This window comes from Grampus griseus, assembly GCF_964374135.1.
Source record: "Grampus griseus genome assembly, chromosome: 9".
Lineage (NCBI taxonomy): Eukaryota > Metazoa > Chordata > Mammalia > Artiodactyla > Delphinidae > Grampus > Grampus griseus.
The window spans coordinates 22366803-22504639 of record NC_139003.1 but is presented as its reverse complement, the minus strand read 5'-3'; the positions used below and the strand labels follow the sequence as shown (position 1 = coordinate 22504639).

General features: G+C 41.2%; 1 protein-coding gene and 1 long non-coding RNA gene across 2 annotated transcripts; one reads left to right on the top strand and one right to left on the bottom strand.

The window, feature by feature from the left end:
- Positions 1 to 16341: 16341 nt before the first annotated feature.
- Positions 16342 to 116284, bottom strand: UBE2H (ubiquitin conjugating enzyme E2 H). The gene is made up of 7 exons (XM_082661516.1): positions 115820 to 116284; positions 59480 to 59556; positions 58820 to 58894; positions 41825 to 41864; positions 40464 to 40516; positions 25494 to 25622; positions 16342 to 20616 (listed from the first exon to the last, which is right to left on the bottom strand). Exons 1-7 carry the CDS (start codon positions 115870 to 115872, stop codon positions 20492 to 20494), a joined length of 552 nt encoding a protein of 183 aa, XP_082517642.1. The 5' UTR covers positions 115873 to 116284; the 3' UTR covers positions 16342 to 20491.
- Positions 115350 to 118278, top strand: LOC309827037. Its single transcript, XR_014297165.1, has 3 exons — positions 115350 to 115466; positions 117726 to 117760; positions 118104 to 118278. It is a non-coding gene; the product is annotated as an uncharacterized lncRNA (long non-coding RNA).
- The last annotated feature ends 19559 nt before the right edge of the window (positions 118279 to 137837 follow it).

The following is a 137837-nucleotide window of genomic DNA, read 5'->3' as shown; positions in this document are numbered from 1 at the left end:
TGTTGTGATATGTTTTGGGGGTTGAAATATATGAAGAAAATCCTAGGATCACATGGCCCCCTGTGTCCAGGGTCATACTTTGAGAACTGCTGCTCTAGATCTGTTGCTTCATTAAACGTTTCAAAGCGGTGACCGTCTATCACTCCTTCTCCATTTATTCACAGCACTACTTCCATAAAGAGGGGTCTCCCCTCTTTGATTTGATTAGCTCCTTGGTACAGTTCATATAGGAAAGGCAGTTCACACACTTGATTCTTTCTTTTTATTTGCCAGTTTTCAGAATGAAGTGGTTCCCTAACATCCTCCATTGATCAGAGAGGGCTTTGTTGTGGTGCGAGGGATGGAATGGCATTGATGTGTTTTAGCACTGCAGCTATTATCCTTTATGATGTTCACATCATCTCACCGGTGACTTCAATTTGCATTTCCTTGATAACTAATGATGCCGAGCAGCTTATTCAGGCTGGCTCCTGAGTCCTTTTGACTCAGTCCTATTTTTCCTTGAGAGCATCTTTGCTTTCTGGTATGACAAGTTCTAGATTCATCTTGGACATTTTCTGCCTCAGACCTGGAATCAACAATTCCTCCAATGACACCTGTTTCTTTTTAGTGGGAGATAATATTCAGAGTCTAGAATCTGGATGTCAGGGGGTACTCACTGCTACTGGATTGGTCATTATTTCTAGTCCTTTCCAGTCATCAGAGCTAGGAAATATTATTTGTCTTAATAATTTTTTTTTTTTTTTCTTTACGCGGTCCTCTCCCTGTTGTGGCCTCTCCCGTTGCGGAGCACAGGCTCTGGAAGCACAGGCTCAGCGGCCATGGCTCACGGGCCCAGCCGCTCCGTGGCATGTGGGATCTTCCTGGACCGGGGCACGAATCCGTGTACCCTGCCTCGGCAGGCGGACTCTCAACCACTGCGCCACCAGGGAAGCCCGTCTTAATAATTTTTTAAAAGAAATTCTTTAGGGGCTTCCCTGGTGGCGCAGTGGTTAAGAATCCACCTGCCAGTGCACGGGACACGGGTTCGAGCCCTGGTCTGGGAAGATCTTACATTCCGCGGGGCAACTAAGCCCGTGTGCCACAACTACTGAAGCCCTCGCACCTAGAGCCCGTGCTTGGCAACAACCGAAGCCACCGCAATGAGAAGCCGGGGCACTGCAACAAAGAATAGCCCCCGCTCTCTGCAGCTACAGAAAGCCTGTGCGCAGCAATGAAGACCCAACACAGCAAGCAAGCAAGCAAGCAAGAAATTTCTATTCAGATTTAAGACCTAAGTGTTTGTTTGTTTGTTTGTTTTTTGACCCAAGTGTTTTTACTTAACCTTATTGATCTTCTGTGTTTGCTTTTAACCGTGCCAAATCCATGTCAGTTCTCAAGGACACCAACATAACGGCTCACTTGTTTTATTCTACAGTTCATGCACAACGCAGCTCAGAGCAACAAAGCTAACCCCACCACCAACAGCATGCTTGCTAAATTTCAGTGTTTTCAGTTCTTTTGTCTGTTGAGTATGTTCTGTGAGGAATATGCAGTTAAGTTACGTACCGTGTTTTAAAGTCGCTTGTTGGGGCTTCCCTGCTGACGAAGTGGTTGAGAATCCGCCTGCCAATTCAGGGGACACGGGTTCGTGCCCCGGTCGGGGAAGATCCCACATGCCGCAGACCGGCTAGGCCTGTGAGCCACGGCCGCGAAGCCTGCGTTTCCGGATCCTGCGCTTCCGGATCCTGCGCGTCCGGAGCGTGTGCTCCGCAACGGGAGAGACCACAACAGTGAGAGGCCCGCGTACGGCAAAAAAAACCCCAAAAACAAACAAACAAAAATAAAAGTCACTTGCTATAGTTTCTCTCTTTGTGGATATGACCTTTAACTGGACATAAGGGTTCCTTTGTTTTAGTCCACTTCTGATTTTTAGGAATTTCTTTCTTTCTACATTTCATTTTTTTAAAAAATATTTATTTATTTATTATTTATTTACTTTTGCTGTGCCGGGTCTTAGCTGCAGCATGCAGGATCTTCATTGTGTCCTGCGGGATCTTTAGTTGAGGCATGTGGACTTCTTAGTTGCAACATGCATGCGGTTTCTAGTTCCCCAACCAGGGATCAAGCCTGGGTCTCCCGCATTGGGAGAGAGAAGTCCCACCCACTGGACCACAAGGGAAGTCCCTTACGTTTCATTTTTAAATGGCATTTTAACTAATTTTCTTAAAGAGGGAATACATTCACATAGTCAAAACCTGAGACAACATAAAAAGATATACAATGAAAAATCTTCCGGCCTCTCTTTTTCATTTTCCCCTTTCCATCCACTTTTATTAGTATCTTGATTATCCTTTCAGAGTTTGTTAAAATGCAGGCAAATATGGATATAGATTACATTCATTATTATATAATTGGTTTATCTATACATTGTTCAGCACAGTATCATTTCATAAAATTAAAAGTCATCTTCATTCTTTTTTATAGCTGCATAGAATTCATTTTACGAATGTAGCAAAAGTTATTTAACGAGTTCACTACTGATTGACATTTTAGTTGTTTCATATATTTTGCTATTACAAATGGTTTACATTTACTTTTGTTTTATAATTTTGTAAACTATTTACACAGTTCCATAGCCAAATCTACAAAACAAAAAAATCATTTAAATCTGGTGTCCATCCCCATTCCCTCTACCCTATAACCGCTCTGCACCTGTAAGTAAACATTTAAAATGTTTGTATGGGTTTTTCTTCCATTTTTTAAAAAAATAGAAGCATATGTATATATGCATTCATATTTCCCTTTCTTAGATAAATGAAGCAGACAATACATACTTTTCTCTATCTTGATTTAAATTTTTTCAGAAGTGTGAAATAACTACAAACTTACAGAAAAGTTTTCAGTATAGTTAAAAGGAACATTTTTTTTTTCCACTTGAGAATAAGTTGCCAACATGACACTCCATCACCTCTGAATACTTTTATATTTTCTATTTAAAAAAAATTCCTCTACATAGCCACAATACAAACATTAAAATCGAGAAATTATCATTGATCTTCACCAAATCCTCGAACCCCACTCAGTTTTACCAGTTGTCCCAATAGTGTCCTTTATAACGAAAGGCTCCAGCTCACAATCCTGCATAATATATACTTGTCAAGTCCCTTTGGTCTCCTTCGGGCCGAAACAGTTTCTTGGTCTTTCCTTAACTTGCATGACCTCGGCAATTTTGAAAATTCCACACCCATTATTTTGTAGAATGCCTCTCAGTTGGGGTTTGCTGACGATGACTCCTCATGATTGGATTCCTCAGGTTATGGGTCTTCTGTATAAATACTCAAAAGCAATGCTGCATCCTTCTTGCTCTCGTCTCCTTTGTTATTAATAAGTATTTTGTGGGGAGATGCTTTGAGCCTATGTAAATACCCTGTCCCTCATCAAACTTTCAATTTGCGTGTGTCTATCAGTATAGACTCATGGATTCAGATTTTATTCAATGGATCATGATCTTTACTATCACTATTTTGATGCTAATTGTCTTAGATTTGGCCTGTGGGAGCCCTTTCAAGGGGACACCTGTGTGCTTTTGACACATCTCTATATTTCTTTGAGCACTTCCTTGGTTTTTGGTGCAAGATATCTCAGACTCATTTGTATATTTCTTGCCCGTGTACTAAAATCAACCAAGGCTCCAAGGAGTCCTGGTTCCTTTTAGTGGAAAATGGTATTTAGAACCAATCTGGGCACTGGGGGTGGACACTGCCATCATAGGAGCATCATAGGTGCATCAAAGGTGCGAAATAACCTTTGCTATCACTACTGTCGCTGATCCCAGGCCCTCTTAGTGGGTAGAGCTAGGAAGTATGTTTACATTTATATTTACTTCTGGATCTATAGATGTAAATACATATTTACCTGGAACTATATTTCTATATTTATGTATAAATGACAAAACACCACAAGTTTTCCAACTCCGTAGTTTCTCCTTGTTTTCTCTCTCTCAATATTTGTACCTTCCTCTCCAACGGTGAGAAATCTGGCTCCTGTTGATCTCTTAAAATATTGACTTATTTGGTTAATCCCTATATGTAACCAACCTCGAATCACAGCCACTTCTCCCCTACAGCTCCCCTCAGTGGAACAGAAGCTCTCTCACCTCTCTCGGAGTCTGATACCCCATTCGAGTCCACCCTCCTATGGGGGTACCCTCCTACTCCGTTTGGCCTCTGACACTCCGTGATGGGTGGGCCTCCCATGGAGATGCCCTTCTCGTCCTATTTGGGCTTTGGCACCCTGCAGCGGGTGGCAGGACCGGCTGTATGGATGCCTGCCTTACACTGCTACTGCTCTGACACCCAGCCCACACCCTCCTGCACCAATGCCCTCCTTACCTGGTTCAGGGTCCAACCTGCACCACAGCATGCATGTCTACCTTGTTCAGCCCACTTCATGGCTTTTGGAATGAATTGTTCAGAAAGGGAGGGGAAGGGAAAAGAAGGAAGAAAAAGAGTTCCACCTTAAACTTTTTTTTTTTTTTTTTTTTGCGGTACGCGGGCCTCTCACTGCTGTGGCCTCTCCCGTTGCGGAGCACAGGCTCCGGACGCGCAGGCCCAGCGGCCACGGCTCACGGGCCCAGCCGCTCCGCGGCATGTGGGATCTTCCCGGACCGGGGCACGAACCCGCGTCCCCTGCATTGGCAGGTGGACTCTCAACCACTGCGTCACCAGGGAAGCCCTCCTCTTACTCTTGTTATCACAAATGTCAAATTATGAATTAAAAATGCTTTATGGTAGGTGCTCTTGCAAAGTGAGTGAGTGAGTGAGTGAGTGAGTGCGTGTGTGTGTGTGTGTGTGTGTGTGTGTGTGTGTGAACGTCTCATATTTATGTGTGGGCCAGAACCGAATGAATGATTTTATGAATCAGATTCTAATCAGGATGATGCAAGGCTGCTTCAGGAGATGAGAGGCTCACCTGAGAAGGAAAGAGACATTATTTGGAGGGGAAGGAACTGGCTAAGAATTTTGAACACACGGGTTCTCCTGCTCACAGATGTGGATGGGGAACTGTCAGAGGGAGAGCAGAGAGGCTGGCGTTGATGCTCCAGAAAAGTGAGAAGAGGGATGTGGTTGATGACTGCCCTGCCAGCCAGGCACAAATTATTCATTGGGAGGTATAGAGTCTGGTGGAAAAAACTCTGGGCTGGCGATAAGGAGGCTGGTGTGTGACTTTGGATGAGTTCTGTTTGGCCTTAAGCAAGTCACTTAAACTCTGCGCTGAAGCACCTGTGGCTGCTCATGTCCCACAGGGCAGGAATCCGCCCTCTGTATCTCACAGGACCGAGTAGGTTACTAGGTACAAAATGTCAACGTCTAAAATCCTTTCTGCAACAAGGCAGGGTATAAACAGACAGACAGGGACTTCCCTGGTGGTCCAGTGGTTGGGACTCCACGCTCCCAATGCAGGGGGCCCAGATTCGATCCCTGGTCAGGGAACTAGATCCCGCGTGCCACAACTAAGACACAGCACAGCCAAATAAATAAATAAATAGTTAAAACAAAGCAAAACCAAAAAACTCAGAAAGACAGACAGACCAATACAACCCACGGCATCGGGGTCCAGGGTGGAGAGTGAGGCCCAGCCCAGGAAAGCCATGTACCCAAGCATCCCAGGAGCATCTTGATCCTGGCTCTATGGGGAGAGAGCTGCCTGGTGTGTGTCTGGCGGGGAGCTGCGTGGAACAGAGTGGCCTGCGGGGTGCCGGGCACCTCAGGAAGAGTGAGGATTATCCAGGATGGAGGCCCTGGCAGGAATACAGGTCATTTCCCTTGCAAAAATGAAATTCACATCTCAGGTGGTATCAGTACAGAGAAGACAGCTGGGCACAGAAGTGTCCGGGGAGGCTGTGAGGACGGGTGATCGCGTCACATGACAGTGCTACACAGGGATTCCACCTGACTCCTCCTTTCTGCTGGTCTGGGCTCTCAGAACGTGGCGGCTGGCTCTTTCCGCAGACCAGCCTGCGTTTCCTCAGGGCTGTCTCTGGGGCCAGAGCTGGGTGAACATGGGCCCCTGAGCCTCCACCCACATGCACCCTGGGCCCAGCTGGGGAGCCTGAGATGGCCTCTTGGCCACCACCAGCACATGCATTAGTAATATCCACTGATCCTGCTGGCCCTGCGCCCTGTTTCCAGAGTGGGGCAGTAACCGGAGCCCAGGTGCACCCTGCTTTCCAGACTCCAACCTATGGTGGGACCATCGGATACCTCTTCTTTTCCTGGTCCTCGATCTCTGCATCAAAATGAAAAGCAAAGAAGTTATTTCTCCTCCGACATACTGAGCACTGCTTATTCACATTGTCACTTCTTTCAGAGGTTTCCCCAAGATGCAAGTGTTAGGAGGTGACCTGGGAGACCTCTTAGGGCACCTTGGCTGAAGTGCAAGGCCTTTCTGGGCTGGGCCTCAGTTTCCTCACCTGGAGTGCTCACGTCTGTTCTGAGGCTGGGATTCCGGGGTTCTGGGACTTGGTCCCTGCCCTAATGGGGGTTGCAGTGGATGGTGGGGGACACGGTAGGGCCGCAGTCAGACCACAGCAGGGTAACTGTGTGTGCCAAAGAGCAGCAGAGGCCCAGCTGCGGGGGCTCCTCAGAGGGCATCCTAGACCAAGTAGGTCTGGAGGATGGTAAGAGTCAAGGAGAATGGCGGGGTGCAGGAGGCACTGCTCACACCTCAGCCATCCTCTGGCCCAGGAGGGAGGGAGGAGGCTTTGGGAAGCTTCTCTCACCCTGGGCCTGCAGGAAGCTCCTCTTCCCTTCCCAGGGGCAGAGGTTTGGGCCCTGCCTCCCCCTGCACCACCCTTCACTCCCACAGCTGCTCTGGGATGTCCCCAGGGGACTCCAGCTCTGTGCTGGGGCCTGTGACCTGTCTCTGGCAGCTGTCCTTGGGTGGGAAGGACCTGGACACCCCAAAATGCTTCTCCTAGGAGTCCTGTAATTCTCCCTGTGAGAGATAAGGCATTGTTACATGAACACATATCACACTGGCGAAGAAAACACCTCCAGAAATGAGGCCTTCGGCGAGAGGATGGATAGGCCTGTGCAGGAAGGGAAACTTTGGGGGGAGGGGGTATATCTTAGGTGGGCAAGTGGGGGTCTGGGGCAACCCCAAGGCACTGAGAAAGTGCAGACAAGAGGGAAGCGGGAGGGCGGGGCCAGCCCAGGCTCCTTGGGTGACCAGCTGTGTGACCTTAGAGGGCAGTCAGCCCACTTCCTGCTCACCCACCCACGGCCCTGAGCGTATCTCAAGACTGGCTCTGAACAGAGCTACCTTTACCTGTGGAGGCTGACATCTGGGTCCACAATGGGTGTCGGCCAGGACAGAGACACGGGTCTCGGGACAGGATGACCAGAGTGGTCTTCTCTGGCTGAAGCTTTCACAAGAGCCCAGAGTTTCAACTGACTGCCCAACACCAGGCTCCGGGGGTCAGGACCAGAGGCCTCGCCCCAGTGCCCACCTTGCCTAGTGGCTGCAGCTGCCCAGCACCAACACCCTGGGCCTGGGGATCCTGGTGGTAGAACTGGGTTCTGGAGAGATAAGCAGACAGATGGTGGGAGCTGAGACCCTGGACCAGGGTGAGGACATCACCCACCCTCCGAGCTTGGTTCTTGTTGGCCCATCCAGGGCACCAGGCCCCTGGGCAGGAGGGAGGGTATCAGAGAGAGAGAGCGTGCCCCAGCCCAGCCAGGCTCAGAGGCCCAGCAGCAAGCGAGGGGTGGGCTCTCTCCCTGGAGGCTCAGGGTCCCCCTGTCCCCAGCTTCCCAGGCAGCCAGCTCAGCAGCCTGGGTTTCTAGCGCCCGCCATGGCCCTGCTCGTGCAGTCACAGCTGAGAGGCAGCCGTTGAATAATTCAGCAGCGCTGGGTATCTTGATTCCCCGTGGAAGGCCAACTGCTGGCCCCATAGGCCTCCACCTGGGCAGCGAAGCAGATTCTGGGCATCCCCAGAGTTTCTCCACACCCCAGAGGGTCTCGCTCTCTCACCAGGTCCAAAACTCTCCTCCACCCTGCTTTCCCCACAGCTGTGATCCTGCCAGAGCCATCTTTGTCATTTCCCTCTCCCCCATCCCATGTCACCAAGTCTTTCCAGTTCCATCCCAGAAACCCCTTTTTATGAGATCCATCTTCCTGGCCTCCACCCTGGTGCAGACCAACACCATCCTCGACCCCCGACAGACCCTGGCTGGGCTCCCCGCCTGCAGAATAACACCATTTGCCCTGTGCACGATTGCTCACATCTCCCCTGCTTCCAGCGCATTCACGGTTCCCACATCTCAGGATCAAGTCCCGCTTCCTACCGTGGTTCCACAGCTCTGTCTGCCTCCCGGGCCCTGCCTGCACCTCCACCCCTGCGCCTTTCACTCCGCCTACCCGCCACTGCAGGATCTGGGAACAATGTCTGTGTGGTCCCCCTCAGGCTGTTCCAGCCTCTCAGCATTAATTTAGGCCTCTTCCTCAGCCTGGGGTATCGCCCCCATCCTCCAACTCCCCAGCTGCCACTCAGCTCGGAAGATGCAGCTCAGGTCTCCTCCTCCAAGGAGCCTTCCCTGAGCACCATGGCCCCATGCCGCCCTGCCTGTGTCTCCATCACAGCCCTTTCCGCAGAGTTTATAACTGTCCAGTCCCGTGTCTGTCTTTTCCACCAGGGTATGGAATATAAATATCTACCTTTCCTTAGGTGTTTATCGGGTATTCTACCCTTTCTTTCTTTCTTTCTTTTTCTTTTACATTTTTCATTTACATCCCTTTTTTTGGTTAAGATACACATAACATAAAATATACCATTTTAACTGGTTTGTTCTGTTTTAACTGAAGTGTACTCTTCAGTGGTATTAAGCACATTCACAATGTTGTGCAACCATCACCGCTATCCATTTCCAGATCTCATGCTCCTCTCGTCAGATGGGACTCCTCTCCTTATCAAGTCAGGTCAAGGCCCAGTTCATCCCCGCATCCTCCTCCATGCAGCCCTCCTGCACACCTTGGCCTCACCCTTCTTGCTGAAGGAACACACATGGAACAATCTGTCACTTATTTATCTCCTACCTTGGAGTGACTACGTGGAATGTGGGTGTCGTTGCATTGGCACTGTCTGCTCAAATAAATTACAAACTGTTTGGGACGAGGGCCTAGGTCTCATATGCCTTCAGTTACACCCCCTTCCTCCCTGACCCATAATGCAAATCTGGGCACACAGAAGGATCCAGTAAATACCAGCCAATAGAAGTGTCTAGCTGGTATCATGGCCTGGAGGGACATCAGATCATAGGACATTTGCGCCATCTCTGCCAGGTAGGAATTGAACTAAGTTGCTAGAACTGGCAGAGACTGCCAGTGTGTCCCCGGAGCTACTCCTTACTAATAGAACTCCAGCGTTTTAGAACCCAAATTTTTAAAATATAAATCACAATACTTTTACCTAATAGCAGAACTTTAAAAAACTTCTATAATGAAACATTTATTATCTACTCAAAAGTAGAGAGGATGTATAATGAACTCCCATGTACCCATCACTCAGCTTCAGCAATTGTTAATACATGGCTAATCCTGTTTCATCTATTACATCCCCACCCACTACTGGGTTATTCTGAAACAAATCCAAACATCATATTATTTCATCCATAAATTCAATATGTATTTTTAAAAGGTAGTCTTTGAACATGTGTATACACACAATATAAAACAATACCTTTCTCACCTATAAAAAACAAGAATAATTTCTTAATATCATCACATACCACTAATTGTTCAAATTTCCGCAATTGTCTCATAATTTTTTAAATAACTGACTGTTCCAACAGATTCCCAAAACACGAGGTCCACGTATTGCATTAGTAGAACCCCAGTTTTATTCAAGGGGGCAATGTGCCCAGCTGAAGAAGTACATTTCCCCCTCTTCCCTGTGCCTCAGTTTGGCCAAGGAGGTATAAGTGGAAGCGTGGAAGAGGCTTCCAAGAAGACTCCTTAAAAGGAGTTGTCAGGTGGGAGATAAAGACCTTTTATTCTTCCCTCCTTCCTTCTTCTTATTGCCTAGAATTTGGAATATGATTTCTGAACCTCTAGCAGCTCTCCTGGACTGTGAGGGGACATGTGCAAAGTGGAAGCCAAAGCTAGGATGACAGAGAGTAGGAACCTAACTTCCCACTCCACTGTTATTTCTAGTCTATACTATTGAGTAATTTAATATTAGGTTCAGTTGTAATAAATAGAAAACAAAACAAAAAATTTAAAGCAGTGGCTTAAATATGATAGAAATTATTTTTCTCTCTCCTATAATGTAAGTGTTGAGATAAGCAGTCTAGGGCTAATATAGTGGTTCCACAAGGTCATAGAGTATTAGATATCTATGGCTGTGTAACTACACCCCAAACTTAGAGGCTTAAAACTACAAACACTGCTTCTCTGTTTCAGTTTCTGAGGGTCGGGAATCTGGGATCCGTGAGGCCTGGGCTGCAGTCATTCCTAGCTTGACTGGGTCTGGAGGAGCCAGTAGTTTAGGGCTTCAATTCCCAGTCATGTGGGTCTCTCCAAAGGGCAGCTCAAAACCCATCAGCTGACTCCCACCCCCTATAGCGAGAGGCCCAAGACAGAAAGAAGGAGCAAGACAGAGGGCGCTCAAGGTGGAGGCTGTGGTCTTCCACTGGGTCTCAGAAGCAATACCCCCTAAGCCTCTCTTATCCTTCCTGCCCCTTTCTCCTGCCCTTGTGCTCCAGACCCCCATTGCTCCTGCCCTGCTGCCCTGTCCCACCTGCCCCTGCAGCCTGTGCCATTGTCCCTCCCTGCCCAATCCTCTCACTTCTGCAGAACACTTTGGGCCCCTGTCCACTACTGTCTCTCTCTCTCCTTTTCTGTATTTTTGTTTTGTGCCTCTGATGCCTGACTTGGCCCCAAGCTACCATTCAATCTCCTTTCCCTGCCTACCTCCAGGCCAGCTAGAACCCTGAGACTGCCCACCCCCTTCATCTTCCCCCCAGACCCACTCGCACCTCCTTGCACATCCCTGGCCACTCCCTTACCTGGGCTGCCCTGTGCCTTTCTCTCTATATACAACCCCTTCCCATCCAGCCAGGCCGTGATCAAACCCCTTCTTCCAGGAAGCCCCCTCGTTGTGGTTTGTGGTTCTTTTGAGAACTTTATTCCTCCCTGCCCAAAAGGTCAGTTGGGGAGGCCAGGTCAGGCGGGGTAAGTTGCCTCTCCCCTTCCGGGAGTAACAGAGGGTTTGTAGAGTGGCGGGCACAGTGGTAGTACGCACATCAACTTTGGTGCCTATATGCTGAATTCCCTTTCTGCTCTGGGGGCTCTTTCCCTAGAGGGAAACCTCACGTTGAAGAGGTCTACATCCCTCGCCTCCGGGTCCCCACCCACTAGCACAGCGTCCTGGCTTCTGCCGGGACTTTTCTGTCTTCAGCACTTGAAGCAGAGAGGAGGGATGGTTAGATTCAGTGGGTGGCCGGGCAGTCTGAGGGGTGGACTTGTTCTGGCCGGGTTGCTCCCGAGGCCGTTCTCCGAAGTTCCTCAGCTCCTTTCATTTTCCAAGTCTGGTCTTAGAGCCTTCCAGGAATTCTGGGGCCCCGCCTTGACCTTCCAACAAGCCGCTGCTTACTTAAGCACTCTCATCTGTCGCTGGCCACCAGGAGCCACGGCCAAGGGGGCAGACAGGCTGGGAGGCTCTGGATCCTACTGAGACGGGCAAGGAGGGTCAAGGCCAGGGGAAGGGGGGGCGGGGGGCGGCCTCTGCGGCACTAATGGGGGACCCCGGGTGGGGCCCATGTCTCACGCTTGTGTTTGCGTGACCTCGTTGGTTTTCCTTCTGGCAACTGTAGGGCACCTCGGCAGGTCCAAGTGGTGCCTCCCGCGTGCGAGACGCCCGGAGGCCTCCGGGTCCCAACCGGGTCGGCTGGGCGGGCGCAGGGGCTGAAGGGCGGGGCCTCCCGGGAGCCAGGGCCGCAGCGCGAGACCCGCGCGCCCCCTGGTGGCGGAGGGGGGGGCGTGCTAAGATGGCCGGGGCTGGGCCGCGCCCCTCCGCGCCCGCCCCGGGCCTTTCGCCGCAGCCGGCTCGAGGAAGAGTCCCCAGACTCGTGGAGGAGCCACTTCCGTCCCCACAGGGGACACCTGCGAGCCCCCGGAGGGACTGTAGCGTGAGATCGCGGGCTCTAGCCAGCAGCGCGCGGCGGGGCGCACGGTCGGGGTCGCCCTCGCGTCCTGGAAGCCACGCCCCCGGGCCGGGGGGCTGCGGCGGCCGGACCCAGAGGGTGCCCCCCCCACCAACCCCGGCCCCGATTCGCCCGCGGCCTGTGGGCTCTGCACGACCCCAGAACATTCCCTGCGGAGGGTGAGGTTATGGGTTCTGCGCCAGATCCCCCATAGAAGTCGCTTTTGTGGTTTATTTGCGTGTCCTAAAAATTCCTGCTCTACCTGGAGGCTTCCAGGGCTGCACCGTCCAGTAGGTGGCCACGACGAGCCACTTGTGGCTCTTGACCCGTGCCAGGTGGTGACTGAGGGACTGAATTTTTCATCTTATTTAATTATAATTAACTTAAATTTTAAAACAAGCAGTGTACATTTTTCTGTAACCCAACTTTGTTTTGGTAGGACTACGTGTTACCTTTAACGTTGAAAATGTAAGCGTCCAAATTGAGATGTGCTGTGTAAAATACACACTGGATTTCAAAGTTAGTACAAAATTGAGAATGCAAAATATCTCATTCATTTTTAAATAGTAATTACACACTGAAATAATATTTTGGATGGATTGAGTTAAACAAAACATTAATTTTGTTTTAAAAGAAACGTAGCTATTAGAAAGTTTTAATTATTTATGTAGATGGCATTCTATTTTTATATTTCTGCTCTAGGGTTCAGTCTGAGTTTTATTTTCTGACTCCACTGCAGGGCCCAGAGGGTGGGGTCACTGCTATCAGTAGAAATGGGGATGTGTGTAGGGAAAGGCCCTGACCCTCAAGGACCAAGCCCACAGGGCCTCTGGGCAGGTCAGCCAGGCTCACCCGGTCAACCAGGAGGCATCTCGTAGGAGCCCCAGGTGGCAGGATGAGGCTCACACAGATACAGGTGCCCACAGCCCCAGTCGAGCATGGAAAGAACACTCATCTGTGGCCTGAAGATGTGGGTCCAGCATTGGCTGTGCCACGAATTCTGTGTGCCCAGGTGTATTGGCACCTCACAAGGAGTTAATGTGAAGGGGCCAAGTCCTGGTCCACTTCCAGAGGGGCTCGCAGGGCCAGTGTGAGGATCACAAGGGGAAGGCCTCTCCGGCCACCGCTGATGCTGGTTGTCTGCGGAGGAGGGCACTGTGGAAGACTTGTGATCACAAGTTTCTGGAATGCTGATTTGTTACCAGCACATAATTTTTTGAAATCTGTAGAAGAGCACCTTTTTTTTTTTTTTTTTTTGCGGTATGCGGGCCTCTCCCGTTGCGGAGCACAGGCTCCGGACGCGCAGGCTCAGCGGCCATGGCTCACGGGCCCAGCCGCTCTGCGGCATGTGGGATCTTCCCGGACCGGGGCACGAACCCGTGTCCCCTGCATCGGCAGGCGGACTCTCAACCACTGCGCCACCAGGGAAGCCCGAAGAGCATCTTTTAAACGCTTTGTTCCACACTTTTACATGCACGTTAGTAGACTGTGGCAGGCACCTGATCCACTGTTTATAGAGCTGGAGAGAACAGAACTTAGGCTGAAGCTTCTCAAAGGGAGCTGCTAGCTCTGTGCTGGCTGATTTAGGTGGTAGGAGCCAAGGGAAGGGGAGCTGAGAGAGACCTGAAGGCCAAACCCTACCGGCTGTCCAGCAGCCCCTTCCCAGGTTAATTGTTAATGATGGGGCAGCCAGAAGAGCCAAGTTTGTCTTTTAGGGAGCCCAGGTCTGTTCCTGCCACCCCCGTCATTTGACACCAGAAGCCAAGTTTGAGCCCCAAATAGCTCTGAGGAGCCCTGGCCCTTTTTCAAAATTAAACATCCTTCATTATAGACATATATGCGTCTACCCCGCCCCCCCCCCCCCAACACACACACACAAAGTGAGAGGGGAAACGCCCCTGTGTCTTTTACCTTCAAACATTAAATCCCTAGTAAGGGTAACTCTGCAGTTCTAAGAAGTTCTGGGTGCACAAACCCTACCATGTGAGGCACTGGAGAGCAGGGTTGGCCCGAGGCAGACTGTCCCAGGCTCACTCGGGCATCTGAGTCCCTGAGAAGCCTGTGGGCTCCGCATAAGCAAAGCTGCTCAGTCTGCCAGGTGGCCCCCAGGCCTCCGCAGGTCCAAGGATTGTGGGAGCCAAACAAATCCTCTTTGCCCTCGTTCTAGGTAGGGAGCAGAAAACACCAGGGCCCAGTGTCATAGAAATTTATTCCCTGGGGTAGAGAGCAGCCTTCAGAGATAAGAAGAGCTTAAAGTAAGTAAAAGTTCTGGGGCTCTGAGCCCATAACTTTCTGTTCCAGGACAATATGTTTCAGAAACCCTGCATTCCCCTTCTCAGGAAAGGGGCAGTGCCTCGGGCAGGCAGTGGAGAGCCACCTGCTGCTTGGGAAGCAGCTGGACTGAGGCTGAGAGGTAAGAGTGATGCTGGGAGAAATTACTGGTGGGGGAGGGACCCAAGCCCCACTGGATGCACTGAGATTCCTCATGGAATGTTTTTTTTTTTAAATGAATTTATTTATTTATTTATGGCTTTGTTGGGTGTTCGTTGCTGCGCGCAGGCTTTCTCCAGTTGCGGCGAGCAGGGGCTACTCTTCGTTGCGGTGCGCGGGCCTCATTGCTGTGGCTCCTCTTGTTGCAGAGCACGGACTCGAGGCGCACAGGCTTCAGTAGTTGTGGCGCTCAGGCTCAGTAGTTGTGGTGCACGGGCTTAGGTGCTCCGCAGCATGTGGGATCTTCTCGGAACAGGGCTCGAATCCGTGTCCTCTGCATTGGCAGGTGGATTCCCAACCACTGCGCCACCAGGGAAGTCCCCCTCATGGGGTTTTTAAAAGCAGCTGCCTGCGTGAGATCAATAGGATGACTGTTCATGTGACCCATAGATCTAATTCTTTCAGCTGGAAAATGGGTGCTCTAAATCCCCAAAGCTCTTTGGGTCCTAAAACTCTAACCTCTGGTCTTGAAACCTTGGTGTTTTTCAGGTTGATATAATATCCTCTCTCAGGATACTGAGTCCTATGGTATGGCTTCATTTCAGAGCCTGTATGGAGTTCTGAGTCACAAAGTGTCAGTCAGAACCTACTAGTTTAGGGACCACATGTTAGAGATGAACCTGAGGCCCACAGAGCTCAAGGCTGCACAGCTGGTTATCAGAAGAGATGGCACCAGGACTCACAGCACTGGTTCCGTCCTTTGGTCCACTGTGACCATGGCTGAGGAGTTAGTGAAGACCAACAGCAAAGCCTTCTGTTGACTGTTTCGTTTCTGAGCACTGGAGGCAGCCAGGGGCACTTGAGATGTCTGTTGGCAGGGTTCCTGGGTGGCCTTATTACCCTCCTCCTCTCTGGTAGATACAAAGCTGTGCCTACAGTCAACTACATCGGGATGCAGTGAGGAAAAAAAGGGAGTGTGGGAGAAATGAATAAGGAGAAGAAAACAGTGGAAGAGAGTTGGGGGAATGAGGACATGTGACCCAAGGACAACTTTTCCCTTTGTCTAAAGGGTCTCTAACTAAATCCAGCAAAAGTAAATAGACTAATGAGGCAACATCGCCACCTGGTGGCAGATGAGGACATATGCTTTTAAAAAGGAACTGAAATGTTGGGCTAATGCAGTGATCAGCTTCAGAAGCAACACCCACGGCTTTCCCCCTTCCTTGTTGAGGCAGACCAGCCCCAGCAGGAAGCTGTACTGTCTGTGAACTCCAGACCAAGTGGGTACCCTTTGCTCAGCATTAGTTAACAGGGTCTAGAGGTTTGGGCTGAACAGCAACACAGGAGCCATACCTGTTGATCCACATGGGGGTAGGCGGGGTCCTCCAGGCTACAGGACTTCACAGAACAGATGGCTTTTCAAGGCTCTGGTAGAGAAGCCTCAGAGCCAGCCCTGTTTATAGCCAGCAGTCACCTGCCACTCCAGGTATAGGGGTAGGGCTCTTGTAGGCAGGGCCTCTCAGTTACTACTGCCTACATATGACAATCCCTTCCCAAACTAACCCAGTCACCTGCCTCGTAAGAGAGTCTCAGTTAAAAAAAAAAAAAAAAAAAAAAGCAAGCCATCGTCTGCTGCTCAGAGGAGCCGGATGAGTAGGGAGGGTGTTCTAAAATATCGGGCTTAGTAATCATGGGGGCTATTATCTTATTGATCAAGGTCCAGCCATTTGCCAAGGTATATACACATTTTATTTAAAAAAGTTTACAGTTTTCATTATACACAACTATTAAGAGGTTATAGTCAGAGGAGGCATTTGTCCTGTTGACAGAAGTGCCCACTAGATCATCACAATGCAAGGTAAAAGGTGGAAGGGAGGAGAGGGGGCAAGGAAAAAAATAAGTGATAAAAAGCTTAGATTTCAATTAAGGGCTGGTAAGTCCCTTTTATCTCTTCAAGTATCACACAATATGTACCAAATACAATCAGTAAATAATGGCCATTTCTTCCCAAGCCCACGGCCAAGATGAATATTTGCTGAATTAAGAGTCCTGGCCCTTCCTCAGGTGAGTGGAGATACTGCATACCTGAGGGTTTACTCTCCCTTCCCCCCAAGGGGCCTCCACTCCATTCAGTCCCTAATGGAATCACCAAGGTGTTCAGTGGCCAGAGAAAATATGAACATGGATTCAGAAGTCCAAAGAAATGCAGGTCTTTGAGCTCAATCAGAAATGATTTCAGTCAACAAGGCTGTGAACCCAGTCAGGAAGTTGGTGAGATGAATAAAACTCTAACTTTTGTTAATGGCTTTCACTTTTCTAATTGAGTCCCTAGAACACAGAAGGGTCACATGCCATTTAAAGTCAAACACTAGTTCCCAGAAAGTTGGTATCTAACAACTTCACCACGGGGGCTAGCAGAGGATCTGTCTTTCATGATTCTCAGCCATCCCAATAGGAGGCCTAATAAAAAGCAAGTGTCAGGCCAAGGCCAACTAGGGCTTCAGGGAGCCTTGTGAGGGAAAAAATTCCTTCGAGGGGAGACACTCTTCTGGAGCTTAGATCAGCCAGTTGGCAATTAGAACAGCTTTTGGAGTGGAAGAAAAACGTTAGGTACTGGAGAGAGATATGGCAACTTCTGATAATTATCTCACTAGTATAAAACGCTGGTTGAAACTGCACAGCAACCTCAAGTAGCGCGATACAACTGAAGACAAAAGAGCAAATATGCCAGTGTCTAGGTTGGCTACCTTAAAACGCAACCCACGAGGCCCCGGTGCTGGGGTGGCTGGAGGGTAGCGGATTGCAGGCTGCTGTGGTGCAGCCATCTTGCTTGTTGGTGTTTGGCGAGAGCTGGAGCTCAGTCATTTGAACAGGGGCAAAGAATGGCTTGCGCTGGTAAACCACAAGGCAGGATTTCAAAAATGATGGGTACTAAAGAAGGGAAGGGAAGGGAAGGGAAACTGCCAGAAGCAGCTCTGACCTACCACCACCACCTTTAAAAGCAATAATGTGCAGCCTTTCTGAGGGGCTCTGAATGCTTCTCTGAGTGTTATGATGGGACAACGTGGAAAAGCTTTTGGTGTCATACCACCCCTGCTCCAGACTCACTCTACCATCTACTACTGGGAGCCCAGAGTCCTCAGAATCACAGCCAGGCCCTCTTCCAGCTTCCTCTCCTACTCCTACCTCTCCCAGGCACAGGGAAGGGACGAAAAGTTAGTGTAAGAAGGGATTCTGTTCAACATATCAAAAGTCAATTTCCAAGTGGAGAGGAAAAGCTCCACACAGAGCCAAAAACATGCATGGGATCAAGGTTAGTGCCCAAAAAGGATAGACTTGCACAGAATGAGAGGGTACAGTGTGATCTGAGCAGCAATTTCCAGGAGCTTCCAGTGCTAGCAGAGAAGCCTAGTTACACCTTTATCACACAGACTTGGATGGGCGCGCACACACGTGCATACACACTGTAGCCATACTCAGATCTGCTTCTTAACCCCTGCAACCTCCAACAAATCTTCATTTGGAAATTCTGCACCAACAGATTCCTAGTGCTGGAGTTCTCGATCACAGGCAAGCTGATGTCTTTTGGTTAGAGAAACATGGATTTAGTCAGGGAGCAGAGCTGTGGCACTGCTCACATACCATCCCTAAACTTGGTTCTACTAGTTTTTGTTTTTGTTTTTTGACAAGATTAAAAGCAATTATTATCTGGACATTATTTTCTTTGAAAGGTAATTAGAACACTATTGTTTATACAATATTGAAAAAATACAGTTTTTTATTGTTTGAACTCAAATCACCACCCAGCACTTTAAGCCTACCCTAAGTCGCACCTACAAATAACGGTTATAGCACAAGCAAACTGCTAATTCAGCAGGTAAGCAAGTTAGACAGTGCCAGCAGAGACCCTCCCTCCCCCAAAGTAATGAGAAGACAACGTGCTAGATAAGAGTTAAAGTACTCCATTACATGTTAAATAGTTAATACTACCCTTCCAACAAGCCACAAATGCTAGATAGATAACTCAGTACGGTTAACTAACCACAGCCCTACATAACTGCACTTTTAATTTTTTTTTAAAAAAGAAAACCTTTTGCTTCATGCCCGTAATTAACATAAAATAAGTAAATTCTTTGTTTTTATTTAGGAAAATAATCATGCTAAAAACAAGTTGTACTTTATATAGATTTTCAAAGAAAAGATTGTGCTTTTTGAATAAAAAAGATAGGGTATCTTCAATCTCATTGACTCAAATTTTGCGGAATATAGCACTTATAAACTAAAAACACACAGAGAGAAGGATTAAATTATCCCAGTAGGACATTCAAAAATCATCTCGAGAAGATTTCAGGATTGGCTAATTTTGCTATTGTCCTACTGGTTGTGTCAACCACCCCCCCACCCCCCCCACCAGCTAATGTCTGAAGTTCTCCAAATTCAGCAGGCAACACTCAGATCTGAAAGAAACTCTGCCAGCAACCTGGACATATGGTTAGCTGAGTAAACATTTGATTAGCAGGCATTTAAACTGATTTCCTCTTAACACATACAGGAGAGAAAATTCTCTTCCTTCAAAACCTGTTCTACATCATATTTCTGAATCCTTTCCTCCTATTCAGTCTCACTCTGAAAAAAAAAAAGCTGTTTGTTTTTCCCATGTAGAGTCACTTTGGGTACAAGAACCTTTATTTGTTCCAATTATTACTCATTTTAAATTTAGAATGTGAGTTGGGTCTAAAATACCTATTTCCCACTCCCACGAGCAGACGATGATCAGGCTGCTGCCAAGAGCAGCAGCAGAAGGGAAAACAAAATCAAAACCTGAATGAGAGTACCCAGGAGTCACAGCCACCAGAAGGGTCTTCTTCCCAAGTCTAATGGTCCACTGAGTGGCTGTCCAAGGAGGAGGCCATCTCTTGGTAGGTGAAGATTAAATTTGCAACCTAAGCACAATGCACACACACCAAAAAGAAAAAAAAAAAAAAAAACCAAACCCCACAACCATCCTCAAATATAAAGCTCTGAGTCCAGGGTAGCAGTCTCACAGTGGCCAACAATAGGATGAGGATGTGACTCTGCACGTGTTGGATGAGAGGAAACATCTTCCCAGTCACTTTTCTCTTCCTGTCCTGTCCTCTCAAAAAACAGGTCTGGATTACAAATTCTACCCCCAAGAAAAAGAATCAGATTCAGAAAACATTTCCAAAAGGTTCTCCAAAGCAAAACACTTGTGGCTGCAGGGCCTGGTAGCGAGAAGGGCAGGAATCTACATATAAAAATGTACTTAAAATCCAAGTCAAAAAAATTATTAGCTCCCTGTTTTATACTGTTACTCCACAGAAATGGGGCCACCTAGGATGCACAGGAAGAAGCAGCTCTGATTCTGACATGGCTGGCTCTAAATGCTCCCAAGCAGGGCTTTTCCTCCCCAATTTCTTCCTTTCCAGTTTGAAAAAGTACTATTCTATCTTCACATCCAAGAGCTGGTTGGTTTGGTTTGTTTCTTTGGAACCGTCAATAAAAGAAGCAACTTTTTCCTGTTATTTTTACTCATGTCTATCTATCAGAGCGGCTGTTTCTTTTGACAGTTCAGTAGCACACAGGCTGACTTGGCTAAATGGACTTATGAATGCATGCATTCGGACTGCATATTGCTACCAAAATGGAATGTGGGAATATGCTATGCACCTCAGGTTGAGAAATGACCAAGAAATCAAGATCTAAAGGGTGATATATAATATATATATATCAATGCTATTATTCATAAAAACCTTGTTTAGTAATAAAAAAAATTGCTTTGTTTAAATATGAATATTATAGTCTGCTTCTCATGGTTAGGAAATAATAGTCTTTCTGAAAAGCAGGTGCTTTTTTTACTACAACTCCATATCCTGGGCCTCATCTTCCGAAAAGTCAGACATAGAACTCTCCGATGAGCTGTCTCCGGTGCCCTCTTCCTGTTCTTTCAGTGCCTCCTCTGTTGCATATTTCTGGATGTACTCTGCACAGGGGGTTGGGATAAAAAAAACACAAGGATAGTGAGCAGGCAGGCATGTGCTTCAGCGACCCCAAAGCTGGCAAGTCCCAGGGAGGTTCAAGCTTTCCCTATTCGGTTTGGGAAGTAGGGAACAGACAATGACAAAGATGACAGTTATTATAGTCACTAAAGCTAAGGGGAAAATTGTGCAGGGAGGTGTCTTTGGAGTTTATGCATTTCACCCTCTTAGTAAGAGAGGCAAATTTGAACACTTGATTTGCAGGGGAACAGATACACTGCACCACCATGCTAGATCTTCTTTGGGCCATTACCTCCCACGTGGATGTGTAGAAGACAGCAGAGCACCCTGGGCCTCGCCTGCAAGGCTCAGGAAGGTCGGCAGACGTCCAGGACAGTGTCTGGGGTTAACCAGGCCCCAGTTTTCCAGCCAGGGCGCTCCCACTCTCTCCTTGTTGCCTACTGATATGGCTGCACTCCTCCAAACTTGATGGACGGGGGAAATGTAAACCTCACATTTTCTTTTACTTTCTATGTTAATAAAACTATTCTCCCCCCAGATAGAACAGGACTAGTTATGATTCCATAGTAACTTATAAGGAAATCCCCCATCATTTTTAGATTTGCAGTTATATAATTACAGTCAGCCCAAATCTATTATTTTAGAAATAGATTTTAGTCTAAACAGATCCTGCCTGTCAGGTTTTTGAAGCAGCTGGTGAAGACAGTCTCTCAATCTGCTCAGGAATGAGCTGCTACCTGGGGACACAGCTAGCCTGAGTGACTTTACCACCTATTAATTTATTTACCTGAAGATTTATGATGCTATAGCCTAGGCTGTAGCTGCTAGCTGAAAAAAATGTTAAGAACTGCTGAATACACAATTAAACGTTTTCCTAAAACTCTAGGTGCAGATGGTTTTTCAAGTAAGTAGCCTACACACAATATGAAAAGACAGGACAGAATCCTATCCAGAAAAACACATCCTCACGTCTGAATGCTTTGTTTTTCCTCCTATGGAGTTGCAGGGACTAGAAGAGAAGGTATATGGGCCAAGTCTGAATGATGCAGTGCAGGGCGAGCTAAGATTATTTTCTATATTTTCAAAGGGCTGTTAAAAAGGAAGAAAGAAAGAAAGAATGAGTATGTGACAGAGACCATATGTGGCCAAATCTGGGCCTTTACAGAAAAAGTTTGCAGGCTTCTGACTTACACCCCTACAGATTCATTGGAGCAAAATTTTATGCTGAGATATCAAAAGCCCCTGGCTAGGTAGGAACTTGCCTTCATTTTTTTGAGTGAGAGAAATGTTTACTGAAGTCTTAGAAATTGTATTTTTATTCTCTATTGGGTTGGCTACTTTTTCTTCCTTTGTAGAAAGAAGTTGCTGCACTTTGGCACTGCTCTTGGACACTGTAAGTCGACACTATCAGCCTTCTTCAGTATATTCAAGGAGACCAATGTGTATTAAGTGCTTACTGGGATAAGGCCTTTCAGGAGATAGAAAAATGAAGAGCAAGGTCACTAATGAGCAGGAAACACAGACAAAGATAAAAGCAGTTAGGGGGTTAAGTGCCATCAGTGGGAAGCAGGAGGAAGGGACTGTGGCTCCTGAGAGCCAGGAAAGCAGTATCTGCACTGACCCTTGAAGCAGCTCTGGCAGCTGCAGCATAGGAGACGCCACTCCAGGGGAAAGGCATAGACAGCCTCGCCGAAGCACAGGGGAGAAGGAAGTGGCTGGGATATTAAAACACATTAAGAGAGAACTATATTTGTTTTCTTTCTTTTAAAAAATCTGAAGCAAGTAAGGCAAAATGTACAGGTTTTGCTACAGTTGGATAGTGGGTACGCAGTTAAGTCACTCTGTTTTTCTGTATGGTTGAAAACTCTCCCTGAAGAACTAAGGAAGCAGATACAGTTGGGTACCTAAAATTCATCCAATTTGTGCGTTACATATTGATATATTTAGAGGAGTAAAGGCAAAGATGTAGATCACACACAGTAACAGAGAGCCCTGAATGGCAGGCTAAGATGCCACTCAGGGAAGGTTTTTGAGAAGTGACATATCTTTAGACAGCTCCAACGGTGCCCCATCCTACAGACAGTCCAATATTTCTTTTTTCTTTTTTTTTGCGGTACACGGGCCTCTCACTCTTGTGGCCTCTCCCATTGCGGAGCATAGGATCCGGACACGCAGGCTCAGCGGCCATGGCTCACGGGCCCAGCCACTCCGTGGCATGTGGGATCTTCCCAGACCAGGGCACGAACCCGTGTCCCCTGCGTCGGCAGGCGGACTCTCAACCACTGCGCCACCAGGGAAGCCCAATAATTTACAAGATAAAATAGCACCAACTAAATATGAATCATGTTCACGGTAAGAAAGGTTACATACACTGACCTCAGATGTCAGGCGTGGAAACTGACTACCTGGAGGGGATTATCTAAAGCGGTAAGGGGTGAATTAGCTCCCTAACGGGTGGAGGAAGGAGAGAGGGGCCGAAGGACCCAAATCTTATGAGAATGATCACGTTTAGGAATGGAACGAGAAAAGTTTTCAGAAAGGTAAGGGGTAAAATACCAAAGCTGCAGAGAGGAAAATGGGTCATGAGAAAAATCCAAATGATTAAGAAGACAGGAGGACTTTCCTGGTGGTGCAGTCGTTAAGAATCCTCCTGCCAATGCAGGGGACACAGGTTCGAGCCCTGGTCCGGGAAGATCCCACATGCTGCGGAGCAACTAAGCCCCTGCGCCACAACTACTGAGCCTGTGCTCTAGAGCCTGTGAGCCACAACTACTGAGCCCGCCCGCACGCCTAGAGCCCGTGGTCCACAACAGGAGAAGCCCCTGATCGCCGCAACTAGAGAAAGCCTGCATATAGCAGTGAGACCCAATGCAGCCACAAAAAAAAAAAAAAAAAAAAGAGGAGAGAGGAGGGGAAACAAACAGCAGGACTCCTAAAGGAGTCCACAGAAACAGATAAAGGCTTCCGACATGGGGATACCTTTGAGTATGGGGGCGGTGGGTAACCAGGAAGAGAAGGAAGACCAACAGTGCTAGGAGGAAGGATAAATGGAGAACAAGATCATGTTGGTGGGGGGACTGGGTCCGAGAAATAAGATCTCTTATTTCCTGTAGGAAGAAACAAAGAAAAGATTGGCGGGGGCGGGGGGGGGCCCCGATATATATAAAGGTAGGAAGCTGGGGTGAGCTCAGGTCTGATAGTCATGATCTTCTCAGATTACTAAGGAAGTGATAGCCAACACTAATGTTTCAGAAATCTAGAGCCCCCTAAGCTAGAGCTTGCTGTTCAAAGATAAAAACGTAGGTTAGGTTCCTTTTGTAACTGGGACTATAACAGATATGTACTAAAACAGGAATAGTGTTAGAGGCATAATGAATACAAGAACTATAGAAATATGCTCTGCACAGAGATATCTGTGGGTTGCAGACACTGTTAAGTGATTCTTATGTCAAAGTAAGACAGTCTCATAACAGAATTTTATCTGGTTAAAAATGAAATACATGTTTTCTTGAATTATGTTTCTTTGGCTATGTCTGGTTACATAAATTAGATATTAATTTGCAAAGCACCTGAGACCTAAGTAAGTTAATTAGAGTAGATTTATTTTTACTTTATCTCAACAAAAAGTACCAAACAATACCCTACGAGACCAGGGAAGAATGAGAAGACGAAGAAAACGAAAAACTACTGTTCAACAAATAGGCCCAGATGCTCACATCCTGTCTCATACTTTCATATTTAAGAGTGAAGACCTATGCATTCTGGGCTCTCATAAATTATTTCTACTGCCATCTCCTGCAAATGTACTCAGAGGGGCTATACACTTTGCAGAAGCTCATGTTCTGAGCTGCTGTGCAGATGAACGAGTCAAGCTAAAAATTGGGTAAATACCAATGCCTGCCATTTGTTAAGAAGAGTAGGCCTATTTTCATGGACTTTGAACTCCTCTCCTTTCTGGTGGAACTTCATGTATCTAGACTTTTCACTATGAAAGTTCTCAAACATACACAGAAGTAAAAGGACAACGTGGTGAATGCTGGTAACCCTGTGTGTAGCTTTAGCTGTTCTTTCACAACCACATTTTCATTTTAATGAAATTCGTGTCTCATTAGCCTGTAAACTGAGAATGGGAAAACAGGATCCTAAATCTTAAAGGATGAGCTAACTAGTGCTACCACCATTTGCACATTTCTAAACTTTAATAGCACATTTTAAGTTTTAATAGAAAAATCCATAGCACCAGGGCACTGGGGCCAGGTATCTGCAGTAGAAATGTGCCTTCGATGTAAACTTCCCAAAATGTAAGCAAATCAGTATGGGACCAAGAAAAGAAGCCAGTTGGGTAATTTTTATTCAACAGGTAAAATGATATAATAAAACAAAGTCTAAAGATGAATTTGGTAATTATTTCCCAACTCCCAAAGTTAACTGCTGTCCTGAAGGGCCAGGATGATTCCATTTATAAACCAATGTGAGACTATGCCTTTCAATTAATTCTTTACTCTCCAGTCCAATTTTCTAATTTTCTAAGACAAGAGGAAGCAAATGAAAGCAAAGGTTCTTCCATATAGGGGGTCACAGGGATTTCTGGCAGGGTTATGTCTACTTACCACCCAACTAATAAGTCACCCATTTCCTCATCTTTCCTTTTTTGCTTTCTCTCTCCTTTCTTGCTGAAACCTCCAGCTTTCTAAAGGTGTCTCTGACCCTTGAATCTACAGAGGCTAGTGAGCTCTGCTCTGGCCCACAGCTGTCTCTTTTTAGGCCTGAGAAAAATTACGAGTAACTAAGAAGGGCTTTTAATGATCAAAACCTAACAGACTTAAGTTCTTCTGTCTCAAGGCTAAGCTATTTGCCTTACCTTTAATTTTCTGCTTGTATTCTTCTGGTCGATGGAGGTACATAGCTGCAGCGTCACCATTGAGAGGATCTATGGGGTTGGGATAGGCCAACAACTGGGGCAGGAAGGACTCAAATATATTGGTAAGATCTGAAAAACAAGCAAGAAATATATCATGCATGGAACAAGCAAGTTCACCTAAAATTCACTTGAATTCAGTAGTCAACATATTTAACTACACTGATATTTTTTCATAAAATAGTGGTCCATTACATGTGACTTATATATTCCTTTCAATACCAATTTTTAATTTTAATTTGAAGAACCAGGTACACTTGGTATTCTCTTTGAAAGGCAACTGTCCCAATTCGAATTCACTCCACTCTGTAAACTGAGATTTTAGAAATACTACATGGTTTATTAAAACTTGTACCCCAATACTGTACAGCACTCTACATTCTTACAAAGCAAGCAGTTAATTTCTTAACATCGCCATTTTCTACAGCTTTGAAAATCCCCACTCTGAAAGTATTCAAGCACCAGATCTTAAAAGAACTGAATACAATTATATAAGCCTTGACATTTAATTCAATTCTCCTAACTTCTAATGGAGGTAAATATAACCAGTTTTTCAATTATTCTAGGTAATGAGGGTAGGAACCTATATGAATCACTTAAAATCATAATCATAAGACAGATAAGTACCAATTTACTGCTTTTATTAATAATCATTTTAATAAACATTAACAACTCCCTTCTTACTAGATTCAGCACAAGGTGCTGGGTGCACATCTACATACACAGCAAAAACAACAAAAACCCTGCAGTTACCTAGTGTTTTATAAAGGAAGTAGGGCTTGAAAACCTGTAAAATAAACCACACATCCACATAACTTCAGAGATGCTCTAACTTCCATTCTATTCGCTGCTCAGTTAGCAGACAGTGAACTGTGGAACCTTAGCGCTTCCATCTCTCTGCCCACTCTAGTTACTCATCACGTTTTATTAAAAACATTTCTGTTTCAAGAGGGAATAAAGTATAGTAGCATAGAAACTACTCTTCAATTTATTCTGCTTTTCTAATGGATTTTGTTTTAGAGTGAGTGCTCTCATGCAGTATTGTAAGTGAATGTTTTGTCAAGCCATGTCACTTTAGATTAATGATTCTCAGCCAGGGGTGATGTTGCTTCCCAGCGGCCACTTGGCAATGTGTAGAGAAATTTCTGGTTGTCACAACCGGGTGGGGGAAGGTGCAGGGGTGCCACTAGCGTCTACTGGACAGAGGCCAGGGATGCTGCTAAACATCCTACAACACAATGCACAGGATAGCCCTTCACAACAAATAATTATCTGGGACCAAAATGTCAATAGTGCTGAGGTTGAGAAACCCTGGTCTAGATAAAAGGGGTCAGCAAACTTTTTCGTAAAGGGCCAGAGTAAATACTAATTTAGGCTTGGTGGGCCACATCTGGTCTGTCACAGCTACTCAACATTCAGCCCTGCCACTAGCACAGAAGCAGCCATAGATAATAGATAAACAGATGGGTGTGGCTGTGTTCCAATAAAACTACACACAAAATCAGGCAGCCAACGTTTGCTGACCTCTGCTCTAGAAAATCCTATGAGAAGCAGATCATCCTTGTCACTATAAGGTAAAAAAACTGAGCAGTCAAAAAAAACCTAGAGCTGCACTATTCCATAGAACTTTCTGCAATGATGATAATGATCTGCATCTGCTACCAATATGGTAGCCATGTGGCTACTGAGCACATGAAATATAGCTGGTTTGACTGTGAGGACTAAATCTTTCATCTTTAATTCTAATTAATTTAAATTTAAATAACTACATGTGGCTAGTAGATCCCATATTGGACCACTCAGGTCTACAGAGTGATATATGGACTGTGCTGGCTGTACTTCATGACAGCCAGCACAGTCCTATCCTCATGCACCAGATACTAACACAGAGCAGGTTTACCTTCAACCTCAAGTTAGGGACTTGGTATTACTGATAAGGCCAACTTTCCAAAGAACCACATTAAAGTAAAATTCCCATGTACCAGGAAACAAATGCAGAGATCCTTAATCAAAAAAGCAAAACAAAAATGATCTTCCAACATAACCCCAACCATCCATGGCAGGATTTTCACTGCTGTTTTACATATATATGTTTTAAAGGAAGCAACATATTTAACAAACCAATAACTATTCATGGTACAAAATCATTGAAACTATTTGTAAAGGCTAAGGGACAGAGAAAAATGCTTATGTTCTAATGCTGAATAGAGAAACTCTGTAAAATATTATGTTCTCTAGAATTACAATGATGTACACAGTATGATGCATAAAAATATTTTAAAAGTTATGCATAAGAATATTTTAAAAGTTATGTTGGACTTCCCTGGTGCTCCAGTGGTAAAGAATCTGCCTTCCAATGCAGGGAACACAGGTTCAATCCCTGGTCAGGGAACTAAGATCCCACATGCCGTGGGGCAACTAAGCCCGTGCACTGCAACTATCGAGCTTGAATGCCTCAACGAGAGAGCTCGTGTGCTGCAAACTACAAAGCCCATGCGCTCTGGAGCCCACACGCCACAACTAGAGAGAGAAAACCCGCAGGCCACAACTAGAGAGAAGCTCGAGTGCCACAACGAAGAGACCACGCACTGTAATGAAGGATCTCACAGGCCTCAATGAAGATCCTGTGTGCCCCAGCTAAGACCTGACATAGCCAAAAAAAAAAAAAAAAGGAAAAATTAAAAGTAAATAAAAATTTTAAGAAAGTTATGTCAAAGCAAAAGGCTTGTATTTTCACACTTCAAATGACACTTTACTTTTTTTGCCTTTAAAAATAGTATTTGCATATAAATGTGTCCTTTCTACTTTTGCATATGTTTGAAACATTTAATAAAACATGGAAAGTCTGAAAAAAATTTTCCTCTCTTTATCCTTAAGTGGGTGGGTTATCAAGGCAATGGTAGAAAATGCTAAAAGGTAAGCAAATTAAGAAGAAAAGGGGTGTGAACCCCAAGTTTTACAAACTGAACATGATCCCAAAGCAGAGTTACAGTAACACTAATAATAGTAACAGTAATAGTAATGGCAGCAAGAGTTTACACTTACACAGCCCTTACTACAAGCCAGGCCCTGTAAACACTTTACATATACACTCTTTTTTTTTTTTTTTTCCCGGTACGCGGGCCTCTCCCGTTGCGGAGCACAGGCTCCAGACGCGCAGGCCCAGCGGCCATGGCTCACGGGCCCAGCCGCTCTGCAGCACATGGGATCCTCCTGGACCGGGGCACGAACCCACGCCCCCTGCATCGGCAGGCGGACTCCCAACCACTGCGCCACCAGGGAAGCCCCTATATACACTCTTAATTTTACTACAGCCAATGAGGTAGGTACCATTACTATCTCCATTTTGCATATGGGGAAAATGAGGCACAGAGAGGTTAGGTAACTTGTCCAAGGGGCTGGGTTTCAAACCTGGGCTTATGCACTACACTGCTTCTGTTAGTGGATGAAAGGAACACTGTCTCAACCATGATGGCAAAAGCTCCCCACATCTCTGCATCAAACTGTATACCTTCAGAAATGGCCACCCTCCTCCCCAAAGTTTTTCTTTCTCACATGTTCAAGGCCAACAGGATGGTCTCTAAGCAGAGAATGTTCAGGAGTAAACTGGGGGCCTCTCCTGCCACATCAGCATTATTGGTGCTGCCCCCAAAAGATTAACAGCTGAATGTTCCTATCAAACAACAAAAAACTTGAAAAAAAAATAAAGTGCAGGTTTTAAGTTCAGAAGCACTTCAGGACTTGAGAAATATTGCAGACAACATGTCTCATAACTAGGTGTTTCATGTGTTCCAGGAAAAGATTTTATACCCCTCACCATTACTTTTAAGTTTTTCAAGCTACCAATAAGTGGCTTTGCCTATGTATTTGTTCCAAACAAATAAAAGAACCCTCAATTAAAAAAAAAAAAAAGAACCCTCAATTATTGGTTTCTCCTTTCCTGTGTCTACTGTCTTCCGACATCAACATACTTTTGATCCATTTTACAGATGTGCTGAGTCACACCTCTAAAACAGAAGAGCAGGAAAGGAAAAGTACGCAGCCCAGTTTTGGGTAAAGATGACAGCTTTTGAAGGCCAGGATGTTGTTGCCATGGCCATTTTAAAGCAGTAAAGTATTCCTGAAAGTGGCTAACAGAATGACTACCATTGAGAGGTTCCTCCCCAAAGAAATATCTCTCAAACATGCAGATGTGCACAAAATCTTCTTTCAAGATAAATATTCTAGCAGAAGAGACATAAACCATAAACCAAGAATGAAATAAAGATACTCATCTTTGGAAAAATCCATCATAATAAAATTTTTTCCCCCTAGAACTGTTAATAATATAAAACATCTATCAGTTCCAAAGTCTTTTAAAAAACACTGACCTTCCACTTTTTGGAAGGGAGAGAACCAGACATGGATCGCACAATCTAGAGATTACAGTCAGGTGCCCCCATTACTGGATACCTTAATTTTTTTTTTTTTTTTGCGGTACGCGGGCCTCTCACTGTTGTGGCCTCTCCCATTGCAGAGCACAGGCTCCGGACGCGCAGGCTCAGAGGCCATGGCTCACGGGCCCAGCCGCTCCGCGGCATGTGGGATCTTCCTGGACCGGGGCACGAACCCGTGTCCCCTGCATTGGCAGGCGGACTCTCAACCACTGCACCACCAGGGAAGCCCTGGATACCTTAATTTTTAAAGAAAGTCCCAAGAACCCTGATAAGTATGGTCTACCATGAGCAAACAGCTCTTACTTTTGCCTTGGACTAAATCAGCACTTACCAAAATGCAGTCCATTAGGACTGATTCTTCAACCTGATCTTACAGTATTAATGTTAACAATATTACAACACTCATAGTTCAGCTTAGGCACATAAACTAATCATTTATATCCATATTTAATTTTTAAAAACACTCAAATTATACTTATCTCTCATCAAAAGCAGCATTTACCCCACTCAGTCTACAGCAATGGTTCTTGGGCAAGTCTAGGTCCTGGTTGTTCGTCCATTAAAATTACCCACAGGGTTTTTCAAAATATGCATACCTACTCCAGGGCTTCTGATTTAGGATTGGTTAGCATTTGCATGTTTGTGATACGTGTGCAGAAATGCACTACCTACTCTACACACTCCTAACCCCAGAGACCAAATGGGAAGAGCTATGTGCTTGTGGGTTCTCTAGCTCAAGAAAATGTTTAGGTCTTGACAGCTAAGCTGCTGAAGAGGTTCTAATTTAGTAGCCCTCCCTGACCCTTTCATTGTCCTTTTTCTGCACACTGCTGTCACCATCATTCACTCCAGGTGGAGGTATTCCAAACTATAGGTAGGAAAGCAGGTCTCTTCCTCTCTGCATCTCAATTTCTTCATCTGCAAAAAGAGAATACTGCAGCTCCTTACAAGAAGAAATACACATTTCTAAAAATGACTATAAAATAGGCTTCAAACTACATCAAAGGACTAAAATATTAATACAAATATGCCATCTTCTCAGAAGAAATTTCAGCTACCTGTATCCCTCAAGGAATACTTATTAATAATTAAAATGAGTCACCCACACAAAAATGCACCAATTTTTTTTTTTTTTTTTTGGTCTGTGTCGGGTCTTCGTTGCTGTGCGCGGGCTTTCTCTAGTTGTGGCAAGCGGGGGGCTACTCTTCATTGCAGTGCGCGAGCTTCTCATTGCAGTGGCTTCTCTCATTGTGGAGCATGGGCTCTAGGCACGTGGGCTTCAGTAGTTGTGGCACTCGGGCTCAGTAGTTGTGGCTCGCGGGCTCTAGAACGCAGGCTCAGTAGTTGTGGCGCACGGGCTTAGTTGCTCCGTGGCATGTGGGATCTTCCCGGACCAGGGATCGAACCCGTGTCCCCTGCATTGGCAGGCGGATTCTCAACCACTGCACCATCAAGGACGCCCTGCACCAATTCCTAAAGTAAAGCCACCCTACTCCAGGTGACTCACAAAAAGATGGGTACATGGCTTAAAAGAGAAGACACTCAGGAGGGGATGAATCACATATCTCATGTTTTATTCTTGGCTGTTTATGAACCAGTGACCATAAGTTATTTCTTCTTCCTCTATTTCCTTTGAACATTAAAATGGAAACCTTTGTAAAGCATACTGCTATCTTCAGGTTAAAACCCTGTGGATGCCAAAGCTTGACTTGGTCAGCCCCATCAGGAACCACAATTACCAAGCCGGCAGTCTTCTCAGAGACTTGAACTTGCATAATCTTTGTTTGTTTTTCAGATTTAACACCCCAAATGCTGTGACTCAGAAAACACCACCATGGTACAGCACAGTCACGGCCAGGTACCACCAGCCATCATAGCCCTTCTCCCTTCTCCAATGCCACCTATCCTTCCCCCTTTTCTCACCCTACTCCTTGTTCCCCAGATATCCGAGGCCCTGGGTTCCTTCTTTTTAAAGCCAAACAAACAAAAAACATACAGAAAAACTTGTTTGGAAAGACATCAGCCACTTGCTCAGCAATGTGAATTCTGTGGTCTTTGTATTAATACAGAGTGTATTTTATACTCTTACTCCAGGAAGCTCATCATCTCACAATTTTAAAGAAATAAGTCTATGCTGATAACTAGCAAATCCTTCTAATTGGTCCTTTACATTTCTGGTCTTAAACATGCCTAAAATTATTTCCCTGAAAACCTATTCCTTTCTCCTAAAACCTAGATCGACGGCTCCAAACCTCCGGAAGGACCTTGGTTAGGCCTTCCTCCTTTATTCCATGTACTCAGTCAATTTCCCAGACTCACTATTAATCCTAGTGAAATGCCTCTAGTTCCTCTTCTGTTTCCACTGGCATGTAACTACATCAAGCCCAATGTATCTTTCTAGACCTGGATTAGGACAACCATCTCTGGATGGCCTTCCAGCCTCCAAACTCTTACCTTTGGAAGCAGAAAACACTTCCTTAAAACACTCAGGTCATTTCCCATCAAGAGCAAGTTCCTTTTCTTTTCCTACAAAACTTCGTACTCCAGAAGCATGCTATCCAAACAAACTTACACTTTACTGACCTTCTCCCTCCTGGAGGACTCCTGGCTTCCAAAGCTCAGAATCACTGAGTTAGCCATGACTCCTTAAGGTATTTAACTGTTTTGTAATTCAATAGGGAGCAGGGCTAAAAGGAGAGGAAGAAAGGAAAAGTCCTGCTCACAATCAGAGAGGTAAAAAGCTGGGTAAAAACCCACAAGAAGTAGATTCTAGTGAACCAGAACCAATGACTATGACCTCCTCTTTCCATGGCTTTTGGCCATTATAGTTGAAGCTGATGGCTAAATAAGTTGAGATCACCTGGGAATTAAAACCATGTTATCCGGGGCTTCCCTGGTGGCACAGTGGTTGAGAATCCGCCTGCCAATGCAGGGGACACAGGTTCGATCCCTGGTCCAGGAAGATCCCACATGCCGCGGAGCAACTCAGCTTGTGCGCCACAACTACTGAGCCTGTGCTCTAGAGTCCGTGAACCACAACTACTGAGCCCACGTGACGCAACTACTGAAGCCTGTGCACCTAGAGCCCGTGCTCCATAACAAGAGAAGCCACCGCAATGAGAAGCCCGCGCACCGCAACGAAGAGTAGCCCCTGCTCACCGCAACTAGAGAAAGCCCGCGCGCAGCAACCAAGACCCAACTCAGCCAAAAATACAATAATTTTAAAAAACCAAACAAACCCATGCTATCCTTGATTTGCTAGAGAAAATCATCAGCTGACCTTTCAAAATCCCATTGATTGACTTTGCTCATCTTATAAGGAACTGTAATTAATTCATCATATTGCTAAGCAAGCCATGAATTTATAGTTACATGTTCAAAATAAAAACAATCATAAAATTCCATTTCATTTGCTCAAGGTTTTTTTTTTTGTCCTTTTTTTTGGGGGGTGGTGGTATCTAACTATATGTATGAAAACACACTGACATATATGTGGTCAAAGTTTACAAGACTGAAAGAGGACAAATAAAATTTCCAGATTTCTTCAGGTTATCTAAGAATTTTGGGTTAATTAATAGATCTTTTCTACTCTTGTCAGCTCTTAAGAAGTTGCACTATTAATGATTAATTTGAGTCTTTTACTTTAATTTTCTTCTGCTTGTAGTCTGTGAATACTAAAAACAGTGAAATTCTACCCCCTAAAAGGAGGAGGAGCCAGAAACCTATACCTCTCTTCAGCTGAAGGATCAGCATTGCATATAGTCAAGCAGTTGTTATGTATGAAAGACTGAGTAAGCAGTGGGCCCTAAAAGGTGACAGACATCCCCTAGAGGAAAACCTCAATAAAGCCAATTAGGAGGAATGCCTTCAGATAGGCAGGTAGATTTGAAAAAAGAAATGGCCTTGAGATTAAATATTCTCTTACTAGCTGTTTGAGGGCACACATGTGGCAAGCTGAAGCAGAACACCACAAAGACTTGTGTGGTGCTGTGACACAGAACCAGCTGGCCACTGAATGCTAACATGCTTTAATGGAATAATACATATAGCAAACCAGTATCCCAGATGATATATTCAAGAATGTGTCCAATCACTTAACTGAGAGGGTCTTCTGTGTGGATAAAATATACAAAGAGTGTGAAACTCATTAGATGTACACGTGATCTCGTGTTAGTCCATGCGGATCTTTTAAAGATAGAATAAAAGTCTCATGAAGAGGGTCATGCATGCAAAAAACAAAACTCTTCTCTCCTCACACCTCTTAAAAAAGAGAGAGAGCAATCATCAGGAATTAATAAGAATCAGCAAACACTTGAAGAATTTTTGCAATATTCCTGAGAGATATACTTAATCTCACTACACTACCATTACACTTTTTTAAGTATTCCAAGCTAAAAACAGGTATTCCTGTTGTATGTGGGAAAGAGCAATGTCAAAGACATAGGGTACTAATTAAAACTTGGTGGAATACCAGATATATCCTAACTGCCAGACCACCAGGTCACCAACCAGAGGTGTGTAGTTTTATAACATGGAACGTTTTAAAGCATTCCACTGTCTTAGAAAATCATCTTCCATCCATTGCCTAATTGCAACTCCCTCTCCACAATGTATTTAAACCGTAGAGATCTGCAGAAGGAAATGAATGCTACTACATAGATCAGAATGAAGAAAACAGACTTTTGTTCACCAAAAAACATTCCCCTTGTTGCCATGTCGATCTCAAAACACTTCCCACCTTACTTAGGTGTTCTTGAGAGGGCAATTCATCCTGGTTTAAACCTGGTATGACCCTGCTTACCTTAAAAGATTGCAAGCTAAAACACGGTAGTAGGATTTGTTATTACCCTTCTAGAAATGAGGGCAGTTAATGTATAATTAGCTAGTTGGGTATTCTTACAGTCATACTAAAACTCATTATTAAAGTTTTAAATTACTAGGCAATAATTTAGTTTGTCTTTAATGTCAGAAAAGAACAAGATAACTTCATGCAATTATAAGATAAATGACCATGCATGGGGAAAGACTTTACCTAGACACAGTGATCACAAGCAAATGAAGACAAAACAAATCCATAAAATCACAATGGAGCCCTGAAGCTACAGCCCCAAAGAAAGAAAAACATGGCTGTGGCTGTCTTTCAGGACCGTAGCCTGGCTCATATCCCACGATGCACAAAGCCTGGACCACTCCATGGTTCTAATGCTGACTGTCAGTGAATGTGGTGTTTTTAACGAATTTCTGCTAGGTTGTTCAACCCAAGAAAGCCCCATTTTTCTATGTATAGCTAATTAAACTCCTGGGGCACATGCCAACACCAAATCTAAATATTTACAAGCAGACAAAGGAGGTGGATCATGGAGCTAGCATTGTGGAAACCATCAAATCCAAAACTCAGCATATTTCTTCTTTATCTACTACAGCTGACCTTTCTCCATAGTACTAGAAAGAAACTGCTCTACCTGGGTCTGTCTAGGAGACTCATAATGACATCCAGCTGTTCCAAAAGCAGGATGATGTTTGTGATTCCAGCATGGATGGATCAATACTGAGTTCTCAAGCCTGTTGAAACAGTGGTTGCTGGCCACTCAATCATCCATGCAGATAGATAAATGTATCTCTTATCTCTGCAACTATACTAAAATGTCTAGAAACATAGCTAGCAAACACTCATGCAGCATAAAGCATTATTTTAAGATAAAGTTACCCTCAGCCAAAATTTGAGTTGTTTGGAAAGATTCACAGGCTACCTGACTGAAAAGAGGTATGTAATAACAATGTACTTCCAACACGAAAAGGCTTAAATTCATTTAGCCGCTCAAAATCATTAGGTTACAGCATAGTACTATTAAGTAAATTTATGATTTAAAATTTTTCTAAATGCCTAGTAAAAAGAAGCACTGTTTCTCCTAATTCTAATCCCAAAGTTCCTGAAGCATTCCTTTTGTTGTAGTCAAACTCATTTGTCTGTTACTGACCGCCCCCCCCCAAATGACTCTAGGGGAAATAAGTTCCCAAATGTTGATTTTTCTCACCAGCAAAATAAGAGAACTATCCAGTCCATTGGCTAGCAACCCTAAAGGTGAGAATAAAATTATTTTTAAATTTTTATTTATTTATTTATTTATTTATGCGGTACGCGGGCCTCTCACCGTTGCGGCCTCTCCCGTTGTGGAGCACAGGCTCCCGATGCGCAGGCTCAGCGGCCATGGCTCACGGGCCCAGCCGCTCCGCGGCATGTGGGATCTTCCCGGACCGGGGCACGAACCCGTGTCCCCCGCATCGGCAGGTGGACTCTCAACCACTGCGCCACCAGGGAAGCCCAGAATAAAATTATAAACTGCCCAATTTTATATGAAAATTGTCTTCTACATTACTTGTCCACAACTTAGTCCACAAATAAGTAATTTACCAAGTCAGTCAAGAAATGAGTAAAACGAAAGTCGGAGAGAGAAACACAATTTACGAGGGTCAAGTATGCATGGCTCAGAATGGCGGGAGGGAAACTGAAGCTGTACTGCAGTGAAGGCACCTGAGCTTCCAGGAGTGTGGGGTGAAAACACAACTATGGATAAAATATATTTGAGTAAAAAGGAAAACAGAAAACAAGCTACCTATGGCTTAATGAATTTTCCTTTCATCAGTCTTTAAAATTACAGTTGTTTTTGAAATTGAAATCCAGATCCCCTTGGCTGAATTTTAAGTTTTCCAGAGCTTTTATCATTCCTGTCTGGAAGAGCACGAAGGGATGTAAAAAAAAAAAAAAAAAAGATGCCATCATACAGGAAGCCAAAATGAATCAATTCTGTGATGGCATCTGCTACTTTCCTTTTAATGTCACAAAGAGTAACAATAGTAACTTCAAACTCAATAGATAGCTTCATATTGATGACAAGCTTCTTTACAAAATTAACCACTATAATATGCTCTCTTTCAAGATTAAATATAAAATTTTAAATTACTGGGTGATTAAACTACAATTATACCAATTTTGAGCTTCTGAATGAACAAACTGCATGTACACTTGGCAAAGGAAAACAGGAGAAGAACAGAGGCAAGGAGTCAAATGGGCTGCCAGAAATCAATTTTCTTTTGTGGAGTTGGTGAGGGGTGGTGGAGGAATAAACATAAACATTGTTTATTATCAGGTTATGATGAGTATAAATCTGAATTTCATCTGGGAATTGCTGTTATAATAAAAATATGTATATCTATTGCACAGTACATGCATGCCCTGGGGCAAAGATAATTGCAGGAAATTTCACAAGTAACTCCTTGCTCCTTACCATATTATATAGTAGAGTTGAAACAAGTTTTGGTTACCAAGCTAAGCCTTTTGCTTTTCAGTTGAATATCTGTGTTAACTTGCCAACTTTCTCCTATTAGTTGTTTCGTATTAAGTTAGATTTGTTTTTGTCCTTTGAACTAAAATTCAAGAATCACAGCAGGAAATTGAGTGATTCAAAATTCACCAATGACGAAACTAACCTTCAATGCCGGAGGGTTTAGCAGCTTGTAATAAAAATTCAGTTTAGATCTCAAGATCAGATAAGTCTAAAAGAAACTTCAAGGTCATCTAAACCAACCCTTTCTACCAGTACTTTCATATAGATTGTATTTACCTGCTCCTAAATCTTTCCATGAAAGAAATGTTGAATTTTCTTGAGGAATAGTTCGGACTTGAGAAAAATGTCAAAACAGTTTTCCCATGCTGAGTATAATTTTGACTATACTATAAAAATATTTTCTTCCTGCTTTCCTACACTTACCTGTTAGTGTGTTCATGTTCTTGTATTATGGAACACTTAGTGGTAACTTGTACACATGTAATACAGAAATCAAAATTCACTTTCATCAATGTGGTTTAATTCTTGTTACTTACTAAATGCTTTGCAAGGTAATACAAGAACATATTCTAACATTTTATAGATGTGATGAAACCTTAAGTCACGCTGGCCTGTTGCTTGAAAGTCTATTCTGAACCTCATACACCTGCTGGCAGGAATGTTAACATGGTACCACCTGGGAAAATAGTTCCTCAAATGGTTAAACAAAGTCACCGTATCTCCGAGCAATTCTACCCCCAGGTACATACCCAAGAGAAATGAAAACATATGTCCACAGAGAAACCTGTGCACAAATATTTATAGAGGCATTATTCATAATAGCTAAAAGGTGTAAACAACCCAAATGTCTATCATCTGACAAATAAAAATGGTATCTGTAGACTAGAGTATTATTTGGCCATAAAAAGGAATGAAGTACTGATACATGCTACAACATAGATGAATCTTGAAAACATTATATGAAGTAAAAAAGTTAGTTACAAAACACCACATATAGTATAATTCCATTTACAAGAAATGTCCAGAATAGGCAAATCTATACAAACAACAAGAAGGTTGGTTATTGCCTCGGGCTGGGGGATGGGGCTGGGAAATGAGGGGATGATAGCTAAAGGGTACAGGGTTTCCTTTTGAGGTGATAAAAATATTCTATGATAAAAATGTGGGAATGGTTGTAAATAACTGTGAATATACTAAAAACTATCATCAAATTACACTCTTTAAATGGGTGTATTTTATGTATGTGAGTTATAATTCGATAAAACTGTTATTTAAAAAAAATCTGTTCTGAGATGTGAGGTACTTGACAATCAGCAAACCTCTTCCACAAAGCTCTTCTGGTCAGTAGTAAAAGAATTAGTTAAACTAAAGTCCAATTTACTTTATTGTCATTGGAACCAGCTTGCAGCATTTAGTTATGTATATTTCTACAATGTGAATGCAGTTTAAGAAAATACATTATTACATCAGATATTCCAGGCAACCTGCCACAAGACATTTTTACCGAAAAACCATCTTAAAAGGAATCCCTTTAACCAACCTCAGTGTATATGTCCCTTTCTTGTTGCCTCATCTCCTTATAAGCTGCTGTTTCCCTAAAACTCTCATGTTAAACAGTACTGGGCATGATTAATTCACTTATTAATTCAACAAATATGTGAACCCTCATTGTACATGGGCTACTGCTTTAGGCACTTGTACATATGTACACGCACACATGCACGCATGCGCACACATGAGACAAAGTCCCTGATCTTGTGGAGCTTACAATCTGATAGGACAAGATAAACAATAAATAAATTTTAAGGTTTTTAAATAGGGTGCTGTGCTATGGAGGGGCGTTATTTCAGATCAAGTGGCCAGGAAATGAGGCTTCTCTAAGGAAGCATGTTTGAGATGATAAAAGAAGGTGCCAGCTACACAAAGATCAGGGAGGATAACTCCAGGCAGAGGAAATAACTCTTGAAGGAATTAGGAGGAGGAAAAAAAAAAAAAAAGGATTAACTGTGTGCTGCTGGTGACCAACCTCTGTGATTCTTATCACCATCCTAGTACAAACAAGGTGACTTGCAGATGGTGGCTGGAATAAGGGGTCTTATGTACCTTAAGACCGCTAAAAGGTCTCACAACTCTCCAACAAGGGGAGGCCGTCTCTAGGTAACCCCAGCCTGAAGTGATCTTTCCCGCTCTGCACCTCTCAGCAAGTGTTTGTTGTCTGTACCACTCATTCTTACAAACACATTGGTGCGAGGCACCCTGCTAGGAGTGCCAGGACTTAAACACAAATCAGACCAGCACCCTGACAGCCCTTAGGGCAGGAAATAATCCAGTAGCACAGAAAATGTAGGCACAGACAACAAACACAAGGTAGAAAGTAAAAGCAGGCCACAAAAAAAGAGCTATAAAATTTAGGCCTGTCCAGAGATTACTTCCAGCTGGAGCATCAGGGGAAGCTTCACGAGGTGGGTGCACGAGAAGAGGGAGAGTCTGTGAAGCCTGAGAACTTGGACATGTGGGGAGAACAGATTGATTTGTTGTATCCCTAATAAACTTTAAATATATTTAAAAATACTTTTAGCTCCCCAAGCAAGTTACAAGGCCTGATAAGGCTTCTCTCTCTCTGTGATCTCAATTTACATGCTGATTCACTGTAAGAGATCATATGTCAATTTCAGCACTGAAGGTAAGGCTAAATTATTCTTTGCTTCATAACAAAGTTTTCACCTTTGAAACAGATGATGATCCCCCAAACCTCTTAATACACCATCTCATTGCAAAGGGACATTCCTAAGAGTTTTTCCAAAACTAAAAGGCATTACAGATAAACATGTATACAATGTGCTTCAGAATAACACATATATAAAATGTCTGCGTATGTATTTGTGTGTCTGCATATGTGTAACACTGTACATTAATTTCAGAATCTTACAAGATAATTTCAAACTTCCACTGCTAAACCAAAGTCTGTACTCATGAGAAAACGTTTTTTTCACTGATTAAACTTTCCCACCGGCTTTCAAAATCCTTTCCCATTCCCAACAAAACATTTTAAACCAGAGAAGAAAATCCAAACAACATTTTTTTAGGCAGTGTCTCAACATCTCTAAAAAATATTCCATGGCCAAACTCACCATACAGAGCTGTCCAAGTTTGATTAATTACATCTAGACACACAGTTCCTGACCTGAAACAGATGGAAAGAATGGCATTTTTAAAAAAATTAGAAAGTTAGCTGCATGTATTTGGCAACTAGTTTAATCATCAGGAAAAATATTTTTAATAGATTAAAAAAAAAAAACCAAAGAATCCCAATTGGGGAAAACATGATGAGGAGCAGAATATACACAAAGTCTTGTGTCTACTTACAGATTGAAAGGGAAAACCAGTAACTATACAATGGAGAAACCAGACAACACCTTAACCATGTGATGAGAATTACCATTGGTTATCAGGGCAGACAAACTTGTGTGCCTCCAAAAAGGATACCCTGAGGAGGACACAATCTCACTTTTTGGTTTTCTGGCCTTAAGAGCATACTCTGAACCTAATTATAAGGAAAAATCAGACAAATCCAAACTAAGGGACAGTATGAAATAACTGGTCTTTATTCCTTAAAAATGTCAATTTTATAAAAAGCTGAGGAATGGTTTCAGATTGAAGTAGTTTAAAGAAACATGACAACTAAATGCAGTAGATGATACTGGACTGGATCCTTTAATGAATGAAAAAAAAAAGTGCTAAAAAGTCCATTACCAGAATATGGCAGTAGATGAAAAAGTACTGCATTAATATGTAATTCCTGAATCTGACAACTATACTGCAGTTATATAAGAGAACATCCTTGTTAAGATGAATGATACATGAAAGTATTAAAGGACCATGGGGCATGATGTATATATGTACATACAACCTCTCAGAGTTCAGAATACTTCATATGTATGCACGTGTGTGCGTGTGTGTAATATCAAAATTTAGTGCCATGACAAGGAAAAACTGCAGGACAAATAGTATTCTAAATAGCACTGGAAGTATAAAATAGGAGGCACTGATATCACATTTTAAAATATCACTAATAAAATATTAGAAGGAAAGAAAGGGATAATTAAGATTCATTAACTGTTTGCTTTACTCTCAAGGACTGAGAAATACTTTAAGGGCTGAAAATAATATAATCTGTACACTGAAGACAGATCTCTGGACAGTGTCTATACAAAGAGAACAGAGATATGGAATATTACAAATGTTAGCTGGATATCAAGGGAAATGAAAGACCCATTCATGACAGTGGAAAAAACCAAGCAGTCCAATAGTGGACCCTGAACTAAGGTGTAATATCGTAGTCCTGGATTCTATAATGGAAGTGACCATTCTTACAGTCCGATCTGTTGTTAAAATCCAAAAAGATAATTGAGGTTTTTTTAATAACAGAGAGATGAACTCTAACCAAGAGCAGCTGCTGCTAAGATTTAAACATTTTTAAACAGTTACTTACGCTTCATCAATGTTGGGATGGAAAATTTTATTCATGAATCCTGTAAAAAGAGATGTTAATTAGCAGCAAAAAGTATCCAGAGAACAATTAGTTTAAAAGTATTTCAGTACGGAAACAATTTCAGTATTAGGATAACTCATTACTTTCAATCTTAGATCTTTGGTTACTGGTAAGACTATATTCTCCTGAATGTGTCAATTACTTAAAATACATCAGAGTTCTACTAATCAAATGAGCAAACTCTGAGAGCAATGCAGCTTCTAATACAAAATAATCATTACAAGAAATTATTTTCTGAGCTATGAAGGTACTTGCCAAGAAAATTTATAGTACTAAATGGTTTATAACTAGTGCCATGATAAAAGTTAAGAAAGCTATTCTGACTTTCCTCCCCAAAGTTTTATTGTTCAATCACTAAATGTGGAGGTTCTGCATTTGAACTTCTCCTTCCGAAGCTCAGTTACTCGTATCATTGTGCTACACCGTGTGCGGAACATGAATGAAGCTGCTGAAATGCTAAAGGAGTACTGCTTCCAAACCGCAAAGGATTTCATAAGAACAGTGACCAAAGTATTTCCTTTAACTTTAGTCTACTCATTCCAGGAAACCCAGTTTTGATTAAAATTGGGGCAACCAAGAAATTAGGCAAGGTGTTTAAAAAAATTCTGTAAGATGGCTGTTATCTGTCAGGGATTCAAATTTTTTGATTTATTCCTAGAAAAACAAGTATGTATAGACTTTTAAACAAATATATTGATATTTAAATTCCAAAAAGAAATTATTTTCTAACTCAAAACCAGTGAGTTAATCAGTTTGTATACAAGCAAATGACAGTATTCTAAAGCAGAGATCCACTGTCAAAGCCCTCATTTTGTCATCCTTATCGCCTTACTTCCTTTTTTAAATTTAATTTTATTTATTTATTTTTTGGCCGTGCCACACGGCATGCGGGATCTTAGTTCCCTGACTAGGGACTGAACCCGTGCCCCCTGTGATGCAAGCACGGAGTCTTAAGCACTGGACCGCCAGGGAAGTCCCCTTACTTCCTTTTTAGACTTCCTTATTCCGTACCCTCCTTTCAATAAATTGAAGTTCCTTATTAAGTGGCTATCACCACGTCCCAATCCCACCCTCCCTCACCCCACCCCCACCTTACATGTTCTCTTTCATTCATTCAAAATATATCTGGTCAACATCTGTGTGTCAGGCACTGTGCTTATTTAGGGTACAAAACCAAATAAAGACAGTACTCTATTCTCGAGGAGGTCACTGGAGCAATGGGACAAGACACACAAAGAAATAATGCAGTGTGCAAAAAGAGGCGACAGGGGGCTTCCCTGGTGGCGCAGTGGTTGAGAATCTGCCTGCTAATGCAGGGGACAAGGGTTTGAGCCCTGGTCTGGGAAGATCCCACATGCTGCGGAGCAACTAGGCCCGTGAGCCACAACTACTGAGCCTGCGCGTCTGGAGCGTGTGCTCCACAAGAAGAGAGGCCGCAATAGTGAGAGGTCTGCGCATCACGATGAAGAGTGGCCCCCGCTTGCCACAACGAGAGAAAGCCCTCGCACAGAAATGAAGACCCAACACAGCCAAAAAAAAAAAAAAAAAAAAAAAAGCCAAGCATTTGAAGCCCTTTAAAAAAAAAAGAGGTGACAGGGGAAGCATGTATGAGGAGAGGAAGATGTCAGGAAAGATGCAGACAAGTGGCATCAAAGGAAGATCCTCAAGGATGAGGTGTGACAGAGGTCATCTCCAAAAAGCTAAGAAACTTCTCTAGACTTAGAAAACGGGGATGAGACTATATGAAATCCCAGACATTCCAATCCTCACGTGCTCTAGCCACTCCAAGTACTAATCATGCTTCCAATTTTTGGTTTTTAATCTTTTGTGTTGAAATAGCTTAATGTTTTATTTACTACTATCAAGAGAGCCCATGCAATGTTTAAATGACTCTGATGCAAAAAGATTTGTGTCCAATTACCATTTCACATTCATTTTTCATTCAAGATGTTTCAAAGTCTAGATGTACAAGGTATGTGTTTATGAGGCGATTATACTAAGCCAATTGAAATGTTCATGCCTTAATGTTGAGAAAAAAAAGAAGAATAAAAATTCTATCGAACCTCAGAAAAACACTAATACATGTGTCCAAGAAGGCCTACGAGGATATCTGTTGCAGCAGTGTTTATAAAAGCCAAGAACCAAGTTCAACCCCATCAACAAGGGATGGGAGAGACTGTAGTACATATTTATACTGGGAGTCCTATACAGCCAAGGTAGTGAACTAGGTCAGTATGTATAGAGCCAAAGCTGAGGGGAAACAAAAAAGTTGCAGGATGATATATTTACAGCATGATACCATTTACATAAACTAAAACAAAGCAACACTACATATTCTCTATGGTAACGAGTACAGAAAACTGTATTGGACCAACATATACCAAATTTATAAGAGTATTTTAGTGAGGGTGCAGGGCCAAGGTCATGATGGGAATAGGTAACAGAATGAGGAATGGTGATTAAAGATGAATTTATCTGTAAAACTATATTCCTTTAAAAAAGAGCTAGCTCTTGCTTCGGCAGCTCACATACTAAAAAGATATATGTGCTTGTATATTATTTGCCCTGGTATTTTAAAAAGTGTGCACATAGATAAAAAACTGGTAACAAATATGTACAAATATCAACAGTGCTTAGTTCTTAGTGGTGGGGATATTTTCTCCGTTATCCTTTTTAAACCAGCCCCACCCCATACCAGAGGTAGGATCGCAGCAATGGAAATGGGTTAGAAGGAATGAAGCTTCAGAAAACTAAAAAGAGAATCATCATATGATCCAGCAATCCCACTCCTGAGCATACACCCAGACAAAACTATAATTCAAAAAGATACATGCACCCTTATGTTCACAGCAGCACTATTCACAAGACATGGCAACAACCTAAATGTCCACCGACAGATGAATGAATAAAGATGTAGTACATATATACAATAGACTACTACTCCGCCATAAAAAAGAACAAAATAATGCCATTTGCATCAATGTGAATGCAACTAGAGATTATCATACTAAGTGAAGTAAGTCTGAAAGAAAGAATACAATACAAATGAACCCATCTACGAAGCAGAAACAATCATGGATGTAGAGAACAAGCTGGTGGCTGCCGAGGGGGTTGGGGGAGGGATGGAGTGGGAGGTTGGGGTGAGCAGATGTAAGCTATTACATACAGGATGGATAAACAACAAGGTCCTACTGTATAGCACAGGGAACTATAGTCAATATCCTATGATAAACCATAATGGAAAAGAATATGAAAAAAGAACATATATACGTATAACTCAATCACTTTGCTGTAGAGCAGAAATTAACACAACACTGTAAATCAACTATACTTCAACAAAAAATTAAAAAAATAAAAGAATGAAGCTTCAATAATTTGATGTCACAGGGAACCTCAAAGGTATAAGTCAAGGAAATAGCTATGGTGAAAAAAGCTTTAAATGTTTATCAAAACTGTCTCTGAAAGATTAAGGTTCCTGCCTCCTTCCTTGTACAAGGTCTGGAGATTACATTTGGAATCAATATAGTTTCCACACTGTTTTCAATTTAATCTAGATTTTGGCTTGGTTGAGTCCAAGACTATATAAGAAAGAGGGCCAAAAAGGGCTTAGTAAACATATTCTTTAGTAATAAATGGGTTGGAGCCCAGTCCCCAGTGCCCCTGATAAATATAAAACCCCATCTGAGCTCTGAGGTGGAGAGCAGAATCGGACTGGAAAGAGAAAAGTACTAATAGGGATTTGGCTTCTAGTCCCAACTCTGCTATTAACTGCAGGCCTTGATCAGGTCACTATACTTCTGTGGGTCTGCTTCTTTACCTGCAAAGAGAAACAGCTGGGCTACATGACCTCCAAAACCTCCACTCTTATTCTGTTTGTAAAAGGACCATCAGCTCTAAAATCTGGGATTTAATAACAATGGCCAGACCTCTGAGAACAGAGGACTTAAGGGGAAATGGCCAATGGTTAAGTCCATAAAGGAAATTAATTCTGTGAGGCACATTTTTAGGTACATAAGTATTCTGGAGAATATAATACAAAGTTACTAACATGCTAAAATACCACAAAGAGACACAAAATCCACTGACTATTCCAAAGTAGGCAGAAATGGAGTTTATAAACTTGCCATTGAGCAACAAGCACAACCAGACCATTTCTACTAAAAAACAATTTCCACACTACAATCATCTCTTCCTATACCAGGCTTTTTCTATTGTTAGAAAAATACCCAACGCAAATAAATGGAAAGGGGTAGATTTATCTATATCTGTGTGTATATATATATATATATATATATATATATATATATATATATATATCTCCTTTAAATTTGTCCTTGGGCAAGCTGTGGGCAGCATTTCTGGCAAAGCTATTTACATTCTGGATAATGATGGCAACAATGGAACTTCTGCACAAGGAGGGGAGGAGAGAAAGAACAGGCTAGGAATTCAGAGAAGGAACATTCTCAGGACTGAGTGTGTTTGCCCTGGCATGTTTTCCTTCCTTTTGGCAATGCTATCACCACATTAATGAATTTGTCTGCAACAAGAGAATTTTCCCAACACTTGTTTCCATTTGACCAGGAACTATTTTGAAGATATTTTAAGAGAACATATTTTGAAAACTGCTTTTATGGAAACATGATAAGTGGAAGCAGCAAGTCACATTTAATCCATATGATTTAAGATTTTATTCACTACCAGACATTTTCTAATGATAACATTTCAGTGATTTGATCAGATAAAATTCAGAACTCCTTTGTTCAAATTTTTTGGACAATTATTCTCTGGCATGGATCAAGCATTTATAAAAAAGGGGGACAACAGGTACAAAGGTTTAGCTAAAAATCTTACCACCTCTGTCCTCTGTCTTTTATCAGAAGGGAATCAGGAGATTTATAATTCTGGAGGAGGAATCCAAACCATGATTAGCTGATGAAAAACTACATATCTTAGAAAACAAAAGCACAGATTATTAAAATAGAAAAATATGCCATGCTTTTGCTTGTTCCACTCCAATACTCAATTGCTCTAGAATAACAAATCTCTTGACCCATAGGCTAATAAAGAGAGAAAGTAAATAACGCTGTGCCGAGTCATGCTGAAAACTGTTTTTTATTTCAGACTGTTTCTGTGTCCAATCCCAGGAGGGGATCTATACAAAGTTGTACACTTTCGAATAACTGATATTGGGGTCAATATGTACATGAAAGAGGCAAAAAATACTTCCGTCTTTGTTCCATTTACAAGTGGGGATATTTTTAGTGATCAAATTTGTGGATACAATGAAATACCTAAGGGCCAGTCATCTATCCAGAAATTTCATCCAGAATAATCTTGAAGAAATGAGGTCTAACAAGGTGACTCATGAAACAAGGTAAATCCACCCTACGGTAATAGGGTGAAAAGCACAAAAGGCAAAAATGAAAACTTTATCCCAGAGATAAAATGAACCTGGACTGCAGATGGTTGAGGCAGCTGTGGCTGATATGATTTAATTATAAGCTTATGAATTCCTGTGAGAAAACAGTAAATAAATATATTTAATTTCTCTGATATTCTATCTTCAGGACAAATACCCACATAAAGTAGACCATTCAGAATGAAACTGATTAATTCTCTATTTTTAAAGTAGATATAATTATTTAAAATATATTTATTAAAGATTAAATCCTATCTCCCCTAGAAGTATCTCAGACTATAAATTTTTTAAGGGCAATAACTTGGATCTCCATTCCAAGCATGCAGGAGGTGATCAGAGTTAGGGTGTTCCAGATAAAAAAGGGGTGGGGATGCTGCCAGCTTCACTGGTGACAGCTATACTGCCAGCTTTGTGCATTAGTGCACCCTCAGATAGATTTTCATCTTACCTCAGACAGCCAGGCCCAGCCCGTGGCAGCCTGCACCCAGGCAGAAGTCTCTTCCGAGAGCTGAGCCTTTCCTACTCAGGAGAGATGGACCTGGGCCGGTCTCTTCTTGGGTGAGGAACCAAGCAAGGAGCTCACTCTCATTGCCCTGTGTCATGGGAACTTCTGAACTGATCCTGTGTGTGTTCAGGAGATCTAAACTCAACAAGGGGTCCTCTTTTCTGTTTCTTCCTTTCTCTCTGATAATATGGAGTCTGAGGAATGGGCTGGATGGATAAGAAAAGTTCATTTATTCATTTATAACTAAGAAAAGGTGAAGTGTTATCCTTCAACAGCATAACTCTTCTACCAACCTAGCAGGTTACCAAAGCCTGCAGCCTTAAATCTACTCTCCTGCACATCCATTTTTGGAAGACTGTAATCTCTTTCCTATCTCCATAGTTTACCTTTCACTCTCCTGGTCATTCAGATAACCACACTGTCTGAATCAGGCAGGATTTATTTTCATGGTCAGAGGCAGCAGAGTATGGACAGAACACACTGGACTTGAAATTTCGAGACCTAATTTCAAGTCTCTGCCACTGTTACTACACAAAGTCGTGGTTAAAAGATCAGGCTCCAGTCAGACTGCCTAAGTTCCACTTAGACCTACTGTATCTCTTTGCCTTTCTGTCTCCTTATTCATAAAGCTGGGTTAAATAATGGTATCCACATACCACAGGACTGTCACCAAGATTTAAGGAATATATGCACAGCATGTGACCAGTAACTCATGAGCTCAGGCAAGTAATTTCATCTCACTTTTCTCATCCTAAAAATGAAAATATCTGCCCCTACATATCCATCTCTTAATCCTTTAGCAACTGTCAAGAGCATTAGAAGGTATTTTGATTATGGGATATTAGTTTTTTTTATAACCCTATCACACTGGAAATGGCAAATACAGTTACTCTAATATTTACTATTAAAAAGATTGTTCTGATTGTATTTGGCATATGGAAAAAACACTGGACTGGAAGCTAGAAGGCAGACTCTGCAACTAATTAGTAGTAATATATCTCCACCTTCCTGAGTCTCATTTTTACAATCCTTCAAATAACGGAACAGGATGATATAATCTCCAAAGTTCCTTCTAGCAATATGGTTTTCACCAACACCAAGAATATGAACAAATCTTGAACTGTGTGAACAAGCTTTTCCAAGGGAACTAAGATATTACTCTTATTTGTTTTTAAAAGAATTTCAGTTTAACTAAAGAAAAATGAAGCTAAGAATATATGTTTTCATTATAACACCAATCCTAAAAGGAAAATGAATTTTATGCCCAGAAGATGTCAGAATAACCAACCAGCTCAAAAGCTACAGGAACTAAAGTTCAAGTAGGAACTAACCTAAACAGCAAGTTAGGTGGAACTTTTATACAGCAAATGGAAAGATTATATAATAATGAATTGCCAAAGGCAGAATTAAAACTGACATAAGCCAGCTTCAAGAAGGAAATGCACAAACCTTCTCACAGAAGCAAGCATGTGCAAAAGCAAGGTTACCCCTTAGAGGTGGCCTGGGGAAGGGAAATCAAAGCCGACTATTATTTTTACTCTGGCTATACAGCAAGATGAAGCTGAATAAATTTAGATATTACAAACTGCTAACAACAGGTTTTTCATTGACAGGGCCAATTTGACTACTGACTTCTTCCATCATTGAGAACTTCAGCACCTAAGCCAAGTCTCTCCCCCACCAACTCCTGTCATTTTTAGTGACATTATTACCTACACAGACCACCCTCCTCACACCCTGGGGCCTCTCAGTTCTCTAAGCTTCTTCTTAATGATCTTTCTTCGGTTCTATCTCATTCACACTCCCAGGACATGCCTTAAAGTCTGGCATCCCTACAAATAGCTTCACTTCCAAAATCACAAATTCAGACATCCCCTCTCCCACTACGGTCTCCTATCCTTGTCAAAGAGCTTCCCACCCCATGAACAATTCTTCCACCTGTGAACTCTAATCCACTCACCCTCCCACTTTATTCCTACCTACCACCCTCTTATTTTCACGTCTTCCCCTAACTAGGTTTAAGAGCTATCACCATCATCACTCTCTGGCAATTCTCTGCAAATCCCCTGCCCTCTCCCCTCCAAAATACCCATCTACAACTGGAGAAAACCAATCATTCACAATTCTTACTTGGACTTGAGGATGTCTCTAAACAGGCATTCACTCATTATTCACTAACTCACTCAACAGATATTCTTCTGCAGAACAGGCAATGTATAAAGCCTGGAGGTGGGGAGACGGATTTTTAGTAAAACAGACCCAGGAACTGCCTTCATGGAGTTTATATCTATTGGGTTGGCAGGGAGGAGAGATGTAAGTAAACAAATGTATCAATTTTAAAAAGTATGCTCTATAACAACTTTTGTGGATTCAACATCCCCTATAATTTTCCTCTCTTCTTTCTCTAGTAGCTTGCTCCCCCATTCTCCAATGACTTGGACATTTTACCATTATTCTGCAAATCTCCCATTCCCTTTGCCCCTCCATTTCTCACTTTGACTTAATAGCCCTGCCCTTTTTTTTTGGAAAATGGGTGCCAACTGGCAGGATCCCTCATCATCCCCAACAAAATCCACCCCCCCACATGCTAATTTTTCCTGCCTCAACAGCTTGCTCAAATGTTCATGTTCATGGTCTTCTCAAGCACCAGTCTTCTATTTGTGTTCTGATCTTGTCCCTTGCTACAGTGTCAAAGGCATTGCTCCTTTAATTCTCCTCCTGACGTCCAACATCACCAAGCTTTCCCTCTCTTCTAGACAACTCCCTGCAAGGAGCAAAATCTCCTATTCAAGAAATAAAAAGTAAAGCCTTCCTTTTATCTTCCTCTAGGTAACAGCCTCATTTGTATGCTTTCCTCTATATAGATAGATTTCTTCAAGTAATGTGTATCTATTGGGTTGGCCAAAAAGTTCATTCGGTTAGTGAATAATTGTTCAATAAAATTATTGGTGAAAATAAAAAATGTGTCTTTTATTTTTACTTAAAACCGAACAAATTTTTTGGCCAACCCAATACACCAGAGTTTTCAACCTTGGCACCTTGATCCAAACCACCAGTATCTCTACTCTTTCCCCGCAACAGCAGAGTGATCACTGAACCTGTTTAAAACACTGCAATGATTTTTTTTCATTACATTAAGAATATAACTCAACCATTTAACCTGGCCAGCAAAGCTCTACAGGACCTCGCCCTGCCTACCACTTGGACCGCTTCTCATATCTCACACTCTCGACCCAGCCTCCCAGCCTCATCTCTCTTCCCTGAGCATGCAAAGTTCCTGCCTCGGGGTCTTTGTCTTCACAATTTCTTCTGCCTAAAATGCTCTCAATCCCTGACCTTGGAGGATCAGGGCTGGCTTTTTTCCCCTTTTCATTTAAACCTCAGCTTAAATTTACTTTGTCAGAGAAGCCCTTCCTGAATACCTAATCTAAGATAGCTATCATGTCAATTCTATCACATCAGTTCTCTGCATAAAGCTATCAGACATTTAAAATTTTGTTTTATCTCCCCCTCCCGTCATCACAAAAGGATTTAAGGGTGAAGGGAGCAATTTGTTCACTTCTGTATCCCTAGCACCTAGAATAATGCCCTGCACACAGCTGGTATCTGATAAATTTGTGGAGCTGATTAGAAGACGATGCAAGATGTATCCATTTTATGAGAAAGCAGGTTCTGCCTCAGCTGCTAGACATAATCTTTTAAAAAAATCTATCCTGAAAAATCTCATTTTCAGAACTCCAGTAAAAGGAGAGCTTTTAACAATGGCTTATATTCTTATAGCATTATCTAAAAAAATTTTTTTAGGAAACTTTTCTACTAGAATGTAACTGAAACAGGAACTAAATTCAAACCCAAGGTTGCAAAAGTAGAGAAGTATATAGGTGATCTTAATGGAATTTGCTTCCTCAGTCTAAGAATTCATTCTATTTGTGGAAATATAGTGGTTCAAGTAGTCTTTGTTAAATGACTGACCCCAAACCTCTCATGCATGACACACTCCTCTCTACTCCCAATCCTGGTCTACTCCTGACTAAGCAGGGCTCAGTTAAGTTACTCACAATAGTTCCTGAGGGAGTAATTGTACAATGTTTCCAGCTAGGAAGACACAAAGTAAATGGTAAATATTCTAAACTCTACAGTTAGTCATACCATATGTTATAAAACTCCATTCCAAAAATACTGTGAGGTAATTTCTGGCCATAGTGAAATAAAAAATGTATTATGCCAGAAGAGTCTGTGAATCTGCCAATGAAAAAGGTGAAAACATTTCCTTTAATCACTGGCACAAGTAAAAAGAATATGGTGCACTGAATATCAGAATATCTTTTAATTAAAAACTGGTGGCAGATTGGGAAATTTAGAAGGAACTCAGACAGGTTATCTAGTCTAGTTTCCTTTGGAAAAGAATGACCTAAAACCATTCTATTTAGATGACAGTCTGACCTAATTGTAAAGGCCACTGGTATAGCTCAAAATAGCATTCTAATTTTTGTTATTGTCCATGACTCTTTCGTTTTGTTTCTATTTACTCAAATGGACTTGGCTAGCTCTTGCCATATGCTATTGACATCAATTACACTGAAGAATGAGCTTGGGTTTTTCCCTGGCCATTCTATCAACATTCGGCAAACACATTAAGTGGTCTCTCCAGAATCTTGTTCTCAACCGTTCCTCTCACACAGTCAGCTTTGGTATCATCAAATTACAGTCCAGACACACATAGCATATAGCCTGCTCCTGAGAGGGTCCTCCTCACTGTTAATATGGAGATACACACAGGTAGTATTTCAAAAGTGAGTTTCTAGACTTGTTAGCTGGCTCTTACAAAAGAGTTTTCTATTTTAAAAAAGTATAAATGGTGACAGAGTTCCCAGGCTGGTCTTAAGGCTATCTACAAAAGATTCTAAAATACTCTATAGTTCTATCTGAAATTAGTAGAATACATGTCTATTAATATACTAGTCAGTAGACATTTAAAAATAAGATTAAATGACAACTTTAAAATTTTCTGTTGAATGCTAGTGTTTAAGTAAAATAGGTAGATCTGATGGAGACTACTGTAGATCTTGAAGGGAACTTTTCAAGGTACTTTCAAGACCTTTAGAGCAGGGGTCCCCAACACCCCCGCCATGGACTGCTAGCGGCCTGTTAGGAACTGGGCCATACAGCAAGAGGTGAGCGGCGGGCGGGTGAGCGGAGCTTCAGCTGCCACTCCCCATCGCCTGCATTACCGCCTGAACCACCCAAGCCCCCACACCCCCCGCGGTAAAATTGTCTTCCACAGATCCAGTCCCTGGTGCCAAAAAGGTTGGGGACCGCTGCTTTAGAGGCTGAAAAGCTTAAATTTAATATTGTACGTTGTATTTTATCAGAAGACATAATTTTGCCCTCTTGGGTGAGGTTTATCCAAAGTATTACTGTTATTGGATTTCCCTGGTGGCGCAGTGGTTAAGGATCCACCTGCCAATGCAGGGGACACAGGTTCGATCCCTGGTCCGGGAAGATCCCACATGCCACGGAGCAACTAAGCCTGTGCGCCACAACTACTGAGCCTGCGCTCTAGAGCCCGCGAGCCACAACTACTGGAGCCCGCGAGCCACAACTACTGAAGCCCGCGCACCTAGAGCCCGTGCTCCGCAACAAGAGAAGCCACTGCAATGAGAAGCCCACGCACCACAACGAAGAGTAGCCCCTGTGTGACTCAATGAAGACCCAACGCAGCCAAAAAAATAAAATTTAAAAAATAAAAATAAATAAAAATAAAAATTCTGCCTGTTGAAAAATAAGAGAACAGATTCTCCCCTCCCCTTCTGTTAAAAAAAAAAATTATTACTGTTATTATTAGCTGTAAACGGGAGCCTTCTTGGTTCATATGAAGAGAAAAATGGAACAAAGGGAAACACAAGTGGAGGAGTCAGACTGAAAAAAGAAGCAGATAAGAATTGCTCAAGTAACAAGGGAAGGGAAAAGGGAAAGGAAGAAAAGGAGTGTAGAATAGCTATACTTAAAGGTTTATTCCAAGATGGAGTAAACTAAACTGTAAGCAGAGAAACAAAGGAAATAGTAGGTACACTTACACGCACAAATAATTAAAACTGAAGGTAAAAAAGAAAGGAGGGTGGTGGGAAACATGGGGGCCAGCAGGCCCTTAGCAAGCTACCAGGTAAGAATTCTGGCCAAGGATTGCTTGGTGGCTTTCTAGAACAAAACACAGGAAAAGCATAGACTCAGACAAAGATGTAGACAGGACACTCAAAAGACATGCACTTGCCATATGTTTTTAAATATTTACTTTTATAATAAAAGGGAACTTACTGCAGAATATTTGGGAATTACAGAAAAATGGTTTTAATTCCCTTAACAGCCATGGATAACTACAGCCAGTATTTGGCATTCATACTTGGAATTTGCATGGAAAAAATTATTGTTACACTATATAATGTTATACATTTTCCTGTGTGTTCCATTATTTATTTATTTATTCATTCATTTATTTTTTGGCCGCACTGCATGTGTGACTTACAAAATCTTAGTTCCCTGACCAGGGATTGAACCCAGGTCCCTGGAAGCGACAGTGCCAAGTCCTAACCACTGGTTGGCCAGGGAATTCCCTCCTATGTGTTCCTTTAAAGATGGTGTTAAAATATGAGTAATGGTTGTGAAACATTTTGTCCATTAAAATGTACCACAATTTAACTACTTTATTATCAACTGGGTGATTTAGGTTGCTTCCAACTTTTAAGTTTTAAAAATAACACTGCAATTTACATACTCTTGTATATTAATCTTAGTGTACACCTCTGGGTATTTCCTTATTTTAAGTAAAATCACTCAAAGGATACAAAATTTTATCTATATATACTGTTAGGTTGGCTACATCATAATAACTTTGCCAACAATGTTTAACCTGCCAATTTGATAAGTCATATATTCTCTTATTTTTTTAATCTGCATTCTTTGGATTAGACACAAAACCATTTGTATCCTATGCTTATCGATTATTTTTAATTTTTATAAAAAATTGCTCCATGTGACCTCTGTATATATGAGATCACTCATTTTTATTTCCCCACACAGCAACTGCAAGTCTTATCTTTGACGGATAAAAGCTCTTCCTTAGTAGATGAGCACACGTGTAACGACTGAAAACTGTGAATCTGGAGAAGTAGGGAATATGGCAGTCTCTGTAGAAACTCCTCTGCATATAACATAATCTTCATGGGCTGGGCATTACTTCGGTTTTGAAAGAGTATTTGTAAAGTCCTTACGTTCACCTTCACATCTCTGAAGCTTTGTAAAGACTATTCTCAATATGTGAAATACAATTCTTGTAAAAGCCTATCTCCTCCATATACTCTTTCTTCCTCAACTGAGCTGCTAATTCACACTTCTCCTAAAAAGCAAGGAAATGCTGTCACTAAAGCAAATGCAGTATTTTGTATGTGTTGACTTTTTCCTCCCAACTAGTGAAAGCCTTACACAGCCTTCCTAACTATTGGGTAGAATGCCATATATCATGTATTCTGAGTATTTAATACATTGGTCAATATCAAACATGCAGAGTTCATTTAATTCCATTATCTCATTTTCTAGAAGAGGAAACAACAGTTCTGATAAGTATCATTCTCACAGTCAAGGAGAATCAGGGCCAGAACCATTCTTTCCCACTCTTTCCTGAACCAGTCCACTGACCAATCACATTCGCCTAACTACACAGTGACACACCCAGCAGCACTGCTAGCATTCTAGGAATGTTTCTGAATGAAAAAGATAAAAGTCTGTACTTTCAAATAAATCAGAACTTAAAGATTCAAATATAATTTACATCAAAGCAGTCTCTCTGGAAAACGATGCAAATATTTCAATGACATTACAATTGATTAAAGGAGTTTTATAATTTCCTTTTGAAAGAGCCCATAGGGCCAGTTTAAAACAAGATCATAATCCTTAAACTTAAGTCACTTTCACAACCATATTTCATTTTAGATTTCAACTGATGTTACTTTGTTTTTCAATTCATCTTATTCTCTAGAATTAAATGACCTTTAGCCATTTCAAAAATTTATATCCAGCTTCAAAGCATCAAGATTTGCCATCACTCATGATATTCAAAGAGAATGTAAAATTCCAAAAGATGAGCTTAAGATGTTTGGAACAATGATGGCATTGTAAGAGTAAGCTCGTAACTTCCCCAGGAGTCTGTTTATATTCCTTCTCTTTCCACAGAGGAGTTGAGGGAGTTTACTGCTATTTGGGGGTAAAAACTTACTTAAAGACGTAAACTGTTTCTGAAAGGACTTTTGTAGTTATACCTCATGCAATCATGTAACTACTGAAAACTCTCTAAAACTGTATTTGGAGTATATACCAAAGATGAGCCTGTCAAATTACATTGCATATACACTTATATATGCATAGAAAAATGTTTTAAAGTACATTTATGCACTTTATGCAAATAATGATATCTATTGAGGGACAGGACTATAAGAAATTTTAATTTTTCTTTACTTTTGCTCACCTGGACCTTCTTACATTCCTACTATGGATATGGAGCATTTATACAATTTAAAAAATACATAGTAATATTAAACAAAAAACTATATACATATACATTTTAAAATTCCAAGAGCTAAACATTAAAATACTTAATCTAAATTTGCACATCTCAAAATTTGGCTCAGAAAGAAGGGTATGCCTGCCTAGATACTATAGAGGCAGGGTTTAAAAAGAGCAGTGAAGTTGGATTTATCTTATCTCCTTGCCCTTCTGTATAATTCTGCAACTATCTATACAATTCAAAAAGGAATCTTTGCCTATTCTACATGAGCCACTACCTCTCAAAATGTTTAACACACATTCTAACAGTAATTACATTGTTGACGACCTGAAAATGGGTCACCCCACACAACTGATTAAAACTCTCTTATGCAATCTTCCTTTGGAGGAAACAAGGACAGCTTGTACAAATATTTCAACTAGATCTACTTCCCTAAGAGAATATGGTACACATTTGTAGGTATTACCAAGTTCTAAAAGCACACAGAAAGGCAAAGGAAAAATTATAAAGAAGTTAAATTTGCCTAGTCATTTGTCCTAACCAATTTCATGTTACATCATTAATTTAAGAAAGTACAGAGGCTTCTGCTGTGTCATTAGTTAATAAACAATGTCTGAAGTTTAGATATTTACACTTTGAAAGTTATGCTGAAATAATTATATTACCTGGAAATATATGTTAAGACAAGACTTGAGAAAAAACTACATTTCTACAGGATATGTAATTGCATTTCTATAGGTTCATTGTTAGTTTCAACAAGCTATACTGTTTCCTTTCTGACTAGGAATCTAGGGTAACAAAACTAGATTTACCAAGCCAATTTTTAGTCTTTAAGTAAATAGGTATGTATGGAATATATTTGAATGAATTTACATGGTTTGGACGTTCTGTTTGTAAAGGTTTAAAGATCATACCACTCAACTACATAAAAGTTTTAAATGCCTATATAGAAAGAAACACCCTAAAGTTAAAAGACAAATGGGGGATAGGGAACCAATGTGACACAAAAGCCCTCCCGAACTGAGTGAAACCTACATTCCACCACACTGGAATGGAACTGAGAAAGGGCTGGTGTCCCAAGTATGCTAAGGTATTAAGTCAGATACATTCAGGGATTGTCTCAAAGATTCAGCACCTCACAGCACTCTTCCTATATCACCAGCTGATAACTCTAAAACTTGGAGGCCCTTATAGTAATTCAATTATCCATAAAGTATCTTCTCAATTACTGAGTTTAAAAACTCAACTTTAGGGCCCTTAAGAGGAAATCACCAGTTTATTCTTAAAATGAGCACTAAGAATCCCAGCCTAAGAAGGGATTATAGATGCTCTGTAGTATTTTTATAGCATGAAATTCTAAAACATATAAAGTAGCTAGATGTCAGGGGGCTAGGCCGTTGCATCTGACTGGGAATTAGCCTGTGACTATTCTAACGTTCCTGCATTATTTATCCGAGACAGAAATGTGGGGGCCTAGAATCAAAACATATAGCTCAGAATGTCTTTGGTCCACCTCTTTTAAAAAACCCTTTTGGGGTGGTGGGGCAGTCTAAATTCCAAGAGTTCTGGCATTAGCTCTGAAGACAAGCCCACAGCAGTAGCAACATATTTGAAACTAACAATTCTGAACATGCGGTTCAGTGTGACAGAGAATGCTCTAATAGATTCCAATTTTATCTTCTTCTTCCTTCTTAAAATTGGTCAATATTTTATAACATTTTAAAATCATCTACAGAATGAAACTTTTAAAAGTGGGCTTAAGTTAGCTAAGTTACTACCATTCTACAGTCTCAAAATATTTAAAGGTTATCAATCTTCAATCAAATATACCTCTATAGCATCTGATGCTAAAATACCTAAATTGTCACTAAATGCCTTAATAGGAGTAATAGGTTAATATCAACAATTAGGGCAGAAGATGAAGGTGAGGAAAAAAATACCCTTTATACAACCCCACTGAGGTTTCTTCTCTACTTTCTTTAGCTGTTTAGAGGGCTAAAAAGATTAGGAATGTAGAGAATGGAAAAGGGTACCCAGAGTGGGAGTGAACAAAAGTAAAGTAGGATATACACAGGATTTTTAAATGGCAGAATTAGAATAGGCACTGTAAAATATTAATTCCAACAATCTGGCATTTAAAATGAGATTTAAGATGTTTATTATTTTACTGCTAATAGCCTGAATGGACAGTGGGTCTTAAAATTGTTTAATGTGACCCTGACAGAAAAATCTAGAGTTATAGTCATTACAAGCATGCAAAGGGTATATTTAAACATTTTCTATCACACTATGGAAGTACCCCCCCCCCACCAAATTACTAATTAACCTAAGCCAAAAAAGGAAAAAATTCAGTTAAGTTAATATTTCTGGAATTAATGATGTCCCATAAAACGTAGGATTTTTTTTTTTTCCATTTCAAAACTCTCTAAGGAGAGAAACTGGGTAGTTACATACCTATAGATGGAGATTTGAAAGGGTATTTATCAGGAAGATCCACTCTAACTTTCCATACTCCACCTTCATATGGTGCTGAAATAAAAGCAAAAAAGTTAAACATTAGGATTGTGCCTCCAAATCAGAAGATAAATCTGAATGTAAGTTAAACATTAAATCCTAACCTGTTTTGAGAACCTTGCAAATTAATTCCTTCAAGAGTCAGGGAACTCTTATAACTAACTAACTACTATAACTAGTAGGTACTCTATGTTCAATTATAATACTTTTCTTTAAAAAATCTAGAGTTAGCAAAGGTTCATTTTCTCCCCCAAATTTACATGATTCTTTAAAGTATCAAACACTGTTCAGTTATTTGGTAAGTAATAGCCTACTGTCTCAATCTATACCATGCTCACCCCACCCCCAAAAAACAACAAAAAACATTTCCACAAAACCCAGAATTCACAATTCATGTTTAATACTGTCACACAGAGGTAAAAGAGAAAAGCATATAAAGTAATTATGATAAGAGCAAGATTTCCTCACTGCTTCTAGAATTAAATTAAATTTACTTTTCAAAAACTACACATATCACCATCTCCCTTGATATTCTCACTGTCTATTAAGGAATAGAGTAAAAGATTGTAATAAAAAACACATACCAACACATATACTTACTTCCTTGTGGTCCATAAAACTTCACTACAAATTCATTGAGTCCTCCTAGGATCGTAACCTCATGCTTACTCTCGATGCTAAGGTGGAAGGTAAAGGAAATTACACAGGCTTTATATTACCCGGAAGAACTAAAGATGGCTTCCTCAAGATATGCCATTTAAAGTGTTACCAACATTTTATAATGAAAGCAATAAAATATAAAACATGAATAATAATTCTTGTAATTTAAAAGGCAATATACGCTCTCGTGAAAAGAATATGAATGAGCTTTAGATTCAGAGAAGCTGGGGTTCAAATCCTAGAACTGCCATATACTGAATTTGAGCCTAGACAAAATAATGTAAACTCACTCCCTGAGCCTTTTGTTCTCCTTTGCAAATCAGGAAAACACCACTTTACAGACCTCTGTGAAGATTAAATGGGTTAAGTATGTAAAATGTGTAAGACCACATTGTATATATAAGTATGAAAAATAGGCACTTAATTTTAGTTTTTCTCCCCTCTGTACTGTCCCCACCCCATCCTATCCCCAATGACCCTTTAACATAAATCCAGCATTCCCTTTAGTCAAATTCAAGCACTCAGCAAAACACCGATTCTCCTGAACTGGAAATGCTGTGCTCCTAAAATTACACATTTACTAAGGAAGTCCCCATAATTTTCTCCCTGGCTTAGAGAATAATCAAAATAACTAGTGATATAACCTTGCTATAAGTAGCATTGCCAAATGCAAAAGACAAGCAAAAAAAAAAATTTTTTTTTTTAAATCTTATCTGTAGTATTTATTTTCACCTACTCTTTTCCTCCCTCTTTTCCATCCCCTTGAGACTGGCCTCTAGGTTCTTATGTGCTCGGGGTTGGAATCACAGAGCGCTAACACTTCTGTGTTCCCTTCCTCAAAAATTTACTTGTCCCGAGACCCACCCCTTTAAGGTACTAAGATTCGACTATAGAAACCAAACCAACCCACATCAGCAGAAGAGAGGGCTACTGGCTTAATATCTGTTTTGTCTCTGCTTTGTGGTCTAACCCAATAATGACTCTACTGAGAAAAATTTTAGATGGTGGGGGCTTTCGGGAGCTCTCAAATCCCACTGTAACCTTAAAAAAAACCACCAACAACAACCAGATATGACAGACTGGTCTCATCTTTCTCAACCACCAGTGCAAATTACATTTTAATTATGTGTACTATTATACAAAAGAAAAAAAGCCAAAGAAATTTTAAGTGATCTCTTAAATAGAGAAAAATGTTAGTTTTAAAGGCTTGAAATTAAGTATTTGGCTCTCCAATCCTTTGTCCTGTAGGCCACAGAACAGAGGCCAGGTGTATTTTTGGCAAAGTCCTTGCTCAAGAGCAATGAACAGTATCCACTAGAGATATTAAATAATAAGATAATTCAGTCTATTTGATCTCATTCTTTTTGAAAACTATTTTAATAACATGCACACTGAAAGGATTCAAATAGTATCCACATTGGAAAATTGGCTTCATTTCTCATGGTCAAACGAAACATGCATGCATGCTTTGGTGTACTAAATTCTTCCTGGCACCTCCTTACAAAATATTCCAAAGCTAATGCTAATGTAATAAATTAAAGTACATGTTTAAATTGTTTTAAAACAAAAACAACCAAAAAAGCTCCCTTGTGTTAGTAAAAGTCAAATCTAGTTACAATAAACAAAGTTAATTACAAATAACTAAGTTCTCAAAAAAACAAACAAAAAAAACCTTGGGGATAAAAGGCTTTCTTAAGAATGACACCAAAGCCAGAAACCACAGAGGGAAAAATCAGCAGATGCAAGCACACACACACATTTAAAACTTCTATATTATAAAAAATAAAGTCAGGACAAAGGACAAACTAGAAAGAAAAGACCAGAAGAGCCAAGTTGAGAAAACTGAAATTAAGCCATAAAAAGTCCAACTCATTAGTTTAAAAATGAAATATTTTCCACTATTAATTCATAAAGATGAAAGAGCTAGATAAAACCCAGTGTTCAGTGGAGTATAAATTGGTATTCCTGAGGACAAATTTAGCACTATACTACTTAAAATGAATTTACTCTTTTACTCAAATTTCACTTCTTTCAAGTTATTTTTAAAAAAACAAAAAACAGACACTGCTGGTGGGAGTGTGATACGGTTTCAACCACTTTGGAAAACTGTTGGCACGGTAAAGCTGCACACATGCATGTCCCACACTCATCAGCACTATTCCCAGTAGACAGGAATAGCTATGTTCACCAAAACACGTTTAAGAATGTTCATATAGCACTACTTGTAATATCCAAAAATTAGGTTACAATCCAAAAGTTCATCAACAGTAAAAAGGATAAATTATGGTACAGTCACCCAACAGAATATTACACAGCAATAAAAAATTAACTGTACATGTAAATGGATGAGTCTCAAAGATATTACAGTAAGTGAAAGAAAGCAGATACCAAAGAGCACATACAATATGATTCCATCTACACACATTTCAAACAGGCTAAATGAATCAAGGTGTTAGAAATTAGGATAGTGGTCACCCTCTAGTGGGGCCTGGTCATTGGAAAGGGGTTTGAGAGGGACTTCTAGAGTGCCGATTACACTTTTATTTACAGTTCCATTTATCAATGAGCTATAAAAATGATTTGTGCACTTTTTGTACATATGTTACTATTTAATAAAAGAAGTTTACTAAATATAAGACTATCTGATACATGTACAGATATTTTTTATTTAAATTTTTAAAATGAAAATAATTTAAGTATTTATCAATAGGAAAAAGAATTATAAGCCATTTATGCAACAGGCTGCTACTAGTGTCTATTATTGTTTACTAGTGTCTTCTCCCCAACCAGAGCTCCTCTAATGTATGTTTCTGTTTAACTTGGGGTATCCAGAAGTAGTCAAAATGAATACACTGTAGTACCACATATAAAGATATCTCAGACATTAAACTAAATAAATTTGCAAGGATAATAATGAAGTAAGGTAGAGGATTAAATGAGTTTAACAAAAGAAGTCAAACTAATTTTACAATATAAGAATCTGTAAAAGCAGCATTCCCTATCAATCAGACCTAACTTGCTATGAATGACACTAATCTACAGCAATTACTCTTAATTAATCATTTAAAATTATAAGCTATCCACATGAATGTCCCCTCTAGAAAACTGAAGATATCTTTTCTATCTTTTATGTAGATGCAGTTAAGTCTGGGTTTCTTCCATTTTGTGATCTGTTTGGGATTTAGTCCATGCTGTTACCTACTTTTCAAAGAAGATTCTCCTTTTGAAAAGGTCATGTGAAAATGAGATTAGAAATTAATGCTCCAAACCTCCTCTTTCCCATGATCCCTGGTATAACCCACATTCCAGATACACTGGGTCTGTCTTAAATTACACATTATACTGTAAATTAAAGTATTATTATAGTCCATTTCACATGAAAAGCTAAAAGTAAACTGAATGAAACCTTTAAAAACTTCTACCAAGTTGGTAAAATGAAGAAGCTGTACTAAATTTATGCTGCCTTGGAGTGGTACAGACACTAAATCAGATGGAAAAAAAGAATTTAAGTTTAGTTGAAAGAAAAACACTGCATTAAAAATAAGCCATTCCATCACCATGAATGAATGACTTACCCACAAAAAATATAAAATTACTTGACTACTGTTACCATGTATATTTATGGTAGAGGCCACGAGTTTCTTTCTGCTCCCTGCTGCAAAGTCAAGGGCAAGGAAGGCAAATGAGAAGGCAGGTTACAATGACAGGTTACAATGATCTATTTCTGAGATGTGCTGGTCAGGCTAGTAGCCTGGTGGGAACTCACTAGAAGGTTCCTTCATTACTTTCTCACTTTCAAAGCTTGAAAATATAAAATATCCTTCAGATACTGTTCTGGTAAAAATATGTTAAATAAACCCATAAAAATCACATTTTACTCACCTCTAAGTTATTTGTAAAATACTGCTTTTTACTTACTTAGCATTTCACTATTAAGGAATGTCAGCATTTTCAGTAGAATAATGATTAACATTCCCAGGAACCCAAGTTCATTTCACTTTTAAAATGCCAGCCACCCACCAACTTATTTTCCCTGAATGGCATTATGATTACACAATGTAATATTTAAAGGTTAATGCCAAGCCGTCAAGAGATAACTGACATTCTTGGCAAAACGTGTCTGTCGGGATTTTAGAAATGATTTTTATATACTTCTGGGATTTTCCAGAAAGGGAGCCAAGGGCTAAGCCTGTTAACAGGTCAAGGATTCAGACAGCATTGCTTCCTAAATTTGCTGATAGTGAGTTTGTAAGATAAAGGAAGGTGGCCTCCCTGAGCTGTGCCCATGGCAGTAAGGGACTAGGATAAAGAACGGGTTGCTTCTGTGCAGAAGGTAAAAGCAATTTGCGTGGGCTTTCTATCCACATGTTCAGACCAGTCTGCTTAAACTCTCCTTGAGATTAATCACATCACGAAAGTTGAAGAAACTGGGCAACCTTCACTACCTAGTTTTCTTGATAAAAATATGGTATGTCTACTAATCCACTAACGAACAAAATATCACAAAAATAATACTGTGAGGGTTATGTTTATAAAGAAACCTTCTCCTTTAGAGATATAAATTGAAATATTTACTAATTAAAATGTAGGTCCAGGATTTGCTTCAAAATAATCCAGTGTGGGAAGAGTTAGGAGAGAGAGGTACAGAAGATAGGACATTGGCCCTGAGTCAACAATTACTGAATCTGAGTGATGGGTACATGGGGTTTTCATTATATTTTTCTCTCTAGTTTGAATTTTTTCGTTATAAAAGTTCTGAAAAATTAATATAGTCAGTTATCAGAACTTTAGCATTTAACAAGCATGACAATTTAGAAGAACTTAGCTACTGCAGCTCTCTTAAGAGCTTATGAGGGACCTTCTCTGGTGGCACAGTGGTTAAGAATCCACCTGCCAATGTAGGGCACGCAGGTTTCAGCCCTGGTCCGGGAAGATCCCACATGCGGCATGCAACTAAGCCCATGCACCACAACTACTGAGCCTGTGTTCTAGAGCCGGCGAGCCACAACTACTGAAGCCCGCGCGCCAATAGGATTGTCTATTTTGTTCACTGCCATTTCCTAGCGCCTAGAAGAGTACCTGGCACACAGTAGGTACCCAATCAATATGTATAAAATGAACACATGAATGAAGCTGTAAGGCAGGCATAGACTGAGGCTGCCAGTCTGAGATCTAAGGATAGATTTAGGTTTCTCAGAGAGATGAGGTGATACTATTAAGGGCAAAGTGGAACAAAGATGCTAAGTTCAGTTCTGAACATGCTAAATCTGAAGTATAAATGGACGAACCAAGAGGCAATATACTGTAAGCAGCTTGGGAAACTTGCGATTTAAAAGGAGTCACCTTGTAAACTGCTTAACTCGGAGTTTGTTTCTTAATCTCTAAAAAAAAGGGGGGGGCTTTACTTTGGGGAGGGGTTACTACCTCACAAACAGAATTGTTGAAGATGAAATGATCTATCTACAAAGGTATCTACCTGGCTCAGCGTCAGACAGAACCAGGAATTCAATTTTTTTAACATAAAATAAATACACAAGCTGACTAATTTCCATGTGACTAAAATTTACTTAAACAACACTTTTTTTTTTTTACAATATCTAAAAAAATTAAGTTTCCTTCTATATCCTTAAGCCTTTCTTTTTTTTTTTTTTTTTGTGGTACACAGGCCTCTCACTGCTGTAGCCTCTCCCGTTGAGGAGCACAGGCTCCGGATGCGCAGGCTCAGCGGCCATGGCTCACGGGCCCAGCCACTCCGCGGCATGTGGGATCTTCCTGGACCGGGGCACGAACCCGTGTCCCCTGCATCGGCAGGCGGACTCTCAACCACTGCGCCACCAGGGAAGCCCCTTAAGCCTTTCTTGATGTTAAGTCATCATTATGAATAATAGTTACTATACAGTACTACAAAATACAATGATGCCCTTAGGAACCGTAAGGGATATACTTATTTCCTGAAGTAGAAATTTCCCATACTCTTAGGCTGAAGGGATTGGCAGGTTCTTTTCCTAGTTTCTCTTCCTTCTTTAGCTGCGTTTGAGAGCCGTCACTGGGCTACCATTCCTTCAAATGTATCTATGGTAGGATGCAAAAATCAGATAACCAAAGTTCACGGAATTTTTTTTTTTTAAAAGGGTAAATAATTCTAAGCAAGACATTCTCCAGTAAATAAAATACATAATTTTTAGCTGTATGTTTTCAGGTTTACAACTAAACTAAACAACTTCAGAGTGAGGAAGTTATCACTTATTTAAAAATAGCCTCTTCAAAATAAATATGTATTGTCCAGAAGTAAGTAAAGCAAACAATTTGACAACTTACTATGACATACTGAACACTTAAGACTCACTAAGGGGTAAAAAGTAGCATGCATGTATTTCTTAAATTTTACAAAGATAGTGCAAAAATTAAGTTAAACAGCAAGCATGTTCATTACCACCCAGCAGACTGTAAATCATACTAGCCTTTGGAGTTTTGGGGCTTTTTTTTTTTTTCTCTTCTCAAGTTTATGCTTTCATTTAAAGCTTCCATGTCAGAAACCAAAGTAAACACTGGCATGATATAAGTAAATGTTAAATGGGAAAATCATTATAACTTAGCTCTTCCCTAGATGCATTATTCTGCTACCAGATTCCCAAATAATAAAGTAAAAAACTCAAAAGAAAAATTAAGAGTCATAAATTATGGAAAATAATTTTTTCAAATAGGTTTTAGAAAAAAGAAGTGTATCAGAGAGATACATAAGAAATCTAAGCGCCATTCGACCCCAACAAAATGTTTTATACAGCAGATTTACAAAGTCAGATAGTCAGAAATGACCCAGTTGCAGAAGAAGTGAGAGAGAGAAAAGCAAAGGGAAATATGGAAAAACAATGAGGCCATCTTGAGACCAAGAAAATACAGTCAAAACAGAAATAAGATTTATATTTTCTAAAAAGTTCAAATTCCTATTAAAAACCTCAAAATATTTAGAAGGCTATTGATAAAATAGAAACAGCTCTTTAACATACAAACTTTTCTTTTTTTTTGATCTTTATTTCAAGTTGGACAACTGCAGCCCAGGACTTTCTTTTTTCATTTTAGTTATTTATTTCTGGCTGCATTGGGTCTTTTTTGCTGCATGTGGGCTTTCTCTAGTTGCGGCAAGAGAAGGCTACTCTTTGTTGCGGTGCGCGGGCTTCTTACTGCAGTGGCTTCTCTTGTTGCGGAGCACGGGCTCTAGATGCGCGGGCTTCAGTAGTTGTGGCTCACGGGCTCTAGAGCACAGGCTCAGTAGTTGTGGTGCACGGGCTTAGTTGCTCCGCAGCATGTGGGATTTTCCCGGACCAGGGCTCGAAGCCGTGTCCCCTGCACTGGCAGGCGATTCCTAACCACTGCGCCACCAGGGATGTCCCTAATATACTTTGATGCTTTGCTATTTTATGGCAACAAAGCATTGCTTATTTTTAACTAAAAATATACAAATCCATGTACATAAATTAACAGTGTATTACTTAAATAGTATTATTACTCTTAAATAACTCATAAAAGGTTAATGAAAAGCTTACTTTTCAGAATTCGGTTTGTTACAGCTTGATTCACAGTACGTTAAAAATAAATCACCTTCCCCCAAAACTGCTTATTTTCTTAAGTGTGATAATGTCATTATGCTTATTTAAGAAAACGTTCACATTTTTAAGAGGGGCCTACTGATATATGTAGGTGTTAAATGACAACAATGTCTGGGATTTACCCTAAAATATTTCATAAAGAAGAGAAACAGATGTGAGAGAAAATACTGATAACTGTAAAATTTTAATTTGGATAATGGGGATTCATTAATTTTTTTTTTTTTTTGCGGTACACGGGCCTCTCACTGTTGTGTCCTCTCCCGTTGCGGAGCACAGGCTCCGGACACGCAGACTCAACGGCCATGGCTCACGGGCCTAGCCGCTCCGCGGCATGTGGGATCTTCCCGGACCGGGGCACGAACCCGTGTCCCCTGCATTGGCAGGTGGACTCTCAACCACTGCGCCACCAGGGAAGCCCTAAAGTAATCTTTAATCTTGTGTACACTTGAAAATTTTAATGACATTATTTCTTTTTATTTAATTTCCAATACTTACCATTTCTTTTTTTTAAAATCAGAAGACTGTATATATTTAACTACACTCTACTTATGTAGATAGGGGACACTCACTGCTAAAGAACTATCAGCTGGTCAAACACCCAGTTTAAATGTGTAAACTTGGAATACAACTTTGAACTGCTGAGAAAAAATAAAGACTTGCAAAATTCTCAAGATGCAGGATACCCCAGAGACATCAAGTTGACAATGAAAATCCAAACCAATGATCTAGAAAATCTGTTAAAAATTTTTTTAGAAGATAGGACATATTAAAAGAAAGAACGCTGTCATTCCAAAGGCAGACTACCTAATCACAGAAGGCTGGAGAAGAAAAACACATGAATCACAACCTTATAGATGACAATAGCACCTGAAAACTTCGAAGTCCCAGGCAACGTATAATTTCCCCAGAGATGAATTCCCCACAGTCAGGTGGCCATCTGCAAAATCCTAACGGAAACGTCTATTTAAAACACATTCTACCTCCCCTTCTGGGCTACTTCACCAAGCCATCCACAGTGCAGAGCAAAGTGCATCATGAAGCAGCTTCTCAGTAAGAAGCTAATACTGCTTTATGGAATATCTATGCAGTGTATTTGTAATCATGTTTCCAGTGTTCTTCTCTTCTCAGAAAATCCTTGAGAATTTTACTTCTTTTATTCATTTTAAATATAGCAGACCAGGTTTTACCCTAACACCTGACATGCAGACTACAATGTCACTCAATGAAAATAGAATTAAGCTAAGTGTTTGATAATCCCTATCCACAGATATTCTAATCAAGGCCTATGTGAGTCTTTCACAGTAAGCAGTGACATTTTAAAGGAAATATTTTCTTTGCCAGTCTCCAAGTGAAATATAGTACATTACAAATGCAAGGTGATGTATGAAAATTAATAAATACCATGAAAATTAACAAATACCAAGCAGTGGTACCCATTTAGTAGATGAAGATTATGGAAGAGTGAAAAACAGTGGATCACAGAAATGAGAAGGAGATCTTAGATATATGGTCATAGTCTTAAAAAAAAAAAAAAGAACAATCAACACACCTTGAAGTCATGGAACTACTGATGGAAAGACCCAGGTCCGCGACCCAGGCCATGGCTCTTCTTCCTTTCCTTCTCTGCACTGGCTAATTACGAGTTTGTGTCTCTAGAGACCAATGATTCCTCATCGTAATTTTATGACTTCAATAATCTCAAGGAAAATTTCTTACAGCAAGCTCTTTAAAATTCAAATATAAATGCCTGTAAACCCAGAACAAAGGGGGAAAGATAACAATTGGCTTGCCCTTATAAATCACTGCTCTGTAAGCCCTGGTCTCAGTGCCTCCTCACTCCCTAGTTCTTTCCCAGAACATGAATGACCAATGCCTGCCATTCCCTTTACTACTCCATGTTCATTAGGCAGAGTAGATGTCAAATGTTAATAACAACCCTGATTTCATAAAAAGTATAAGGGGGAAGTGAGCAGCACAGACTCAGGCTTTTTTAAAGCAATACATGTACAAAGGAATAAGTGGCAGGTTCAAGATCACTGTCAAGATTTTATACTGAAAAAAGCACAACTACAGATGAATACACTGGAGAGGATGCTAAATTAAAGCACAATCCACCATGTAGAGAACTCTGCATTCCACAACAAACGAATATGCTTTTATTCAATTGGGCCCAGTTTCTGTTACCCATTTGGAAGACTTATGAGAGGTAACATAGCAAGTATCTGTTGGAAATTTAATAAAGGCTTGGCTAAACAGTATAAAAAAAGGATTAAAAAGTAATCTAAAGTGATACAGAAAATAGCAGTGTCTTCTTGATTGAAATTCTGCTTAAAAACTATATCCAAGGGTAGTTGGTAGGCAAATACTCTATCTGATATGTTCAAGTAGCCATTATAAGCTGCCTTCATTTATCACCTTTATAAATAATTAGGATAAAAAAATGGGATAAAAAATTACCAGAAACTTTAAATGTTGCTTTAAAAAAAAAAGTCCATAAGGAAAATAAGCGAAAGAAATAATATTTTAAAATAGAAAAAAAAAGTTTCTTTTAAAGAAACATCCTACCCTAAGAAAAAGAACCCCAATGTGACTGAGTTAAGTAGAAAACCCTGGAAAGTCAAGAGATGTGGGGTGAAAGTGGACTGTAAACTAGGTGTGCAATGTGATACAACAAGGGAGGTTGCAGCTATTTTAAGCATCATACAAGTAACAGGTGACAGAGCTGAGAAAGGAAGCTTTCTTCCTATGTTAGTAAACTTGCTAGCTCAAGACCAACAGAAATGATTAATACATACTAAGAAATGGGTTGTCAGGTACAATTAAGAGACATGGGAGTGATAAATATGTGATAAGCTAGCCTAATAATTTAAACAGAAGTTTGAGATTTAAATATACACACACAATAAAGTGAATAAAGGCTGTATTGTTACGAGTTATGGTTAAGAAGTTAAAAAATCAAGGTTCTCACTACGAGTGTTTCCTGAATAATTAAACAATGAGGGGAAAAAATTGGTTATTTAGCAAAACAAGAGAATATAAACCTAGACATACACAACAGTGGGTATATATATAGTAAGAAAATTTGGCATTGAAAAGGTGACAAAACTATTAGGTTTCCCTCTCCCATGTCTGTACCATGGGGAGAAGTAGGATTGATAGGCTCAGGTGCCACTAAGTGAGACAAACAGTTTGCTGACGGCACAGTCACAGGGCAAGAGTGCAGTTCTGAGAACGCCTTACAGTACAGCTAAACAACCTCATCTGGTGAAGCACTGAGTTCTAGGTTTTTAAAAAATTGTCTTTTAAAATGTGTGTGGGGCATAAAGCAGCCTCCCCATTCCCTTAACGCTCTAATCCCACTGCCCAGATATTACTATTGTCTATATTAATGTTTATATATACACACATTAACATCATCATGTACACCCAGACACACAGGTGTAAACTCTTCTGTAAACACCTTTCTTCAGGTTATATATGGAGGACCTCTTTATTAGTACACATAGATCTAAGCTCCCGTAAAAAAAATGCCTGTGCAATGTCCATGTACCATAAGTTAAATAACTAAGCATCCATTAGTGAGCAGGTAGGTTGCTGTTAGTGTTTTGCTATTACATGGTTACAATGAACATCTCAGTATGCGTATCTTGCTGTACTTTTTTTTTTTTTTTTTTTTTTTTGCGGTACGTGGGCCTCTCACTGTTGTGGCCTCTCCCGTTGTGGAGCACAGGCTCCGGACGCGCAGGCTCAGCGGCCATGGCTCACGGGCCCAGCTGCTCCGCGGCATGTGGGATCCTCCCAGACCGGGGCACGAACCCGTGTCCCCTGCATTGGCAGGCGGACTCTCTACCACTGCGCCACCAGGGAAGCCCCTTGCTGTACTTCTGATAGTGCCTAAATGTCTTTCAAAAAGGGTGCATACAGTCACTTTCTAACCACTGTCATATGAGCCAACCTGTTTTCCTCATACTCTCAACAATATTGGCATTAAAGCTTTTCCACTCTGCTGACCTTCCTTCTTGCCTCTCCAACACAACACCTGATTGTGAAGGTGGCCCTCCAAGATTCATGAACAAAAACACACTAGGATATGAAGCACCTTTCACTAACTATCTCAAAGACAAAGTTAGCCAATTAAATCTCACTTAACTCATCGAATAGGTTAACTACAGAACCTGGACAGAAAAAGCTGAAAACAAGGAAAGTTTAGTCTGACATGGCATCACACAATTAAATGACAGGAGTAGTATCTTACCTACTTCTCTAAATGCTTAAATCTTTTATACGTCTAAACTTATGCCCCAACTAGGATGTGAAGTTAATTTCTTATTTCTTGGGTGAATCTGATATTTTAAATAGTTCTCTTCAGACCAAACTACGTTTGCTGTTACAGCATACAAAATAATGAATTCTCACAAAAGAATTACAGATTTGAATACTTCAACAACAGATATTTAACATTTAAAGAAATACGTTAGTCTCCAACTTACTAAAAGCCACACAGTTTACCCCTGACTATTTAAAACAAATGAGAGATCTTGTAGTAATGACCATGTAAATATTATTCACTGCTGAGCCATACAGTACTATAAGATTTTTTCTTTTCAGTATTTTTTCTCAAGGAAATAATCATTGCCTTAAATAACTAAGCAAACAAGAAACCAATGTATCTATCATTATTTGTCCCTCAACTCTGACAGAACTGTCTCTTGATGTTTAAACCCATCAAGATGAATATCTGTATTCGAATGTTTCCCCTCGTAAATTTACCTGCCTCACTCTTTGGCTTGATCAGGTACCATGCATTCCCCAAGCTGACACTGGCTGGACAGCCAAGGAAGGTGACTCATGAACATCCCAGCTGACAGAAGGAAGCCAGACAGGGATCAGTACCTGACCGCACTCTGCCCAAGAGTAATTAAGAATTTTTCTGCTAAAACCACTAACATCACTTTAAAAGAAAAAGAATATCCAACATCAGCATTATTTACAGAGTAAAATCCAGGACTGCAGGGGCACATGCTGGAGACTGACAGGACGGCAAAGAAGTCCTACCTACCTCTGCCACTCGGTTTTACCAGATCACCCAGTTGCAGAGGACCACTTCCCCAAAGGAAGACGGCTCTTTCCCAGGAACAGAGATTTCACAGTAAGTCTGGAATTCTAGTGGTTAGAGAGTGGGCTCATTAGTTTGAATCTCAAGATGCCATATGGGTCTTGGGCAGACCATTTAACATCTCTGTGCCTTGGTTTTCCTCAATGTATAAAGGGAGTAATAGTAAATATATCATAGATTAAGGAAAGGCTCAGTATTTGCTATTATCATTAATACTTCCAAAACAATAACCTCAGATTTAACAAGGTACATCTATTAGTCTAATCTACCTTAGTTACTAACCTACAAAGCTGAAATTACGGCTCTTCAATTTTGAGAAGAGTTAAGTACACAATGACTTTTTACCTTTAATATGCCTAGGTCCTTAATATATTGACGTTAGCAATTGCCAATGAGGGGATTATTAACCTATAATTTGTTCCAAAGATAGCATTCAGCCCAACTTCCATGATGGTGCAGCCCCTTCCGAATTTTAAAAATTGCTACTTCCCCTTTAGTCACCAATATTAACAACAGCTACCCTTTCAGCAGTTACAATGCACTGAACACCATTCTAAGCCTTCTGTACTAACTTATAACCCTTACAACAGCCCAGGGAGACAAGTTATTATTACAAAGACAGGCTAAGTAACCTGCTCAGGCTCACACGGCCAGTAAGTTGTAGAGCTAGGGATGAAACCCAGGCAGGCTAGTTCAAGTCTGTGCTCTTAGCCATCCAGCACTTTCTACACAGACCAGAGCTTTTGGAAAGGGGTGTAGCATGCTCAGACTTGTCTTGATTTAGGAAGACTAACTCCAGAGAGACTGCGGAGCAGTCTGGGAGACCATGATGGGAGGAAGGCCAGCTGGGACCTGATGAGCAAGAACAGGTAAGAGCTGACAGGGAGCAGGGGGCTGGAGAGGAAGCCACATTTCAACGAGATTCTGAGAACTGAAAGAACTTCGTGACTAATTATACGTGAGGGGAGAGAGGACTCAAGAGTATCTGTTGAGGCAGATGACACTGTTCTAACATAAATAAAAGGGAAGGCAGGAAGAGGAGCAGATTGGGGGTGGGGTAAGAGCAATATGGGACATTGAAGTGTAAGGTGATGAGACACCAAATAATTGTCCAATAGACAATATGAAGTAATATTTCCCCATTTTTAATCTAGCCCTACACTTCTTTAAAAAGGGGATACAGCACATTAAACATTCTAAGTAAATGTTGAACTAATGAATAAAATACAACTTCAGATTCTCACTAGTCTAAGAAATTATTAAATAACCAACTTACAGGTCCCTCAATAAAACTCTTGTTCCACTGGTGAGAGTTAGGGAAGTTCTCTGGGTGGTGGAAGGCTTTGGAATAGAGCAAACCTGGGTTTCAGGCCCAGCTCCACCACTTTCTAGGTAAGTAGCCTAGGGTCTAACTACTCAAGGTGGCAAACTTGTTAGAAATGCAAAAACTGGGTCCCATTCCAGACTAACTGAACCGGTATCTGCACTTTAAAAATATTTGCCATTAATTTGTGTGCACATAAAAGTTTGAGAAGCACCAGCCTAGAGCAAGTGAATGTTCTCTAATGCTTGCTTTTCCCGCCTGTACCAAAGTGGAGATAATCATATTTATGCACAGGGTAGTTGAAGGTTAATAGGTGCCAAATACTTACCAAGCCTCTACAAAGAGATGTTAGTGTCATACATATATTACTTCATTTAATCCTCTCAATGCCTATCATGCAGGTACTTCTTCCACTATAAAGATGAAGGTATGTCCAGTCTGTGACGCCTTCCAAGGTAAGTGGTAGAGCTGCTACTCATTGTCTACCTACTCAGGATTCTGCTCCCCATTAAGCCCAATAGTGCTTAAGCAACCTGGGCAGAGAAAGGCACAAAATGGATGAGAAGGGAAGGAAAGTAGTCTTGCACCTACCAAAAATCCAAACAATAGTTTTTAAAAATATATAGTTTTTAAAAATATAGATTTATTTATTTGTTTATGGCTGCACTGGGTCTTTGTTGCTGTGTGTGGGCTTTCTCTAGCTGCAGCGAGCCGGGGCTACTCTTCGTCACGGTGCGCAGGCTTCTCATTGTGGTGGCTTCTCTTGTTGCAGAGCATGGGCTCTAGACATGCGGGCTTCAGTAGTTGTGGCACGTGGGCTCAGTAGTTGTGGCACGTGGGCTCAGGAGCGCAGGCTCAGCAGTTGTGACGCACGGGCTTAGTTCTTCCGTGGCATGTGGGATCTTCCCGGACCAGGGCTCAAACCCATGTCCCCTGCATTGGCAGGCAGATTTTTAACCACTGCGCCACCAGGGAAGCCCCCAAAATATAGTTTCTTTGTTTGTTTTTTAATTAATTAATTTATTTATTTTATTTTTGGCTGTGTTGGGTCTTCGTTTCTGTGCGAGGGCTTTCCCTAGTTGCGGCGAGCGGGGGCCACTCTTCATCGCGGTGCACTGGCCTCTCACTGTCGCGGCCTCTCTTGTTGCAGAGCACAGGCTCCAGACGTGCAGGCTCAGTAGTTGTGGCTCATGGGCCCAGTTGCTCCGCGGCATGTGGGATCTTCCCAGACCAGGGCTTGAACCCGTGTCCCCTGCATTGGCAGGCAGATTCTCAACCACTGTGCCACCAGGGAAGCCCCAAAATATAGTTTTTTAAATAGTATTTTAAAGTTACCTCAATCATTATAATTCAAAATTCATGAGTACAAAACAAAATGTACTCATACAAGTTTAAATCAGCTATGCTTATCCTGAATTGGTTTTCAGATGAGGGTATCATATTAAATTAATAATATTTATCTCAAGAGTTGTGCTGAAATAGTAGATCAACCAGCAGAAAATAATGACAGTCAGTAAGACTAAGTGAAAATGCTCAGTATGATATAGAAGCCTTATCTGGCTGTACTATAGGCTCCCTAGGGATAGAAACTTAGGCATAAAAAGGAACTTCCTATGAGTGTTTGGCCAATTGTAGGCTATGTTTCACAGAAGACTGAAATTCTCAGTTCTCTTTCAATCATTATTTGTGAAAATTCACTTTCCAGAAAGGAATATGGAAAAAGAAAACTTAGAATCACAAGTTCTAACAAATAACCAAGTTCTAGTTCCAAACAAATCTTAACCTATGTGAATCACTGTATCAACAGTTGTCTTATTTCACTCATCCGAGCCCATAATATGACCGACACAGTACATTCATGGCCCATTCTTCCTTTGTTTCTAGCTACACTGGTCTTTCATTTCCTGAAACACAAGCTCTTGCCCTCCTCAGGGCCTTTGCAATGGCTACTTCTGGCTAGCCCTGACTTCTTTACTTCTACAGATAGCTTGCTTCTTCTTATCCTTTATGGTGTGTCTTAAATGCCACTTCCTCAGCAATCTTTCTTATCACCTGAAGTACATACCCCAACAGACCCCCAACTATTCTCTACTTCAGCCCACTGTCTGTTTCCTTGTATGTCTTACCACAGTACTATTTTGTCTGTTTACATCCTCCCTCACCTCCAGAAAATCTAAGTTCCAAGATGGCAGGGAACCTTATCTGACTTATTCTTTGTCTGGCTTATGGTCGGTGCTCAACAAACACCGGTTAAAGTGAATTATGTAAATGGGTGCCAGGCACCATGCTAGACAGTGGGATCAGCCCTCAGACAGCTCAAGTTCTTATGGGGAAACAGACAGGCAACCAACTACCAAACGGTGAAATAAATGAGTGTTATGATAAGGGTTACCCAGAGGTGCGAAGGAGGTATACAGAGGATGCTCCAAACCCAGGAGGGTGGGGAAGGGAGAAGGTGTTTTCAGGAGGTAACGTTGCCAGCTGAACCCAAGGGGAGATTAGCCTTTTGCTCTCAGCAGCTACAATGAAGTTTTCTCCAAACACAAGAAATAAGAAGGCCCTCAAACTTCAACTCAAGATCAACACATAATGACTAGTAAGAGAGGGGTGCAAGCCATCTAAAAGAGAAAGCCTGGTTTGCCACAAAACAAGATTCAAGCAGAGCCAGAAAGAATGTATTCATACATGTAAAGAAACAAGGTATTCAACAGCAATGGTCTCCCCTGCAAGCACTGAAGAAGAATTAAAAAAGAGAAAGGCTGGCAGGGGCCAGTGAAGCAACTAGGCAGGAGAGGAGGAGCCTTTGCTCATAGATGAGTTTTTTGGTCACAAGGGATCTCCCTGTTATGAGACAGTGGTATCGTATCATCTGATCGTGACAAGCCATTAAACATTTGATTTAGCTTTTGTTCTGATTCCTTCTCAGATAACCTTCTCTAATTATGGTATGGGCTCCTGGCTATGTCTAGGAGAGAACACACTGAAAATTATATACTAGCTTTCCAATTTCAGACTCATGAGCTCGGTTAATCTGAAGCCAGGGAAGTGGATCTGCTCTTAGTTCACCAATTAAAGACTTCGGGGGTGGGGAAGTCACCCTCCCAACAAAGCATGAGGTTAGCCTGACTTCAAACAGAGTTAAGGAAAAGGATTTAAGGGAAATGTTTGTGGTGAATCTGACTGATATGGAAGGTGAGGGAAGAGGGACATGCCAAGGATGATTCCAAGGTTTTAGGCTTCAGTTATTTGGGGATGGTGATACCATTCAGCAAGACAGCATCAGCAGTAAGAGAGGGCATTAGACTTGTAGAAGATGTCCCATTTAGGACATGTTGAATCTGTGGTCTCTGAAGGCCAGGTAATTGGAGATATCCAGTAAGCATTTGCCTATCCAAGACTGGAACTCAAGAGATATGGAATTTTTAAAATTTGGAGACACTTGTATTTGGGCACCAATAGATGAAATCACCCAAGAAAGGCATGGCAGCTACCAAAAGATGAGGAACCTGAGTAAATCCATTATTTAAAGGATGGAAGAAAAGAAACCGGCAAGGTAGGCTGTGAAATAGAGAAAGGCACCTATAATTGTCCTAAATATTTGTTAGGTTATCTTTCAACGTCAGATTTCTACAAAGCACATCTGCACAGAGAAAGTAAAAGAAAAAGAAAAACAATCTTACAGTAAAGTTACTGAAAAAGACACAAAAGTTCTTTCAGAATACCATAATATGGCTTCCTGGAACAGGAAGGAAATCAATGAGATACACCCTACTGACTTCTTACTAGGACTCCAAAAAGTGAAATAAAGCTGGTTGAAAGGAACAAAGAATTTTCTTTTGGGACCTACTTTAAATGTTTAAATCTTGCCAAAAGTTCAAAGTCCATGATGCTAACCACCTTTGGATGAATGTTCAAGGCAGATATAAAAGCTCCACTGTGCATTTTAATGACTAACACTGGTTTTGAGAGACTTTACTGGCCATTTATAAATTTATACTCCGTGACAAACCAAACTTTCATCCCCTAAGAGATCTATGATATAGCACAGTACTATTCTCCCCAACAGTGTCACTGAGTTGGTAGCTGATTTGGAAGAGCCACTGAAAAGGTTACTGTCATCAAGAACCATTTATTGGGCTTCCCTGGCGGCACAGTGGTTAAGAATCCACCCTGCCAAAGCAGGGAACGCAGGTTCGAGCCCTGGTCCGGGAAGATCCCACATGCTGCGGAGCAACTAAGCCCGTGCACCACAACTACTGGGCCTGCACTCTAGAGCCCGCGTGCCACAACAATTGAAGCCGGCGCGCCTAGAGCCCATGCTCTGCAACAAAGAGAAGCCACCACAATGAGAAGCCTGCACACCACAACACAGCCACAACTAGAGAAAGCCTGCGTGCAGTAACGAAGACCCAACACAGCCAAAACTAAATAAATTTAAAAAAAAAGAAGAACCGCTTAAGTCTTTTTTTTTTTTAAACAAAGCCACGTGCTAAAAATTGAGCTGTACGACATTTTCTACCCTATCATAGTTTACAACTTTGCTAGGGAAGACCAAATTACTCCATAAAAAATCTGGAACTTCAATATAAGTTGCAAAGTTAAGTGCCGAACAGTGGTACAATAGGTCAGATGAGGGAGTAATCACTAAAGACTTGATTGTATAAGAAGAAAATGGGATGTGAGCCAGATTTGCGGAAAGGCAGGACAGTCAAGAGAAGAGCAATGTGAGGTTACAGTAGTGTTGCAAGCAGGGTACAGACACGAGCAGAGGGACAGATACAGGAACTGTGTTAGAAACCAGCTGAACAGTTTTTGTTTTGTTTTGTTTTTTAATAAGAGATTCACGTAGCCAAGCCATAGTAAACAAGGCCAGAGAAGCCAACAAGAGGCAAGATGGTTGAGCGCCAGGCTACGGAATTCTGCACGTTATCGTATGAACAGTATATGGCACAGGTGAGCAGTGGATGCAAAGCAAGATCTGGGGAAATCCATCTGGCGACTGCACGCAGAAGAGGCAATAGGTGTCAAGACTGTGGCGGGGCACACATTCGTCAAAACTCATCAAGCTGTACATCTGAAACTGCTACATTTTGTTGTGCGTAAGTTATACATCCATAAGGCTAGTTTTTAGAAAATAAAGGACAAAAGTACAGTCAGGAATGAGACAAGTATTAAAAGTACCGGCTGTAAGATTTTAAACATTTAGTGGCTGAGGTGAATTTGGCAGTGTGCTGAAGCCAACTGATTATATGCATCTCTTCCCAACTTCAAGTTCAGTGACCTCACCATCTGTAGTCTGAAATCAGGCATGGTGGAGTATATTTATACCTCAAAAATCAGTAAATGCTACAAATCAGGGCTTTATCCCCCCATAGGTGGTTGTTCAGCATTCACCAGCACACCACTGTGTCATTTCTACACAAGGTCTCGTATGAATATGGCACTAAATGAAGTGACAACATTTTCTTCTAATTCAAAATAATGACATAGTTCTGAAGCACCAATTCTTAATCTTAACCATCGACAGATGGTTACTAAAAAAGTATAAGATTTAAGAGCCTAACATTTATTTAGTTTCAAGAACTAAAGCACGCCTATGAATAAGAAACCTTTGTCTGCATCTCTCAATCAAGGTTTTCTAGCTATTATGCGGTTCCCCTGGGACTAACATCAATTGATGATAATAATACACAAAAAAATTCCAGCATCCACTCCATTATAGGAAAGGCTAATTGCATGGGCCTATTATTGGAATATGCTTTCCTAGTTCAAACTAGCTGCATTTCAATAGAGTAAAGAGGGTTTTCTGGAGAAACCCTACTGTGAAAAGATGAACTTTGTCTTAACAACTTTAGTTTCAAAAACTATTCACTTATAGATGCCTATTTCACATCTCTGAAGCAAAATGGCTCATTTGTTATGTAGATTACTAAGCAGTCATTTAAGAATAAAGAGCTTTCTTCTTTAGAGGCTCCAGCTAACTATCTGCATAAACTCAATCTCAAAACCAGCAAAGTGTACTCTAAATATGACAGCAAATAATTGTTTGAACCTTTCTGATTTGACTGCAGAGAAATACAAATGTGCACCTCCTCCCCATTTTCCAACCCACCTTCCAGAGGGGCCAACTTGGAGTTCCTCCCAAGAAATGCTGCCTTTATAGAACTTCTAGGTCACTATCTGCAAAGCTAAGAAATCGGGGTACTAAAGGAGGGGGGGTACAGCAAAGGGTACAGCATGATGGTAACTTCACCACAGCAGGTAAGCCCTTAACTAACAGACTTAAGTTTTGTTTCAAAATTTCTTAAAACTCAGAATGTAATTTCTCACAAATAAAAGCCAATTTAACTCATATCTGAAGTACACTATTTTATTTGGATTGTTAATCCTCATCTATATCAATATTTCTATTAGAAAGTACCAATGCATCCAGAGTTGTACACTGAGATGCTAACATCATCATCATTTGAACTTCGCTGCATCTAGAGCCCCTCTCTCAGAAGAAGGGAAATAAGACATTAGAAGAATCATCATGAAGAACTCTGAAATGGAAGGAACAGGGAGAAAACGTCAGGTGGGAGAAATGACTGGCAAGGCAAAGAAGCAATATACATGCAGAAGAATCAACAGGACATGAACATCCGCTGCCCCTACTGCTAACTGGGTGGGGATAGTGGGCAGTAGGTATTCATCAGACATGCATACATTCTTTGAAGCACCACTGCTCTAGGGAGTGAGCTGCCAGGCCATGAAGAACATGTAAGGGGACAGTTCTAAGCCCCAGGCCTGTCCACTGTGCATTCTTCGTACCACAGACCCTAGCCCAAGGATCTTTTCCTTTTGCCACTTTCCTCAGGCTTTTAATTCCCCTGGAAGAGCAGAAATAAGAACCCCCCCACTAAAAGGAAAGAAAAATGTACATGTGTCCCCACCTCTTTATTAATGAATATTTACCACTCTTCAAAATGTCCAAACCCAGATGTACAAGAAGCTAGGGGCAAAGGTATAAAAGATTCAGGATATATCCTCCAAGGGGCAGCTTGAAAGAGGTGGGAGTTGGAGCCACAAGCACAGCTGATAATAAAGTGGTAACGGCTCATCTGAGGGGAAAATAAAGGGTGCTATTAAAATAGGTAGAAGGCAGGAAAAGCATCTAAGGCAAATATGGAGATGGGGTGTTTGAGAAAGATGCAAAGCCTAAGGTGAAAACTAAAGAATAAACCAAAGTTAGCCAGAAGAAGAGAAAGGAACTATGTAGAACAGTTAGGAACTGTCTTCTGAGAAGGCTGGCGTACTGCAGGGTGGGTGCAGCACCACATCTCAGACTGTCAAGTAAGGAGGCAATACCTCTCTATTGAATTGACTTTTATACTAAGGTTAGGCTTTAAACCACAGAGACTAAAGAACAACTGAGGGGTTTTAAGCAGGAAGTGGCATGATCAAATGTACTAAAAACAGGATCACTCTAGCAGCAAAACGAGAGGCAGACTGGAAGGAGACAGAGGCTAGACATAGGGAGCTCTGAAGTTGAGAGATGATTTGCAACAGTCCACGTATATGATGAGTGCCTGAATAAAGAAGTGGTGGTAGGGATGGAGAGAAGGGGAGAGAGTAGAGATTTCAAAGGGGCAGAATAAAGAGGATGAGGGAGGAGTTAAGGGAATATCTATGTTTCCCACTTGGGTAACAGAGGAGTGAACACATAAAAAGACTACAGTCTGATTTTGAAGGCTACAGTACTAAAATCAGTATCAGACATGTTAAGGGGCTTGTTGGGATATTCTTGGTGAGAAGTTGGAAGGCAGGCAGCTATACTAATTTAGAGATTGGGAAACAATTCAACTGAAGATGTGTATATATGAATCATTTTATGGTAAAGGAAGTGTTATGTGAAAAGAAGAATGAGGATAAAGCCCATGGGAAAACCAACCTTTAATAAATCTACATTAGCCTACAGAGAGAGATGTAGGACCAAGGTAGGGCTTTACAATGAGATAGAACTGAATATGTTTCTTTAGTCCAGGGGTGCACAAACTATGGCCCATTGTCTGTTATTATAAATACAATTTTATTGTACCAGGCCAAGCCCATCCATTTGTGAATTGTTGATGGTGGCTTCTGTGCTGCAATAGCAGAGTTGAGCAGAGCTGCAAAAAAGACTGTGTGGCCCACAAAGCCTAAAATATTTACTTTTTGGCCCTTGGACAAAAGTCCATCCCTACTTCCTACCTCAGTTTCTCCACTTGAAAAACAAAAAGTCCATTATATTTATATTTAAATGCAACAAAAACTTAAAAGGCTCATGAAAGTTGTTAGTATCAAAGCCTTTCATCAACCAATGTATTTCCAATTAAAATCAAGGTTTTAAAGTATACAAAAATTTACAACATATAATTTGAGAATACTGTAGTATTTAAATTCCGAGGCAATTTACTGATTTACATGACTACAAAATAAAGGGAATCCCAAACTTTACCTTATACCCAATTCAGAATGTTACACCACAGTCTACTCCAGAAAATATTCACCACTACAAAAACCTTTGGTAACAGAAGAGATGGCCCACGAAGGAGAATAAATCATCACCATCTCCATCACCACTGCCATCATTTCCAGAACACCTTCCATGTCCAGATACTATGCTGAGCACCTAATGCTTTGTCTCATTCTAACCCTACAATGACAGTACCCATCCATTTTACAGATGAGGAAACTCAGCCTTAGAAAGGTTAAGGCTCATCTCAGGTCACCTAGTAGAGAGTGGGTGGGAGAACCAGTAACTAGTGCAGTCACAATCAGAACCAGGTCTGACCTCAGAGGCTCCACACTTATCCTCAACCCCATACTTTATAGTTTGTTACCTACACCAAGGGAGATAACATCTGTAAAGGGACAAACGGAACCTGGAAACAACTAGGAACACATATCTGCTTCTCTTACTCCCCTGGAACTCAAAGCAGGTCTTAGAACCCAGGTTGGTATCACAGCGTAAAGAAGGTGAAGCATATCGATTGTCCCAAGGGGCTCTGGCCTTGGAACCATAACCAGGTACAACACTTGTTGCCAGCAGACAATGTATTCTGAGTTCCAAACCACCACCTCACAAATGAACTTTTTAAACAACTCCCTCTCTAAACTGAGGGCAGCCAACACAAGAAATAAAAAGATCTTAGTAAATCAGATATTACAGTAATGTACTCTAAGAGGTAATACAATACACTTAGTGGAAAGAACACGGGTGTTCACTTCAAACCGACCCAGGTTTGAATTCTGGTTTCAACACCAGCCTTATGACAGTAAATTACGTATCTTCTCTGAGTCCACTCCCTCCAGGAAATAAGACCACCCCCTCCTTGCCACGTGGTCTGGGGAAATACCAGTACTACAGTGTGAGTTTAGTGGCTCAGAGTCAGAGAGCCTGAGTTTATCACCCAGCTCTGCAACTTAGTTGGCATGAGACCGGAGCCTAAACCTCAGGTTTCTCATCTGTGAAACAGGAAAAATGACAATAGGATCTACTTATTGGGGTTTTTTGAGGATTAAGCAAGATATCCAAAGTGCTAAAGCACAAGGCCTGGCACACAGTAAACACTCAAAAAACCTTTTTATCAGTTTAAGTTACAGACCAAATGACAAGTCAACTTCCAACCCTCCTAGAACAGATTTTTAAGGGAAGCAACATCTTTCCCTGAGGATATGAAATTAACTTTTACAGCTTTATAGGAGTAGTAGTAGAAAAACATTCCCCCCACCCGAAAAAAAAAAAAACGGTGGCTTGGCTCCATTTTGTTAATGTCGGGAAGTTTTCTTCATCTCTTGCCTCAAACCTTAAAATAAATATTAAATAATACTATTGGTGCTTTCAGGCAGGCAACGCCCTTAACCTTTAAACAGAACAAGACTCCTTCCCCCCACATATGGTTTTCAGAAAGCCAGGAAGAAACACTGGAAAGGCATCTGTTTAGAAGCAGAACTTTAACTCTTTGTAAAACAGCCTGCCTGCACCTGTGGCCAAAGCAGAAGCAAACAGGCTAAGTGGCCCACGACCCCAGTCTGCCTGTCTTTCAAAAGAACTCCCCCTGCCCCCAACACGCAGTCACCTTTAAGTCCCACCCCCAACTCAAAAGCCATAATAGTACTGAGTTCCACAGATTTTTCTTTCAATCATTAGCTCAAGATACAGAAATAGATCACAGGCAATGCAAAGACATTCTATAATAAAAAAAATTCCTTGTCCTTTACAAGCCTTGTAAGTCCATCCAACTAAAATGTGTCTTTCACACCAAGTTCAATTATTAATGACAAGAAATCCATAAAACACTCTGACTCTCAGAAAGCTTTCTCAAATGCACTTTACATTTTCAAATGGCTTATATTCCTGCACCTGTTCATTTTTCTTCAAATGACTTTAGCGATTTTTTTATAGGCAGATAATCACATTTATTTAGTCCAGAACTCTCATACTCTAAACACAAAGTTTCGATGGGCACTATAACTGGCTTAACGTAGAAATCCTCTGCCATTAAATATATCCAGTTCCAAAGGGATCTAAAAAAAATAGGAAAACAGTCTTCAGATATGACACTGGCTTTATCTACTACAGAAATCAACATGCTTAGCTTGGGCTTCCCTGGTGGCGCAGTGGTTGAGAATCCACCTGCCAATGCAGGGGACACGGGTTCGAGCCCTGGTCCGGGAAGATCCCATATGCCGCAGAGCAACTAAGCCCACGCGCCACAACTACTGAGCCTCTGCTCTAGAGCTCGCAAGCCACAACTACTGAGCCTGCATGCCACAACTACTGAGCCTGCATGCCACAACTACTGAAGCCCGCGTGCCTAGAGCCTGCACACCGCAACAAGAGAAGCCACTGCAACGAGAAGTCCGCGCACCACAACAAAGAGTAGCCCCCGCTCACCGCAACTAGAGAAAGCCCGTGTGCAGCAATGAAGACCAAATGCAGCCATAAATAAATAAATTTATTAAAAAAAGAAAATGCTCAGCTTATACAGACCTCAACAGATTTGGTTAAATTTCTCAGCCATTTGCTATAGAATATGCACAGTGATCAATGTCCTGGGCTTTCCTCTCATTTTTTCAAAACCATTTATCTATGTTCAACTTCTAACAGAATTTTTTAAAAAGGGAAATCCTCACCAAAAATCAAACCCGGGAACAGAGCCATCCTCTCCAGCACTATGCAACAGTTTAGTTCAGATTATAAACTTCACTTTTGTTTTGAAAGCTAAGAAGTAGCTTTTCTGTTTTAGATTTCATTCCTGGGGAAATGGAAATAGATGCAAGTCTTCAAGGTTATACAGTACACACAGAGAACATCCTATCCACTTGCCTAACATACTCCTAGCATGCTCACAGTTAATGGCCAAACCACCTGCAAAAGTCTCATTTGCTCAGTCTCACATGTTGCCCACGAATTCAAGATTATGCTGTTTCATTTTGTTTATTTTAGAACAGTCACCTTGTATCCAAATGACCCAGCCTACTTCTGCTGCCAAGATGTTAACATGTATTACATTTGCTAGAGGCGGTAAGTAAATACAACAGACCTAGCTCCTACCCCGAGGACAGACCCTCATATCCCTACTCCTTCCCCACCTGTAACTGTGTGTGTATGTGTGTTGGAGGCTGGGTGGGTGATTAAGAGATGATGAGGCTGAGAGAATCAACACTGTGGGAGGTTTTGAGAGGAAAGGACACAGGCAGGATGACTGGGCAACACAAACTTCTAGTTCTTTTAATCCCAGGCATGGTCCTCTCCATTAGAGTTCTCCCTGGATTAAGTCCTATACTAATAAAAAGCCCTTTTAGAGATCTCATGGAGGGAACCGGGTATTTTTAGGGTATCAAGCAGCTAGGAAAGACAACTAAGACTTTGAACTGTAAGGTTTAGAAAAGTTCGTTTAAGAATCTACTTGCAAATGATTTTCCTAAATTAAAAATAATATCTATGCAGTACTCAGTGTTGCCCCAGCAACTCAATGAACATACCTCTGAACACTCTCCTTAAAACTAACACAAGTGTGAGATCTGTTACAAGTGCTGACTGTTCTGTGCTAGATGTTTAACATTCATTCTTTTAAGGCAGGGAGTTTTTCAAAATACTGTAACTCTCTCCAACCTGGTCTCTAAAATCGCTTCCATTTAAATTAGGTGCTGGGAGGCCTCAACTTCCATGCCTTAAAGCAAGACAAATACTCCCATGAAAAAGAACTGGCAGCCGAGGAATGCCAAAAGCGGCAAGGACCCCCAAAAGACCTCTCAGATCACCTATACACACACACATACACACAGAGCTGGCTGACAAAAAGCACTCAAGCTTCCTAAAGAAGTTCTTTCAACTATACAATATTTGCTATGATGTAGCGAAAGACATGAAGACTGAAAATTCCTTACAAAAGGCATTGTCCAAAACCACAAATTCTTAAAATTACCATCTCTGTGCAAACCTATACCTATTTGATAACAGAAATAAAATACTGTGAAGACCATCTGCTGTCCCACTTAAAACCAAGGAGCATGGATGAGAGCAAATGCATCATGTGCTACGCTATAATTATTTCTATTTTGGAAAGCAAGTGACCAACTCCAGTTCGAAGGAAAAAATATCAATTTCTATCATCTTTCTGTTTCAAATGGGCAATAATAAATAAGAGACAAGCTAGAGCATGAGGGGGTGGAGCCTCAGGCACTCCAGGATCATGACGAGTTGCAGCAGGGACAGGGGAGGATGGGGGCGTCAGCTGCTTCTTCTAGACACTAGGGAATGCAGCTGGACCTGGATCCAAAGCAGGCTCTCCATTATCGACTAAGGCTGGAGGACAACACCTGGCTGGAAGACCGAGCAGAGTGCAGAAGGCTGGCCACCCTGTGTCGTTGGATTGGAGAATTTAACCCATTTACACGTAAGCCGTGTGGCTGACAGGGTCTTGGTGCTCCAGTCAGGTGTGAGGCCTGAGCCTCTGAGGTGGGAGAGCCAAGTTAAGGACACTGGACCACCAGAGACCTCCTGGCCCCATGTAATATCAAGCGATGGGAACTCTCCCAGAGATCTCTGTCTCAATGCTAAGACCCAGTGCCACTCAATGACCAGCAAGTCCACTGCTGGACACCTCATGACAAACAACTAGCAAGACCGGAACACAACCGCACCCATTAGCAGAGAGGCTGCCCCAAATCATAATAAGTTCACAGACACCCCAAAACACACCACCAGATGCAGTCCTGCCCACCAGAAAGATCCAGGCTCATCCACCAGAACACAGGCACCAGTCCCCTCCACCAGGAAGCCTACACAACCCGGTGAAGCAACCTTACCCACTGGGGGCGGACACCAAAAACAACAGAACTACAAACCTGCAGCCTGCAAAAAGGAGACCCCAAACACAGTAAGTTAAGCAAAGTGAGAAGACAGAGAAATACACAGCAGATGAAGCAGCAAGGTAAAAACCCACCAGACCAAACAAATGAAGAGGAAATAGGCAGTCTACCTGAAAACGAATTCAGAGTAATGATAGTAAAGATGATCCAAAATCTTGGAAATAGAATGGAGAAAATACAAGAAACGTTTAACAAGGACCTAGAAGAACTCAGGAGCAAACAAACAATGATGAACAACACAATAAATGAAATTAAAAATTCTCTAGAAGCAGTCAACAGCAGAATAACTAAGGCAGAAGAATGGATAAATGATCTGGAAGATAAAATATGTAAATAACTACCACAGAGCAGAATAAAGAAAAAAGAATGAAAAGAAATGAGGACAGTCCCAGAGACCTCTAGGACAACATTAAACGCACCAACATTCCAATTACAGGGGTCCCAGAAGAAGAAGAGAAAAAGAAAGGGACTGAGAAAATATTTGAAGAGATTATACTTGAAAACTTCCCTAATACAGGAAAGGAAATAGTCAAGTCCAGGAAGCACAGAGAGCCCCATACAGGAAAATCCAAGGAGAAACACACCAAGACACATATTAATCAAATTATCAAAAATTAAATACAAAGAAAAAATATTAAAAGCAGCAAGGGAAAAGCAACAAATAACATACAAGGGAGTCCCCAAAAGGTTAACAGCTGATCTTTCAGCAGAAACTCTGCAAGCCAGAAGGGAGTGGCAGGACATATTTAAAGTGATGAAAGGGAAAAACCTACAATCAAGATTACTCTACCCAGCAAGGATCTCATTCAGATTCGATGGAGAAATTAAAACCTTTAGAGACAAGCAAAAGCTAAGAGAATCCAGCACCACCAAACCAGCTTTACAACAAATGCTAAAGCAACTTCTCTAGGCAGGAAACACAAGAGAAGGAAAAGACCTACAATAACAAACCCAAAACAATTAAGAAAATGGTAATAGGAACATACATATCGATAATTACCTTAAATGTAAATGGATTAAATGCTGCAACCAAAAGACACAGACTGGCTGAATGGATACAAAAACAAAACCTGTGTATATGCTGTCTACAAGAGATCCACTTCAGACCTAGGGACACATAAAGACTCAAAGTGAGCGGATGGAAAAAGATATTCCATGCAAATGGAAATCAAAAGAAAGCTGGAGTAGCAATTCTCATATCAAACACAACAGACTTTAAAATAAAGACTATTACAAGAGACAAAGAAGAACACTACATAATGATCAATCCAAGAAGAAGATATAACAATTGGAAATATTTATGCGCCAACATAGGAGCACCTCAATACATAAGGCAAATGCTAACAACCATAAAAGGGGAAATCAACAGTAACACAATAGTAGGGGACTTTAACACCCCACTTTCACCAATGGACAGATCATCCAAAATGAAAATAAATAAGGAAACACAAGCTTTAAATGACACATTAAACAACATGGACTTGACTGATATTTATAGGACATTCCATCCAAAAACAACAGAGTACACTTTCTTCTCAAGTGCTCATGGGAACATTCCCCAGGATAGATCATATCTTGGGTCACAAATCAAGCCTTGGTAAATTTAAGAAAACTGAAATCATATCAAGCATCTTTTCCAACCACAACACTATGAGACTAGAAATCAATTACAGGAAAAAAACTGTAAAAAATACAAACACATGGAGGCTAAACAATACGCTACTAAATAACCAGGAGATCACTGAAGAAATCAAAGAGGAAATCAAAAAATACCTAGAAACAAATGACAACAAAAACACAACACAAAACCTATGGGATGCAGCAAAAGCAGTTCTAAGTGGGAAGTTTATAGCAATACAATCCTACCTCAAGAAACAAGAAAAATCTCAAATAAACAACCTAAACTTACACCTAAAGCAATTAGAGAAAGATGAACCAAAAAACCCCAAAGTTAGCAGAAGGAAAGAAATCATAAAGATCAGATCAGAAATAAATGAAAAAGAAATGAAGGAAACAATAGCAAAGATCAAGAAAACTAAAAGCTGGTTCTTTGAGAAGATAAACAAAATTGATAAACCATTAGCCAGACTCACCAAGAAAAAAAGGGAGAAGACTCAAATCAACAGAATTAGAAATGAAAAAGGAGAAGTAACAAATGACACTGCAGAAATACAAAGGATCATGAGATTACTACAAGCAACTATATGCCAATAAAATGGACAACCTGGAAGAAATGGACAAATTCTTAGAAAAGCACAACCTTCCAAGACTGAACCAGGAAGAAATAGAAAATATAAACAGACCAATCACAAGCACTGAAATTGAAACTGTGATTAAAAATCTTCCAACAAACAAAAGCCTCAGACCAGATGGCTTCACAGGCGAACTCTATCAAACATTTAGAGAAGAGCTAACACCTATCCTTCTCAAACTCTTCCAAAATACAGCAGAGGGAGGAACACTCCCAAACTCATTCTACGAGGCCACCATCACCCTGATATCAAAACCAGACCAAGATGCCACAAAAAAAGAAAACTACAGGCCAATATCACTGATGAACACAGATGCAAAAATCCTCAACAAAATACTAGCAAACAGAATCCAACAGCACATTAAAAGGATCATACACCATGATCAAGTGGGGTTTATCCCAGGAATGCAAGGATTCTTCAACATATACAAATCAATCAATGTAATACACCACATTAACAAACTGAAGGAGAAAAACCATATGATCATCTCAACAGATGCAGAAAAATCTTTTGACAAAATTCAACACCCATTTATGATAAAAAACCCTCCAGAAAGTAGGCATAGAGGGAACTTTCCTCAACATAATAAAGGCCACATATGACAAACCCACAGCTAACATCGTTCTCAATGGTGAAAAACTGAAACCATTTCCACTAAGATCAGGAACAAGACAAGGCTGCCCACTCTCACCACTCTTATTCAACATAGTTTTAGAAGTTTTAGCCACAGCAATCAAAGAAGAAAAAGAAATAAAAGGAATACAAATCGGAAACAAGTAAAACTGTCACTGTTTGCAGATGACATAATACTATACATAGAGAATCTTAAAGATGCTACCAGAAAACTACTAGAGCTAATCAATGAATTTGGTAAAGTAGCAGGATACAAAATTAATGCACAGAAATCTCTTGCATTCCTATACACTAATGATGAAAAATCTCAAAGAGAAACTAAGGAAACACTCCCATTTACCATTGGAACAAAAAGAATAAAATACCTAGGAATAAACCTACCTAAGGAGACAAAAGACCTGTATGTAGAAAACTATAAGACACTGAGGAAAGAAATCAAAGATGATACAAACAGATGGAGAGATATACCATGTTCTTGGATTGGAAGAATCAACACTGTGAAAATGACTCTACTACCCAAACCAATCTACAGATTCAATGCAATCCCTATCAAACTACCAATGGCATTTTTCACAGAACTAGAGCAAAAAATTTCACAATTTGTATGTAAACACAAAGACCCCAAATAGCCAAAGCAATCCTGAGAAAGAAAAATGGAGCTGGAGGAATCAGGCTCCCTGACTTCAGACTATACTACAAAGCTACAGTAATCAAGACAGTATGGTACTGGCACAAAAACAGAAATATAGATCAATGGAACAGGAGAGAAAGCCCAGAGATAAACCCACACACATATGGTCACCTTATCTTTGAGAAAGGAGGCAAGAATATACAATGAAGAAAAGATAGCCTCTTCAGTAAGTGATGCTGCGAAAAGTGGACAGCTACATGTAAAAGAAATGAAATTAGAACACTCCCTAACACCATACACAAAAATAAACTCAAAATGGATTAAAGACCTAAATGTAAGGCCAGACACTTTCAAACTCTTAGAGGAAAACATAGGCAGAACACCCCATGACATAAATCACAGCAAGATCCTTTCTGACCCACCTCCTAGAGAAATGGAAATAAAAACAAAAGCAAACAAATGGGACCTAATGAAACTAAAAGCTTTTGCACAGCAAAGGAAACCATAAACAAGACAAAAAGACAACCTTCAGAATGGGAGAAAATATTTGCAAACGAAGCAACTGACAAAGGATTAATCTCCAAAATATACAAGCAGCTCATGCAGCTCAGTATCAAAAAAAAAACACAAAACCCAATCCAAAAACAGGTAGAAGACCTAAACAGACATTTCTCCACAGAAGACACACAGATTGCCAACAAACACATGAAAGGATGCTCAACATCACTCATCATTAGAGAAATGCAAACCAAAACTACAATGAGGTATCACCTCACACCGGTCAGAATGGCCATCATCAAAAAAATCTACAAACAATAAATGCTGGCGAGGGTGTGGAGAAAAGGAAACCCTCTTGCACTGTGGGTGGGAATGTAAATTGATACAGCCACTATGGAGAACAACATGCAGGTTCCTTAAAAAACTAAAAATAGAACTACCATATGACCCAGCAATCCCACTACTGGGCATATACCCTGAGAAAACCATAATTCAAAAGGAGTCATGTACCACAATGTTCATTGCAGCACTATTTACAATAGCCAGGACATGGAAGCAACCTAAGTGTCCATTGACACATGAATGGATAAAGAAGGTGGGGCACAAATATATACAATGGAACTTTACTCAGCCATAAAAAGAAACGAAATTGAGTTATCTGTAGTGAGATGGATGGACCTAGAGTCTGTCATACAGAATGAAGTAAGTCAGAAAGAGAAAAACAAATACCATATGCTAACACATATATATGGAATCTAAAAAAAAAAAAAAAAAAAAAATGTGGTTCTGGAGAACCTAAGGGCAGGACAGGAATAAAGGCGCAGACATAGAGAATGGACTCGAGGACACGGGGAGGGGGAAGGGTAAGCTGGGAAGAAGTGAGAGAGTGGCATAGACATATATACACCACCAAATGTAAAATAGATAGCTAGTGGGAAGCAGCCACATAGCACAGGGAGATCAGCTCCGTGCTTTGTGACCACCTAGAGGGGTAGGATAAGGAGGGTGGGAGGGAGACGCAAGAGGGAGGAGTTATCGGGATATATGTATACATATAGCTGATTCACTTTGTTATACAGCAGAAACTAACACAACATTGTAAAGCAATTATACTCCAATAAAGATCTTAAAAAAAAAAAGAGACAAGCTAATGAGTTTGAAACTGAAATTAAAACAAAAACTAGATTAACTTTTAAAATACACAAATTCATTTCTAGACTCAAAAAAATCTCCTGCTAATACCCTGCGCTTAAAACTTTCACCAGTGACTATGGATGCCTGCAGTACTTAACTCCTTCAGCCTGCCCATACGTCTGCAGATTCTCCTCTGCCTCTCCCTTGGCCTCCCAATGCTGGGACTCTACGCACAGTCATTAACACTAAGTTCTTTGAATGATGTGGTTTTACAGCTCTATTCCTTTGCCTAGTTCCCTCCTCTCCACGTGTAATGTCCTTCAACTGTTATGTGCTGTCTGAAAATGCCTACTCACCTTTCAAGACCAAGGTCAAGCTTCATCCCTCGCAACAAAAATACCCAAGTGGGCTGCAAATTGCCCCTTCCTCTGTGTCCCTCTGCTACTCATAGATCGACAAAGTTCACCTCTCTCTCCTAGAACAGAGAAGCCATGTCTCACTTGTCTTGGTAGCATCTTTCCTGCTTTGCAGAAGGTCTGACAGAGAAAAGGCACTCAAAATATTTGATTAGAAACAGGCTGAGAAAACATTAGGATACCATATCACATTCATTAGACTGGCAAACATTAGAAAGCTAGACAAGTGCTGGTGTGGATATGAGTAAACAGAAAGTCTCACATGCTGCTGAAACGTAAAGCCTGGTACGACCACTTCGAAGAGTAATGTTTTCATCTCTAGCAAAGCTGAAGATGTGCACCATTAAGACCAGCAATTCTACTTCAGGTTAAATACACTGGGCCATTATTTGTCAAAAGTAGAGCATGATTAGCATTTTTTCAGAGAGATATCTCAAGGGTGTATGCCTAAACTTTTTTTCAGAGTAAATATTATTATAAAAGTAAAATTTCTGTGTGTGTGTGTGTGTGTGTATATATATATATATATATATATGGTGTGTGTGTGTATATATATATATATATATATATGCTGTGTCTCACTGTAAAGTATATTTCTTATTGTGTCCAATGAACAAAAAAGTCTAAAAACACTGTCGTAGAGAAACACATATGCGCTCAAAAAGACATTCATAAATGTTCTTTACAGCACTATATATAATGGTGAAAATCAGGAAATAACCTAAATGAAAATTAACAAAATGGATAAGTAAAATATGGTATATGCATGTAACTTTTACAAACGAATTAAAAATGAGTTACAAATGGAGACCACCAGAGATGCATGGCTCCCCCTGACCATCACGACAGCAATAAGAGTACCAACAAGAATGATGATTAGTAATAAACGGTATAATGGAAAAAAAAATGAGTTACAAATGAAGTAGATCTACTTCTATCAACATCAAATCTCAAAAGTAATACTGAACTAAAATGTATGCTATCATTTATTTAACCATGCAAGACAATGCTACATATTTATGGATATGTACATATATAAGAAAGTCTTTTAAAATGATTGGAAAGATAACTCAACATAGTAGCTACCTCTATTTCATAAGCGAGGGAAGGAAGTAGAATCTGGGAGTATTTCACAGGGGGATTCAATGTAACTTCAGGTCTTACTTCTTTTTAAAAATGAATTCTCTGAAGCAAATAAGGCAATATGTTAAGACCTGACAAAACCTCTTTTACTATCATTATCTTACTCCTCATATTTGTTGTGGTGCTCAAAATAATTCGTCATTTTAAAAACATTCTAAATGAGTAAATAACTAGAATAAATCAAAAGAAAAAAAAGTAATCTTGCAAATGTCCTGGTGTCTATAGCTCCAAATCAATACGTACACATTTTTCTTTAAAGCTAACATTTGAAATGCTTACATATCAGACACTGTGTTAAGCTCTAGGTACACAGTCTCACTTAATTGATTCAACAGCCTCTGTGGCAGCCACTATCATTTTTCTATTAGGATGACTATATCACTGCCTCTGGTCTTTAATCTTGAGGGTCCAATTGTATTTACCATTCCACATTTTCTGAGGGCAGAAAAATGGATTAATCTATTTTTAAAAGATTTTAATATAGATTCAAATCAAAAGGGTTTCTTCTGCTCAATTTTCAGTTAATCCAAAGAATCTATTCCAAAATCACATCCAGCTGAAATTTTACTAAAATGTATCCTACCTTTGCAGTTTGTGTAAAAAAAAAATACATATACAATGAATGCTAATCTAGGCTCCATTTGGTCACCTTGCTTTAAAAAATCAATTCAATGAATATGGGGGTACACTTCAAGTTAATTCTATGTAAACTGCTAAATTTTTTAAAAAATTTATTTATTTCATTTATTTTACTTTTGGCTGTGTTGGGTCTTCATTGCTGCACGCGGGCTTTCTCTAGTTGCGGCGAGCGGGGGCTACTCTTTGCTGAGGTGCGCGGGCTTCTCATTGCAGTGGCTTCTCTTGTTGCAGAGCCTGGGCTCTAGGCATGTAGGCTTCAGTAGTTGTGGCTCGTGGGCTCTAGAGCACAGGCTCAGTAGTTGTGGCGCACGGGCTTAGCTGCTCTGCGGCATGTGGGATCTTCCCGGACCAGGGCTCGAACTCGCGTCCCCTGCATTGGCAGATGGATTCTTAACCACTGCGCCACCAGGGAAGCCCTAAGTGCTGAATTTTTAAAAGATGTGCAGCTGTAACAGCTAATTTAAACTCTAATTTAAAAGCTGAGCTTAGGGGCTTCTCTGGTGGCGCAGTGGTTGAGAGTCCGCCTGCCGATGCAGGGGACACGAGTTCGTGCCTCGATCTGGGAAGATCCCACATGCCGCGGAGAGGCTAGGCCCGTGAGCCATGGCTGCTGAGCCTACGCTTCCGGAGCCTGTGCTCCACAACGGGAGAGGCCACAACAGTGAGAGGCCTGCGTATCACGAAAAGAAAAAAAAAAAAAGTATATGCATTTCAAAATACTATCTTAATCATTCTTATATAACTTGCCATAAAATCCATGTATTCCCTTCTACTAACACCATTAAAATCCTGCCAAACCATGACCAGATTTCAACAACCTATGTGAGTAAATTCTTTACCAAGAGTCCTTCTTTGGTTGACTAAAGATGAGAGATCATACCTCCAGCAAATAACAGGTGTGGCCCTACTGGTTCCAGAGTGTCCATTAGATGATAAAAAGCAACAAGACTCAGCCTGTTCACCTTACAGCAACCCACGTAATCATGGTCACACACACTGCACTCTAGTACATACATACTTACAGTGACAAATAATTTACAACCTCTGATCCTTTCATCAGTCTAAGCCACCAACCACCTGCCATCCCCACAGGTACCTTTTTGCTTACTTACCTCCTGTCTCTATGAAATTCAGCTTCCTCCAGAAGCCTTCTTGAATAGACTCAACTCCTTACTTTTCCAAGCTCCTACCCTCTTTTTAAACTTTTTTTTTTTTAATTAATTTATTTTTGGCTGCATTGGATCTTCGTTGCTACGTGCAGGCCTTCTCTAGTTGCAGTGAGTGAGGGCTGCTCTTCGTTGTGGTGCGTGGGCTTCTCATTGTGGTGGCTTCTTTTGTTGAGGAGCATGGGCTCTAGGCACGTAGGTTTCAGTAGCTGTGGCACGCGGGCTCAGTAGTTGTGGCTTGTGGGCTCTAGAGCGCAGGCTCAGTAGTTGTGGTGCATGGGCTTAGTTGCTCCGTGGCACGTGGGATCTTCCCGGACCAGGGTTCGAACCCGTGTCCCCTGCACTGGCAGGCGGATTCTTAACCACTGCACCACCAGGGAAGCCTTAAACTTATTTTTAAGGATGCCTTTGTTATTTATTTGTACAGTATCTTTTAATCTTCGTATTATGGTCCTATTCTTTTTTTTATAGAATTAAACAGAGGCACAAGGTTAATAATAGAACCCAGTAACTTATCATTTACTAGACCTATTCAAGAGAACAGAAAAAGCTCTAAAGATGAAGAAATGAGCATCTGTACCTCCCAGGTCCTGATAAAACCATGCAGAATAAATATTAACAGCGTTCAGATTCAGAATAACAGACGCCAAAAGTGAACTTGTGAATTCCTCAAGCTTCAGTAAAGTATTAATAGATTTAAAATTTTTTTAATCAAAAGAATTTAAAAAAATTTAATTCTGCTACTCTTCTTCATTCATTTTCTAAGAGCTACACAGTAAAACCTTCCAAAGCCTGCTTTACAACAGAAATGGGAATAACTCAATACTCACCATTATGGTCCATCAACAATATGATTAAATAGAAAAACAAAAAACTTTACATATAAAAAAACCCCAAATTTATATCATATTCTACGTTTTATCTTAAAAGCCTGAATTCCAGCATTAGAGTCTAGTCTTCCAGCTTGGAGTAAAGATAACTGCTTTATGAATGTAATATTCTGACAATGGGCCCACTGTCAACTGCCCATAGTCAACTCAGTGCCTGACAAAAACATTTAATGCAGCATATACTGTAGCCCAAGAAGTAAACTGCTATCCAATGTGTTTCCTCCTCATCTCCACACAACAAGCACTACCTTATTTCATCACATCTACGACACACCAAGAAAGGAAATAGCTGACAATCAAACCGACTCACGACCAATTCTAAGACTTCTCAGTTTCAAAGACGTTAAGGGAAAAAATGTCTTAGAATCTGTGAAATATGATGTAAACCTGACATTCTTTACTATCATAAAATCACTTGCCATCTTCACACATCAATTTTCCTTCTTGGCTAAATATGTATTTACATGGTTTACTGTACAATTCAATCTGATTCAAATATGTTATTAGAGAACCTACTATTTTGCCAACACTATGCTATATACAAATAAAGTGCATCCTAGACTTCATAACAACATGACAACCTCTCAACTGACACACATTTGTTAGAGTAGCAGTTCTCGAACTTTTTGGTCTTAGCACCCTTTTCACTTATAAAATTGATGACCCCAAAGAGCTTCTTTATGTGGAAATATCTATTGATATTTACCACGTAAAAAATTTAAAACATTAATTCACTTAAAAGTACTAATAAGGGACTTCCCTGGTGGTCCAGCGGTTAAGAATCTGCGCTCCCAATGCAGGGGGCCCAGGTTTGACCCCTGGTCAGGGAACTAGATCCCGCATGCCGTGACTAAAAGATCCTGTGCGGGCTTCCCTGGTGGTGCAGTGGTTGAGAGTCTGCCTGCCGATGCAGGGGACGCGGGTTCGTGCCCCGGTCCGGGAAGATCCCACATGCCGCGGAGCGGCTGGGCCCGTGAGCCATGGCTGCTGAGCCTGTGCGTCCGGAGCCTGCGCTCCGCAACGGTAGAGGCCACAACAGTGAGAGGCCCACGTACCGCAAAAAAAAAAAAAAAAAAAAAAAAAAAAGATCCTGTGCGCCGCAGCGAAGATCCTTCCTGCCACAACTACGAATCGGCGGAGCCAAATAAGTAAATAAAGAAATAAATATTTTTACAAAGTACTAATAAATCTTACACGTTAACATATCATCTTTATGAAAAAAATAACTAATTTCCAAAAGAAAAAACAATTTCACAAATCTCTTTGATGTCTGGCTTAATAGAAGTGAGCTGGATTCTCAAATTTGCTTCTGCATTCAATCTGGTACAATATGTTTTGAATGTAGTTAGGAAAGAGAAGAATACTTCAACAGACTTTTCAGAAAATTCTGGACATTCTTCACTGATATTACACCAAAACTTGACAAGTGGTAGATTCCTAAAAGCTAACTGCAATGTGGCATCTGAAATAGTACCAATGAAATTTTCATATTGTTACATTAAAATCCACTAGTCCACCTTGTATTTTAAACAGATCTTTTATCCAAGCATGATTTTTCTATCATGCATTAGCTGTTCAGAAAATACTGGTTCACTGACTTATACAGATCTTCCAAACACTGGCACATTTCATCACACAATATCAAAAAATTATGTTAATATCACCACTGATCTCATCAGAAATGTCTAAGTATTAGACAACTGTCAAGCATGTGGTGGCAGATACAAGTTTTCCAAATTCTGATTTTCACTTTAAAGTTTGTATATTATCATCAGCAACACACACTATCAGTTTTCCTTAAAGTGATGGGCTCACTTTGTTCCCTTCTGAGAAAATGTCTGACAAACATCCAAGTCTGAATAACCATAGTTTGTCAGTCAGTCATACTTTCAAGTTCAAATGGCATTCAATTAAAAACAAACAAACAGCTGGTTGCCCTAAGTGCTTTTTCTGGAAACCACCACCATACTTTCAGTATGCAGGAAAGGTGCTCCCCATTTCAACACACAGAAGAGTAAAGAGACGTACTTGAGGGTCAAAAGTTATTGTCATTACTCCTTATCAAGAGCATGTTCAACTGAAACTGTCTTTTTAAAAAACTCTACATGTGTTGTGATGAAGAATGACTATTAATAAGGTTTTGATGTGCTAAGGCTTTGAGAGTTTTGTGTGTGTGTGTGGTTCTTTTTTTTCTGGCCACGAGGCATGCAGGATCTTAGTTCCTTGCCCCCTGCAGTGGAAGTGTGGAGTCTTAACCACTGGACCGCCAGAGAACTCCCAAAGCTTTGATAGTTTTATCCATTGTTGGTTTTGGCCTTTGCACCCTCAGTACAAATGTCACTACAGAATAAACAAAAAAGGCAAAAAAATTAATTAATGTAACTATGAAACAAGTTTTGACCTTACCGTCTCCCTGAAAGTATCCTGGGGATCCCCAGTGGTCTGCAGGCAACTTTGGAACCTCCAACCTTTGTTAGAGGGTTCAAATGACTGAAGAACTTACCAAAAACCTAAGGAGCAAAAATTTGTTCTTTCCTAAGAGCCTGTGCACGCACACAGAAAGAAAAAAAATATACTCATGCGTCTATACAGTTTAAATATATCACTAAACCTCAAGTTTTGCATCTGTAAAATGAGATTTTAAATATCTCACTGTTACAAAGACATGGAAGCAACCTAAATGTCCAATGACAGATGAATGGATAAAGAGGATGTGGTACATATATACAATAGAATACTACTCAGCCATTAAAAAGAATGAAATAATGCCATCTGCAACATGGATGGACCTAGAGATTATACTAAGTGAAGTAAGTCAGAAAGACAAATACATGATATCACTTATATGTGGGATCTAAAATGTGACACAAATGAATTTATTTACAAAACAGAAACAGACTCACAGACATAGAAAACAAGGTTACCAAAGGGGAAAGGGGGTGGGGGAGGGATAAATTAGGAGTTGGGGATTAGCTATTATATATAAAATGCATAAACAACAAGGTCCTGTATAGCAACTGTATAGCACAGGGAACTGTATTCAATATCCTGTAACAAACCATAATGGAAAAGAATCAGAAAAAGAATATACATATATACACACACACTCATATATATGTGTGTGTGTGTGTATATATACGTAACTGAATCACTTTGCTGTATACCAGAAACTAACACAACATTGTAAATCAACTAATACTTCGATTAAAAAAAATTATTTTTAAATATCTGGCTATTACATTTCCCCCATTATTCTGAGTAACTAAAAATAGACGGCATATAATTTTTATAGCAGGTGTGAGCTGTTAAAGCATTTCTTAAATCTCCTTTCCTCACAGAGTATGGGTGAAAGGTAAAAATAAACACAAAATAAAGTAAGGTCCTCAATAAAATCCTATACAAACCAAGAAGTTCATAGTATCAAATATTAAGCTAGTAAAAGTCACCTTCAGAACCACTAATTTGTAAGGGGGGACTTGAGACACTTTACAAAGTACAAAATAGAGTACTAGTAAGCTAAATGATTTGATGAGTTTAAGGTATTCTATTTTACAAGTGAAGTAACGAAAGTTTCAGCTGTTTCTTTCCCCAATCCCCAATCTTAATAATTTCCTTTGATCTTAAATAAAACCAGCAATCAAGGAATCTTTAAAAAGAACTCCTCTGAAAATGGCATTTGATAAACTAAAGTACTAGCATTTAGGACAATTTCAGAACACAAATACACGTCACATGTGGAAAAATGAACAGTGTATATGAAATGGCAAATGGCATCTGCACATAAAAGAACTGAAGTTCTTATCATATAAGGAAGATCTGCCTCTCTCCTGTGAGGTTTCCATATTGTTTCTATACAGAAACAAAGTTCAGTCTAAAACTGATCCAAGGACTTGGTGGAAACCTGTGGTATATTATTTATCAAAATTCATTTAACAGGTGTTTCCTGAACACCTACTTCATATGCAAAGATAAATATGTGCTAGAAGGGACAAAAGCATGAGAAACTCTCATAGGCTCCAGACCCATCACAAGGAGGACTTAACTCTGTGATCTCAGCACTTTCAACCAATCTCTGTAACTCAGGTTTCTTATTTACATAAAGTGAGTCGTAATATCTCAAAGCAAGGATTGTACCAGAATAAATGTGAAATATATTAGAATGAGAAGTAGCACATTACAGAACAAGTATAATGGGATAAGAAAGGTAGAATTGACGATAGAATGGGGCAGCAGTATAAAATTCAGCTACTTGCTACTAAGAGATTTTTTTTTTTTAAGTACAAAGACTAATCTGGAAAAATGAGAAACCACTAAAAGAGTTATTACCTCTGTTCACAAAAAAATGGCTCACCAAGGTGAATGGACAAACTGTGGTACATCCAGACAATGGAGTATTATTCACCTCTAAAAAGAAATGAGCCAAAAAAAAAGACAGGAAGGAAATTTAAATGCAAATTACTAAGTGAAAGAAGCCAATCTGAAAAGGTCACAAACTGTATGATTCTGAAAAGGTAAAACTATGGAGACAGTAAAAAGATCAGTACTTGCCAGGGGGTGGGGTAAGGAAGAATGAATAGGTAGAGCACAGAGAATTTTTAGGGCAGTGAAAATACTCTGTATGATACCATAATGATGGATACATGTCATTACACATATGTCCAAACCCACAGATGTACAACACTAAGAGTGCACCCTAATGTGAACTGTGGACTCTGGGTGATAATGATGTGTCAGTGTAGGTTCATCATCTGTAACAAACACCCTACTCTGGTGGGGGATACTGATAATGGGGGAGGCTGTTCATGAGTGGGGCAAGGGGATATAGGAAATCTTTGTACCTTTCCTTCAATTTTGCTGTGAACCTAAAACTGCTCTAAAGAAACAGTCTTAATTTAAAAAAAGCCATCCAGGGCACTCAAACTTAAGAAAGTGAGCAAAGGAAACAGGGATACAAAAGAACCAGCTGAACATCTGCCCAGAGTCATAACGCCAGTAAGATGGCACTAAGTGCCACACTATTGACTCTTAGCACTGACATGACATCCAGGTGCTCGCATTATTTAAGGTCAAAGGTCTAAAAATGCACCACCAGGGTCACTAAACCAGTAAACAGCTGGTTACAAACACTTGACTCACATACCACACAAAAACCCAGGTGTCCCCATGAGTTGATAAATACTGAACTATTCATAAATTCTGAACTATTCTCTACAGTCTTAAAGAATATATTACTACTAGCAAGATAGTAATTCTTGCTACCTTGCTACCACAATTTCCTCACTATTTTCAAGGACTACCCTGAGACATAAATAATTTGGCTTAAGTTTTTAGCCTAGAAACCAAATGGGTTTGGCCAAATTTTAACCTCTAATACTTCTTCAGAGGTCACTTACCCAATAACCTCAACTATAAATATACTCTGCTCAAGAAAACAATGTTTTATATATACTTTAAGACTTTCATCATATGAAAATCAGTTAGTGTTATCCCAGGGAGAAAGGAGAAAAAAATCAGCCAAAATAAAAACACACCAAAAACTGTCAAAGTAAACAAGTTTTCTCATTTAAAGGAGTAAGCTTCAATTGCTTAGAAAATTCTGAAGAAAAAGTGAAGTTCTACACAGTTAATCTTGCCATAATAATTGAATTTCTGGTTAATATCGCCAACTACAATTATGTCAAGGTTTTCACTGAAACTACAAATAGAACTGCAAAAAACAAAGAAAAAACAACCAGATATCAAAATGGTGAAAAATATGCTCCTTTAAGATAGAATAAAACGTGTCTATGGGCCAAAATAATGACCCTTTGCTAGAATTCACAGCTAATAACATATTCTTCTAAGTTAACTATATAACTAGTTAAGAAGGTATACAGAATGTAATGGCATTTTATCACTACCCCATTCCCAAATTCTTTCCGATCTAAAACTCTTCAAGATGATAGAATTCCTTGAGTTATAAGGCTTTTAACTAATATTTTTGCAACTCATCTTAAGTTTATCTTCATTTTCACATGTTATTATAGATCTAAAATCAGCCAAATGCTGAAAGTTAAATTTGCATGCAAACTGCTAAATAAACAAACCCATCAAATCTGTGTGCTCCTAGACCACATCCTCATATTTTTACATCCCATTTTATTTCAAAAAAGGCAGTACCAATTTACACTTCATTCAAAATCAAGTGTAAGTTCTGTACAAAATCCACTAATAACTAAGATTAATGCACTATTACGTTATGATCAAAAGTCAAAAACAGGGCTTCCCTGGTGGCGCAGTGGTTGAGAGTCCGCCTGCCGATGCAGGGGACACGGGTTTGTGCCCCGGTCCGGGAAGATCCCACATGCCGCAGAGCCTGTGCGTCCGGAGCCTGTGCTCCACAACGGGAGAGGCCACAACAGTGAGAGGCCCGCGTACAGCAAAAAAAAAAAAAAAAAAAAAAAAAGTCAAAAACAATTACTCCCTCCAGGAGGTGGAGCCTAACTCCTCTGGCCCCCTTGAGTGTCAGGTACACTTAGTGACTAGCTTCCAAAGAATAGAATACAGAAGGGAAAAATAGTAACTTTACAGTGGAGAAACTTGGCAAGTGCCACCTAAACCAAGTGGATCAAAGTTAACATCACCAGTAACGTCATGAGGACACAGGTAACCCCCACACACACCCCCGACTTGTGATAAGAAGAGCGCTTCACCTCTGCAGTACTCTTTCCAAAATCCACAATGAGTTTGGCTAAATTTTTTTTTGGCTGTGTTGGGTCTTCGTTGCTGCGCGCAGGCTTTTCTCTAGTTGCAGCAAGCAGGGGCTACTGTTCGTTGCGGTGCGCGGGCTTCTCACTGCGGTGGCTTCTCTTGTTGAGGAGCACAGGCTCTAGGTGCACAGGCTTCAGCAGCTGTGGCACGCAGGCTCAGTAGTTGTGGCTCACAGGCTCTAGAGCACAGGCTCAGTAGTTGTGGCGCACGGGCTTAGTTGCTCCGTGGCATGTGGGATCTTCCCGGACCAGGGCTCGAACCTGTGTGTCCTGCAGGCAGATTCGTAACCACTGCACTACCAGGGAAGTCCCTTGGCTAAATTTTAATACCTCACTATTATGAGGTCTAATCATGAGGGGAAAAAAATCAGATAAACTGAAACTGAACACTCCAAAAAATACCCGACCAGTACTCCAAAACTGTCAATGTCATGCAAAACAAGGAAAGAGTGAGACACTGACACAGACTAGAGAAAGCTAAGGAGACATGACCACTAACTAATGTGTTATCCTACATGGAAGCCTGGAACAGAAAAAAAACACATTCATGGAAAAACTGGTGAAACCTGAACAAAGCCTGGAGTTTAGTTTATAGTAACATACCAATGTTGGTTTCTTAGTTTTGAAACACGTCTCAGTAATATAAATAACAGGGGTGACCAGAACTGGGTGGGGTACAAGAACTCTATCGTCTTTGCAATGTCTCTGTAAATCTAAAATTAAAAGTTTACCTAAAAAAAGTAAAAAGTTATCAAAATATTAAGGCAAAAACAGTAGAAAAAAGGCAGGGCAGCTTATATCCCAAGCTTTCTGTTATAAAAATCATCCCAACTTTTAAGAAACTAAGCATCTAAAGTACATGTTTGGCTGTCTTGAGACTAATAATTAAAATTACCATAACACAAAGCAAAACTGATCCACTAGAGACACTCAGTTTAAATATCAATAAAAATGTAGGCAACTAAATTTTCTTCAAAAGATATATTTTAAATATCTGGAGAGTATTAGAAGATATAAGGTATCTATAAGCACTATTATTTCCACTTCATGACTTTGCAGAATGCAAGATATTTTAGTAATGCATTTGTGGCATTATAACAGAAATATCTCTATGTCAAAATTTAAAATATGATCTAGGGGGGAAAAAAGGACAAAGGTAAAAAATATTTAGATGCTTAAGTACCAAACTGTTTCAAACTCCGATAGGATCCTTCACTGGTTCTGGGCATATTCTTTTACTCAATTATACTCACATTCCCTAACTTTACCTTTTAAAAACCAAAATATAATTTAGGTAATTAAATACATAAAATTTTGAAAGAACAGCATGCTGCCATTCTATCCTGATAAAAGCTTTCATAAATCAGGCACTTTTACAAGGCTTACTTTATTTAAAAATTATTGACAGGGCATATATAATTCAGACATCTCAAGAATACCAAATGCAATGCCATCTAATCTACTGTTGTAAAGAGATAACATAACATTTATATTAAAACCTATTAAAGTCATTTTTATTTTTTCTTTATGACACATTCATAAATAGAATTAACTAAGGCATTAGGCTATATACTGCTTTTATTCTATTTTTCACATAACAAATGTGATTACTAAGAAGTAAAACTGATTTTATAAGTCACAGATGAAAAGCAGACTCCTTATTTCAACTTTGGCTTCTATTTTTTCTATCAATAATGAAAACAAAGTTACCAGAGTTTACTCTCCTAATCTGAAGCAGTACAGCCAAGCATTAGTATTTCTCAAACTGTTACTTGAGGCCACAAACGATATTGCCTAAAAAGAATATAATTATTAATTTCAACTCAAGGAGCCCTTATATTCAGAAAGCAACCATTGCTTTATAATACTATTATCTGCATTCCAGGTTTTCTCCAAGTAGAAAAACATGCTAAAAATCTATGAAAGTGTAATACCTACTAAAATTTAACTTCAAATAATAAAATGTCATCAGAACTTCAACAGAGCTGGCAAAACACTATAGGAATGACATTTAAGAAATAAACCAGCCAGAACTGACAGACTAAAGCCATTACGCTTTACCCAATTCTTTCAAATGAGTAATAAGCCCTGATTTAAAAGCATAAATCATACACTAACTTTTGATTCTATAAAAAATAGGATTTCTAACTCTATTTTTCACTAAGCAAATAGAAAGATAAGACATGTATCTCTGTCAATTAAGATAATCTAGTTCAAAGGCTTGAGCATATATACCGGATCACCCCGCAAAATGGAGAGTAAGCACAAGCAGATGTGGTATTTCGTTAGTCATTCTCTGAATTACAAGATGCAAAGGAGGGGACTCCCTGGCGGTCCAGTGGTTGGGACTCCACGTTTCCACTGCAGAGGGCACGGGCTTGATTCCTGTTTGGGCAAATAAGGTCCTGCATGCCATGCAGCGCGGCCAAAAGAAAAGAAAAAGAGGCAAAGGGGCTAAAACTTAATCCCAGGAATAAGCTCCCATGGGGCAGGGGACTGCTCCTATCTACCTTGCCTGAAGAGCACAGGAGAATGCTGAGTGAGAGAGACCTCTAGATTTCCCACCTTGAAGACTTAAATACAGTCAGTTAGCAGCTCCTGAATCTCAGAAACACTGGCTAGACTGTATAAATTCAGCTTAGAAAAACATAATTCTTCGGAGGCAATGAGAGACAAGGGCCTTTAAAGTGTAAGAATGCAAGATTCAGGTGCCAAGGTCCATCATGTCTCACTTCACTGAACAGAGAGTTAAGACAAATCTAAGGCATAGCCTATTTTTACATTCAGAGAATGGATACCAAAGTTGTAAGCTACTATACATTTTTAGCATAAGTAAGTTCAAGTTTGATATATAATTGCCAAATTGCACAAAGTGAAATAGGCCAAGTATAGTCTGATTTTCAAACTTCTAGGAAAAAGAACCGGACCTCACTACTACTTTTAATTAAGGAAACACTTTCTCTCCAAAGGTTTATTTGTGTACTTTCCTGCCAGTAATTTTAACTCTCTTGTTTGATTTCTAGAAATTAGTCAAAGTATAAGCTAGGCACACTAATAGAAAAAAGACATACAGACTGAAATATATGAAAAGAAATTAGTCTTTATGAGCCACCAATATAGTCTTCCTGATATATAACTGTTAACATGTTACAAAACTCTTAGCTAAGTCTCAAAGGAAAAGCCACATTAATTACTCAAAGACAGATAGAATCTGGTACCTAATAACTATTCTAACCCAAGAGCCTGTAGAAAGAGAAAAGCAAGTTAAGTATTCACAAAAAGGTGAATGACTCAATATAGGTATACTCAAATATATGTCATTTGATAATCAAAGCCAGCATTCAAGAGCAGCAATCCAGATAATGAGACTAAAGAACACACACACTACCAAATGTAAAACAGATAGCTAGTGGGAAGCAGCTGCATAGCACAGGGAGATCAGTCGGTGCTTTGAGACCACCTGGAGGGGTGGGATAGGGAGGGTGGGAGGAAGGCACAAGAGGGAGGGGATATGGGGATATACGTGTACGTATAGCTGATTCACTTTGTTATATAGCACTGTAAAGCAATTATACTCCAATAAAGTTGTTAAAAAAAAAGAACACACTCAAAGGTGTACTTCCTCTCCTTCTTCCACTCATAAAACAAACCTGATTTAAAAGTACCTTGTTTTTTTTTAGTCTCTAAGGATACAAATGAATAGAAAGGCAAAATGCAGGGTTTTTTGGTTTTTTTTTTTCTTATTATCATCAAGATGGCAGCTCTGGTGAATTGAATGAATTAGTTGGCAAAATCAACAGATGCTAATAATGTCAAAATTGTGTTGCCAAGATCAGTAATTCTGTGATCAAATATACATTATGTTCTATATTTTAATATACTTACTTAAATATACTCTAAAGCAACATTGAGATCAGCGACCAAATTAAGATAAACAGTTAAAACTCCTCTTGTCAGAAAACGCCACAAGCATTTAAAATGCATTTCCCTCCTGTGTTCATCCATTTCAATGTAAATATAATTTGCAATAAAGATCCAAAATGCCCAAGAAATCATCATGGGATGATTTCATTGTAGGAGCCTTAGTGTGGATTAGTGAACTGACCAAGTACCAATTCCCAGCTGTGAGACTCTTAAGGTGACCATTTGTTAATGAAAAAAAGCCAATCCAGTTTCTTTCCTTTGGAGTGAAACAAAAAGTGTGATCTAGTTTCAAGCTTTGTTGCCAAGGAGACTTACTAATTTATTTACAGATTTAGATAAATAGATTAGCCAAAGGGTACTAAACATTCAGTAGTCTATAAGACCATAAAACAATATATCTAACTATATCACGCCTGGTGATCTCTTATGAACACAAGTCTAACCGACTCAACGTTCTACAGATAGACACTACAATGGAAATGTTTACCCGAATTTTTGAATTAATCAACTGTCTACACAGTAGAAAGTCAACTGATTAAAAAGCAATATTCAGATAACCAAAGTTATACTGGACCATTTGAACAAAACAACTAAATCTATATTCACTAAGCTGAGTAGTAACCCAATTGCTTATGAAGTAACAAGAACCAGGCACACACTGTATCTAATTTTCTATTTATATTACATCAACTAAGATTTCATAATCCAAGAAACCTTGAAAAGTGTGCATGATAAAAACATAATACATGAAAAAAGAAATACTTTGCCTAAGACTAAAAAGAAAATGCATAATTTACAACATTAATAACAATTTCACATGTAGGGAATATCTCTTACTTTGATACATAATGCCTCCACGAATCTGAACATAAAGACATAAAAATTCCATTCCCTGATCCCTAAATATGGTCCCTCCAAGTGCTACAGCCCAGGTACCTTTTGTGAACCCAAAGACAGACCCACCAGCCATGCCTGTCCTGATAATGACAAAGTCCAGTCAAGCCTCTCCACTTCACATGGGTTTCCTACTCCTCCCTCACTTCACTGCAGGGCCAGGTCAAAAGATCAGTAGCACCTATTCAAACCACCTACCCAATGCCCTAGACACCTAAAATGCACCGGAAGGCGAAAAGGATCCTTCATCCCTCATGTGCACAGAACTGCCCTGTGGGGCTTTCCACAGGCTCTTGAGGATTTGGGTTCTGCCAGGCTTGGGCAGGTGCCCCCACAAGCACCAGTCTGCAAACAACCAGCCACCTTTCCCAAGCATCTGATGAGGTACAAGAAGAAACCTTAATAACCTTAGCACCCCCATAAAAGTATAACAATTCCTCTCATACCCCACCTGAGAATCACTAAAGTAACAACAGCCTCTCAAAAGTACACAGTGACTTCTCTGTGTTTTCAAAGATTTCTACATTGCACTTGAATTACACTTCGGCAATCTGGAAATAATACACTCTAATATATATATGCTCAGAGCACCATCCTCGTGTTTGAGGACTGAACCAAAGTCTACCCACCGAATAAACTGTCACTGACTCCAACATTAAACAGGTTGTCTTTCTTCTTGTTAACCAAGCTAAAAATTCCAGTTGTCAGTAATAAGATGTTAACTTTTTAAGCAACATGCATGTAAACTCCTAACTTTTTAAGCAACATGCATGTAAACTCCTATATCTAAATTCAAATGTTTGTAATTTATAAGAATGTGACAGTAACAAGTTTTACAAAGCAATGTCTAATTTTTCATTATGGCGATGTCTAATAATTAACTTATAAAATAATTTACATAGGATGCCAAAAAGTAAAAAAGCAAAACAAAAAGCCCCACCATTTTGTTAAATATTAACTTTAAAAAAGATTCCAGGAATACATATTAAGGGATGCCCTCTTAGAATCTGTTTCCAGTTCTGCCACTGAGTTGCTGTGGGTTCCTTTTACCCGAGTTTAGTCCATATGAAAATTGAAGATACTATTCAGACCTTAACAGAGTCCTATGTAAATATTTTTAAACTGCTGTAAATGTAACTGGAGGTGCTAAGTAAAACTAATGTTAAAAAATTCTTATCAATACTCTACAAAAAGCAAGAAAAGGGTACCATCAACAAAAAGTGTGCTTACCTTTCCAAGAAAGTATAGTCTTACTAGCAAATGCAAAAATAAAAGTTATTTGTGACCATAATTCTTGAAGTACCACTTCAAAGGGCCACAAAACAAAAATATTTCACAATGAAAATTTAATTCAGTAATTTTGAATGGGGGAAATGGAAGAGCATCCACAAAACTAGCTTTGACAGTTAGGTTAGAAATCAGTGCTTAGGATCATGCTATTTAATGGGATTCCTTTAAAACACACAATTGAAACAGGAATTCAATGTCACAACATAATTGTGTTTGAAATAGAGACCATCATCAGTAAAAGTTAAATTCAAGCTACCTGTTAAAAAGTTAAACCTACACCTATCACATGATCCAGCTATTCCACTCCTATATATTTACCCCAAAGAAAAGAAAGCATATATCCACAGCAGCTTTATTTGTAATAGCCCCAAACAGAAAATAACCCAAATGTCCACAGAAGTGAATGTATAAACAAATCGTGGTACAGCCATACAATGAAATACTACTCAGCAGTAAAAAAGGAAAGAACTACATGGTAACAACATGGGTGGATCTAAAAAATTCACACAAAGGAAAGAATTCACACAAAAAGAGTATATACTGTATGATTCCATTTATATAAAATTCTAGAAAATGCAAAATAATCTACAGTGACAAAAATCAGATCACTGATCTGATGGGGGCGGGTGTAGGGAAAGACTACCTAGGGGCAAGAGAAACTTCGGGAAAATGAATATGTTCACTATCTTGATTGTGGTGATAGGCTTCATGGGTGCTACTTATGTCAAAACTTACCAAATTATACTTCAATAAAAGACAAAAGCAAAAAAAAAAAAAAAATCAAGTCACCAAAACTAATTCTACAGCTCTTGCCAGTCAGATCTATCTGCTTATGAATGTATTATGTCTAACCTACCAACTCACAGTAGGCACTCTGAGAAGTACAAAAGTATCCCTAATTCAAAAATCACTATTATCACAAAAAAACGTGAAAATAAATAGAGATCAGAACTCATCTTTCATCACCACGCCAGGCTGACTGCTTCAGTGTTGAAATGACCAACTAAAACACAACAAAGTGAGAGCCCACTGAGTGTGGGGCCCCAAGATTTTTAATTAAATATTTTAATTCAAAAGCTTACCTTCTTTGATCTAGAATCCCATTTCTGGGAAATAGAAATAATCCAAAATGGCAAGAAAAGCCTTATGCACAAGATGTTAATTTCAATCTTATTTATCACAGAAAAATGGCAAAGAATTAAATCAATGGCACAGGCATGGAATGGCATATTACATGAGCTATTTATTAAATCTGATATTTTTAAATGGGAAAAATAGTTGCAAAAATATTAAGCAAAAACAGGGCACATACAGTATGATCAACAGGTTGACAATAATACATCCTGGGGGGAACCTATATTTGTAACTTATATTTTCCTCAATTATCTTACTACTTGTATAATCCAATTAAGTTTTTCATTAAAGTACTTTACTAAAATGTACGCTGTAGGTCTACAGTTAAAAAGCTATTACACCGTAAGCACTTTTGCAGGTCTGAATTGCATGCCTAAAACTCCCATGATTCTTGGAAACATCAAATCTGGTAAGACTGAGATAAGATACCAAATTATATATATAATTATATATACATTTAATATATAGATATAACATGCAGGTCAAGGTGCTGGGGAAACTGCACAATACTAGAAAATCAACAAATCCAGGTTCTTCTAAAACACACACACACACACAGGGTAAGGGATTTTTATGGGTCACATCTGCAAAAATTGTTTTCCCCTAAAAGCTGAATTTTTAGGCTTGTGTGTAGTTTACTAGAACTGTACTGCAGGAATCAGATGTTCTGAACCTGTGAACGCTTACTCATGTAGGTTCCTGCTTAACCAAAATAAGTACCAGTATGTTATATTTGTCACCAAAATCTAGGCAGAGAAGACAAATTCAGAACACTGGGAGTTGACAAAGCTTTAACTTTTAGCTTGAAGACCATAAAACTGTTCTACCTTCCATCTCATCATCTCAGTAAAACAGAGACCACAGGAAATAAAAGGCAAACCACAGGTTCCCAATTGACACTGGAGCTAGTTAAAAGATAACAGAACAGTCTACACTTTGAGCACAAATTAAAGAGCAACAAAGACTACTAATTTAGGGATACTTACTAAACTACTGATTAACAGCAAAATACCAAAGCTGAAGTCAAAGACAAATGGCTACACTTTTTAACGTTTGTTTTTGTTTCAGTTTTTAACATCAATCTTTTAAAGAACAGAAATATAGATCCCCATACATCCCATCAACATAAAAGTCACTTTAAACTTTCTATTTCTTGAAGTCAATTCTGAAAGTAAATACAAGTTATTCAAAAGGCAAGGTGATACATACAGTGCTCACCTGCTATAAACACAGTCTGTACTCTGATTTTTTCAAAAATTGTTTAACTAGTTACATAAGCACATACCAAATTTTTCACTACTAAACCCCCAGCATCTAGCCCCAAGCCTGGCACAAAGAGGGCACGGAAACGTCTGAGGGGATGAACTTACTACTGAAAGCTTCTGAAACCCTAAGGCAGACAACCAGCATTCTGTAAGATTCACTAACGCTGTTAATGAATTTAGTATAAGACACTGCCCTTTCCTGACCATTATTACTCTTAAAGCTTTTGTAGGGGAAGCTTACATTTCTACCATACTTTTGAATTCCTGCAGGAGTCAGTTAAATAAATTTAAATTGGTAGCCATCCAGGTTTAAGTTACCACACTCCCTCTAAAAAAGGGACTCTTTGAAAACTCTTGGTATTATAAAAATAAGTTCCAATATCTCACACCAATAACAAATACAGTGTATGCCAAGTCCCCATTACTATCAGATCCACTTTTCTGATTTAACCTTGAACATTTCTTGTACTCTAACAGGTCAGGTTTTCCTCTCCTCTTTTTACCCCTTGAAAACACACTTGATCCTGTAACACCACTCACAAGGCCTCCCCAGCCCCTGCTTCTTTTGTATATAAACACACTCTGGTCACACACTCCATCAGCTGTTTGGTAGCTCCGCCCCTCCTCCTTTTCCGGGTAGTAACAGAGCAGCCAATGAGCTGTGAGGAGCTGTGCCTGCGGCCTTTTGCCTGCATACGCTTTTCCAAAACAAGCAGCTCCAGCCTTCAGCAGGGGCCACTGGTTCACAGATAAAAGGATCACCAGGCTGTGCAACAGGGTGAGACGAGTAACCCCCACCAACAAGGAAACCCGTGTAATCTGAGCTGTTTGTTCCTCCACCCAGGAGAACTTAAACCGATATTCCTTTAGGGCAAATCACGCTTTAAGGTCACCAGAGTCCCAGTTCTCAGACAATCTAAATAATCAGCCGGGTTCTAGATGGAAACCCCAAAGCTTGCCAGGGTGGGAACAGCACAGTTATCACCAATCTACCTCACTCTGCAAACAATTGGCAACACTATTCAACCACCATTCCACAGGATTTGGGCTCACTGCAAGTTTCTTGATTGGGACACATTCCTACAGGGCCCAAGTCATGTACCTCAGTTTGAGGTTTGCACAACCCTCAGCAAAGGATCAGAAGAGAAACAATGAATGAGTCAGAGTTTCAGAACATATTCGCCCAGCAGATTATTAAGTGCATCGGTGCAAAACACTCACTCCCTCCATAACTTGGAAGTCAGCTCTCCTCCTACCAACCCATCACAAAAGAAATATCACCGACTCCAAACAACAACCAGAGACCAAAAGAACCTAACGAGGTGGTGGAAGGCGGTGGCCAATTAGTTACACATCCTCTTTTCTCCCTACCCCCCACACCACTACCTTCCTACTATACAGGTTCCCTGCCAGGCTGTAAATCGTGGTGGCATAATTACACTCAGCAGACATCCAAAAATGGGCTGAAACAGGAGACTGCAAGGAAACCAGCTATCAGCCTCCACACCAAAGAAATCAAGGGGCACTGAGGGGCAAAAAGCAAGTACATTCCTTCAGACCTTTTCTACTTCCTCTACACCTTCCTTCATTTTCAACCCTCAGCCCTTTCACACCATTGTATTCATTTTAGTAGTGTGTTGCTTAAATTCTGTGGTAAGTGTACCTTGCTCAAAAATTGTTGTCTCCATTTGGGCCTACTAATGTGAATTCAACAGAGAAAGGAGGCCAGAAAATCTCTCACGCCCACAACACACATGCACACACAAAAGGAAATACAAAAAATTGAACTTAGACAAGAAAATAACAAACACGAAACAAAGATAACCCCTGGCTTTTAAATCCCGAGACTGTTGCCCTCCTACCTCAGACATCTATGATTTTAAAGCGCCTCTGCTTTCTTTTGTCAGAAAGGAGGAAGGTGGGGAAAGCACAGAAGGCCAATGCATCTATGCCTTTCTTCATCTTCTACTAAAAATAAGCTATGAAATAAGCCACTTAGGGAAAGAAAAAAAAGAGAGACACCCTGCTGTTCTTTGTCTGTTTTCCTCTCCCTCTCCACCCCCCCCCCACCCCCGACTCCTAAATACGGTAATCATTCTAGATGCCTCAACTACTAAATGAACAAAAGGCACTGTATGGAAAAGGCATCAGGTCAAGTTAGGCCTCACCCTTTATCTTCAGTCTTCTAAAAAATATATAGGTCTACAATTTGAGAACCTGACATTGATCAAAGACAGCTGGAATTCTCTCTCCCAGCCCCATCCCAATTAAACATTAGGTAGAAATTTGCATTAGGTGTGACAGCAAGTCTCAATTCAAGATAAAAATAACTCAGATTCTGCCACCATGTCATTTCCTAGTTTCTAAACAAAAATAAAACCCGATATTGCTTTGTGTAAACTGTACACACAGCCATAGTTACAAGTTATCCTGCCACCTTATGAAAAGCCAATGTTACTGGTATCATTCACACATTGACAAAACTCAATCACAGCCACAAACAGCTCATAAAGAGTCAATTTCACTTGTGCCTAGACATATATTTGGTACATAATATATACTTTATTACTTGCTCTTCTCTCTAATCCCCACTCCCACCTCCCCAAAATTCTCAACTTCAAACCCTAAAACTTAGAAGTTCATCTACTGTTCCTAATTTCTAATCAAGTTTTGCTGAGTGAGGAGAAAAACACCTTATTCCTGAAAAGATTATGGTGGGGGAAAAAAAAATCACTTGCCCAGGCAACTTCCCTCCCATCCCCCACTTCCAAACCAAATGCAAAATCTACTTTTTAAAAACTTCAGCGAATTCCATAACTGAGTATCTAACAATAATCACTGATCTCTACAAACAGGTAAAACATCCAATCAAAAACAGCAACAATAAAAGGAATAAAGAAGGAATTCACCTGAAGAATCTAGCCAAACAACTTGAGTTATATAAACAAAACCCTGCAACAGGGGGAAATGGTGGGGGGATGGGGGTGAGGGAGAGACAGAAGCAGGAGACAGGACTTTTTAACTGCGTTTCACACACTACCACTCCCCACCCCCGGGTCCCCCTCTCCCCAGGGATTAGTTGTTCAGAACACTGGGCTCATTTCCTCTCTCCCCCCACTCTCTAAATTACCCCTCCAAAAATGTCTCGATTTGTCACAGGAACCTTCGCGAATTTCTCAAGGTAGTCATGAAATAATCAGCCTGGACTCCAACCAAAACCACTGCCTGAAGGACTCTTATCAGTTATAGCTTTCCCACTGCTACCTTCAAAGTACATAAAGTTGGGGAGGGGGGGCGGGGGAGGAGTAGAAAAATAGAGGGTGTCACTTGGCAAGATCAGGGCAATTATTCCCCAAGAACCTTATTCTCATATGGAGAGTTTGCTTAAGTGGCTAGTACAGGGGCTATTTGGTCAAGGAGATCCTCTTTCTCTCCTTCCCCCTCAGCTGTCATAGCCACAATATGGAGGGTGGCTTGCTGGAGGGACTGGGGGTCCTCACCATATACAACTATGGGTGGGATAGGCTTTGTCGGTAGGAAGAAAAACAGTGGGGTTCTTCTAAGAACCAGAAAGCTTAATAGGGGTCTCTGGTTTAAAACACTCAGAGCTCTTTATTACAAGAGGGGGCACTGAGCAGACTACTCTCTTCCTAATATAGAAAGGAATTAGGGATAAAGGAGGTCACTTGAGTTACCCCAGTTCAAGAAGCATTGTGAGTGGAGGGAGTGGAGGCATCTCAAGAAAAGGAGAAAGGGAATTCTTCGCTCTCGGGAATTTCTACCTCGAGTCCCTAAATCCAGAGCGAGCAAACAGGAAAAAGAAGGTGGGCTCGGTAGTGAAGAGAGACGGCTGGTCCTGGGGGGTGGGGGTGGGGGGGGAAAGGCCTACTTGGGAGTCCAAACGTCGTGAAGAAAAGTCGGGCACTGGGGGTGAGGAAAGAGCGTGGAACAACGCACATTTCGGGGTGCTGCAGATAAAGGGGGAGCTGAGAAGGCTCTCGGCTCCTGGGAGGTGCCAAGGAGCCTCCGTAGGCACTAGGGGGAGGGAGATGGGGGAGGGAGCCTCGGACAGTGGCCTGGAGTGCCCCTGGGCCCCTGCTTAGGTTTCAGGGGGTGCCCTGGGCATCCCCAAACCGCCCCCCACGTACAGCCCGAATTCCCAGTCCACGAAGGATACAGCTTGACCACGTCCGTGTCCATCCGCCTCTTTCCCGGACTAGGGGATGACATGGTGTCGCCGCTGCCTCCCCGTCGCCTGCGCCGCCGCCGCCTCTCTCCCTTCCTCGGCCCGTCTGTCACGGGCCCCGGGCCCCGGCTCTGAGGAGCCCGCGGCCGCGCCGGCTCCTCGGTGGAGGTGGCAACACCCCCGCGGTCCTGACCGGTCCCGTCAGCCGCCGCCGCCGCCCCCCGCACGGGGGAACACCGGGCACCGTCCGGCCGAGTGGGGGTGGGGACCCCGCGGCGCCCGGCTCGGGCTGCCCCTCTTTGGCTGTGAGTCTCCGCTGCCCGGCCCCGGCGCTCCTCTGCGCCGCGCGACTCTCCCTCCTGCCTGCGCTAGCTCACTCGCCTGCTCGCCCGCTCACCCTCTCGCCGGCTCCCTAGCAGCCCCCACGACAAGCGGACGACTCCAGCTCAGTCGGCCTCTCTACCCCAGCCTCGCTCTGGGCGCCGTGACGTCACCTCTGTGACGTCATCGGAGGGGGCGGGCCCAGCTGTCTAAAGGGGTGGGCCGCCGCGGCCGTAGCGTGGGCTTTCTCGAGGGATTCTGGGAGTTGTAGTTCCTCTTTCTCCTGCCCTCCCAGCTCTCTGCCCCCTCCCCCAACTCCCCCACTCATTTAATAGCTCAACTGCCAGTGTTGTTATCATCATCATAAACGATAATGGTTAAAGAATGGAAGTATTATTATATTCATGTGTTTTAGGGTAGGAGATTCTGATTCAGAAGGTCTGGGGTGGGCCTTGGACATCCAAGTCTTTAACAAGCTCCCCAGATGATTCTGATGCAGGCCAAAGTTTGAGAACCACTGCTGGAAGATTCCAGTAGGCATCAGCACTTTCAAAACACCTGCCTGACCGCTCCAGGTGGGTCCTGTGCTTCCATAATGTCCTATGAAAATAAGGACGTTTCCTCCCCACCTGAGACCAAGGTAGCAGACTTAAAGGATCTGAAGCTATTTTTTCCAGAACAGAAAGAGCTGGTCAAGGATGGGACACTTGAGAAAGAAGGGCATAGGGTGGATATAGAGATTTTCCCGTGATGCTTTAATCTTCACAGATGTTATGATGCTGTGGTCTAAGTACTAAGCAAAAATCATCAGAGGAGTGTTTAGTTAGAGAGACTTGTTCTGGACCACACTGGGGAAGGTGAGGCTGCTCTATTTAAGAATGCCATGGTGATTTAGCCTCTGAGCAGTCATTGAAAAGGAATCACCCTTCCTAGTAAGTATCTTAGCCCTGGGTTACTTAGGACAAACCTGCCCCTCCCCAGCTCTTAATTATGCCTCAGTTAATTGCTTATATCCTCCCAAGCCTCAGTTTTCTCATCTGTAAAATGTGGCTTATAATGCCCTACCCACTCGAGTGGGTTGATGGAATAAATGGAAAAGATGAATGTGAAAGCCCCTTGTAAACTATAAATTGCTTTTTATGAAGACAACGTGAAGTGTTGATTACAAGGTGTGATGATATTACTGATGGTATTATTAATATTAATCCCCCATTTGCCCCACCCCTTATACACTTGTATGTCATTTAAGAAGAAGAGCATTCACTTTTGGGGGGGAGGGTATTTTTAATTTAATTTTTTTTTTTTGGCTGCGCCACACGACATGCAGGATCTCAGTTCCCCCAACCAGTGATCGAACCTGTGCCCCCTGCAGTGGAAGAGCAGAGTCCTAACCACTGGACCACCAGGGAATTCCCATTTTTGGTATTTTTTTAAAGACGTCACAGTGTCGATCTTTGTGGTGAAGGTATGTTCACATTTTTACCAGACACTTTTCTCTCTGGGCATTTCGACGTCTGCTCCTTCATAAATCCACCTCCCTTATTCTGACTTCCTCCCCCTTTCCTCCTCTTTCCAGAGCTTCAGAGGACTCCTGAGCCTGCCCTTGACCAGGTAGGTTCAAAAAGTGGCTCCAAAGTGGTGCCAAATGACAGTCTTGGTTTGACTTATTTTTTGCTTATGGACCTGGAACTTCCCTTGAGCGGAGTCAGTTTGTGCTCACCTTTCCCCCCAGTGTCTCAGCCACTCAGAATGTCAATAATTTGCTCTAAAACAACACCGGGACCTGGAAGTGTCTGTTTATATGTGTGCACACAAGGCAGTACCCTGGAATGAGCCATGTTCTTCCTTATCGGGGACAACCAGGGGCGCTGTGAGGGAACAGCTGTCAAGCCTTGCCTGACGCGTCAGTGTTGCAATCTGGGAAATGTATTCAGGCCTGTTTATCTCTCCCCAGGGCAGGGCCAAGCTTGACCAATGGAGCCTCTGATCTCAGGAGCAGCTTCTCAAAGGCAAGAAAACAAGTTTGCAGAGAATATATTGCTTTGAGCAAGACACTAAGAGGGAGTAAGATGAAACCCATCATTCGGTGGAGTGAGTCGAAGAGCCCAGCCCAGAAGCTGCTCTATCTCTGAAAGGTCCCTATTAACCCAATGGCTCTAAAACTAAAGTGAATTGATCAGTATCCCCGCCAAATGTGAAAGTCCCCCAAATAAGGCTTCCTGATTCCATTTGACCATTTCTGTTGAGAAATAGGTTCATTTTAAATCCGGAGCTCTTGGTATCTGAGATCACAGGTCCAGACCCCTCAAGAGGGCAATAATATCAGCAGTTTCCTTGCTGCCAAGAAATAAAAGCTTAAAACTCATTTCAAGTCATCTCCATGTAACCCTGTTATAATTTTTCCCCATAGAAGCAGTCAGTGGGGTGCAAGAACAGCCAGCAACAGAAAGGATGGAAAGATTGTACAGAAAGGATGGAAAGATTGTATCTCCTTCACTGCTATCATTCCCATGGGATTCTTTGCTTGCTCCCTCTGGCAACTGGCCCCCTGGGGAAGCACCAACCTCCCCCAAACAAGTGTGATTCAATGAGAGTGTGGAACTTGGAGACAGATGCCCCCTCATAGTCCCAGATCTGCTGCTACCTGTTATTGTTGTAACTTGGGCAAGTAACCTAACCTTTGTGTCCCAGTTTACTCATCTGTAAAATGGGATGATAGCACCTACATTACCCTTGCTTAGATCAAATAGGAGAAGAGATGTTGCAATTTCTAAAGATCTAGTCATGGATAAGATATTATCATGTCCCCCTTACACAGGTGCACGCACACACACACACACACACACACACACACACACACACATACTCTAATGCCAAGGCTCAAGGAGAGAGCAAGGCTGGGGAAATTTTTCACACCTACATTATTCTTCGGGGCCAGCACCCCTGTTTGGAACCCTTGTTTTGCCAATCGTGGCTTCCTGCTTCCTCATTTCCGTGATCTGGAAATGCTAGAGGCTCCAGGCTTGGTCTCCAGGCCTCTGTTCTTCTTTATCTACATTTAATTCCTAAGTGATCTCATCCAGTCTCAGAGCTTTAACTGCCCTCTATGCTCTGACTCCCTAATATACATTGCTGACTGGGGCCTTGCTCCTGAACTCCAGACATGTATATACAGCTGACTATTCAACATCTTCTCATGACCAAAAATAAACTTCTGATAATCTCCCCACCTCTTCCTCGCATAGTTTTCCCCTTCTCAGTAAATGGCCACTACTAAGTTAGAATATATGAAATAACCTTTTTTTTTTTTTTAAGGTCAAGAACAGTCAAGTATCAGCAACATCATTTGGTTCAACCAAATACCTCCTTCCAGCTGCTCAGGCCAAAGGCCTTAGACTTTACAATACTTGACCCCTCTCTCTAATTCTGTACCTTGAATCTATCAGGAAATCCTGTTGGCTCTGCTATCAAATATATCCACAATCTTTTCCCCACCACCTCTACTAAGCCATTATCATTACTATATACACTCACTTTCCAACAGGCCTCCTCTCTTTAATCCCTGAATTCACTCAGATAGAAACCAGTGATCCTTTTAAACCATAAATCAGATCCCCACTATTCAAAACTCTCCAAGGACTTCCCATTTCACTCTATGTTAAAGCCAAAGCCATTGCGGGCTTCCCAGGCCCTATAGGAGCTGCCCCTACCCTCTTCCCTGACTCATAGCTTTCTAGCCACACTGGCCTTCTAGCTGTTCCTCAGATATACCAAGTATGCTCCTGCCCCAGGGCCTTTGTACTTGCCACTCAGTCTGAAACATTCTTCACTTAGATTAAAAACATGACTTCCTCCCTTCTCTCCTTTAGGTCTTTGCAGAGATGTCACCTTCTCTGTAGAGCCTTCTCTGGGCACCCGATTTAAAATTGAAATCCCAGGGACTTCCCTGGTGGTCCAGTGGGTAAGACTCCGCACTCCCAATGCACGGGGACTGGGTTCGATCCCTGGTCGGGGAGCTAGAGCCCACATGCATGCCACAACTAAGAGTCCACATGCCGCGACTAAAAGATCCCGCATGCCGTAACGAAGACCCAGCGCAGCCAAAATAAATAAAATAAATAATAAATAAATAAATATTTTTAAAAAATTGCAGTCCCGGCTCCACCACAGTGCCTCCTCTTCCCCTCCCCTGTTTTGCTTTTCTCCCTAAGACTTATCACCATCTCATATATTACATGCTGTATATTACTTAGCTATGTTTGTCTTCTCCCTCCACCAGAATGTAAACTCTATGAAGGCAGAAGTTTTGTCTGTTTCATTCACTGCAATACATCCAATGCCTAGAACTGCACGTGGTACACAGTAAATGCTGAAATACCACACGACTAAAAGGAAGAAAGGACGACTCTAGCTGAAAAGGCAACAAAAGATAAACAGCTTAAAGCAGTACTTTGGGTGCTCAGAAAGTTAGTTCTTCCTAATGGTCTCTATAGAGTAGCAGGAAGCCTTATATGTTGAGCACCTACTCTGTGCCAGGCGCTGTGCCAAGGTGTGTTACAACCTAACAACCTGGCAGGACAGTTGTTATTTTGCCTATTTTATGGATGAGGAACCTCAGGTTCAAAGAAGTTAAGTAATTTGTTCAGGGTCACATAGCCAGTAAATGGCAGCATCGGGATTCAAACCTGCTGTGCCACCCTGTTTGTTAACCCACATGAAAACCTTAATGTGTTGACACTGATGAACTTATTTTGAAGGCCCAACCCCAATTCCAGCTCCTCCATGACGACAAAGACTTCCAGGCCATTCTAAACCAAAGTAATGTTCCTCTGGAAAGGAAAAGCCTGTGCCTCCCCTCCAGAGTTCCCTGTCTCAGCAAATGGCGCCACCATTTGGCCAGATGCTCAGACTGTCCTTGGAGTCTCCTTTGACTGTTTTTTCCCCTCATTCCCACACCCAGTCCATCAACAAACTCCGTGAGAACTCCCCTTCTGGGACATATTTGCCAAAACTAAGCCCTTCTCCCTGTGCCATCACCTAATCTGTGACGCCACGCTCATCTGCAACAAATCCTGTTTCTCAGCCTCTCTGTTTCCACTCTTGTCCACTATGACCCCCACCCTCACCTCACAGCCTATTCTCCACCCAGGAACCAGAGAGATGTTTTAAAATATAATTTGACCCAAGTAACTCTCCACTCATGGTCCTTTAGTAGGTCATCCTTAAACTAAAATCTTAATTCTATGATGCTGTGTAATCTGGATTTAGGTTACCTTTTCAACCTCATCTCCTGCCTCCCTCACATCCCCTCAGCCTCACTCAGTGCTTGTGTCCAGGGATACACCAAGCCCGTTTCCACTTCAGGGCCCCTGAGATGGCTGTTCCCTCTTCCTGGAATGCCCTTCCCCTGGGTCCTCATGGCCAACTCCCTCCTTCCTGCATTTATTCAAATGTCCTGCCTTCAGAGGCCTTCCCTGACTACCTTGTTTTAAAAGATACGCCACTTACTTTTATGTCCTTACCTTGCTTTCAGTTTTTTTTGCTTTGTAATTTTTTTAGATTTTTATTTTGGAAATGTTCAAATACGCTGAAAATTTGAGAAAATAGTACAATGACCACCCAAATACCCACCATCCAGATATAACAACTGGTAACATTTTGCCATATTTGTTTTACTTGCATGTAGTCAAGTGTGTACCTTTTTTTTTTTTTTTTTTTGCTAAATTTTTGAAAATAACCTTCAGACACCATGACACTTCAACCCTACATACTTCTTCAGCATGCATACCCTGCAAATCAGGACATTCTCCTTTATAACCATATCATTAGCACACATATGAAAATGAGCAATGATTCCCTAATGTCATCTAATTTCCAGTCCACAATCAGATGTTTTTAACTGTCCCCTCTACGGCTTTTTTTTTTGAGCCAGAATCCACTGAAGGTTCACCTAATGTATTTTGATTTTATATCTCTTTAGTCAGAGGACAGTTGGGGAATTATATTTATAGTTCTTTGGGTCTCGGCCCTCCTACATCCTTTCCCTCACCCCTACACCTATCACTGTGCTATATACACAAGAGGCAGTTAATAAATAATTGATAAGGACTAACTGGAAAGTCCTACTCCTCCATATAAAAACTTGTACACGAACGTTTATAAGCACCATTATTCATGATGCCAAGTGGAAACAACCCAAATGTCCATCAACTGATGAATGGATAAATAAAATGTGGTGTAACTGTACAGTGAGATATTATTTAGCAGTGAAGAGAAATGAAATATTGATTCACCCTGGATGAACCTTGAAAATATTATGCAAAGAGAAATAAGCCAGTCACAAAAGACCACATTGTATCATTTCTTTTATGTCAAATGTGCAGAATAGAACTATGTATAGAGACAGAAAGTAAATCGGTATTTGTCTAGGGCTGGGGGAATAGGCAGAGTGGGGAGCGGGGTTACCACTAAGGAGCACAGGTGTCTTTTCAAGGTGATGAAAGTGTTCTAAAATTCTGGTGATGGTTGCACAACTCTGTGAATATACTAAAAAACATTGAATTGTGCACTTAGAGTGGATTTTATGGTATATGAATTATACCTCAATAAAGGTATTATTAAAAAAAAAGTCCTACTCTTCCTTGTTGCTCCGAGTCACAGCAGGAACAACTGTTGACCAAACATCCTCTTCCCTCCTCTCCCATCTTTTCACACCCTCTGTTCTCTCCTCTCCTTGAAGAGCCACAACTTTTCTTTTCACTAAATGTCTTACTTTACCTTCTCTGGGGCAGACACCCCATTTTGCCCCAACAAATGTGGGGCTAGCCCTTTCCTCCAGCTTGTGGGACTGCAGCACGTCCAGGTCCCCTTCAAGGGCAGACACAGCTGCCCATCTGAGGCCACCTGCTGGAGTCACAGGCAGGCTTGCCAGGGCCCATGTGTACCCAGCACTTCTATTTCATGTGTGTCACGTGGTTGGAGTGGCTACTTGTTTCTGGTGCAGCTTCCCTACTGCCCTGTGGGTAGGAGCTGTCTTATTCCTCTTTGTATTTTCTGTGCCTAAAACAGACATTTGCTCTTAAAAAAGGCAGAATGTGTGGAGTCAAGGCTTCCACACGCAGCGCCCCGATCTGGCTCTCTGGGAAGGGAGGGAGAGGCTCTGGCCCTAAGGCAGATGGCCTCAAAATCTGGGGTTCTGAATTCCAATCCCAGCTCTCATGGGGCACCTGGGGAACTCATCAGCTCGCCCCCAATAGACTGTGGGGAAAACTGCCTAATACCAGGAAGGTTACACATGGGATACTTTACATTGAGTCAGGACCTTAAAAAATTTTTGGTTAAGTCTGAAAAGACTTAGCCATTTTTTTCTTATTCCTCTCAATGCCTGCCAAGTCTCTTTTGCTATGCAGGGGGAGAAATGAAGAAGTTGCATTAGGGGAAAGTGAGGTGTATGAATTTGCTTAGTTGAGCAAAGAAAAAGAAAAAAGTGAGCAAATGGGGCTCCTGTTCCCTTTTCCTTTCTAAATATCCCTCCTCTGACTTTCTCCCAATGTCTCAGGAAGCAGTTTGGTTTTCCCTAGGGCGCTCTGGCTGCCTTGGCCTTACTCCAGTGGTCAAATGGCAAAGGGTCCAGGAAATGTGCCCTCAGCTGACTGGCCCACAATGGCAGAAGGTGGGGAGGGATGTTACAAAACTCTACCATGATAGCTTTGATTTAATCACATTCTTCTTGGTTAAAATGAACATTTCAAAATATATACATATATCAAATCACTATGTTGTACATCTGAAGTGAATATAATGCTATGTCAATTATAACTCAGTTTTAAACAGTACACATTGATATATACATACATAAAGTAATAAAAAGATATGCATCAACATATGTTTTTTGATTTAAAAGTTTTGTACTTCAAAGGACATATCAAGAAAGCGAAAGGACAACCCAGAGAGTGGAGAAAGTATTTGCAAACGTATCTGACATAAACACTATCCAGAATATATAAAGAATTCTTACAATTCAACAATACATAGACAAATAACCCAATTTAAGAATGGGAAAATGATTTTTTTTAACTTTTTGTTTTATACTGGAGTATAGTTGATTGACAATGTTGTGTTAGTTTCAGGTATACAGCAAAAAATGGGAAAATGATTTGAACAGAAATTTCTCCATGGCCACTAAGCACGTGAAGAGATGTTCGACATTATTTGTCATTAGGAAAATGCAAATCAAAACCACAGTGCAGTATCACTTCTCACACGCTTGGGTGGCTATCATCAAAAAGACAGGCAAGGGCTTCCCTGGTGGCACAGTGGTTGAGAGTCCACCTGCCGATGCAGGGGACACGGGTTCGTGCCCCGGTCCGGGAAGATCCCACATGCCGCGGAGCAGCTAGGCCAGTGAGTCATGGCCGCTGAGGCTGCGCGTCCGGAGCCTGTGCTCCGCAACGGGAGAGGCCACAACAGTGAGAGGCCCGCGTACTGCAAAAAAAAAAAAAAAAAAAAGACAACCAATAAGTATTGGTGAGGATATGCAGAAATTAGAAGCCTCAGAGATTGCCAGTTGGAAAGTAAAATGGTACAACCACTTGGAAAACAGTCTGGCATTTCCTCAAAAAGTTCAACATGTAGTTAATGTATGACCCAGCAATTCCATTTTTAGGTATGTACCCATGAGAAATTAAAACACAAAAAGCTTGTATATGCATGTTCATAGCAGCATTACTCATAAGAGCCAAAAAGTGTAAACAACCTAAAGGTCCATTAATTGATGAGCGGAAAAATAAATGTGACATATCCATACAGTGGACTATTAATCAGCCATCAAAAAGGACTGAAGTTCTGATACATGCCACAACGTGGATGAACCTTGAAAACAGGCTGAACAAAAGAGGCCAGTCACAACAGGCCACATATTGTATGATCCCACTCATATGAAACATACAGAATAGGCAAATTCACAGAGAAAGAAAGTCAGTTAGTGATTTCCTGGGGGAAATGGGAAATGGGAAATGGGAAGTGACTGCTAATGGGTATGGGATTTCTTTTGGGGTTAATGGTAATGTTCTAAAATTAATCGTGCTGCTCGTTGCAAAATCTTGTGAATGATCTAAAACCACTGAACTGTATATTTTAAAAGAATTAATTTTAGGGGCTTCCCTGGTGGCGCAATGGTTAAGAATCTGTCTGCCAATGCAGGGGACATGGGTTCGAGCCCTGGTCCGGGAAGATCCCACATGCTGTGGAGCAACTCAGCCTATGCGCCACAACTACTGAGCCCATGTGCCACAACTACTGAAGCCCACACATCTAGAGCCCGTGCTCTGCAACAAGAGAAGCCACTGCAATGAGAAGCCTGCGCACTGCAACCAAGAGTAGCCCCTGCTCGCTGCAACTAGAGAAAACCCGCGTGCAGCAACAAAGAACCAACGCAGCCAAAAAATAAACAAATAAATAAACAAACAAACAAAAAGTCTCCCAACATCATTAAAAAAAAGAATTAATTTTAAAGTACGTGAATTATATCTAAAAATATAATAAAACCATATATAGCTTGAGATAAATAAGTTAAAATTGATGCTGCTCCATCCCACATGCCGCGGAGCAACTAAGCCTGTGCACCACACAACTACTGAAGCCCGCGTGCCTAGAGCCCGTGCTCTGCAGCAAGAGAAGCCACCGCAGTGAGAAGCCTGTGCACCGCAGCGAAGAGTAGCCCCGCTCACCGCAGCTAGAGAAAGCCCACGCGCAGCAACGAAGACACAACACACATAAAAATATAAAACTGATGCTGTTCCAATGCCATGTTTTTGGCTGTCGGGTCAGCGATTAGAACAATGGTCCAGGCTTCTCTGGGGTTGCAGGCCCAGCTCAAATTTGCAAGGCCTGTGGGCCCTTGCAGACAGTTGCATCATTTCATCATGAGGAGAGAGCACATCCTTTTTTTCAACCAGCGCTTACCAGAGTTGCAGTCAAAAGACATCTGACTGCCCAGAGCATCAAGGGCCTGAGCAATTTCAGAATCAAAGACAGTTTTTTCCTGAGTTACTGTCTGGACCCAGTTTATATACCTTCCTAGATTGGCTAAGTCCCACCTTTTCTTCAGTCTCATCTTGCCTCGTCTTGCCCTGCCTCCCAGCTAGAGAGGTGCTGGCTTCTTTCTGCAGCCCTGCAGTCACAGCTGCTGTCCTTGTGCTGTCCTGTCAGGTGTGACCTCAACTGCCCCAAGGGAGCCAGGGCACAGCATCCAAGTCCAACCCAGCTGGCCTCCAGGAACCTCTGGCTTCCCAGCAGCTGCTTAGAGGGGCTCACACGGCCCAGACATGGGGAGTTAACCCCCAGGGGGTAAACTTTGACCAAAAAGGGAGATGAGACTGGGAGGGACTGGCAGTTGCTCACTCTGCTTCTTTCTCTCCAACTGACTCTTCCAATCCCTGGAGACATCCCAAGTGAGTGAGTGAGCAACTTTGTGTATTTTCTTGTGGGCCCGTAGCCAGTTTGATAATGCACAACCTTGTGTTTGCTTCCCCTCCTTCCCGGCCTCACCTCTTTTCCTCACTCTTGCTGCTCTGGGCTTGCAACCTCTCCACAGAAACATTAACCCTTAGGCTTTGTCCCAAGCTCTGTTTTCCAGGAAGCCTAGTCAAACTCTGCATTTACTTGAGGGTAAAGTGTTTATAAACCCTCAAAGGCTCTTTGGGCTGTTTTCATCAGCCTGCATTCCTACCTTGCCCCATTAAATAGAAACTTCTGCTGGCTTCTCTGGGAGGGAATGGTACTGGAAAAATAACTTGAATTCTCAAGACCTCCCGCACTCCATGGGGTAAGCAGCCAGTCTTGGCAGGAAGGATGGGGGTGTTTGCCCTGCAGTAATCCAGCTGCTTTGCTGAAGACTGTGTGGGTAAGTTTAAATCTGGGTAGAAAAAATAGGAAGCCCGTTTGGATGTAGGTACCAGCCACATTTTCCAATCCAGCTTTATCAGAAATAAAGCTATGTTTTCATCTCAATTTTTCTCATTCTTCAGCCTTGTTCTCATTTGGTTCAGAACCTGTCGTGGTTGGAAAGGATATTCCTGTGAATATTACAGTAATGATAATGAGCCCTCATACTCCCCCCCATGTTAGAGTAGACATCTAGAGACCACCCGGGCTCTCTCCAGGGACTTCAACATCATATTACAATGTCCTTGGGACTTCCCTGGTAGTCTAGTGGGTAAGACTCTGCGTTTCCAACGCAGGGGGCACGGGTTTGATCCCTGGTCTGGGAACTAGATCCCACACGCATGCCACAGCTAAGAGTCCCCATGCCGCAGCTAAACACGCTGCAACGAAGATCCCATGCGCTGCAATGAAGACCCAGTGCAGCCAAAATAAATACATAAATAAATATTTTTTAAATAAAGTGCCCTTGTTTTGCTTTGGACATAAATTTAAAATGTGCTCACAATACTTAAGACACGTAGTTTAGGTCTTTGCTGTGTCGCTGACAGACATGACTTCCATTTATTAATTCTAGGCGTTTTTGTTTTTTAGTGGCTGGGCTCCAAGTGTCAGATTGGGGGTTCCCAATAGTGTGCCAACATGTGGGTTACAGGTGTGTGGAGGAGATGAACCCTCACAGCCCTGGAGCAGCTGGCGCCTGGTGACAGCGTCCAGCCTCACACAGTTTATCCTTCATGTCACATAAATATTACAGTTTACCGTGATGTGTGCCATGATGTGAAAAAGTCTGGCAAGCACTGAGATACATCACGCTTTAATAAGGGCTGTTTTGCCTTTCCTGAAGTGGCCTGCTAATTGGAAATGTTTGGGAATTATTGATGGAAGAAGCAGGTCAGAGAAATATGTGTTGAATGAATCTGAGAGTCAGTGACACAAAATGAAGACAACTTATTTCTTCTCGTGGCCCCTTCTGGGGAAATAAACCCAATTTACCTGCACGGGGAGATCATTTGGCAAAGGGCAACAAGGGAGAATGAGAGCACATGCTAGAGGAAGGACAGCAGGGTGTTCAGAGTTTCCCCCTCAGGCCTTTCCACTCCAGCCCCTAAGAGATCTTTCTTCCTTCCCTTCATTATTTGCATCTCCTTGACGTATAAGTAACTGTCTCCCTTGAAGTTAGTGGTAGACTTTCTGGTCCCCTGAGGCCAGTTTCCTTTTCTTCCCACCTCTAAATAGAATATCCCAGTTTCCCCAGGAGGCCCCAGTCCTCACCTTCCTCCTCCTGCCCTCAGTTGTTGTCTGTGCCTTTGTTTGCAGCCCTGTTCATCCCTGGGCTACTTGAATTTTGAACTCCTGAAAAGGAAACTTTCTGATATTCACTGGCACTGATTAAAGACAGGAAACACTCTTGTACTGTGGAAGGATCCTAGTATGTGCTACATTGTCTAAACTGTCTCCTGGCCCAGGATTTTTGACCAGTACTAAAACAGGGGTTAAACCTCCTACATCCCTTACCCAGGAGCTTCTGAAACACACTAAAGGTCTCAGAACCACAGGCCTGGCCTCTTCCTAACAATGAGGCTGGTTACCAGTTACCAATGATTACCAGATGGGTACAACACTTCACCCAGCCCAGACTCAGCCAGGGTTTATCTATCATCCTTGATATTTCCCTTGTTCCATTCCTGATTTCTAGGTTACCCCAAATTAGCAAATACTCCTTCCCTACCTTGAAAGGGAGGAAAAGGAGCACAGTCAGTAGTTGGTGGGAATGCCTGTCTTTAGCACAGGGAAGCTGCCCGGCAAAGTCCCCAGAGCCACCTCTGCTTCTCCCACCCCAGAGACTTCATTGCCCTGCCTCAGCTAACCTCCCTCTCCCCCTCCCCTTCCCTCTCCCTCTTCCCCTTTCCTGTCCCCCTCCCCTTCCCTGTCCCTCTTCCCCTTTCCTCTCCCCCTCCCCTTCCCTCTCCCCCTCCCCTTCCCTCTCCCCGTCCCCTTCCCTCTCCCCTCCCCTTTCCTTTCCCCATCCCCTTCCCTGTCCCTCTTCCCCTTTCCTCTCCCCCTCCCCTTCCCTCTCCCCCTTCCCCTGCTAGTCACAGAACTATTTGCCCCGCCCCTGTGGTGTATGGAGTCACCTGCTCTCCTCCCTGGGAGGGCAGCCAAGACCTGGGGATTGCTATTTTCAAGGAGTGCCAGGAGGCCCCTCAAAACTTACTGAACCAAATGCTCACCCGCACCTTGCCAGCCCTTAGTTCCTTAAATGGAAACAAAAGGAAGAGGGAGGAAGCAGGAAAATGGAAGAAAAACTTAGAATTCAAAACTCAGCCTCAGCTGCTTACAGGCCTGAAATTATTGTTTTTCATTTGTAATAACCCTTTTCTGATTTTAAAAGTGATTTCTTCCCAGTGGGAAAAGCTTAGAACGTGTGAAAAAAAGTAACAGTCATCCTAATCTGGTTTCCCAGAGCAAGCTGCCTTAATATTTGGCATATTTTTGTTTTTATGTTCACATATTTTTACACAGTTGAAGTATCTTGTATATATGAGTTTGTATCAACTTTTTTTCACTTACTACATCATGAGTACCTGCTCCTATTGTTTTTAGCTGTTGCAAACTATTCCATCATAAGGATGTGTTTAACTGTTGATAGGTTCATGGATACTCATATCCCTTTTTCTTGTCGTTGTTATAATTAACACTGCATGCTTGTGCAACTAATTTTTAAGAATTTCTTACATTATATTTCAAATAAAGTGGAACTCCTGGGCAAAACTCTGTAAGATTCTTGATTTTCAGAAAGGTTGGACAGCCAACTGCCAGAATATTCAAATAAATAATGACACCCCCTTCCATCCCAAATGAGCTTAATTTTGTTCATTAACAGTTTGCCTCTATAGGACGTTGAGGTAAGAAAGATATCCTCTGAGATCTACAGGATGTTGTGTTCGAGCTGAATATGTCTTTGGCCGTAGCTGGAGAATACAGCTGGTGTGACAAAGGCAAGGCCCTGGTCAGTACCAGGAGACTAGAATATTTGTGGAATGCCAAAGTTCATGACTGTCGTCGTGGAATTAATTGACTGATGTCCATCTCTCTCACAGTACTAGAAGCTCCGTGAGGGTGAAAACCAGATCTCTCTTACAATACATTCCTGGCGCCCAGCAGAGTCACTGGCATATATAATCAGGTGTTCAATAATGATTTGGTTTTTTTTAAATATCTTTATTTTATTTTTTTCTATTTGTATTTATTTATTTTTTAAACATCTTTATTGGAGTATAATTGCTTACAATGGTGTGTTAGTTTCTGCTTTATAACAAAGTGAATCAGTTATACATATACATATGTTCCCATATCTCTTCCCTCTTGCGTCTCCCTCCCACACTCCCTATCCCACCCCTCTAGGTGGTCACAAAGCACCTAGCTGATCTCCCTGTGCTATGCGGCTGCTTCCCACTAGCTATCTATTTTACGTTTGGTAGTGTATATATGTCCATGCCACTCTCTCACTTTGTCACAGCTTACCCTTCTCCCTCCCCATGTCCTCAAGTCCATTCTCTAGTAGGTCTGTCTTTATTCCCATCTTGCCCCTAGGTACTTCAAGACCTTTTTTTTTTTTTTAAGATTCCATATATATGTGTTAGCATACAGTATTTGTTTTTCTCTTTCTGACTTACTTCACTCTGTATGACAGACTATAGGTCCATCTCCCTCACCACAAATAACTCAGTTTTGTTTCTTTATATGGCTGAGTAATATTCCATTGTATATATGTGCCACATCTTCTTTATCCATTCATCTGTTGATGGACATTTAGGTTGCTTCCATGTCCTGGCTATTGTAAATAGAGCTGCAATGAACATTTTGGCACATGACTCTTTTTGAATTATGGTTTTCTCAGGGTATATGCCCAGTAGTGGGATTGCTGGGTCTTATGGTAATTCTATTTGTAGTTTTTTTTTTTTTGCGGTACGCGGGCCTCTCACTGTTGTGGCCTCTCCCGTTGCGGAGCACAGGCTCCGGACGCGCAGGCTCAGCGGCCATGGCTCACGGGCCTAGCTGCTCCGTGGTATGTGGGATCTTCCTGGACCGGGGCACGAACCCGCGTCCCTTGCATCAGCAGGCGGACTCTCAACCACTGCGCCACCAGGGAAGCTCTATTTGTAGTTTTTTAAGGAATCTCCATACTGTTCTCCACAGTGGCTGTATCAATTTACATTCCCCTCAACAGTGCAAGAGGGTTCCCTTTTCTCCACACCCTCTCCAGCATTTATTGTTTGTAGATTTTTTGATGATGGCCATTCTGACCGGTGTGAGATGATATCTCATGGTAGTTTTGATGTGCATTTCTCTAATGATTATGATGTTGAGTATTCTTTCATGTGTTTGTTGGCATTCTGTATATCTTCTTTGGAGAAATGTCTATTTAGGTCTTCTGCCCATTTTTGGATTGGGTTGTTTGTTATTTTGATATTGAGCTGCATGAGTTGCTTGTATGCTTTGGAGATTAAGCCTTTGTCAGTTGCTTCATTGGCAAATATTTTCTCCCATTCTGAGGGTTGTCTTTTTGTCTTGTTTATGGTTTCCTTTGCCGTGAAAAAGCTTTTAAGTTTCATTAGGTCCCATTTGTTTATTTTTGTTTTTCTTTTCATTTCTCTAGGAGGTGGGTCAAAAAGGATCTTGCTGTGATTTATGTCATAGAGTGTTCTGCCTATATTTTCCTCTAAGAGTTTGATGGTGTCTGGCCTTACATTTAGGTCTTTAATCATTTTGAGTTTATTTTTGTGTATGGTGTTAAGGAGTGTTCTAATTTCATTCTTGTACATGTAGCTGTCCAGTTTTCCCAGCACCACTTATTGAAGAGGCTGTCTTTTCCCAACTGTATATTCTTGCCTCCTTTATCAAAGATAAGGTGACCATATGTGCGTGGGTTTATCTCTGGGCTTTCTCTCCTGTTCCATTGATCTATATTTCTGTTTTTGTGCCAGTACCATACTGTCTTGATTACTGTAGCTTTGTAGTATAGTCTGAAGTCAGGGAGCCTGATTCCTCCAGCTCCGTTTTTCGTTCTCAAGATTGCTTTGGCTATTCGGGGTCTTTTGTGTTTCCATACAAATTGTGAAATTTTTTGCTCTAGTTCTGTGGAAAATGCCATTGGTAGTTTGATAGGGATTGCATTGAATCTGTAGATTGGTTTGGGTAGTATAGTCATTTTCACAATATTGATTCTTCCAATCCAAGAACATGATATATCTCTCCATCTATTTGTATCATCTTTAATTTCTTTCATCAGTGTCTTATAATTTTCTGCATACAGGTCTTTTGTCTCCTTAGGTAGGTTTATTCCTAGGTATTTTATTCTTTTTGTTGCAGTGGTAAATGGGAGTGTTTCTTAATTTCACTTTCAGATTTTTCATCATTAGTGTATAGGAATGCTAGAGATTTCTGTGCATTAATTTTGTATCCTGCTACTTTACCAAATTCATTGATTAGCTCTAGTAGTTTCCTGGTAGTATCTTTAGGATTTTCTATGTATAGTATCATGTCATCTGCAAACAGTGACAGTTTTACTTCTTCTTTTCTGATTTGGATTCCTTTTATTTCTTTTTGCTCTTTGATTGCTGTGGTTAAAAATTCCAAAACTATGTTGAATAAGAGTGGTGAGAGTGGGCAACCTTGTCTTGTTCCTGATCTTTGTGGAAATGGTTTCAGTTTTTTACCATTGAGGACGATGCTGGCTGTGGGTTTGTCATATATGGCCTTTATTATGTTGAGGAAAGTTCCCTCTATGCTTACTTTCTGGAGGGTTTTTATCATAAATGTGTGTTGAATTTTGTCAAAAGCTTTCTCTGCATCTATTGAGATGATCATATGGTTTTTCTCCTTCAATTTGTTAATGTGGTGTATCACATTGATTGATTTGCATATATTGAAGAATCCTTGCATTCCTGGGATAAACCCCACTTGATCATGGTGTATGATCCTTTTAATGTGCTGTTGGATTCTGTTTGCTAGTATTTTGTGGAGGATTTTTGCATCTATGTTCATCAGTGATATTGGCCTGTAGCTTTCTTTTTTTGTGACATCTTTGTCTGGTTTTGGTATCAGGGTGATGGTGGCCTTGTAGAATGAGTTGGGGAGTGTTCCTCCCTCTGCTATATTTTGGAAGAGTTTGAGAAGGATAGGTGTTAGCTCTTCTCTAAATGTTTGATAGAGTTCGCCTGTGAAGCCATCTGGTCCTAGGCTTTTGTTTGTTGGAAGATTTTTAATCACAGTTTCAATTTCAGTGCTTGTGGTTGGTATTTTTAAAAAACATTTATTTATTCATTTAATTTATTTTGGCTGCACCAGGTCTTAGTTGTGGCACGTGGGATCTTTAGTTGCAGCATGCAGACTCCTAGTTGCGGCATTTGAACTCTTAGTTGTGGCATGCATGTGGGATCTAGTTCCTGGACCAGGGTTCAAACCCAGGGCCCCGGCATTGGGGGTGCGGAGTCTACCCACTGGACCACCAGGCAAGTCCCAAGTGCTCAATAGTGATTTGTTTATCGTTGCTTAGATGGAGTCCTTTACCTCCTTTTTTTTATTTCACCAGGCCCCTTTCTCCAGTTCCATCTCAGGTGGCCATTGCCCAGGTTTATGTGGTGAATTTTTCTCCCGGACTTCCTTGCCTTCTAAGGAAGCCCTTGGGGATTCCTGTGGCAGAGCGGCTTTCAATCCTCCAATATTCCCATCCTCTTTCCATTTCCCCATTCTGCTCTGTGCCCTCCTCATTGGATTCTGTGTGTGGCAGATACATAGTGTGCTGGTTTCCCCTGCTGCCCCTCCTGTGGGGAGGCCTCCATTTGCCCCTACTGGTGCTCATCCTCCCCCTGCCCAAGTCACTATGGCAGGACGACCTCACGTCTAACCTGAGTGTGGCTGCTTTAACATCGAGGGGAGTATTTTCGATTATAGTCAGAGGGCTTGCTTCCCACTGCATTCCAGCTGTAGACCAGATCAGTAATTAAGTCGGGGAAAAAAAGAAAAGAATCTATAAATGTGTTTGGTATGATTTGCTTTGGAGAAATAAGTGTTTGTTAGTTATTAGATACCTTACTCTCAAACCCTGCTGTGTTTTGATTGGTATCCCTTGAGCTCCCACACACAGATCTCTGGAATTAAATTCCTCTCACTGAGGGATAACAATCTGTCTGTTACTGAGATAACTAAGTGCCTTTCCGAGCCCTTCTCTGTTTCTAGGGGAAGGGAAGGAGATCTTGAGTCACAAGTACTAAGAAGAATGTGCCAAGGAGCCCTCCTTTGGCTGCATGCCTTCTGGGATGGAATAACCCTACTTGCCGTGGTCATTTGGGCTAATAATGTTCATTTTCAGCACAGGTGGAAACATTTCATCCCATGGCACCTCGGTTTCTGGGGCAGTGTGCTGATTCAGCTGTTTATTATTTGGTCAGTTTTACTAACACCCTGAAGCCAAGGTTTTGATGGAGCAAGCCCAAAACAAAACAAAGCACAACAAAAACAAGACAAGCCCCCCCCCACACACACACACTAACACAAACAAATGAAGAAACAAAAGGCCTGCCCAACCACATGAATGGTCTTCCAATGTTTTCCTCAGGTGAAAATATTCTCGAGTCTGTATTTGCTAAATTATTAACACCTTGGCCCTTAACTGCCTGGAATCAGGAAGGTCAAGTCTATGGACTGACCACGGAACTGATGTTCACAAGTTGGCAAAGACTTGGCCACATATGATAGAAAATTCCAGTACAAACATTCTGCCTCATTCAAACATGTCCCCAGTCTAGAAGACAAGGTGCTATCACACTCTGAAAAGCAGGAGTTCTTTGTTAGTAAAAGGGACTGCCAAGCAGGCCTTGGTATTTAATCCTTGTAACATAGCTGGTAAGTACAATATTGTACTGAGTTCTGAATTCCACAGGCAATTCGTTTATTCATCCAACATTTATTAAGCACTCATCTTGGGAATACAAAGATTTGTAATATGGGGTATCTCTCCTCAAGACTGGTCTAAGGCTGTTTATTAGGGAGACTGAAACACACATAATTACAGCACAGGTGAACGTTCTTTTTCTTTTTGGTTAGGGTGAGATATACATGTGCAACATGAAGCAGAGTAATAATCTATTAAGAATCAGCTTTTGCTGCCATGGATGCTGTAGGAGGGAATGGAAGGCATTTTTCCCCTTTCAGGATGGTGAGCAGGCCTCTATTCAGAGTCCTGAGAAATCTTTACATCCAGAAGGTGATAACAGGAGGGGGTGAGGGTCATTTGTGTAATCGCCTATCAGTGAAATTAGATTTTACTATCTAAGAAAGGGGTGGGAGGTTCAGGGGGTAGGAAAGGGGCAGCAGCCAGACCCCAGGAGAGTCTCAAGGACTAGGAAGAAGAACTGGGTTGGGAGAGCTTTTGGAGCCTAGGGGAGCGGGAGAGATGCTGTGGAGCCGGCCTCCATGGGGGAAATCCTTAAGCTCTGAGCAGGGAGCTGGACCAGGAGGCTGCAGGATCCATGGAACAACAATGACAAAGAGGCGGTCGCGAACGGGTCCTGAATCAACACAGCCAACCAGGGCCTCTTCCGACTGGAGGATGGGGAGCCTGGGGGACCCCTTCTAAGCACTCCAGGGTTGACTGATGATCCAAGGGAGTGGAATCCATCTCTGGAACAACTGGTGTCGAACTTCTCTCCAATCTAGGTGGGTGGGCTTGAGGTGGTTCTAGTTAATGTCAAGAACATGTTTTAAGTAATATAATTGGTGTCCTCGTTGTTGTTGAACAGTTCATACCTGCTACATATGTGGGAGGCTTAGTCTGGACACCTACCCCAAAGTGAGGACTTAAGGGAGGGCTTCCTGGAGGAGGCGACCCTTTAGTAGAGACCTAAGAACAGATAAGTGAGCCAGGTTAAGGCATGATTTGGGGCATGGGAAGTGGTATTTGGGAAGAAGGAGAAGAAGAAGCACAATTAAAGTGCGGGGGGGGAGGGATAAATTGGGAGATTGGGATTGACATATACTCACTACTATATATAAAACAGATAACTAATGGGGACCTACTGTATGGCACAGGGAACTCTACTCAATACTCTGTAATGACCTATATGGGAAAAGAATCCAAAAAAGAGTGGATACATGTATATGTATAACTGATTCACTTTGCTGTACAGCAGAAACTAACACAACATTGTAAATCAACTACACTCCAATAAACATTAGTTTTAAAAATATACATACACATTAAAAAAGGTGGGGGTGCAGGAGGGAGACCTAAAAAGCACAGCATGTTAGATGAATTCCTGATAGTTTGATGCGGCTGGAGTACAGGGAAGGAGGAGAGAGGAGGTTCTGCATCCCATATTCCAGCGTCTGCATGTAGGTCAGGTGACCTCAGGACTGCTGCCATAAGAGTATCTCAAAGTTCACTATGAGCTCTCTCTGTGAACTCAGACCCAAACCCTGACAGTCATTCTTTGTTGAATGAAGAAGGGTAAGAAAGTCCTCTGGACTTTTCCACCCTGGAAAATCCCAGCCCTGAAGCCAGGTGAGGTCTGCCCATGTATCTCTGCTTCCATCCCTCATTCTCCCTGTCTCTCTGTCCCTGTCTCTCTTAGGCTCCAGCCAAACAGTAGACAAACTGGTATGGCTTTGGATCACTAGCAAGCTGAGAAAATAGGCAAACAGACACTCTGGATAGAGTCAGGAGCTAAGTCACACAGAGTAGCCATATAATCTTATCTATTTAGAACCCCTTTATCTATCTGTAGAACTCTTGCCTTTCCAGTGCCCCAGATAATAATCACAATATCTCACGTTGTATAGGATTTTTCACACTTTACAAAGGGTTTTTACAAGTGTTTCCATATTTAATTTTCACAGGAATCCTGTAAAAAAAATGCAGGACAGGTGTTATTTATTCTAATTTTTTAGAGGAGAGAAAGTGGATTGCCCACCACATACAGTGAGTGGGAGAGCTGATCTGAACCTCTATCTTCTCACTGTAGACCACCCCTGCTCAGCAAGGCAAGCAAGGCCATGACCCCAGATTTCCATCCACTTAGATGTTGAGATTCCCATAGAGAGATGACTGTGTACCAGGCTCTTGAAATGTATTTAATTTAGACATATTACCTGTGTTCAAGGAGTTTCCAATCTAGTGATGACCAATCAAAGGAAGGCGGGTCATTATACGGTTTTAGAAACATGTGCAGAGATAAAATTCTGAAGTAGAATGTGACAGGGTCAAAAATATTAGAGCACTGGTATTTGAAACCCTACTCTTCTCCCATGCTCAATCTAAGAGCCTGTGTACTAGGAGCTGAATGTTTGTGTTCACCCCAAATTCATGTTGAAAACCTAACCCCCAATGTGATGGTGTTTGGAGGTGGGACCATTGGGTGGTAACTAGGTTTAGATGAGGTCATGAGAGTAAAGCCCCCATGCTGGGATTAGTGCCCTTATAAGAAGATAAAGAGACCAGAGCCTTTTCTCCCCATCATGTGAGGACACAGCAAGAAGGGGACCAGGAAGAGGGCCCTCACCGACGCCTAATATGCCAGTGCCTTGATCTTGGACTTCCCAGCCTCTAAAACTGTGAGAAATGAATGTAGTTTAAACCACCTAGTCTATGTATCTTGTTATAGCAGCCTGAGCTGACTAAGACACCAACCTCTTCAGTTGTGTGGGATGGAGCTCTAGGGCCGGAAGAAGCTTAGAGAAGGCA

Bases quoted from the DNA above. Each gene is read 5' to 3' on its own strand.
- UBE2H (XM_082661516.1), bottom strand. From the start codon at position 115,872: ATGTCATCCCCTAGTCCGGGAAAGAGGCGGATGGACACGGACGTGGTC. The intron at 40,517-41,824 runs GTAAGTAACTGT...CATCTGTTTCAG, and splicing joins CATCCCAACATTGATGAAGC to GTCAGGAACTGTGTGTCTAG. The intron at 25,623-40,463 runs GTGAGTTTGGCC...CTTGTTTTTCAG, and splicing joins AACTTGGACAGCTCTGTATG to ATCTTACCAATATATTTGAG.